This window comes from Arvicola amphibius, chromosome 11 (genome assembly GCF_903992535.2).
Source record: "Arvicola amphibius chromosome 11, mArvAmp1.2, whole genome shotgun sequence".
In the NCBI taxonomy this organism is placed as follows: domain Eukaryota; kingdom Metazoa; phylum Chordata; class Mammalia; order Rodentia; family Cricetidae; genus Arvicola; species Arvicola amphibius.
In genome coordinates, this window is record NC_052057.2 from 23520792 (window position 1) to 23664970 (window position 144179).

General features: G+C 42.7%; 5 protein-coding genes and 1 long non-coding RNA gene across 8 annotated transcripts; 3 read left to right on the forward strand and 3 right to left on the reverse strand.

Moving 5' to 3' along the window:
• Nucleotides 1-20239: 20239 nt before the first annotated feature.
• Nucleotides 20240-37727, reverse strand: LOC119825991. The gene is made up of 5 exons (XM_038347045.1): nucleotides 37427-37727; nucleotides 37229-37382; nucleotides 23379-23469; nucleotides 21410-21462; nucleotides 20240-20366 (listed from the first exon to the last, which is right to left on the reverse strand). The coding sequence occupies exons 1-5, from the start codon at nucleotides 37725-37727 to the stop codon at nucleotides 20342-20344; spliced, it is 624 nt and encodes a 207-aa protein (XP_038202973.1). The 3' UTR covers nucleotides 20240-20341.
• On the forward strand, nucleotides 37628-41586 carry LOC119826343 (regulatory factor X associated protein). Of its 2 annotated transcripts, none has more exons than XM_042055979.1 (3): nucleotides 37628-38235; nucleotides 40073-40180; nucleotides 40966-41586. In XM_042055979.1, exons 1-3 carry the CDS (start codon nucleotides 37810-37812, stop codon nucleotides 41074-41076), a joined length of 645 nt encoding a protein of 214 aa, XP_041911913.1. In that variant the 5' UTR covers nucleotides 37628-37809; the 3' UTR covers nucleotides 41077-41586. The 2 variants fall into 2 exon arrangements, with proteins under 2 accessions (XP_041911913.1, XP_038203514.1); XM_038347586.1 differs by having other exon boundaries at nucleotides 37628-38205.
• Nucleotides 41587-47762: 6176 nt separating this feature from the next.
• On the reverse strand, nucleotides 47763-85793 carry Smad9 (SMAD family member 9). Its single transcript, XM_038347888.1, has 6 exons — nucleotides 85693-85793; nucleotides 60682-61299; nucleotides 56040-56297; nucleotides 53842-54063; nucleotides 50821-51077; nucleotides 47763-47949 (listed from the first exon to the last, which is right to left on the reverse strand). Exons 2-6 carry the CDS (start codon nucleotides 61091-61093, stop codon nucleotides 47806-47808), a joined length of 1293 nt encoding a protein of 430 aa, XP_038203816.1. The 5' UTR covers nucleotides 61094-61299; nucleotides 85693-85793; the 3' UTR covers nucleotides 47763-47805.
• A 4797-nt stretch (nucleotides 85794-90590) lies between these two features.
• On the reverse strand, nucleotides 90591-107319 carry Alg5 (ALG5 dolichyl-phosphate beta-glucosyltransferase). Of its 2 annotated transcripts, XM_038347691.2 has the most exons (10): nucleotides 106959-107319; nucleotides 104097-104268; nucleotides 103742-103788; nucleotides 102618-102686; nucleotides 101942-102034; nucleotides 99868-99981; nucleotides 99421-99480; nucleotides 94758-94909; nucleotides 92787-92872; nucleotides 90591-90868 (listed from the first exon to the last, which is right to left on the reverse strand). In XM_038347691.2, exons 1-10 carry the CDS (start codon nucleotides 107022-107024, stop codon nucleotides 90753-90755), a joined length of 975 nt encoding a protein of 324 aa, XP_038203619.1. In that variant the 5' UTR covers nucleotides 107025-107319; the 3' UTR covers nucleotides 90591-90752. The 2 variants fall into 2 exon arrangements, with proteins under 2 accessions (XP_038203619.1, XP_038203620.1); XM_038347692.1 differs by lacking the exon at nucleotides 106959-107319 and having other exon boundaries at nucleotides 104099-104234.
• Nucleotides 107320-118029: 10710 nt separating this feature from the next.
• LOC119825992 (rho GTPase-activating protein 20-like) lies at nucleotides 118030-135556 on the forward strand. Its single transcript, XM_042055934.1, has 12 exons — nucleotides 118030-118172; nucleotides 120765-120914; nucleotides 122674-122755; nucleotides 123235-123312; nucleotides 124888-124951; nucleotides 127031-127207; nucleotides 128742-128920; nucleotides 129330-129491; nucleotides 131403-131512; nucleotides 131971-132157; nucleotides 133982-134235; nucleotides 135201-135556. The coding sequence occupies exons 1-11, from the start codon at nucleotides 118030-118032 to the stop codon at nucleotides 134189-134191; spliced, it is 1542 nt and encodes a 513-aa protein (XP_041911868.1). The 3' UTR covers nucleotides 134192-134235; nucleotides 135201-135556.
• Nucleotides 135557-138578: 3022 nt separating this feature from the next.
• LOC119826553 lies at nucleotides 138579-143160 on the forward strand. The gene is made up of 3 exons (XR_005287445.1): nucleotides 138579-138802; nucleotides 140336-140456; nucleotides 141418-143160. It is a non-coding gene; the product is annotated as an uncharacterized LOC119826553 (long non-coding RNA).
• Nucleotides 143161-144179: the final 1019 nt, after the last annotated feature.

Sequence of the window (144179 nt, forward strand, 5' to 3'; positions counted from 1 at the left end):
GGTGGGGCTTTTCTCTTTCTCTTAAAGGAACAGGACAGACCATTACAGTAACCTCATGCCTTTGACATAATGCAGCATGTGGACATCATCCACTATCCTTTTAACTTCCTGTCTTTCTCAGCTTTAATGTGCCCCTGTCCCATGTCTATCACAGAGTGAAGGCCCAGTAGAATGAGTGACCATCACAGAAAGTTTGCAGTTGCTAAGCAATTACTTGAGGGGCAGATTGATTCTGTGCCCGTGGTTTTAAAGCAGAAATTCATTTAAGCTTCTAGCCCCTGGCAATTGGAAAAATGAAACTCACGGGGAGATGGGTAGTGGTCCAGAGTCCAAAGTTTGAACTGAAATAATTTGTGTGACTCCCACCTGACTTCTCTCCCTTCCCCGTTGTCACTGGCTCATGTGATCCACATTTCTTCCTGATAGCATCTAAGTTCATCTCTCTGGTTCTATTATTCAGTGCTTTCTAGCCTACTCTGGTCTGTCTTTAACAGAACCTCCAGCTTGACCTTTCTCTGAGCTTAAAATTTTCCAGTGATTCTCTTCTCTCTCTCTCTCTCTGTCTCTCTCTGCCCCCCCCCCTCTCTCTTTCTCTCTCTTCTCTCTCTCTCTCTCTCTCTGACACACATACAGGGTCCAGCTAAGATTTGCCATAGTAGGCAAAAAAACCTGACTAATTGGATCTGAGGGTAAACAGAATAAATCAAGTTGTGTATGCTTCCTCTACATGTTCTTTATTCCTTTGGGCAAAGAAACAACGAGAATAAGGGGGAAAGGGGGCCGATCTCTACCAGGTTTTTAGTTTTTACAGACTTGGCTAAAAAAAATTCCATTGGCAAAACAATGATAACACATGCATTTTTAGAATCACAAAACGGGGCAGGTAGAACCTGACAAGGCAGCATTCCAGAACAGGTGACACCACCCAGGAAGGAGCCAGCATCCAAGGGGGAATACCTGACATTCCAAGCCCTTCACCCACACCCAGACCTATCTGTCTGGTAAGGGCCCTGTCTTCCTGTCCTTTTGAAATTCCTCTGTGGTCTGTTAGCAGATAATTTTGGAGGACTGACTTTGTAGATTTGACTGTTAAAACAAAGTGATATTCCCTCTAAGGCCTCTTGGAGTGAGGGAATGTGGGAAGGTCATTCCATTGCCCCTGCAGGAGAAGTTATACTGCTGAGGTATTTGGGGAATGAATCCCATTTTGAGGGGAGAATCATGGCCTCACAAGGTTTTTACAGATTTGACAGTGACTTTTCCAAAAGACAAGTGTTCCACAGCTCAACTGAACAGGTTACTCCATGTGGATGTGTACCTATGCATGTCCCATGGATCTGCCCATTGGTCTGTTAGCTGTACATTTACTGTACAGTCTTGTGGGCTTCCACACAGCCCTTCCTTTCCTGTCACTGTCACCCTCTCTCCAGCCATACCCACTGTGGAAGCCCCCTAAACACTCCACTCCACCAGAGCATTGTGTCTGGGTGTATGGTGCTCCTTTTACCCACTACAAATGTGTCTGTGCCCTTGGCTTTAAGTTGGTCAGCTTCCCATGGCTACAACAAAACACCTGAAATCAACCATTGTACTAATTACTCTTCTTATTGCTCTAGCCAAAACACCTGACAAGAAGCAACTCCTCTGGGCTCACAGCTTTAATACAAGTCCAACCAGTCCACCGTGTCAGGGAAGACAGGGAGGCAAGAATGTGGGAAGCAGAAAGAGAGGAATGTTGGGGCTCAGCTCAAGTTCTCCTTTTTCTTTAGTCCAGGATCCCAGTGCATAGATAGAGCTACCCACATTCAGGGAAGATTGCTGCTCTCTGGTTAGAGTTTTCAGCAAATACACCAGGTTTTCCTAATATAATTTACTTGTGGTACATTTTCTCACATTAATGCATTTCTGTGGTGATTCTAAACCTAATAAATGTTACAATGAAAGTTACCCATCTTGCTCACTTGGCTTCAAATATTTTGTCCCTTGGCTGGTTGGCTTCATTGCTTTTGTGCCTGTGGTGAGGCAGTCCATGATTGGGGGAGCACATGGCAGGCTACTGCTTACATAATGTGTCTGGGAAGCAGAAGAGATGGATAAGGGGTAGAGTCAAGGTTCTGATATCTGTATGAAACAACAAGAAACATAGTTTCTGCTTGTTGGTTCCCAGCTAGCTTAGACCCGAAATAATCATACAGAAACTGTATTATTTAAATCACTGCTTGGCCCATTAGCTCTAGCTTCTTATTGGCTAACTCTTACATATTAATTTAACCCATCTCCATTAATCTGTGTATTGCCATGTGGTGACCTACCAGCAAAGTTTCAGCATGTCTGACTCTGGCAGTGGATCCATGACATCTCCCTGACTCCACCTTTCTTTCTCCCAGCATTCAGTCTAGCTTTCCCTGCCTACCTAAGTTCTGCCTTGTTATAGGTCCAAAGCAGTTTCTTTATTCATTAATGGTAATCACAACCCACAGAGGGGACACCCACATCAAAGAAAAATCCTTTCTCCAGTCAATACAGAGGCTCAATCAACAAAACATAATTGTGAGAGAGGTTCTTATCACCCTGTAATAAGATCCTTAGAGGATCTCACTAAGGCAGTGACATCCACCAACTTTTCCAGATGCCACTGGATAGAACCCAGTGTGGGTCACTGTGGGTGTGCTTGGACTGGCACACAGAGCTTTCGGTGGGAGCCAAGACTGACAGACACAACTCTAATGCATTCTGCTTTGTTTCTTTTCCACTGAAAATAGGACATATTTGAAAATTTGGTACTTACTTTTCCTCCTTTCCACTCAATTTTAAATGCCACTGAAGATAAAACAGAAAAGAAAATTACCACCCTTTCTAGTGGTAAAATTGTCAGTGTTCAACCATCATCAACTATAAGAATAGTAGTTTTGCATAATTTAACCCAAAATAGTTCTTTCATGATAAGCCATGAGAGGCTCATCACATGCCACAGTCTACTGCCAACTAGTGACCTGTTGTGGTGACTTCATCTAGGAAGCAGAATGAAAATGAACTTCTGCAAAATTGGAAGTACAGAAATTCTACTGCCACTCTATCTCTGCTACAGACACAATGGTTAAATGGTTTTTCAGTTTGATGTGTTGACAGGGATAACACACTGTGAGTTGATGCTATGCGAGCAGAAAGTAGAATAATTGGCTAAAAGAAGTTTCTCTGTGGTTGGAACAGAAAACATGGAATTAGGCAAAGCATTTTCATCAGTGAAGTACTGGGCCACAGCCACCGTGAGGGTTCCTCCAGGTTAGGTCAGCTATCTCATCCCAGGCAAGTCCTGGGTCTGTGCATGGGAAGTCACCCCTGGGGAAGCCAAATTGGAAAATGGTGACTCTGATTTACTTACATGGCAATGTGCCTGGAGATTTCTATTTAAAGTAATCACCCAGATTCTCTCTCAGGAGAAATGAAAGATGGCTAATTTAAAAAGATGCTCTTTGGCCTGATTGGAAACTCAGAATCAATGGGGATGTTATGAATTTAACTGGAGGGAGGAGAGGCCCAATTTTGGAAATGTGAATATTTTAGGGTATCATAATAGATATCTATGACTGTTTCGCTTGCCTGTTAAAATGAGTAACTTCCTAGTAACAGATTCCAGACTGGCCTACAATGTTCTCACAGAAGGAAACCTGACTTTTGAGAAGTTATGTCACCCGTGTGGCAAAACTGTCTGCACCATGGAAAGTTCTAGTTCTCTATACAGAGGTTCTCACTCCTTAGAACACCCTGCAGGTTTCTTACACCCGCGAGTTCCCTATCACACCACATCCTATCCCCTCTAACCACATGCAACCCTACTATACCATCCTGGGCACCCAAAGTGGAACTAGTCTGAATTGAGGTGTACCAGAAATGTAAGATCCACCCCAGATTTCTAAATCCTAATACCAAAATATTTCAATAGTAATTTTTACATCAGTTGCATGTTTCGTGATAATATTCTGCCACCTGATGATATATTTGGGTTGAACAGCATACAGGGCTAAAGTTAGCTCATCTGCTTATCTTTCAATGGTCCCTAGAAAATGAAGAAGTACATGTGCCCCCAGTCTAGTGCTGCAAGACAGTGTCCCTCTGGATCTGGGAAGTCTGACCCTCTTCCTCACCTCAGGGGTGGCAGCTTTGAAAGCTTGGGCTAAAATCTGAAGCTCTAGATGACGAGATGAAAGGTCATTCATAGGTGGATTTCCAGGGTGAGCCATACGGCAAGCAAAGCGACAGAATGTCACCAGAACACGTGTCAGAGAGGACACTGGGGTCCTCCAAAGTCAGTATCTATATCTCAGAGGAAATTAGGTGTGCCAGTCTTCAGAGCCCAGTCTCTACCTGCAGGATCAGAAACTCATCCCTTTCTCTACATTTATAATTTATATTGCTCTACAATTATAAACCCTTGCTGCTCTTCCAGAGGACCCAAGTTTCTGTACCACAACCATCTGTAACTTCTATTACAGGAGGTTTGTTACTCTCTTCTGGTCCCCGAGGGCACTGCACACACATGCCCACACAGGTGAACACATGATTTCAAATCACATAATTAAAAACAAAATGATTAAGAAACTTGCTCCATGCTACACAGCTATTAGTGGTACAAATAATAGAACAAGGGAGAAGAAAGAAAGAAAGAAAGAAAGAAAGAAAGAAAGAAAGAAAGAAAGAAAGAAAGAAAGAAAGGAAGGAGAAAGACAGAGAGAAGGAGAGAAAGAAAGAAAAAAAGAAAGAGAAAGAAGAGAAAGGAAGGAAGGAAGGAAGGAAGGAAGAGAAAATCAGATTTTCAATCCCTTTGATTCTAATCCTAGAAGTGATGCCTCCTATTAAATAAAAAAATCAATGAGAGAAAAAAAAAAGTCAGATGAAAGATTTGGAATCTTTAAATCAGTGGTTTTAAGATTTTGGACCAAAGATTCTAATAAAGCTGACAGTCTCTTCCACAAAAATGAAGTCCACACAGCACCAATGCAGGCAGCCAGATGACCCCTGGAGAACTCTTCTTGCCTACAATTTATAGCCGCTGCTCCAGTGCCCCAAACTTGATGACCCATCAATGTTTGCAGTGAACTGGTACCCCACACAGGATACGTTCTGTGCAGACAGCACTGCCCACGGTACTGAAGGGGAAATTTGGTCTTCGATGTTGGATGCCGTCTTAGCCTATGCTGCTATAACAGGAGAAAACCTTCTCCCACAGTCTTAGAGGTTGGACATCTGAAGTCAGTGTGCCAGCATGCCCAGATTCAGGTAGTGCTCTTTGTCTGTTTCAGACAAGCAACTCCTTCCTGTGTCCTTGTGTAGTAGAGCAAGTCCAGCTCTCTCTTTTTCTGATAAGGACAGGGGTGTCATTCAGAAAGCCCATTCTCATGACCCCATCTGAACCTAATTATTTCCCATGTGCACCATCTACAGATTTATTAGATGCTGGAGTTTATGATAGTTGGGGGGATTAAATTTCAATTCATAGCAAATGAGTAAGAACTATGCTTATTCTATTTGCTTTGCAGGGACCAGAGTACTTGACAGTAGCTAATAAACCACCTGCTTTTGCCTAAAGGGAGCAGTGAGCACCAAGCTGAGTCTGAAATCTGAAGGGTAAGATCTGCTGGGAGAAGAAGGGTCACAAGCATGGGTCACAGGTCACACTGCACAAAGCAAGTGAAGAAGGAACTTCGTCTCCGCCTTCCCCATTTGAAAATGAAATTGGTGACAGTCATTTCTAAGCTTTGGCGGCAAGGGAGCTTGAAAAATTGATGTCCAACAAATGTACCTTTGTGTTTGTGGTGCTGAATATATTTGCAGAACCTGGAGAGATTTGATAAGCACGGCACGGTTGGCTTTTAACCTCACCTGGAACGTTTATAATTTGTTCCCGGATGAAGGAGATCAAGTGCTCACAGATGGAAACTGGCTGTGTTTTTTCAGACTGCAAGTTAATGCTGGACGCTTGTGCCCTCATTAAAGGGGAAATGGGATAGCTGAACTGCACTGGGAAATCTTTAGTGTTTCTTTAATAAGTAATTTCACATTTAAGAAGATAGGAAGGGATTTAGGGATGCCTCTGTTCTGTTGCCGTTTATTTAATTCTCTGAAGTAATAGGTGATGGACGGTATAAATGTGTTGAATTCTCCAAGTTAACCCTTTAGAAACTTTCCTGTAAAAATTATAAATTATGAAATGACATGTAAACAGCTTTTCTTCTTCTAACTCTATCTACTAAACTATATTTTAAAATTCTGTCTTAGAACAATCCTGCCCATTTGTTTATGGCACTGTTCCCTTGGGGGGATACAATTAATGAAGAGACTCTTGTGGGTGAAAGCAGGGAGTGTGGGACCTTCACCTCAGCCCGTGATTCTGCAGAGCAGACCTGGGCTGTGTCTCCTGACCAGCTGTGGAGGAGGAAGCCTTTTGACTCTGTCCAGGCTGCTAGATTTGCAACTGAGAACACATTCTCCCCCTGGTGGTAGAATGTGTAAGCAAAAACTATTCAGCCGGCCCTCTTTAGGTAGGTGAAAGAAATGGCTACTGCTTCCCTTCTCTGCACGGTGAGATTTCACCATCAACATCTCTCAGCCTCTGGGGACTTCTGGGCATTAGCATGCATCTGAAAGTCACAGCAGCTCTTTGAATAATTACCAGGAGCACCAGCACGGGGCTACGGACTGGATAAGAATGACAGATATTCTTGTAAGCACCCAGCTACAGCTTGCATTTACTTTGAGGGGACCTTGAGTCGCATTACTAAACTTTGAACAAACTAGTGTCTAAACTAGCTAAAGTTTCCATCTCCGCTTTGTCAAACACTCCCTTCCTTCTTTATAGAAACACACGCGCGCGCACGCACATATACCTAGTATTTTGTTTCATACCAGTCTTTGTTCGTTAAATATTTTGCCACTTAACTCATAAGACCATAATGTCCAGAACTATCATGATTAAACATGCTAGTATTCTAGGAGCATGCCCCTCCCCACCACCATTTGACCTCATCTTTTGCTTCTAGTCTGTGTAGTAACCCAACCTCATTCCCACTGTGAGCTGCTAGATTCTCAAGCTGGGAGACATAGGCTCAAAAATAATTGATAACTGAAGCCCTTCAATACTCCAACTTTCACCTCGCTGGGCTCTCTAAACCCTCAAGTGTCCATCCTTCCTTCACCTTCTTCCTTTCCCTTCCCTGCCTGGAGAGAGAGGAACAACTCTCCAGAGACCTTCCTGCTGAGCCTTAACCCCCACCCCCAACCCAGTGCTGTCTGACTGCCAAACCCTTATCTTCATTAAAGGCAAAAATGGCCCTTTTCCCCTTTATTAGTGCTGAGTGTTTGAGGGGAGACCACTGCATACAGTTGGTCCCAGCTAACTCAGACAGGAGGAATTGCTATTAGAGAATGTAATAGGATGTTGCTTCCTAGTAAGGTTTAATGTGTAGTTTGTTCAGGTCTATAAAGTCATTGAACAATAATTCAGAAAAATATAAGCATTGATGATAAGAGACATTGACACAAGTCCACAGTCACTTACGGGAGCATCAACTCGGGGACTGCCCAGATCAGATTGGTCTACGGGCAACATTTCCTTGATTGCTAATTGATATAGGAAGGCACAGGCCGCTTGAACTACTAAGGAAGAAAGTTAAGCAAGCCACTCAGAGAGAATCTATAGGACCTGCTCCTGTATGGTTCCTGCCATGATGACCCCTAGTGTGGATGTTGACGTTGACATGTAAGTCAAATATATCCTTTCTCCCACAAGGTGATTTCGTTCATGGTGTTCATCATAGCAATAGAAAGTCAGTGAAAACAAATATCAAAATACACAAATTCGGAAATAAATACTAAGAAAGGTTCACATTCCTCTTAATGAGAGGCAGTTTTTAATGACAGCAAGGATATCCTTCCCATCTCCTCTAAAAATCACACTGACTGACATTTTACTAATGCATTATGCCTGAAAAAAAATCAAATTTTGTTTTGTTTAAGCTTCCAGTAGCAATTAAACTTGTTTTGGCCAGGATATCTGTTTTTAATGACTGGTGAGAATGTTCCTTCTGCGTCAGTTCTCACTTTCTTTCTGATGTTAAAACAAATCTTTCTGCAACACAAACCTGCTAACTTTCAAATTGGGGGAAAAAAGTCAACTAAATTTTAAAACCTTAAATAGACAGTGTCTGAATACAAAATAACCATGCAAAACACTAGATGTTAGCAGGCCTTAGTTCCTCATCAAATCCATAAGTAAGTATAATATATTCATCAGAAAAATCATTAACTCTGTTTTGAGAGGGAGACCATGGAAGAAGCAGAATTTATGCCCTTTGATTCTCAAAAGCATCATTAACTTACCCAGATAATAATTAGGTTGATATTGAGATATAAGCTAAGTAATGACCAGGGATGATCAAGGCTAAAGCGATAATTCCAGGGACATTAAGAGAGAGGCAGAGAATGAGCTGATCACATCTCACCCCAGTCCTTAGAGCTTGTCCCATGACTCTGTTTCCTGAGAACTTTTGGAACATTGCATTCACCTTTGCCCATTTCTTTTCTTTTTAGTGTCAGATCCTGGTCCCAGTTTTTCCCACTTAGCAATCCCAGAGGGATTGTAGCTTCCACATTGTTCTGAAAACACGTGTCCACAGTCCCTCCTGGCTTCCTCTTTTGATATTCTGTTATCCAGCTCTCTTGACGATATCTTTTGGAAAATAAGATTCAGATACAGGGGTCCCATTTTCCATTTTTATTCAACGTAGCCGACCAGAGCTACAGATGCACCCCTGCGAGGCTGTCACAGGGACTTGTGGTCCTTGCCCATTCAGGTACCCCTTTCTCTCCTCCCTTCACTTGCCTGTGTCCTCAGTCCTCTTCCGGTTCTGTGTGTGTTTGAACTGCACTGCCCCTGTGCTGAGAGCTCTGCCTTTCAGTCTTGTTGTCTGTCGGGCTCTAACTCTGATGTCTGTCTGCCTGTGCATCCCACACGGGCTCCAGCAACAGCAGACACAGCAACTCCTCAGCGTCTCTTCACATTCTTTTCAACGACTTTGTCTATCGCTTATCTATTTGGGTAGAAACTCATTAAAGCCAAGAACAAGACATACAGATCTCTAGTCCCTTTAAAGTCTTCCAATGAGAATCATTCTCTAAGTTCCCTCGAAAGACTGCTAAAACACACTACAGAGAAGTAAAGAAAAAAATGACAGTTTTATTCCTTAAGATAAAAAGCTCTGTAATTTAATATTTTTCAAAAGACTCATTGTACAGAAAAATCATTTCTGTGGAAGAATATGAAGTGTGTTTGATGGGTTCTTAAAAGATAAGTCAGGCTGAAAGGAACTATCTTAGCTGGATCATTTAAGATGTAAAGCAGAGAGAGAGAGAGAGAGAGAGAGAGAGAGAGAGAGAGAGAGAGAGAGAGAGAGAGAGAGAGAGAGAGAGAGAGAGATTAGGGACATAGCATGAGGACCTGAGTTCAAATTGCCAGAACCCAGATAAAAAGTCTAGCATGGTCATGAGCATCAGAGTACAGCCATACTATGCAGCTGGGGACACAAGAATCACTGGAGCTTGAAGATGGCCAGCTGCAGGTTAAGTTAGAGAATCCTGCCTCAAGGAAGTGAGACAGAGTGTCATGGGATAATACATCTGATGTCCTCCTTTGCTTTGGTGTATATGCCCTCACACATACACGTTCATACATTACACACACGCATGCACATACCGTTCTCTCTCTCTCTCACACACACACACATACACACACACACACACACAGAGAGAGAGAGAGAGAGAGGCTATATAAATGCAATGACTGACTATTTCTAGGTTACTTGTGTTCTTAATCATTTACGCTGTGGGGGTTGTATGACTAGATTTCAAAAACTTGAGTCAGCTTCCTCTCTTATAGACTTACTTGAATTATTTTTTTTCAGTTTTGTCTTTTAGACAAGAGGTTTTTTGTTACTGTTTGGGTTTTTTTTTTTGGTTTTTTTTTTTTTTTTTTTTTTTTGCACAAAACATTCTCATCAGAAGAAACATTTCTGACAAACACTTTCAAACATCAACAAAAACCATGTATTCTGGATCCTGGCTGCTCTCTGAATAATGTCTTCCTCTAGTTAAATGTAGATGGCGAAGGTCTGTTTTAGAGATCTGATTTCAAGAAAGGAAGCTCGGTAATTAAGGCGACAATGAGAAGAGAAGCAGAAGTGGAAACTGATCAGAGTGAGTAATAATTCCTCATTTCCTTTGAAAAGAAACTCATGGGCACTCAGTTTTATATAAATTACCCAGGAAGCTACCGTTTAATTGCTTCCCAAATAGCCTGATCTCCAGAGAAGGAAATGCAAGCTACATTATTCTGGTCCTTAAGATAAACAGCATAAGGGTCTCTTCCAGGGAGACTCCCAGGCCGACAAGTCCGGGACTACGCGTGGGTCTGAGATCTCTTTACCTTCAGTGTTCATCTGTCCCTCAGCCTCTCCAACCCAGCAAGTAACTTCTGTGACTGAAAGAGCTCCTGCAAGTTTTGACTGTGAAGCCTCACAGGTCACTAACCTCAAGGTGAGGATGTCCTCTGCCCACACTTTTGCTGTGGCAGTTGGTATGTCGAATGCCATGGCGGTTTAGCACAGAGCACCACAGAACCTGATCCTCCCCTCCAGCAAACACTCAAAATTTCGTGGAAACCTCCAGAAAAGCATGAGGGGAAGAGTTTATTTTCTCTATTTCTCATTTCTAATTATAATCCACAAACTTACACCAATGGAAGTGATTCCTTATTCCACAAGTCACTCATAAAACTTTAACATCTATTTGAGAGGAATGTGGAAAAGCTCAGGGAAAATCAAACAAACCCTACAGCCGATAATTGCCATTATCAGTTGGCGGGGTTTCATCTCTAATCTAACCTGTTCCCTAAACTATGTTTAATAAACAAATCCAAGTACTAGGACACCAATCTTCATAGGCTAAGTGTCAAAACTTGTGAAAAGTTTAGAGGCAATAAAGAACTATTGCCAGAAGTCACCGTTAAGAGGATGAGGTGCACTGACATGGTGTGCACTGCAGGTGGGTTCAAAATGTCACAGGGTTAGATGTCTTTGAAGATGTTTAATGTTTGCTGCTCTTGACCACTGTATTAACCACCATGTTTGTGTTATTTCTACTACTTCCCTTTTGGTCGGATAGTTTTGAGTCATATACCAAGCATGGCCACCTTCAAAGTGGTTTTTGTGTAGTGTTATAGAAGGTTGCACCAAAAAGAAACTCTGTCTATTCACAGATTCAAATGGTCCATCTGAGGAGTGTTGGCCAGCATTCAGAACTCTCGCCATTAAAGAGGGTAGTTGACCAAAGCCATCGTTTCTCGTGTGGAGGGAGTTTAAGCAACACCAAGCAAAGCAAACCATGAGGGGCAATTTGTACATGTTAAAGCCATGATGCCCTCACATGCCCTAAGCCATCGTCGTACTTTCTTTGACTTGTTTCTTTGTATTCTGCTCCTACTTTACCTGTTACGGTCTCTTTTTAACAGTTTCTATTTGCCTCAGAGATAGGATAAAATTGATTTTATCTTAAGTATGCATTCACTATAAATGCACCGAATGACCTTGCTCATGTTTCAAAAATTATGTCATTTTATGTAAATAATCATTGCCTATGATTCATTAAAGCTTTATTCTTCCTTTATTTTGTCTCCTGTGTTTTTTTAATCTGGATGTCCCTGGCCACTGTCTCATCAAACCTTGCCTTTTCTGCCTATCCTCTGATGACTCTAAAATGTCTATTCCACATTTTCATTCCCCCATTCTATATTTCTGCTTTAGTTCATTGTGAGACAAGTGTATGTTATGCATCCCAGGTTGGTCTTGAAATTACTAAGCAGCCCAGGTTAGCTTCAAACCCACCACAATTTCGCCTCCATGGTTTCCCCCTGAGTCCTGGAATTACAAGCATATGACACCCTACCCAGATCCCCTTCCTAACATTTTAATGTAGATGAATGTGTAGTAATATCTTTACTATTGTCTTACAGAGAAAAAATATAATATGAATGCATGTAATTGGCCATGCCTGCAGAAATTTAAGTCAACAAGTATCTACCCAAAAAAATGACAGCTAATCAGGGAATTGGGACAGAATGCTATACTAACCTAGAGCAGTCAGTGCACTGAAGCCTTTCTTTAAACACATCAAAGACAACTGCGCAATGGATCCACTGAGACCCTTTGCAACATGTGCTTTTACAGAAAGGTTACCATGTGCCGTATTTTCTACCAATATGCAGTAATTTATTTTTTAAATGTCTGTCACGAAAGACATAGATGAGCTGAAAGCATTCTGAAAACCTTTCCCTGACTAAAATTCTGCCATTTGTTAATCATTGTATTCATAGACAACCTCCCCGACCCAAATCTGTTGCCTGATATTTCAGGGACCTTTCATTGAATTTTGTGATCCAATTATCTTCACAGAAAAATAAAATGTTAATAAGTTTAGAAAACGGAAAGATGGGTGCATCTGAATTCTTCAGCATCTGAGCAGAAACAATCAGATCCACAACCTCACGGGGAGCATGTTTTTCTTAACGGGCTGATGGATGAACGAGAAGTCTAAAACAAGTGTTATGAAAGTTAGTGCTTTTAAGACTAATGATCTGTAATGACAATATGCCTGTGTTCTGTGTAAATAAGAACTCATCTGTCACGATGAAATATGACACGGGGGAGTTGAGACTTCCAGGGAGACTTACAAGATTTCCTTACAGGGAGTTTTCAGATTAACTTTTTGTCTGGCTAATAAAATATTCAGGTGCTTAAAATGCCTGCACTCAGAGTTGTATGGAAATAAAATCCGACAGTTGCAGATACTTTTTATGGATGAGTTATGCAGATTTAGCCTGATGAGTCTGTATAGCAGGTTCTGCATGCTTATCTGAGCCCGGCTTTCTTGTCACTTGTGAATCTTGTGAGACCCTCTGGGAGCTGAGTCTAACATCAATGTCTTGATTTATCCACACCAGAAAGGAAATTAGAAGGATGCCTCTGCCGTTGCTGCGATGTCCAAACCTAGGTGGGTGATGTAGTCCTGCTGCTTGAGGCTGACACCTAGAGACATCCAGCTTCTCTTCCCACTCAGACCCAGAGCAAATGCCACTCTACACACCATGGAATCTAGCTTTCCGGAATGTGTTGGGTGATGTGGTCCAGAAGTATGAAGAAGTCAGCGCCTCTGCATGAATTTTGTTTGGTGGAGGATTAAAGAAGTCAGTGGTAGCGGATGAACTCTTTCTCCATCTACACTCTGGTGTCCTGGACAGCCTTTGGGGATGTCTCACATGACTGGAATCAAGCTGTATTTCCCATGAAATGACGGGAAGGTTCAGAAGGTTAGGCCTTAAGTTACCTCCTCACTCCCTTCTACCTTCTCAACACTCTGAGACTACTGTCCTGGGGCTGGAAGCACAGTTGCTTTTGTCCTTGAGATCTCTTGGCTAAGGTCCACTACATCTCTGCCTGTCCAAACATCTACTTGATGTTTCTTCCAGTTCCTGCTGGCAATTCCAGTCCTGTCACCTCAAGGTTGTCCGTAATCATCTTAAATGTTCTACAGTGTTTTGTTTTGTTTGAGATATGGTCTCACTTTGCAGCCCTGGCCAGTCTCAAACCTGTAATCCTCGGTGTTCACAAAATTCATCATATTAATGAAAATATTATAAAGCCTCTTTGGAGGTCTGCTTAATACTGAAAGATGAAAAAGATAGTCAGACATGATTGGGTACCTGGTAAATACTTACTCTTCCAATAGTGGTGGGGAAAAACTATTGAAATTCAAATAAATCAATATCGAGATAAGATAAATGATCATATATCATCAAATATAATTACAAATTCTCTGAAAACACAGTTGAAGCCATACAGAGCGTAAAGAACAAGAATGCATCCTGCACCAACAAGAGGAAGGGGTAGCTAGCAGGGCCAGAAACAGTCCTGCTCTAGTTGGGCTCTAGGGAGTAAAAAATAATTCATTTTGGGCACAACTAAAAGAAAACACACCAAAAAAGATATTTTCTCTATGACAGCTTAAAAAAAAGTGAGCTACTTTTTTTATAATATTCTTAATTTAAAGGCTACTTTAAATGTCATAAAACACATTCTGAGGCAAAATCAAAGAGACTGCTCCACAAATAAACTCTATTTTACATCATCCACAGTCAACATGTTCCAGGAAGGTGCTAAGTGCCAGGAATGGTTTTGAAAAATGTTGCTACTCTCCACAAAAACAAGAATTCTGAAATATAATGGGCTCTCTTACAACTCTACAATAGCATGGGAATAGCTCTAAATTTTGAATGACACAGAGGGCTATTTTGGCAAAATACCTAGAAAACTTACTTAAAAGGCATTATACCTCTTTATTATACAAAACATTTCCAAATTTGCTGTCTGTCTGTGGTGACAAGAAGCTGTCAGGATACGAAGATGACTCAAAAAAGCAAATACTTTAATCTTCAGAACAAAGCTGCCGTATTAATAATGAATGAGAGATTGTCACTTCTTTCTTTTTATTTCATCATTTATTTATTTATTTATTTGGTTTTGGTTTTTTGAGACAGGTTTCTCTGTGTTGCTTTGGAGCCTGTTCTGGAACTAGCTCTTATAGACTAGGCTGACCTCAAACTCACAGAGCTCCGCCTGCCTCTGCCTCCAGAGTGTTGGGATTAAAGGTGTGCGCCACCACTGCCTGGCTGAGATTGTCGCTTCTTAAAGGAAATGTGCTAAGGGGAGAATATTTCAGACAGTGTATGTTTGGTATTAATCCCAGCATTAAACAAAACACGAAGTGTGCCACCTGTGATGACCCTTCTGTTCACAATTTTAGAATTGAAAAATAAAAATTTCAAATCTATATTTAAGATTTTAACTGGTGGAACTTCAGTAAGTTTGGACTAATCTGTAAAAATTTATAAAATGTAGAGCATTTTGATGGTTTAGCACAAATAACTGATTGACTGACAGACATAAGAGACAATGGACATCTGTAATTTTTACCAAAAACATTTGCATAATGCATAAAGTGGAAATTAAAGACTAGAGTAACCTGCAATAGGCACAACCTATGATTCATATAGACCATCAAATAGCACATTCTTGACTTGGAAATTAGCACCTTTGCACTGTATATAAGCATCTTTTCATTGGACACAGGCAACTTCATGTTGGGAAGATGCATCCTTGCACTGAGTACCATTTTCTTTTTACTGGGCATATGCATGCTTGAACTAAACATAGACATCTTCACTCCAGGCATATCCACGCATCCTTGCTTTAGACTTGAGCTTCCTTGGATTGGATGTAATTATTATTGAAAGATGACCACCATGGGCAAAATAAAACTATGCAAAGAAACAAAATTTAGAACTAGAACTTAAAACCTAAAAATTTTAAACCAATATGGTTTACTCATTCAAATAAGTAAAATATCATATTTCCTTATTCCTTTAAAATTTGAATTTATTTATATTTAGTATATAATACAAGTTTATAATTTAGAATACATATGTCAATCATCATACAGAGCTATTTGATAGCAACTTACTGATTATAACACAAACAACTAAAGAAAATACATATAAATTGGACTTCATTAAAACTATGAACATTTTTGCACTATTAACAGCATGAAAAAGCAACACAGAGAATGGTAGAGGACTCTGGCAAGTCAGACAGAGTAAGAGGTTAATACTATTTAAAACTCCCTATGATTTACAATACAACAGAAAACAGAGCTTCAGCTAAAATATCTACAAAGTATTGAGATGAATGCAGCTCTAAAGATGTCACTAACTCATGAAATGATGTTTGATGTTACTACTAGTTGTGGAAACACCAAGCAAAACTACACAGAGATGTTACTTCGTACAAATAAGGATGACTATTAGTTAAAAGATATAAGCTGATAATGAAAGGTACGTGTGCAGATGGAGGGAACCAGAGCCCTCAAGCATGGCTAGGAGAAACAAAAAACTGTGAAGTCACAACGGGCAAGAAAATGTGATGCTTCCTAAAAATGTGAAGCATAGAATTAACTCATTTCCAGAGCTGAAAGCAAAATGGGAGTGGGTACCAGTACTGAAGTATCAGTGTTCATGGAAGCACCACTCACTGTAGCAAAACTGAAGGAGCGATCCAAGTGTCAGTCCCCAGGTGAAATCACACACACACACACACACACACACACACACACACACAAAGGGATACTCTACAACTTGAATAATGACAGAAACTCCAATACTCAATGAATAACATTACTGAACCTTAAAGATATCAGACTGAGATAAGTCAGACCCAGAAGAGCGAGATTGTATGAATCCACTTGGCTGAAACGTCTAAAATAGTCATGTAGGTGCTGGGAACCAAACCTAGGTCCTCTGCAAGATCAGCAAGTGCTCTAAACCACTGACGGCTCTTTCAAGTCCCCTTCACTTTTTTTTGCATTTCACTTTTAAAATGCTGGTATCCGGAGCTCTACTTGCCAAGACTCCAACATCTTCAAGGCATTCCCTTATAAAGTAACTTATTGGAACCAGGGAATTTCCCTTCCCTTCCCTCCTTTCCTTTCCCCTCCCCTCCCTTCCCTTCCCCTCCCTTCCTTTCACTTCCCTTCCCTTCCCTTTTCTTCTCTTATACCAGAACTTTTCAATCAGACCTGGCACACAAGTGTACCATAAGTACTTGTAAGGAACAAAGTAAGGTATTCATTAAATGCATTGTTTGGATGAAAGCCTCACTCCAGCCCCTGGCATCCATATAACCAAAGAGTCTGGGATGTTTGGGTGGAAGTTCCACCCCAAGCCCCCTCCCCTGGGAGTTGCCTCAGTCCATACTCCACCCTTGAGAAAGCCTGCCAAATTACGACCCCTCCCCCAGAGATACTCAAGACCACTCCCACAGAGCATTTAAACTGCCCCCCTCCAGAGAAAAAACACATGATTTTCATGTCTTCCTTTCCCATCTCCTCTCTAGGGGGCTGGAAAGCCATCCAGGAGGGCTGGTGATGTGGGATTCCCCTCTGTATGTTGTGAATACCATTGATGAATAAAAAAACTGCCTTGGCATGTTGATAGGGCAGAACTTAGGTAGGTGGGAAAAACTAAACTGAATGCTGGGAGAAAGAAGGGCAGAGTGAGACAGAAACCATGCAGCCCCTCCAGAGCTGGATGGAACTTTAGCCAGTAAGCCACAACCACATGGCAATATACAGATTAATGGAGATGAGTTAAATTAATGTAAGAGTTAGGCAATAAGAAGCTAGAGCTAATGGCCAAGCAGTGATTTAATAAATAGTTTCTGTGTGATTATTTTGGGACTAAGTAGCCAGGAATGAAACAAGCGGCCTCCTCCAACAGGTTGGTATCCATTAAACCTGGACTTTTTCTAATACAGTTTGATTGGTCTGATTTGGATTATTGCGTGTTTGGAGAGACTTATGGGGTGCAGAACCTTTTCACTCATCTCAGGGTAAAACAGGGCATTGGACTGCTTTTGCTCATGAACAAACCCAGCCCCATCTCAGAGAGTGACTTGCTCCCCACACAGCTAGTTAGTGAGTGGCAGAGTATACACATTGGTCTCTTCATCACCCCTTCGCGTCCTTGAAATCCATGCTGACTTAAGTCTACACAAGCAGAAGAAGGTCATTGTGTTTATTCCTAAGCCAGGTTCTCACAATCAAGATAAAAATTAGGAAAATGAAGGCCAAACTCTCAGATTTCTTCAGCTGGCTGGAAAAGACAGAAGGGACACGCTAGAGAAGAGGCGTAATGCAGATTTTCCTGGAGGAGGAAAGAAGGGAGGCATGAGGGGGACCCAGCTATGCCACCTAAGCATTTACCATGGTTTCACAACTTGCTCCATTGCCTCAGAATTTGTTTTCTGCACCCATTTTTAGTACCAGCCCCCAGTTCTCTTTAGTACTAAGTCAGAAGCTGAACAAAGCCCTAGAACTACTTTTTATATCAAACATGTATTATGATATTGAGCTCAAAGTAGATACGATGCTAAATCCCAACCCCCAAAGAATATCCCACATGCAGTCATCTGTGTTACTGGGCTCCATATCTGCAGATACGGCCAATCTCATGTAGAAATTTTGTAATTTCTGTATGTATACAGACATTTACCTTCTCATTATTTCTAAACTTAATAGTAACTATCATAGAGATAGCCCTTCCACTGTATCATAAGAAGAAATAACTGAACTATAGGAATTATATAGGAATATTGCTCCACTTTGGCAACAGTCTTTAGCTACTACTGATTTTAATTTTCTTAGGGATCCTTGGATGGATACAGAGGGACAATGATAATTAAGTTTTTTAATATAATTATGTATTTTCTCAAAAGAAAATGTAGTTACATTTCACCTCTCAAAAAGACAAAACAATTTTTGTTTGCTGGGAAAAAAATAGAAATTTCTATTTTATTCAAAGGCATGAAAGAAAGAGACAAAAGGTCAAATAAAAAAAAAACACAGTGTTTATAGCCTAAAGGAAATGGGAACATCTTATTAGTGTTCAAACAACTGTTTTTTTTGTTGTTGTTGTTTTGTTTTTTTGTTTTTTTTGTTTTTGTTTTTGTTTTTCGAGACAGGGTTTCTCTGCAGCTTTTTTAGAGCCTGTCCTGGAACTAGCTCTTGTAGACCAGGCTGGCCTCGAACTCACAGAGATCCGCCTGCCTCTGCCTCCCGAGTGCTGGGATTAAAGGCGTGCGCCACCACCGCCCGGCTAAACAACTGTTTTTTAAAAAAGAGATCATCCCCTCAGCACTGAGTGGTACATACGGTAGAAAGTCATTATGGGGCTGGAGAGATGGCTCAGTGGTTGAGAACATGCACGGCTTGATTGGAGGCATCACCCCAGGCCCTGGCATTCATCCTTGGGGCGCCAATGGAGCGCCAATGGAGTAGAAAGCTCCATCTCAAGCCCCCTCCCTCTGTGAGTTACCTTGGTCTGGACTCCACCTCCAGGAAAACCCAACAAGCACTAAGCCTTCCCCAGGGAGGGTCCGGAGCACTCCCACGGGCTATTTAGGCTGCAGTTTGACATTTTTATTAGTGGTGGGTGGGTTTCGTGTGAAAATTGAGTTATTCCCAGGGCAATACTGGATCATTGCTCAGACGAAAATGAAGCACCATCCCCACATCTACAAATGCTGGCACTTTCCTTGACTGTGACAGATGGCTTGTACTCTTTCTACAGGAGAGGCAGATATGCTAGCCAATTGTTATCAAATTCTACCCCTCAGGAATTAGAGTGAATGTTAAATGATGGTGAGGAAGAAGGAATTCCTATACACTGCTGCTAGGAATATAAATTAGTAGTTATTATAGAAAAAACATATGGAGGCTCTTCCACAAACTAAGATTAGATGTACCACATCATATATGGTGTATATACTACAGATACCATTTCTGGGCTTATGCTAAAGATATGAAATTGGTATATCAAAGAGATACTTGAGTGTCCATTTTTTGTGACGCCGTTTATAATAGTTAAGATCTGGAATCCACGTAGGTGCCCAATGATGGGTGAATGATAAAATGTGGGGCACATGTGCAGTTGAATATTATTCAGCCATAAGAAGGATGAAATCTTGTCATATGAATGGACCTAACTAGAGGGCATTAGATTAAATAAAATATGTCAGCTATAGAAAGAAAAGCACTGATTGTGCGTGTGTGTTTGTGTGTGTATGTTTTAAAAATAAAAAGTAACCAAACCGCGGAGTAACAATTACTAGAGGTTGAGGAAGTACAGTGGGGTAACCTGGATATAGGGAGGCTGGAAGTGATCAACCAGCATCCTAGGGTATCACACTGAAGTGTATTACCATGCCTAGTTAATGTGTTAATCACACATAGATTCAAAGGGAATTATAAAAATGTTAATAGATGCTACTAACAAAATCTGCAATTACAAAGCATGAATGGTATAAGAGGTTAAAGCTCAGATGCTTTTCCACCATGCTCCTTCCAGCTCCAGCTGCACCAGAAGACTTGCAGTCCACTGTTGGAACAAGGTCCATGGACGAACCTGTGCAAGGAGACTTGGTGCCAGTCTTACTTCTTTCCATTTAAAACCTGTAGAACATGCCTGCATGTCCCTGTGAAGGCCTTTGTGGTCTTTCTGCAGGAGACTCTGGCCAGTCAGAAGGGCCAGGTTAGCCTCCTCTCTATCCTCTGCCCCGTGGACTTGCCTGCTCTGATTCGTTTCAGTTCCACCACAGCTGTCCTCCTGCCTGCACACTTCCATCCCTCATGCATTTCCTGCACTGCGGGTACTGTCCAAATGGAATGAATGAATGAATGAATGAATGAATTTTTACCAAATAAATGCAATGGGGCTAGGACAGAGACCCTATGAGATCTGTTAGCAACCCATTTGAGTCTCCGAGGAACAGACCAAAACCGCACCCATTTGTGGCAAGGAGAAATCTGCACGTTTATTTTTAACTCTATTAGACATATAAACACCCTTCAGCCTGAAAACCTACACACATCATCCTTCCTCCAGCTCGTGATTCATTTCTTACAAATACGTCCTTTTACTACTACTTAATTCCCCTCTCATACACGAGAGCTCTGTTAATACGAAGCTGTTTCATTTTCAGTGTTATGGGAATTGTTTTCGGGAACAAGGGCTGGTGCTCAAGTTCTCCCATGCAACCCCACGGCTGCATCACTGCCACCCGCTGTGCGTGGATGCCTCCTGCCTCTCTGCACAAGTTCACCTGAGGGATGGCCGCAGGAACGTCCACTCAGTAGGAAGACCCCTAATAATTCCCCGAAATCACAGAAGGGGGATTTATCCTTCATTTGATCATCCGTGGCTTCTAGGTGTCCCTTCAGTTTAGCATAATGTTGCTCTGGCGCGCGTGTGTGTGTGTGTGTGTGTGTGTGTGTGTGTGTGTGTGTGTATTTAACAGTTTGAACTAAAATTTGGAGACGTATGTGTGTGTGTCTCTCTCTCTGTGTGTAGGGTATTTTTAATTGTTTGAACCAAAACTGGGGGGAGAGAGAGATCAATGTCTCTACCCCACCCACACCCACACCCACAAAATTGTTCTGACTTGTAGAAAAGGTGGAAGAGAAGTCAGGAAATCTGCATCTGTAGATTTTGCCTTCAGATTTCTGTAGGAGTCCTAATTTCTGGAGCCCATTACAATCCCACTCCTCCCAACAATCTTGAAAAACTAGAGTGTACAATAAGATACATCTTCTTGGAGAATTTTATTGGGCTCATCTGGTGCTTTGCACTAAACGCACTTCACGCCACTTCCCTGTATCTGCACAGACACACCGAGGGGAAGATAGATGTACTTACCTTGACTCAAACATTGCATGATGTATGTGTGTATCCTTTAAATATGCACAATTCTGTATTGATTAAAGAATAAAGATTGGATCAAGATGTAACCCAACAATAGGACATTTTCTAAGTATATAAAGGGCCCAACTTTCAATCTCCAGTACAACCATAAACAAACAAACATGCATACAAAAGCTCATATCTGTTTGTGAATTACGTCTTAGCACCTCCCTGACTACCAAAGCATGACTATTTGTGTCAAATACATTAAGTCACTGTTCATCCATCCATTTTGGGACCCAAGCTCCATCTCCAGAGTAATGAAGTAGGAAGCAATATGTTTTAGAATTTTTCCCCCAAAGGTGACTGATGTTGTTGCAACAAAACGTAATAAGCAACAGTTGAAACTCCTGAATTAAGTGTTCAGATGTTCCTGACCTAGGAAGTTATGACCTTAGAGAAACTATGATTCCAGAAAGCTTGTTTCCTGTCATCAGACTGGAGAGATGGCTGAGTGGGTAAAGTACTTGCTTTGCAAGCATGAAAATCTAAGGTTGGAACTCTAGAACCCACATATAAACCCAGAATACTCAAAAGAACTTTTAAAGAAACTGAAGATCCCATTACAACATCAGAAGAAAGCCAGAATGGTCAGTGTAGATTGCTCGGCCATGAGAAAAAGCTGTCATCTCAGAAATGACTAGGTATTTTCCATGTATGCATGACTATGGGTGCAAGTGCCCACAAGAGCCAGAAGAGGGCTCTGGATTCCCTGGAACTGAAGTGCTCCCACAATGACATACTTCCTCCAACAAGGCCACACTTACTCCAATAAGGCCATACCTTCTAACAGTGCCACTCCCTATGGGCCAAGCACTCTAACACATGAGTTTATGGGGGACATTCCTATTTAAGCCACCACAGTAGACTTTACTACATAAAAATTGCAAGTCATTTCCCAAGTGCCTGTGCCATCTTGACGGCCCATTGTTGATGAGTGGACATTCGGGTGACTTCAGGTCCTCATGGGCATTACTACTGTCGACCTCCTTAAAACTGAAGCCATTGTGATGGGCAATACCCCTGCTCCCTGGGGTTTTTAATTTGCATTTTCTGGCGATAGGTGGTGTTGAGCACATGTGCCCGAGTCAATGCATGTGTTATACAAGGCATCTGGTCGAATATTTTGCTCACTTTTAATTGCATTGTTAAATCTTATTACTCAGATAACATTTCTTCATAAATTCTTTACAAATGTCCTCGGTTAAGTTCTGTGATAATATGTCTGTTGCTTACTGTTATACCCTTAATGCCTATCACAGAGCTGGACATACAACATATACCAATATCTGTTCATAAATGAGTTCATGAATGAATTCCTAAGGATGCCCAGAATCCTACAGCTGAACACAAGACTAGCAAGAACACACTTGGGGTTATCTCCGCTCTAGAATAAGGTGCTTTTCCTGACCAGAGGAATGTGCAACAAACATCCACAGAACATCTGAGAAGACTTTCAGCCCTAAACTCATCTCTTTCGTTTGCTTGTCATCAAGCTGAGGAGCAAGGGACTAACGTGCCTAGGGAAAGTTGTCTCAGGGCTCTGTCCTGAGTTGGGCTGCCTCAGGAAAGTGGTGCAGATTACTGGCTCTCAAACCTGGGTATTTATAGCAATTCCCTAGGGAACTCATTAAAACCTACATTGCATGGTCCCACTCCTGATGCTATTCATTAATTCTACAGAGACTTTGTAGTCTTGGCAGTTCCCAGGTGATATAGCTGCTGTTCCCAGGAATCACACTTCAGAAACCATTGCTGAATGTGAATGGATATCACGTAAAACAGAGAACAGCGGCTCTCAGCCTTCCTGATACTGCCCCCCTTTAATACAGTTCATCATGTGTGGTGACCCCAACCAAAGAGTATTTTCATTGCTACTTCATAGATATAATTTTGCTACTGTTTTGAATGGTAGTGTAAATACCTGAGATACAAGATATCTGATGTGCAACCCTTGCAGGGTTGGGACCCACAGGGTGAGAACCACTGCTCTAGCTTGCTCTCCATACAGTGTTCTGGTACAAAGCAGAAAAGAATTTGCAGAAAAATATTTATTTCAGTTTTTCACATCAACACAGATGAATAACTGCTACGTACCAACCATAGACACAACCCTGAACATCGTGCATAGATTTCTGAGGATCTAGGAACACTTAAGTGTATACACACTAAAAGCAAATCCTAAAAACAGTCTGCATCTAACTGTATCTGAAAAATGGAACTAAATAAACACATCTACAGGCAAGCTATAAAATTATTCTAGGAATGTCACTCTGGTGGCACATGCCTGAAATCCATGCTACTCAGGAGGTTGAAGCAGAAAGATCACAAGCTGGCCTAGGCTGAAGACTGTCTCATTTTTTTAAGGAGCTGGAGCTTTAACTATGTGTTGGAAGATAGCATTTACAAGCTATGAGTTAAATCCATAGTACCTAAAATAATTAAGTGCAAGGCAAGATAATATTTCAAGAAACAGCTATCTGTAAGAAATAATACAAGCTTAGATCAAGATTTGCTTGATGTTCTCAGCAATCAGGAGCCCGTCCTCCCTGAATACTGGAGCAGAGAACTGTGGGAAGGCCAGAAGCCTGCAGTCAGTCTGCAACAGAGTGAATTAAGAGAAAAGAAATCAAAGAAAACTAATGAAATTTATGAAAATCAAATTTAAAAAGGCTTCCTCAAATCTAAATTGTCACTGGAAAGATAACATAAAGACCTGATAAAGGCATACATTTCTCTAAAAACATGTGCACTAGATTTCATTCCAAAATGCTAAAACAACAGAGCTAAACACAATAGCTAAAACCTAAAAGTTTTCATTTAAATCCACAGCTTACCTTCTGGGGAAGTACAAAATCCTCCAAAATGAAAGAGAAGCTAAGGGTTCCCAAGGCAAAGCCCTGAACTACTGAAAGGTTTCAGGCCCTTGAGCAATGGGTGAGTTCCATCTGAGACTTCACAGCAATATCAGAGACACTAAACACTTAAATTCATGAAAAGCATGAAAAAGGCCATGCCTAGGATATGACTGGAAGTGTGTTAAGTCATCCAGAAAAAGAAAGACAAAAGAATGGAGAGAAAAATGTATCAATGAACAACTAATTTATATATCATTGAAAGAATAGAGGAGACAAATTCTTTCATCCTTTATTAAATTAAAAAAGGGTGGGAGAAGGGCATATGCCACAAAACATACGTGGAGGTCAGAGAGCTTGTAGAAGTCCATTTGTGGGTCCAGGCAACAGTTGGTAGCAGGTACCTTTACCAACTGAGCCATCTTAATGGCCTTCACTCCTAACCTAATGATGATAAAAATACTGGAAATGATGTCAAATACAAGTTATTAGGTGAAAAGTATTTCATTAACATTTATGGAGAAAATTATGATGCATACTCCCAACCCAAGATAGCCAAAAGAATAAATTATATTATCTCCACACAGTAAATTATATTAACTGATCACTGGAAACATATATCCTTATGTCAATAAAGTATATGAACTAAATTATACTTTAAAGTAAAAAATAGTTTATTCATAAACACAAAGAACATTGACTGTTTTTGCTAATAGGAGACTTAATCAAAAGAATGGTGGTAGTGATTAGAGGTCAACAAAGTCACAGTTGAGTCAGTTCTGTCCCATGCTACAGTTTTGCATTTAAAGTTGTTTATATGACATTCTTTGATTGAGTTAAAAAACATATTTGTTTGGTCTAAAGCAGAAATATAAAATATGGTATCTTACATCTATTTAGTGTGCTATTGCATGAAATAAACATAAGAGAGAAAGAAGAAGCAAAATGGTAAAATTCCTGAAGAACTGTTAAGAGTTGTAAATGGCATTATAAGAGGTAGGTGTGTGGTTAAGGGGTGGTGACGTCACTATCCCCTTACATTTGACAGACTACTCTGACTTGTGGAGGAAAAGTTTTATTTAGCTTGCACCAAGTCACACTCCAGCGCTGAGGGAAATCAGGTGCAGAAACCATGGAGTAATTCTGCTTACTGGCTCCTTCTCTAGCTTCCTCACAGGTTCACGCTGAGCTAGCTTTCTTATGCAACCCTTAAGGGACCTCCTCAGGGGACCATGCAGCCCCCAGTGAGCCGGTCACTCCTAAATCAATCAATAATCAAGACAATCCCCCACAGGCCAATCTGATCCAGACAATTCTCCAGTGGAGGTTTTCCTCTCAGAGGACTCTAGGGCTGTGTCAAGTTGACAGTGTTAACTAGGACAATGCTAAGACTCTGCAGAGCTGACAGAAGATTACAACAACAACAACAACAACAACCCTTAGGTTTAGAAAGCACAATGGTTCTTGGTCAAGAAAATCTGAGAAAATTTATATCCATACATTTCATGGGGAAGCCACAGCTCCCCAAAGACAACTTTGGACAAAGTGAGGGGAAAAAAGAGAGAGAGATGTTTACTCACTAAAGAATAAGCAGATTGACAAGGGGGGGGGGGTTTCCCAACAACAAGAGCAGAATCCAAATAAAGAGTGAAATCCTACTTTCAATGTTCTGAAAGCCACTAACTGGTGATGAGACAGACCCCTAAGGGCTACATTTTTAGCTCCCAGCAAATACTAACATCAGTCGATAACATTTCTTAGGCACAAAAATGAAGCAAAGATGCTTTTTAGAGAAAATTAACAAACGAAAAAGACAATTCTCAAGGGAATCCTTCAAAAAGAGATGTGAACAGAACTAACATTTGAAGCTTTAATTCACTTTCTATCTATTCCAGCATGCTCGTGTATATTTGAACTAAGACAAGATTTGTTGCCCTTCTTCCTAGTTAGCTGTATAGAATGCATTCTCATCTTCCACTTGTTTATTGACTCCTGTTTCCCTCACATTCTAGCCTGGCAGTATGTTCCCGGCAGCGTGAAAAGCTAATGTCACCAGCACTGCTCGAGTCTACAATTGTGCCACATCTGCTACTAGACAGAGTCGCACGCCCAGTGCCAAAGCCCACACCAGAGGAGACTGTAGGAGTGAGATTGAAGGAGACAGGAACAAACGGAAGGTCGTTGCCATAACACTTCAATCATTCGTGCAACTCAAATCCTACAGTGTTGTCTCAGTTACACAGGGCTCTGGGAAGTTTAGAGCAAGTCTGTTCTCGTAGCTGCCTCTTCTCTCCGTCTCCTTCTAAAGGCAGCGCTATCTCAGCGGTAAGGAAAGCACTGCGGACCTCTCAACATCAACACCACCATTCTCATCTCAGATTTACCACGTGGGTGGACTGTGTTGAGCTCATCATGCCCCTGGAGCGATACAGACTGGGCCACACCTTTCAGTAGCAATTCATAATTACAGTAGGGATGACGGCAGGGTGAGTCACCAAAAGATGAGCCTAGGGAATGGTGCCCTTATAAGACAGGAAAGTGCTAAGTGGCTGGAGAACTGACTCAGAAGTTAAGAGCATTTACGTCTTGCAGAGGACCTGGATCTGGTTCCCAGGATGCCCTCCTCAACACACACTGAACAAATGTAATTTAGAAAATACTTAAAGGTGATAATTTTAAAATACCATTTCTAGGGAACATGCCTTTTCAAAATACCACAGGCACACTGGAGTGTTTTTGAAAAACATATCAATGTTAATGTCAGAACACAAGCAGAAGAAAACTGATATAAAGAGGCAGAATTAAGCCAGATAACTGTTGATTTCCATAGGACTTAGGTTAAATCTTGGGAAACATACTCAAATTAAATGAAATTAAGAATGTAAAGCCCTTAGACATAATAGGCACAAGAGAATGTTTTTAAAATCTAACTCATTAGTAGGGGGTTTGGATGTTTTGTGTTTAGATGTTACAAGACCAGAAGTAGAAAATCAAGAAATTTCATAATTACTCAAGCTTTGGACAGGAAAAAGAGCAGTACATTAAAATAGTGCTCTAGAAGGGCTCGGGTCCAGGAAAGCATTAAATAGTGCATTACACAGGGCATTGTCTAGCCTGCCATCCTGAACCCCTATAATCCATTCCTTTTATCAAAACTGTTGTGGTATAGGGATTTCTCATGCTAGGTGAAGAGTCCAAGAATAAGAATATAGAAATGTAGATTCCAGAAATAAGAATGTATAAATAAGTACAAAATTATAGGCCTAGAAGAATGAGAGCAGCTGTCAGCAGCTTTCTCAGAAGCTTAAGTATTAACTATTAACAGTGGGTTACTTTGTTTACAACCCAATCTATCTGTCTACAAGACCGAAGCAACCCTCTGCAAACTGAGGGTCAGCTCTGCAAACTGAGAATTAGCCCTAAGATACCACCCCAGCCCCCCTGATCAACAAGGGATATGAGCAGAGTTAACCTTTAGAGGGTGGGTGTTGGGAGCAGTGAGACCCCAGATCCTGAATTTCTTGTAATCCCCTGATCTGAGTGCCTACAGCTGCTCTGAGCACGAGACCTTCAGGAGTTCCTGATGGCAGGAGAGTGGTTTCTGGTGGGTTTGGCTGGGGCGTGGCTATCTCTATATAATCTGCCCCTGAACACAATAAAGGGGGCATTCATGGGGAATTCAAGGATGACCCGTGTCTCTGTCTCTGTGTGTGTGTGTGTGTGTGTGTGTGTGTGTGTGTGTGTGTCTGTGTATTTTAACCTCCAGCCCCCTTGCCCGAAGCTCGCAAACTGGGTGCCAGCGCACAGAGCGCAGACACGGGGAGGGGGCGGTGCGCGGTAGGTGGGATGTACCTGACTTTTCTATTATTCATTGCCCCTGCTACGTGACACTGACAGCAACAGGGAGGGCAGAGCTTCAGTAAACACCATCAGGGAGTTCCAGAGAAAAACAAAGACCTAAAATACAAACACTGGTCTAATTAAAAACTCTGTTAATGAATATTGCAAAGAAGGACAATTTGTATCTGAGTTTTACCTTGAGATTGTAAAAATTCTTTAATATGGCCTAATGCTTGTTTCTTTGTGCTATAAAAAGGAGTTCAGGGGGCTGGAGAGATGGCTCAGAGGTTAAGAGCATTGCCTGCTCTTACAAAGGTCCTGAGTTCAATTCCCAGTAACCATATGGTGGCTCACAACCATCTGTAATGGGGTCTGGTGCCCTCTTCTGGCCTGCAGGCATACATGGAAGGAATGCTGTATACATAATAAATAAATAAATAAATAAATATTTTTTTTTAAAAAAAGGAGTTCAGAAAGTGGCCTTTGCCACAGCCTTACAAGCCCATCTCTGGCTGTGGTCTCAGCTAGCTGATAAGCTTTTTGTGCCCCATGGAAATTTATTTATTTTTTACATTTTACATTTTTTTTTCCTGGAATAAAGTTTGCTTCTGGTTTACTAGACCTTGGGGGTCTGTCCCCGTCTTTGTGCAACCCCCGTGGACCCAATATTAGGCATTGAAGCTACATCTCCAGTCCTTCCTTCCTTCATTTCTACAACTCAGATCTTGATGTGTTGGTTCCTTATTCAGAAACACACACATACATCATATATGTACACACAGAGAAACACATGTGTATACATGCACGTGCATACACACATGTATACACACTCACACACCCCAAACCCAATTTTCCTGTGTAGAGTTTTTAATCTGTGAGGTATCCTGAGGGCAACACCACTTATCAGAGGCTCCATCTTATGAAGATCCAAATTCATTTGAAGGACAAAAGCCTCAGCAGAGGGTTCCCCAGCTCCTCAGAGGCAACTGCCTAGGACAATGTGTTCCCAAGCTCAACACACAGAAATGGACACCACTGTGAGCCATATCTCAAGTGGACAGCTGAGCTTCCCAGTACTATCCAAAAGGGACTGGTTTTATATGCATGAAAGCTGCAAAACTGATGGAATAAAGAAAGCAGCTAAGGTCATGGTGTGTGTGTGTCAGCATTGAAGTTTCTGCAAGGAGATGTAAAAGTGAACCTCAAGCTGCAGTGGAGACCTCAGCATATTGGAGATAATAGACTTATGGGTCACCTACAGAGGAAAATTGCAGGCCCGGAGTGGAACTGAAATAAAGGGAGGGCTACATGAACTTCAGGCGGCAGACCAGGGAAGCAAGGGATGCTCTGGCTTGGAGGCCAATCATCTTAATCACAAGCTTCAGATGCTGGACTCAGAACTGCAGGATTTGGTGTTTCACTGGCTGGATTTAGTCTTAGGTCCATAAATTTCTTGCTGCACCCCAATCCTTCCATTTTGAAATAGAGGGTGTTTATTCTCTAACTACTTCATGTTGGAAGTATATAACTTGATTTTTATTTTACAGGTGTCCACAGCTAAGATCCTGCCTTGTATCTCAGATTAATCACAAGGACTTTGAAACTGTTGGAATTGTTAAAGACTGTGAGGACTTTTGAAGCTGGATTGTGTTCTACATTGTAAGAATGCGACACCTTGGGGAGAAGAGACAGAACGCACGCATACATCATATATGTACACACAGAGAAACACATGTGTATACATGTGGTTTAAATAGATGTATCTGGATGTCACGTTGACAGTGGACAGAGTTGTGATGGTTAATCTAAAGTGTCAACTCAATGATATCTCAGTCAGCTGGGAGATGGCCTCTGGACGTGCCTATGAGAGATCACCTTGATTATGTCATATGTTAACGGGGACAGGAAGTCCCACCCACTCACTGTGAGTGGCACCATTCCCTAGGCCAGTATCCTGGACTGTATGAAAAGGGAAAAATAGGCTGAGCACAAACATTTATTTCTTTTTTTAAAATTTATTTTAAATTTTATTATTCCAAAATGTTGCAGGGACTAAAAAGATGGCCCAGTGGTTAAGAGCACTGGTTGCCCCTCAGAGGACCCAAGTCTGATGCCCCACAGCCACATAGTGGCTCACAATCATGTTACTCCAGTCTCAGGGACTCTGGCGCCCTCTTCTGACCTCTATGGACACCAGGCATGTACAATGTGCACAGACATACATTCAGGCAAACACTCATGCACATAAAATTAAAAAATAAAAAAGAATTTGGTTTACACTATGAACTTGTATGTTTTTTAAAAATGTAATCAATGAAAAAGAATCAAATTTTAAAAATTTAAAGACAATAAATATATATCTTTCAAGAATAATTGACTAAGACATGTAATTATACCACTAACTTTAGATGCAATAATAATAATATTTAGTGTGTATGATATAAAAAAATAATTGACTAAGTCCTCCCTCTTTACATAGTTGTGATTATTTTAATATATGCCTTTATTAATACACATATTTTCAAATGCATACAAATGTTTTTAAAAACATGACAATGAGTACCCATATGCCTTGATTCAACATATGTAAATTCTGTATCACAACTGCATGCATGTGTGTGTGCATTCTTGTGTGTGTGTTCATGTGTGTGTATGTTCATGTGTGTGTGTGTGTGTGTGTGTGTGTGTGCATGTAAGCTGAAGCAGCTCAGTCAAATGTAGTTATTACATAAACACATCCTCAAGTTGTCAATTATGAGTCTTATAAATTTAAGGACAATTTCTTCCATAACCAAGTATGATTAATACACCTTTAAAAATTCAGGATAATTATCTAATACCATCTGCCATTTATTATTTCCACATATGGGATTTTTTTTCTAATTGCTCCCACATCCTGTGGTTTTAATACTTTACTCCCGGTGTCTCTGTAAACAGGAAATAAGTTCTATAGAATTAATCGAATTCATGCTACCTGTTTTTGGCACACATCATCATGTATGATGCCCCACTTTGTAAAATTTTCCATTTCTCAGTTGGAGTCTGCGTTCTCTCCTCCTGTTGAGCTATAACGAGTGAGGAGGTGACAGCCCTGTCTCCCCACTGGAAAAGAACGCTTACTCTGTTTGCATTTAAGTACACGGGGGTCAATCATACTACAGGAAAATTCCATAGCTTTACAAGTGTAATGTTTTAAAAGTAACTTTGTTACCCTATTTAGGCTGCCTTATGGGAATACCACCTTAAAGAGATGGTTTATAAGTAGGTAATAACCATGCGTTCCTCACAGTTCTAGAGGCTGGCAATGAACTGTAGGGGAAAATGCTTGTTCCCTAAGCACCTTCAGATTTTTCAGTTTCGCAGCATAATCTAGCTAGCATCTAATAGAAGGCTAGACTGAGCAAAACTGACGCAGAAATATACCGCCCCCATTTGGATGCTACAGTGAACAGTTAACACTAACAGACTGAATGGTTTTGAACAAATGTGAGACATGCTTGCCAGCATTTTCAACAGAAGCTAATTAAGTCTAAAAAGTTAATTAATCTTGGAAAGAATACTGAGGGGAAAGAAAAATTAATCAGTTTAATTAAGAAGATCTGAGACCCAGCTAAGCTTGTCCCACACACTTCTTTGAAAAAGAGTTCCATGCCACCAGCATCTCTTGACACACACAGACAAGAACGGTCTCCGTGTGTTGCTGCCAATGTCATGGAGTACTCCAATGACAAAAATGACTTCTAAACTAACTTTAAAAGTCTTGGTAGCTGAATATTAAACCACCGACACAAGAAACAGACATCTTACTGAACTTCAAGTAGCTTGTATTTCAATTTATGTGTTATAGAGAACATGCGTTATAAAATTTCTGCTTTACAACTGTGTGTTTGTTTTGGGTGACTCATTCTTGTCGTATTTAATTAAGCTATTCAGTTTGCAGAGGTCTAATTAAATCTCCCCATAGCCTCTTAGCTATGCATCTCCCCAAACTATTCATTCACTGCTACTTATCCAGAAGTAGTCTGCATGTGCTTTTAAGTTATAGAAATATGTATGAATCAATGAATTGTGGGATTTTTAGGAGGATATATGTAACTTGAGATATTCTTTTTTGTTGTTCTTTGAGGGGTATATTTTCCTATTATTTGTTTTGAGGCAGGGGCACAGGATGGTCTTGAACTTACTCCTTTCTTGTCCCACTCCCACGTACCACCCAACCCAGCTCCAAGGTCCTCTTATCAGAACGGTGTCATAATTAACCAAAAATGTTATCATTTTTTACATTGTTTTTTTCTCTATTGCAAAGTTCATGACTGGCACCTTATAACAAAGGAAAGATTAACAAATTTAAAGAATGTAAGCTATGCTTGACAAAGGGAACTTCAGAAATAAAGTTTCAAAGATCCAGGGAATAATATGTTCTTGAACAGTTTTTTCACTTTTGCATTAGCACAAACTTAAAAACCCTTAAGGCAAACCATTGTGAGTTTGGGATAGTCTATTTATATTCAAACCTTAGCTTAGAGGCAATTTAAGCCAACCTTATCAATGTATTTTTTCTTTATAATGCAAATTTACAATGAATAAACTTTATGGGCCATGGAAATGAAAGTTTAAAAACAACAGGTTGAAACAAAATTGACAAGTAAGACTGAGTTAGAAAAAATAAGACTTAACATCAGAGATGAGAGAAGAAGCATTAGAAATGGCATCGCAGAACTACACGGGATTATTATAGAATATTATGAACAACTGCCAATAAACTGATAACCGAGGAGATAACAAATGGACCAATTTCTAGACATACACATCTTCTGAAGATTGAATCAGAAAAAAACCGGAAAACCTATAGAGCAATAAAAAGTGATGAGATTGGCCAGCAACAACAAGATAATTGAATGATCGTGAATACTGATTATTCTTAAAAATTGAATGACTTAAGACTAGAATTACTCAGCTATCAAAGCCAGATGAAAATGTTGTGATGTATTCCCCAGAGAAGGCTGTTTGGACTTGGGTTTAAGCCAATAAAAAGTCTTTATTAGCCAGCTGGCAAATACTCTAGGTGTTTGAAATCCCAGTGCAGCACTGAACCTTTCTCAGGGTGAGCTTTGAAGCACAGAAGCCATAGTCTGGGTTCACAGAGTTCCGTTAACAAGAAGAGTTGGCCAGAAGCAGAACTACAGAAGCTAAAAGGCAAGGTTGGTATGTCTTGAGAGTTTCCCAGAAATATATGGACTTTGATGAAGTAGGTCTTTGCTTTAGTCTTGGTAGGTGGTTCTGTCTACCTGCTGAGTTTTACAGCCTGAATGGCACTTCCATTAGAGTCATTTGTACTAAGGTCTGGGGGTAAGGCCTATTGCAAAAATGGCACCAAATAAGGAAACTTTCTTTTTTTTTTTTTTTTTTTTTACAGAATCAGTCTTTTATTAATAAGATCCCTTATTAATACCATTATGAGGAATAAGGAGTCAGAATGCTCCATCAAATATTAACATGCAATAGCCTAGTAATGAATAAATTTGTTAAACCAATAGCTGAAGGCAGCTGTGACCAAAGAAATAAACATCTGAAAAGCAAGCTTTCATCCTGATTCATGTGGCAGTCTGAGCTAAGTATTTCTTTCTCCAGGCACAATGACACAGATTTTTATGGCTAACAAAATATTTAGTACATCAGCATATGTAAAACAAAAACATCACGGCTGCATCCATCCAGACAAAGCACCAGAGAACTCTGATGCATGGTGACAGAACATGGAACCTTCAGTGCCCTTACAACACATACTATGATATTTGAAAATAAAAATCTATTATTTTGAAAAATATACTCATAAATGACTGTTTATTCCAGAAACTATTATTTGAATTCCAGTTTGGAAATACATTGAGTTTATAGATTCAATTAAGTGGAATTGACATCTGCACAATGCTGCCTATCCTCAGAGAATGGAGCCAGTAGTTCAAGGAAGTGAACGCAGGCTGCTTCATAAAAAAATCCTAGAGAAGCTATATAAGAAGGTGAACCCAAAGAAAAACATATAGTTATCCTCCTGGATATTGGAAGTAGACAAGATTGCCAGACAAAAAATGGGAATATGGGGGTGGGGGGGTATGGGGGGATGGGGGGATGGGGAGAGAAAAGTGTGAAGCGGAGGATGGGAAGAGCTTGGGGGAATAGGATGGTTGGGATATAGGAAGGGTGGATATGGAAACTTTCTTTTGTAATAATACTCGAATGAGTCTATTATTCAGAATGTAAACTAGGTGCATAGAAGCCAATATGATGGAAATATGATTTTTGCGTTTGTCAAAGTTTTACCTTTGACAAACGCAAAAATCTTTGGCAAAAGGATGAAGAAGTGGCCTAGTCGGTCAATAACTTACCCTATAAACATGATGACCTGAATTTGATCCCCCAGACCTCACTTTAAAAAAAAAAAGTCGAGAACTGGGGCGATAACTTACTGTGTAAAGTTCTGCCTTGCAAGAATGAGGACCGGTATTCTATCCCCAGCAGCCAGTTGGAAGCCAGAAATGGCCACTCATCCCTATAACCCTAAGAATGGGGCAGGTTCAATGGTTGAATTTCCACAGATGGCCAAATAGTTTACCTAACTAATTGATGAGCTCTGAATTCAGTGAGAGACAGTCTCTCAAAAAGATAAAGTGAAAGCAATAATGAAAGACAGCAGGCTGACCCCTGGCCACCACACACGCACGCACGCACGCACGTGCACGGGCTCGCATTGCTTAACAAAGCACTTGTAATCCCAGCACAGTGAAGGCAAATACAGGTAGACTCCTGAGGCTCATTGGCTATCTAGTGTAGGGCATTTGGCAAGTTCTAGCACAGTGAGAAGCCCTGAACTAGAACAAAAACAAGCAAATAAATAGTGGATGGGAGGACACCTGAGGAACAACAGTCCAGGTTGTTCTCTGGCTTCCACATCTCTGTGGACATACATGCATACACACCCACACTCAGACATATGCGCACACACAAATAATAAAACATTAACAAACTGTTAAGTACAGAATGTATCAATAGATGTAGAAAGGGTATTTTATAAAATTCAATATCTCTTCATGATAAAAATTCTAAGCCAATATATAAACCTCAACATAATAAAGATCATAGCAAAATAGCAGCTAACATATTTAGTAGGGAGAAAGCCAAAAGTTTGCTAAGATTTACACAAGATAAAGATGCCCACTTTGACCACTTGTACTCAGTACAGTACTGAAAATCCTAAACAGGGTAATCAAGAAAGAGAAAAAATAAAGTATATAAAATTGTAAAGAAGGAAGTTGAACAGTCACTATTTACAGATTGTATGATCTGGTATGATCTCATATGTAGAAAGTAGCTCCAAACTATTAAAGATAACACACAAATTCAGAAAAGCTTTAAAACACAACATTCAAACTCAGCAGGGTTGCTATATACCAATAATGAAGTATCTGAAAAATAAATAAAGTAAACAATTTATAGTAGCTATAAAATGTATGCAAAGCCACGAGAAATTTCCTCAATGAAAACTATAAATACACCTGAAATAAATTTAGGAGGGGACACACACACACACAAATGGGAAGTCATTCCATATTCATGGATTGCAAAAATCAGTATTATTTAAATATTCACACTGCCCAAAATAATTGTAGATTCAATACAGCCTTTATCAAAATACTAGAACAATATTTGATGAATGAAAAAGAAAATCCTAAAATTAAATAATAACACAAAGAAATCTAAATAACCAAAGCCATCATGACCTAAAGGAACAAAGCAGAAAGCAAAACACACTACAAAACTGTAGTGATCAAATGAGCAAGTTATATCACTCGGTGTGATGGCTCATGCTTCTAATCCCATCACTAGGGAGGCAGAGGCAAGCAGATGTCTGTGAGTTCCAAGCCAGCCTGATCTACATAGAGAGTTTCAGATTCAGAAAGGGCAACATAGAGATACCCTGGGGGCAGGAGGAATTAATGAATATACGATATTGTCATAAAAACAGACACACAGACCAGTGGAAGAGAATCTACAAGTACCTATGAATTGACAGAAATAATCTTCAACAAAGGTGCTAAGAACACACACTGGCAAAGGACACACTTCATTAAGTAGCCCCAGGAAAAGTGGATAGCTGCATGCAAAAGACTTAAGCCCAATGCACATATTTTTATAAGTATATTTTTATATTATGTTCATTCTTACATAAAGTTCATTGTTGGATTGTCGATATAGGAAAGACTTAAACTCACCCCCACGCTATTTACAAAAACCAGCACAAAAGGGACTGAAGTTGAAATATAAGGCCTAAAACTGTGAACCACTAGAAATAATAGGGCAAATGTTCCCAGATATTGGAATGGGCAAAGATCTAATTCGATAAGACACCCCAGAATCACAAGAAGTGAAAAAAAGAGACAAATGGATGGGTTCCGACTATAAAACTGTGGCTGAGAACAGGCAATCTCCAGAGTCGGAGAAAATATTTGGAAACAATAGCGGACGGTAATTAACACCCAGGATATTTAAGGAATTGACATAAATATAATGAAGATATAAGTAAAACAATAAAAAGATACCTAACAATCCAATTGAAATGGGCGATATAATAGTTCATAAAGGAAGATACGACGAGTCAATAGGTGTGTGTAAAAATATATATGACTAGTCTTGAAGTGCAAAGTCCCAGTATTATTATCAGAGACAAGATCAGCAGCAGAGGTGAGGATGTGGAGAGAAGGGACCCCTCGCACACTGCCGGTGTGCACCCCAATCTGGGCACCCACCATGGAAGTCAGCGTGGAGCTTGGGGGGGGGGGGGTAAGAAAACTAGAACTGTCACGTGATCCAGCGAGCCCACCACTGGGAATGTGTCAGCAAAGACGGGGGGCCAGGACTGGATCGGAAAGCTGGCTGAACGTGAGCCTGGGAGCAAACTTTCCTCCACGTTCCGGACTTGTTTTCAGGACGGGGCTTGTCTGGGATGCGTGAACCAAACCGCTTTCTCTTCCAGTTGTCCCCCAACTCCTCTTGGGGTCCCTCGGGAACCTTATTGATTTACCCGGAGGCGTTCCACGAGAGAAGTTCTTTGAGCCCCTTAGCGACGGTGGCTTGGCAGAGAGAGTTTCGCGGTGCCGCACAAGTACCTGGGGCAGCACCCTCAAACTTCCGCCCCACAAGCTGGGGGTATAGCCCCGGAGGCGAGCTGTCGGCAGCTGCGCAGGCGCAGTCTGTGCTCCTGGCGTCCGCTCAGCCCCACCTGGCAGCCTAGCGCCCTCTAGCGGACGACCTCCGCGCAGGCGCAGTCGGTGCCCACCAACCACCCGAGTACTACAAGTCTCGAGAGGACGCCACTGCGCAGGCGCGATCGGTGCTGTCTGCCAGCTGCTCAGCCCCGCCCACGGAGCCCAGAAGCGCCCTCTTGCTGACTCTCTCAGCGCAGGCGCAGTGGGTTGCCGGAGGCTCCCGGTCCCGGACGTCTCGCCGGTGGCTGGTGAGATACGGTTGTGTTCCTCAGGTGCTGACGGGCCGCGGCGGCGGACCCGGGGCTCTGGCGGCATCACGGAGGCGCAGGCTGTGTCCGAGGGTTCGGGGCCGGGCGCCGCCGGTCCCGGGACGGCCCCTCCGGTGACGGTACTAGTGATGCGGCAGGACGAGGCCGCGGCGGATGGCGCGCTAAGGCCGGGCCCGGCGGGGAGCGAGGCGGCGGCGGATGCCGAGGACGAGGCGGGGGACGACGACGCCGACCTGCTGGACACTTCGGACCCTGCGGGCGGCGGCGAGAGTGCGGCCAGCCCCGAGGAGCTGGAGGACGAGGGTGCCGAGGGCGGCGGCGGGGCGCGCAGGCGGGGCGCCAAGACCTGCACCTACGAGGGCTGCCGCGAGACCACCAGCCAGGTAGCCAAGCAGCGCAAGCCTTGGATGTGCAAGAAGCACCGCAACAAGATGTACAAGGACAAGTACAAGAAGAAGAAGAGCGATCAGGCCCAGGGCTCCGGCGGCGCCTCGGCGGCCAGCGCAGGCAATGTCAAGCTGGAGGTATGCGCCTCGGGTCCCGGGCCAGGGCAGGTGGGTGCAACTCCACTCTCTACACAAATGCAGGGGCTCCCCCACCTGCTCCCAAGGGGGCTAGGCTCATCTTCCACTCCCGGGAGGTAAGGGAGCAGACAGCGAGAACCCCAGCTGATGTTGGCACTTTGGAGGTGATCTGCCCCTCTTGTCATTAACCCATTTCTACTCTCTACCATGTGGCATCCTGCCTGTTTACTTACCCCGTCCTTGGTTGTCAGTAACTTCAGTGCCCCTAGCCTTTTCTTAACCCCGCCCCACCCCTAAAAGTTAGATTGTTAGTGGGGTGGTAGGTCACGCAACACTTTGAGGTTGCTTAATCTGACTCGCATGGGAGAGTAAAAGCAAGTGTACTCCGCAATTGGGGTTCTGCTGCTAGCGCTATGGACTTGGGCCCGTTATTCACCTGCTTAAGTTTTGGCTATTTTGTTTGTTGGCCTTAAAACAATGCCCAATCTGTGTTTCTTCAGATTTTATTTGGGGTAGGTGAAAATTCTAATTGGTGTGCATTTCAGCTCATACTCGGCAAAATCCACCTAAATGTTTGAACTGTTTAAAACAAACAAAAAAATCCCTAAAAGGTAGGAACACCCCATATCACAAACATCCCTTTTGAAATGGGAATTTACCACTTGTGGAAGATGGGCCTAGATGAATCAAAAGTATTTCTACTACAAGTGTCTTTGATTTTGTGGTATTAACATCCTAAACCTACCTACAGCGTGCACTTGACTGGGGTCAAGTCAGTCAGTTCGTTCTAGCATTCCATGTATTGTGCACATAAACCAAACAGCCCTGTAAATATGGGTAACTGGAGTTAGAGGAAGAAGTTGTCTTTGCTGTCTGTGATATCAGAATCCTCTTTTATAGTTTTGAGATGTAAAGCATGTATGTATGTATGTATGAAGATTTTTATAACCGAAGTTTGCTAAATATCTCATAATGAAGGGGGAAAGGGATATTTTAATAGACACTCAGGAGCCAGTAGATAAAAGGGCAAGACCAAAAACAAAAACAAAAAAAATCCGAAATAAAGATAACATTGCTAAATTCATGGAATGCCTGGTCTCATGGTAAAGCATTTTAAGTACAGGTTCTTTGTATGTGCAAGGCCCTAGATCCAACTCCTCGCCCATTTCTCCCACTCTTCGTTGTCATAGTGTGGTTTTTATCAGGAGGCAGAGCGTTTCACTTAACCTTAGCAACATTCTCTTACGTAAGGAAAAGCTAAGTATTTAGATTCTTTCATATTTGGGAGTAAACACTGTTTTTTTTTATGGGATTTGAGGCTCAGGTAAGGTTGCTATTGCAACTTGCCTGTTTACTCCGTACTGGTGACTTCACACTTGTGATTTCCAGCCCCTTCTAGCTTTACTCAGAAAGCTGTATTGTCTGCTTCTGTAAGCCATATTTTACTGTCTCCTTCACACCTGAGGGGTGTGAATGAGGTGTGACTCCAGCATCTCTTTAGCTGTAGATTGCCTCCTAATTCATTTATTTTATCCAAAGACAGGCAGACTGTTTTGACTTAGATTGTTCTGTAGAGAGAATTTGGTTTTGCTTGGCATTCTTCTGTTATATTGAAAACAGCTGACAGGTAAGCCCCTCTGCCCAAAATCTTCCATTTGAGACCTCACAGGAGACTACAGAACCCTGGATAGAAGGCCTGCAGGAGGGGTTTTTCTCTGAATTAATGGCCAGCACCCTGCCTGTGACTCACCAAGAGGCTCACAGAAACTAAACAAAAGGAAGAAAATCAAAGATGTGTTCATTATCACCGCAAGGCCTGCTGTTGTAGATTATAATTCCATGTTAAATGTTCTTTCATTGACCCCAGGAAAGTGCAGACAACATACTCTCCATTGTCAAGCAAAGAACAGGATCTTTCGGGGATCGCCCTGCAAGGCCTACTCTGTTAGAACAAGTGTTAAATCAGAAAAGACTGGTAAGTGCTTTCTTGTAAAGTAGATGCAGATCTGTTAGGGGAAAACCTGCTTGTTGTCAGTGGAGCTGTTTTCCCTTTCTAAGACTGAGGTGGTTCACTCGTCAGAAGTGCATAGTGCTGTGCCTCTGGACACCCTGGCGATGCCACGTTCCCCCAGGACTGCAGCGGAAGGAACACCCTGAGTCCTGTTTCTTCACTGACTAATGTTTGAGCAAGATGAAATTCTAAAACACTCTAAATATATGGAGTAGTACTGTAATGAAATTGAGATATAATTACTAGTATTTAATAAGGGTCTCTGATGTAAAACTGATAGGAATGATCAGAAGTCATTCAGGAAAGAAGCGATTGTTTGATAAATACTGGAATATTTGGATAGTAATTTGAAGGAAAGAATTTAACTCATACTACATAAATTTTTTGGTAGACTATTACAAATTTTTTTTAAAAAATGAAATAGGATTTCATCTCAAAATTCCACAGTGAGGTGTTATAATATTGAAGAATCGTGAAGTAAAGATTTTAACTTGACAATATAAAAATGTCAACAAAGGCAATGCTGAAAATTAAAACTGCAAAGTAACATAGGAAAAATAGAGGCAACAGATATAAAAGGCTGGTCAATGTGTTTGATATTATTATAACATCTCGGCACTTGAAAGACTCAGGCCAGGGGTGTTGCCTTGAGTTCAAAGCCAGCCTGGCTATGGTGTGAGACCTGATCTCAACCAACAAAACTATGATAATTCTATTAATAATCTCTTGTCCTTCTGTTTCTCTTTAAGTCATTACTAAGAAGTCCAGAAGTTGTCCAGTTTTTACAGAAACAGCAGCAGCTATTAAATCAACAAGTTTTGGAGCAAAGACAGCAGCAGTTTCCAGGAGCACCAGTGTGAGTGAACTCTGTGATTTCTCTTACTATAATGGATGAATGGACTCTTATACTAAAGGTGATATCCTGATAGTCAGGCATGGGTGGTGCACGCCTGGAATCCCTGTACTTGGGAGACTGAGCCAAGAGGATCCCAAGTTTGAGCCAGCCTGGGCTACATAGCAAGCTTCTTTCTCAAAAAGAAAAAAAAAAAAGAGGTAGAGAGAGGCTGTTAGCAAAAATATTTTTCTGTAAATGTGCGTGTGCATTTGGGGATAGATAAGTATTGCACTTTTGCATCTAATCCTTCCAGATCGCTATGAGTTTGAAAAAAATCACCTTTACAGTTTTTAATGTTTTTCTTCAGTTGTGCGTACTGGAGCTAATGAGGCAGTTACTTTCTGTGGAAGTTATAGTTCAGAGTAATATCAATTCATCCGGTACCATGATTCTCTCCAGAGGCATGGAACGGAGTGTTTTGGGTTGTCGTAGAGACATTAAACATAGCTAGGCTGGGGTGAGGGGCCAGGAATACTGAATGATATTCCCACAGCTAAATGGTCCCTTGCCATTAATGCACCTCAGCTGCAGCGATAACCTGAGGTCAGAGAGCCAAGGTCAGGCTCTTTACAGTTGAGACAGGAGCTGTGAGAGCTGAGCGTGTTCACACCTGTGAGGAGAGTGGTCCTGTGAACTAGAGAGAGCACTAAAGCTGCACCGTGACCGTTGGTGTCGCTCTCCTCCAAGGCAGACCGCCTCTTGAATTTATCAACAGTTTAGACATCTCAGCCCACCAGCTTCATACAGGAGATCCTGAAAATAGAGGAACACTCCACATTTTGTCAGTGGTTTTCAGAACTACTTTAACTCTTATTCCTAAGTATTATTTATTAAAAGATTCATGAATTATTTTTTTCTTTTACTTGCTCCTAAAAAAACTTTAAAAAGGCAAAAATACCATAAGGTGAAGAATCAAATGTCAAGAGTGTATCCAGGAGTAGGTTAACAAATGTGTCACAGGCTGAACGCTGCAGAAGTGTGTGGTTGGTTCCTAAGCTCTGAAGTGTACACGATGCTAAGCTTACAGCTATTAGAGTTAGTACTCACAGGGCTGGGGATGAGCTTAGCCTTAGAGCACTTGCCTAGCCTGTGCAAAGGCCCTCGGTTCAATTCCCTGCATCACCACCACAACAGAGGGAAAAGGATGTTTTGCTCCATTTTGTGCTGTACGCTTGTGTACCTGAAAAAGACCATTTTGCCAAAATCATTAAAGTCCTGTTGTTGACCTTTGACTTGTCTCTTGTACTTATTTCTGTAGTTGCTTCACACTGGCTATAGAGGAATTGGTTTACTGTCTGGTACTGTCCTTACAGTAAATGGAGCTCTATTGTTTCTGTAGATTTGCAGGCCTTGCACTCAGCAAGCCCGTGGGCCACACGTCCTTGGACAGCTGTGAGTCTGCCCAGCACATTTGTATGACTGTCATATTGCAGTGCCAAAAGGGTGGACATCCCTGACAGAACTTGTTAACTTTTGTAGCAAAATAGCCTGGCTTATACTTCAGTTATAAAAATGTGACATCAATAGAGAAAATGAATAGATCCATGTTTTAAAAATCTGGAGGTGGTTTAAATACTTGTTAAGCCCTAGAGTAGATCATCAAGGGCTTCAGAGTCTTTCTCTAGGGTGTTAAGAATAAAGTAGATACCCATTTGTGAATTTAGGTAGGAATTAGGATAGTTTCCAATACAGCTTAATTATTACCTGTCATATTGGAAATTTTTATCCCTTAAAACCTGTCAGTAAGGCTCTTGCTTTAGAGCAGATGCTCTGCAGCTATCCACACTCCCCATTCTATATACTCATGAGTTCTGACGTGACTGTAGCTTCTTCACCAACAGGCTTTTCTTTACCTATCCCTTAGTTCAGGAAATAATGATGTGCCAGCCTTAAGATAACCTCTGAGCATTTTGAACATTCACACTTATATATTTAATATGACTCCCACCTAGTTACCATAGTAACAAGCCCTAGCCTGCACAGTGAGGTCTATGGTCTAATCTCTGTTATACTGTCTGATAACCTGACACATGTCACCTCTGAGGCTATGTGACATAAGCTATCCATCCCTTGTGAGGTAAGTCTGATGCCAGCCTAAGCCAGCTAAGATGTACAAGACCACCCTATAGGCCTGTCAATGCTGAACAGTTACTGAAGGGTTAGGATTAAAGGCCATAGAGTTTGGGGTGGTCAAGTCAATATTTATGCTAGTGAGTAACTGATACACTTAGTTGTTAGGGTTATTTTTCACCGGATAACAAATTTTAAAATTGGCAAACTTCATCTGAGAAGACAGTGAAGACTACATAGTAAGCTCTTACCCTGCAGGAAGTAGATGTAATGGTGGATGGATGGAAGATGCTGGAGGTTCCAAGAAAAGGGATTTAAAAATAATGCAATTTCCTCCAGCATCTCCAGAAACAGCCCGGCCAGCACAGAGGGACTGATTTCAGACTTGTGGCTTTCAGAACTCTGAAATAATACTGTCTTGTGGTACTTTTTTTTTTTTTTATCAGCTGCAAAGAGGGAGGGCTTAACTCATTAGGCTCCATGAACGGCTTACCTAGAAATGCTAGGTTTTTTTGTTTGTTTCTGAGAGGATATTAGCTGGCATACCAAGCCACTAAAACCACAAGTGAAGATACTTCTAACTGTGAGAGTGTGGATTACCGAGTTTAAAAGGCACCCAGTGTTCTAAAACAGACAGTACTGATTGTACATTGTGCAGCCTCTGCCCCTTACCAAGGCTTTCTGAACCCCAACCAGCTCACAGCGGTAAAACCTAGAACCAGTAGGACAACTTGGGCAGGAGAAACAAAAGCAGCTCACAAACACTTCAAGTCATCCACAGTTGTACACGCTTCTCTTAGAAAACATTTTAATCAGTTAGACATATTTCATGGCATATGAAAAATAAATGATTTTGAGTGACAGTTTTCCTTACACATCCAGGTGTTTAATGCATCACCTGCTAATGCTCTTACTATATACACGTTCCTTGACTAACATGCACGGTGCTGAGTCGCTAAGGTGGGATGCTCAACTGACGATGTGTATTAGGTTCACGTTTTACTTCCAATACTTCATCATGCAAAGGTTTATTTAGTTGTGGCCTGGCGCTAAGCTGGGGAGAGGCTGTCAACCGCCCCTAATTTCTGCAAAGTATCCTTAAAATTACACATAAAATGCTGATTACTTCAAGATATTTAAAAAGAAAAAAGTGCCGCAATGTTTTTACAGCATGAAGTCTTAAAATCCCATTTTCCTAGTAGGATAGCTTATGATTAAGCATCTTAAGGAACCACGGATCACATACATAGAATTGTTATCTAAAGTTGGAAAGAAAAAAAAATGAGCCCAAGATGTATTTACAGCATTGTCTACCATGAACCGCCAGATGTGTGTAGCATTTTCAAGACAGAAAGCGAGACTGCTGGATCAAAGACACTCCTGGTGGTCTGTTCTGTACTCATTTGAACTTATCTTTAACATATGTGAGGGCTACCTACCCTTGTAAAGTTCAGCTGCTGAATCCTAGCAGCAGAGAAGAGGTGGAATGCATGGAATATTTTGCTTTATTAAATATATACATGAAATATCTGGAACATTCAGAATTAAGCAAGAGCTTAACACCCAGTGGGCAATGTTTATAAAACGCTTCTGCTACTGTCCCTTCTGTTGTCATTAAGGGGATAACTCCATCCTTAGAAGACAATGAAAAGAGGATTCTAAATGCTAGTGAAGTTGCCACTTTTGCTGGTTATGCAACAGAATACCCAAATTGTTGCTAAAAGGCAGGTGTTAACATTATCACCTGGCTGAAACAAACTAACCATGTCTTATTTTTGTTAAGACTCACACAAATAGTTACTTGAACAGGGTGATCAGCATCCAGCCTCTTGTGGGCAGACCAGACTGGTGCAGTTCTCCATTGCATGACCCAGCCCAGGACAACTGGACCCAGGTTTGCAGTGGGTCAAGACCTGGCCTGCCCACTGTCCCCTTTATCCTGTAGCATATTTTTGCTTGTCTGTTTCATGGACTGCATGTCAGATGGTCAAAGGAGTCTGAAGTCAAGTATTACAGTATGATATTTTAGATCCCTTAGCAGCCAAAGGAGGGGGGGAACCGATTAAAATGTGACTATGTTACATAAGCAGGGGGCTAAATTCTCTGATGGTACATATGCACCTATGTCATGATTCCTTTCTCAAAGAAATCAGACACACTTAGATGTTTTGTCTGCTTTCTTAATACTGCAAGGAAATCAAGTGGTTTATTTCATTTTTAAAATTTTGTTTTTTTAAGCTTCTACTCTTGTTTTGAGACAGACTGTCCCGGAACTTACTGTGTAGTCCAGGTTGCATTGAATTCACAGAGATCCACCTGCCTCTGCCTCCCCAGTGTGCCTCCACCACACCTGGAAGCTTCTACCCCCGAACAGTGCAGTAAAGCTACATATCGCCAGACGGTGTTCAACCACTGGGGAAGAGAGTAAAAGGACTGCTGGAAATCTGGGACAAATACTTTGTGGCCTTGCGTGGCTACTCAGAGAAGATCTGCCTTACCAATGACTTTTCCAAGGAAGAAGCTGGGAGAACTATCAGAAATATAGGGAGGCAAGGAGGTGGGGTGGCGAGGGATAAGAGTGGCACTTACGCAAAGATAAACTGCCTAATTGTCCTGAAAAGACATAAAATTTCAATAGAGTAATCATTAAGAACTTGATTACATTTTTTTTTCCAAGCCCAAGAAAATTTGCATGTGTGTGGGTTTTAAAAGTTCTGAGACCTGATGTCTGGGCAAATGACTCACGGTTAGATTTGCGTCTCCCTGGGGGTGGGGACTGCCTCTGATGTACATTTGATTCCACAGCATCTGACATTGTACCTGGCACACACAAATGCAGGAGGCAGACTGAATGAATCAATGAGCTTGGGTTTTTCTACACTCTAAGTGGGCTCCCAGGCTTTAATGCGAGACATAAATGATATGTATATATCATACATATTTATGATATATATATGATAGGTTTTATATATACAGTTAGGCATTGTGAGTATAACTTGTCACATCCTATCTATCTTAAATACAATTGGATGAGAACAACAAACACATGTGCTTTGATGCTAGGTAGAACAGATTAAACGAAGGGAACTCAGATTACAGAAGCTCTGTCCTTCACAAGCACAAACGCCATCTTAAGGAACATGCTTCCCAAAGGGCATGAAGTAAACGTACAAGCAATGCGGTGATCGAGAGGCACATGCCATGAAATCAGAAGGAAATTTCCCTTTATCATCCAAAGACGGAAATAGCAGACTTTAAGGACACATGCACACTGCCATATGCATGTGTATACACGTTTCTAAAGACGCTCTATTATTCACTACGCTGTCTCCTCAAAAATGTATGCCATATGAAGCATCCCCACTGCACTTGGGAAGTTATATGCAGGTGTTTCAAGGCTGCCAGGTGTAGCCAGCCAACACAGGTGCCAGCTAAGTACTATATAAACGTGACCCAGAGGTGCTTCTAGATTACCCCCAAGGCTTTGCTGCTGTTTTAATCACTGTAACTAACTGATATTTGTCACCCGGAGGAAAGATGTGGCAAAGGGGTGCCCTGCCTTGGAGGCTTGGGTCTGCTCATGTTGGACAGTGCGGGTGGCCGGCCACACAATGCTCCTCCCACCTTCTAGTCTACAGCTTTGTCTCTGCACAGGGTTTGCGCGCAGTGTACCCAGGCAGACACAGCCATCTGCAAGGCTACCTGGCCAGGAGAACCAGAAGCTGGAGCCTGACTGGAAGCAGGAGCCCCCTGCGCTCCTTGGGACCGAATTCTGTTCTAACACTCAGGGCTATGGCTCCTCCAGGCTGTTTCCCCTTATCAGTCTCTTTCATTCTTTTTTTTTTTTTTCTTTTTTTTTTTTTCTGGTTTTTCGAGACAGGATTTCTCTGTGGCTTTGGAGCCTGTCCTGGAACTAGCTCTTGTAGACCAGGCTGGTCTCGAACTCACAGAGATCCGCCTGCCTCTGCCTCCCGAGTGCTGGGATTAAAGGCGTGCGCCACCACCGCCCGGCTAGCCTCTTTCATTCTTAAGCAGCCCCGACACGACTCTAAGCTTCACAGTTTCTCCGTTTCCAATCACAGTTTCAATCTGTTTAAACGTACCGCTGACGTCGGCACAGCAGCCGGCTTCACCTAGTCCAACTTCAGAGATAGAGTTGTTGGAGTTTATCCCACAGACCACTGAACGAGTCTGATTTTCTTTCTTGCCATTCACATTGAAAGTGAGAGCTTTTAAACTATGTGGATTTGATTGGGTTTTGCTCTAGTGCTCCTAAACACTATTCTTTTTTTCTTTTCTCCTTTTCTTAATGTAAGCAGCTTTGTGTTTTCATTAGCAGGCACATTCTGTACCGTGACAGGCTGACTAAAGTGGCCAGTGCCCTTCATATCCTGTTTCCCTTCTCAGCAAAGCCATGGCTTCTCATTCTAGCACCGGCCTGGACAACACACAGTACTAGCCCCGGGTTAACTAGTAACAAAAAAAAAAAAAAAAAAAAAAAAAGATAAAAATGTGAATAACATTATATGTATTTACATCTGCATCCAAAAGCTTCCGTTGGCTGCAGGCTGCAGGAACCGCTGCCTGCATCTATTCTGTGGAAATGTAGCCGACGACGTGATTGTTAAGACACTGAAGATATGGGGTTATGTGGGGAGCCCATCTGAGTTAAAACCTTGTCCAGCCACTGCAGTGGCCCATGAAGATGAATCTCAATCCAGCAGGGGGTGCTTGTGACATCCTGACGATGATACTCGGCTCCCCAGCCCTGAAAAGCAAGAAAAGAGAGCAGAATGAATTGTGCCTCTTTGCCAGGGGTCTCTTAGTTAGAAGTGACCCTCAACTCCCACCTGGATTCTGTTAACAGCTCCTTTAAAATATTTTTAACGTTTATGGTTTTATTTTCGTGTATGAGTGTTTTGCTTGTTTGCACATCTATGCACTACGTATGTGCGGTGCCTGTAGATATTTGCTTGTTTGCACATCTATGTACTATGTGTGTGCAGTGTCTGCGCAAGTCAGAAGAGGGTGTCAGATCCCCTGGAACTGGAGTTGCAAATGGCTGTGAGCCACCATGTGGGTGCTGGGAACTGAACCCAGGTCCTCTGCAAGAGTAACCAGTGCTCTTAACCCCTGGTCAACCTCTCCAGCCCCCGCAGTGGCTTCTAAGCAGCCTGTCTCACTGCGGCCCGGCACACCTTTTCTCCACTCAGCAGTCAAATGGCCCTTTAAAGACAGACCGGAACTGGGTGGGTGCTTCATGCCAGGCATGCCAGCAGGAGAGGGAACGAAGCAGGAAGAGGCAGAGCTCAAGGCCAGCTTGGGCAACACTGACCCTGTGCCCAAACAAACAAAATAACAAGCTTTCAGGAAATGCTCCAATTTCATTTGCACCCACAACCTCCCTACACAAGGCTGCAGTCAGCCGGTCCGGTTTCCCTCGCATATCCAGGCTTGTAGCGGCCAGGGCTTCTGAGCTTGCTTTTTCTCCACCCGTATGCTTTCCTACACGGGAGCCAGGACCTTCTGGCCTCTGCCGGCACACATTACTCCCGTGATGCCTCCCCGCCTGTAACTCTATTTCTCTTTATCTGATTCATTCCACTCGCGTGTGGCTTGCTGCCTGTCTTTTTCTCCCCGTACACTGGTCCCACAAGGCAGAGGCCCATGAGTAACCAACGCCCAGGCCTGGAAACGTCCCAACGCCAGGGCAGCACCTGGCCCGCCCCTGCCAGCTGCCCAATAAAGAGTTGTTGACTGTCTGACTGACGGAGAGCTATGGCCAGTAAAATCACAGCTGAAAAAAAAAAAAAAAAAAAAAAAAAAAAAAAAAAAAAAAAAAAAAAAAAAAAAACTTTAAAGATGTTCTGCTTTTTCACTTACAATGACTGACACCTGTGTTGAGTCATTTGTAAAATTTTAAACTAATCATTGCCACTTCTTATTTTGTTTAAGTCCTTGCAGGGCTAGCAGTGAATCTCAGTGCTAAAGTGATTGCCTAGCCTATGTGAGGACCCGAGGTTTTGCCTCATCGCAGGGAGGAGGGAGTAGAAAGGGGGTTGCGGGAAAGCATCTCTATGTATGCTTGCATTACAGTAATTACCTATGAGATACCCACAGCTCATCTTCATTAAAAAATATGGACTCAGGAAAAACAACTGTCCCAGTCAAGGATGGTTCACTAGCGGTGAGCTACTGCCCCCTGCTGGCTCCAATGCGACAGTGTACTGGAAATTTTCCCGCCTTGAAAGATGAAAAAAGCTGGCTTGTCCTCATAAAAGGTCCCTTTAAGATGTTTTTCCTGGTTTTCAAGACAGAGTCTCTCTGTGTAACAGCTCTTTCTGTTCTGCACTTCCTCTGCCTCCCAAGTGCAGGGATTAAAGGTGTGTGCCACCACCACTCAGTTTACGAATTGAAAACTGGGCAGGAGGGATGGCTCAGAGGTAAAGAGCACTGACTGCTCTTCCAGAGGTCCTGAGTTCAATTCCCAGTCAACCACATGGCTCACAACCATCTGTAATGAGATCTGATGCCCTCTTCTGGCCTGCAGGTGTACATGCATGCAGAACACTGTACACATAATAAATAATAAAGAAAACATTTATTAAAAAAGAATGAAAAAAAGAATTGAAAACCATATGTTCTGATCCTCACTTTTAAAATAATTACTAAAATTATCAATATGATAAAATATAATTTGGGTATAGAAAAATAAGACAACCATTGGTCATAGTAACTAACTTTATTTCCCCCTCAAGACAGGGTTTCTCTGTTTGTTCTGGAACTTGCTTATGTAGAACAGGCTGTCTTCAAACTCACAGAGATCCACCTGTCTCTGCCTCCCAAGTGCTGGGATTAAAGGCGTGCACCACCACTGCCTGGCTATCATTTAAATGGCTAGTAAAACTTACTTTAAGGCTAGGAACGTAGCTCAGTAGAGGGCACTTACCTAACTCAATCAGGAAGCCCTGGTTTCCACCCCCAGTGCTGCTTTTAAAAAGGCAAAAGGGGCCGGGCGGTGGTGGCGCGCACACCTTTAATCCCAGCACTCGGGAGGCAGAGGCAGGCGGATCTCTGTGAGTTCGAGGCCAGCCTGGTCTACAAGAGCTAGTTCCAGGACAGGTTCTAGAAACTACAGGGAAACCCTGTCTCGAAAAACCAAAAAAAAAAAAAAAAAAGGCAAACGGGGCCTAGAGATGTGGCTCAGTGGTTAAGAGCACTGGCTGCTCTTGCTGAGGACCTGGGTTCAATTCCCAGTACCCACATGGCAGCTCACACAACTACCTGTAACTCCAGTTTGGGGGGGTCTGGTGTCCTCTTCTGGCCTTTTTGGGCCAAGAATATTCATGAATCCCCCATCCCTAACTGAAGTCAGTTGATGGCATTTACAGAGGGTAATTTTCTTTAAGCCTGTGACCCCTGGACAGTGACCTCAGCCACAGTATTTCCTTTGGGTGGTCCCACACCCAGGAATATATGAGCAGCTGAAGTTGGACTAGATAATTTAAAAAAAAAAAAAAAAAAAAGAGGGCAAGAATCAAAATTTTTAGAAGAAAAAACCAAAGTTGTTATCCACCTGAGCTGGCTGAGCAAATGCCACGTCCAGTCAGGAGCAGCCCCCGCTCCAGCAGGGCCTCACCTTCACAAAGCTCATCCGGATCGTGCACATCTTGGTCAGCTCGTACACGACCTCAAAGCCGTGGTGCACTGACTGCGCCAGCAGCTGGGCGAAGAGCTGGTTGTTGAAGACCTTGAGGCTGCAGCCGCTGGGGATCTTGCAGACAGTGGCGGGGTGGAAGCCGTGCTGATAGTTGCAGTTCCGACTCTGGACGAAGATGCTGCTGTCACTCACGCACTCCGCGTACACCTCACCCCCAACGTAGTACAGATGCACACCTGTGGACATAAAACCCACACTCTTTCTGCTCTGCTCCCTTCCCGTGACTCCTAGCACCTCAAGGGATGGGAGCCTCTGCAGTCAGGTTAGCTCTTACACCATCACTGGTCATAGAGGAGAAGGTGTGTGCCCCAAATACCCACTTGTTTCGACTTTTCCTATAAATCCCTACAGAGTTCAACCCTGATGGCTGCGGAGACAGCTCAGTTCTCAGCACCCAAATTATAGCTTACAACCATCTGCAATGAACTGGCTCCAGAGGATCTGATGCCCTCTTCTGGCCTCTATGGGCACTGCATACACACAATATGTACACATACATACATACATACATACATACATACATACATACATACATACAAGCAAAACACCCATACACATAAAATAAAGAAAAAAATTAATTTATTTTTATTTGATGTTCATGAGGGTTTTGCCTTCATGTATGTCTGTGTGGGGGTGTCAGAGCCCTGGAACTGGAGTTACAGACAAGTGTGTGTTCCATGGGGAAGCTGGGAATTGAACCCTGATCCTCTAGAAGAGCAGTCAATGCTCTTACTCACTGAGCCATCTCCCCAGTCCCAAGGAAAAAAGAAATTTAAGCCCAACCCACATGAATGGACTTTCATAAAGATGAGTCTGTAGTCTCTCACTTATTACGGCTCCCACCCTTTCTGATCTCACTTCAAAAAAGCATCCGTGACCCTAGACACAATAGAAACACATCATGCAAAACAAAACCCCACAAAACCCTCACACCCACAGCTAAACAGAAGCCCAGCTGATATCATGTAAAATGCTTCTGAAACCCACACGCTGAACCTACTCCAGAACTTGAGTCTTACTAGCAGTTATAAATCTGTTTCTTTGAAGCCCAGTGTGGCGGCACACAGCTTTAGCCCCAGCCCTCAGGAGGCAGAGGCAGGGGAGTTTGAGATCATCCTAGCCTACATAGTGTTCAGGCCTGCCAGGGCTGCAGTGGGACCCCGACTCAGCACTGAAATATTTCTCTGAGTAGAGGCTTCAGAGTCGGGATTCATTTCAGAGGCATGTCACTCAGCCCAGTAAAGAACATGTGCCCCTGAGAACAGGGACGCTCCTACCATACTTCCACACACAGTCATGTGAAAACACGAGAACATGCAGCTTGTCTCGGTTTCTATAACATTCCTGTAATTACATTTCAAAGCGGCATCCTGGATAAACAGAGTGCGGCACACGCGCACAATGGAGTTTTATTCAGCTGTACAGAAAGCATGAGATTATAAAATGATGGAACTGGAGATGATCAGACATAGGCCAGATTTAAACAAAATCCACCACCGCCACCACCACAGCCGCCACAGCCACTGCAGTCACATCACCATCCACCTTCACCCCCAACCCCACCCAGTCCGTCTCCTCTTCTCTTTTCTCCTCTTACTTGCCCTCAGCACTGGCGACCATGAGGAAGTGGGTGGATGACTCTGATTGGCTGAACCGCCAGCAAAGCGGCAGTGCAGCCTCCCTTAGCCACGCCCGTGCACGAAGGGGGTGGGTGTGACCGACAGTGACTGACAGTGATGGGAGTTCAGTTGTACAGCTGAGCTCAAAGCGGTCTGTTCCGCGCTGTCCAGAGCTCCAGGCATCTTGATAATAAGCCAGCTTTTAAATGCTCTGCAGAAGGGAAGGCGATGGAGGCCAGGGGAAAGCCATCTGCAAGCTTGGCGGGCGGGGGTGGGGGCGGGTGCTGTGTTAATGGATGGAGATTCATTCCACCGGGCTGCAGAGGGCAAGGCAGCAGGGTTCTCTGAGCTTCGCTGTCGTCTTGGGCTCTCCCTTTTATGGTGGCACCTCCCTGTGTATTCCCTGCACTTTAGAGCCCAGGGGCATGCTACCCACCTCTGCCTTTTGACAGCTCCTCTTTCATGTGGCCGTGCTATCTCTCTGCCACAATAGAAGAGGACTACAGAGACACACTTGCTCCTTGACCCTACAGACCTGAAAGCAGCTGGGAACAGCCTGGGGGTGGGGTACTAAAGGCTTAGAGGGTATTTTAACCGAATGACCTTTGAGTGTATAATCCTCCCGGAAACTATCGCGGACGAACGATAAGATTTTTGTCCCCTGAGCCTGGTCTGTGTGTATTTAGGGGGTGCTTCTCCTCCATGTTAAAGCCTCATCTGCAAACCGTGCACAAGTTGGCAGAGGAGGGAATGGGAAGGTGGGCACCTAGGGGAAGAAGCAGAGCCCAAGGTGGAACATGCGAGCCTGCTCTAACGATCACCTGAGGACAGAATCCAGAAGCAGGCTGGCCTCTGGCTAGAGAGGGCAGCATCTCCAGACGGAGCGTTAGTCATGTGGTTTCATTTGGCCCTTGAGTGTCAAGATCACCTCAGGGCAGATCTGTTCTCAGGGTGAGCTGGCATAGAAGTCATTTGGTGGGATTGGGGGGCATTCAAACATGCTGTTCACTGAGCCTCAGCCTAACGAGGGAGCAATGTGCATTTCAGTACAGATTGATGCTGCCCTAAGCTTCCTTCAGGGGAGACAGGGCTGGGATCACAGGCCTGTGTCAGCTTTAGGCCTTTTGCTGTGTCTTGGCCTCGCAGCACTGACCCCATGCCACCCCTGAAGACGGTCTACTGACTTCAGAGGCGGAGACCCCAAGAGAACAGGTCCCCTCCCAATGCCTGGAGATCTTCCCACAGGCTACAGGGCCTATGCTGATGTCTAACCCAGCGTTTAGAAGCAGGGATAGAGATACTGTGTTGGTTGGCTTCTCACCTTTTCCAATGTGCCTCCTGGTGTTTTCTATTGTTGAGTTTCTGTTCACATTTGAAAGAAGCCCAAGACAGAACCTATTCCTGTTATTGGAAGGGTCGGTGAAGCCGTCTACGAGCACGCTCCGGGAGGACGCCTGGAAAGTCTCTCCCACCCGGTTGTTTAGTTCATAGTAGGCAACGGAGCACCAGTGCTGGGGTTCCTCATAGCAAACTGGCCGGAAGTCTGGAAACAAAAACAAGAGAGAAGGCATGCCATCACGGTCATCTCTGGGCTCGCAAGCTCATGATTCCAACCAGGAAGCAGGGATGAACACTTTAAACCAAGTCCGCCTTTCTTTGCGGTCCGTCAAAGGCGCGTGTTTGACGGAAGCTGTTTGGAGCTAGCTCTTTTGTTTATTGCACCCATGCGTCTAAGGCCATGGTCCTTGTTAATTTCCCACAGCTAGGGCATCTGTAAATACTTTTGTTTAGAGATGTAATATAATGAAGGGCCAGGGAAAGGTAGCGTGGACAGACTGATGTACAATGCTGCCGGTCCCAGAGTAAACACTGCTAGGAGCTAGGTGGCATCCTATTGCTACAGGACTGAACTGAACCCCTGTGTCAGAAGGTGTAAGTCCACAATAACACGATTAAAAAGGAACCAACAGTTTGAATATGATCACCAAATCGGAAGCGCTGAATGAATTCTAGTGAGGAAAAAAAAATCTAAATAGACTGGCTCATATTCTCCTCTATAAAAACGTAGCTATCTATTGACATATGATCTAAGGATATTTCACGGAGAGACTTCTCAGAATTGCTAGGGTCTGTCCACGGATGGAAGGAGGTCAAAGGGTAACCTGGTGGAATGCAGTCAGTGCAGGTGATCTTTTAGAGCACAGGTGTGTGTTAGGCAACTATGTATCTTTTTTAAAATATTTGTTTATTTATTTATTTAGTTATATTTATTTATTTATTATGTATATGTCTGCAGGCCAGAAGAGGGCACCAGACTTCATTACAGATGGTTGTGAGCCACCATGTGGTTGCTGGGAATTGAACTCAGAACCTTTGGAAGAGCAGGCAATGCTCTTAACCACTGAGCCATCTCTCCAGCCCCCAGCAACTATGTATCTTATAATTTAATTATCCTGTCCTTTAACTTCTGACCCTAATACTAAGTATCAAACACATGCAGGAAATTCTCTATGCAATAAATAATGAATGAGCAAGCGTTTCAGGCTCTCCATTGGACTGCAGAGGAGAGGGAAAACGTAATACAAGGTAATACATGTGAACTTGGGTGTATAGGATTTGTTAAGGGCAAACATTCACACCCTGACACCATGGAGACACACTAGAGCATCTCTCCCTCTTGCATATGCTTTTCCAATACAGCACGAAGCTCTGAAAGCACTACCTTCAGTAGCTGTCTTGGCTTCAGAGGAGAGAGAGTGTGTACCGGCTGGTGCTGGGGGCCTAGCTTTGCACACCACTGAGGTCACGTGCGTGGCATTGAAATCAAAAGACGCCTGCTTTTGGGTTGTTCAAAGAGGCGAGCAAACAATAGCCTAACTTTGATCCGACTGTGGCCTGCTCTCGGGCCAAATCTCATTGATGCCTTTAGTAAGTTAGTTATTACTGTGTATGCACAATGCATGTGTAGAAGTCACAGACAACTCTGGGGAGTCCATCCTCTCCTACTTTATGTAAGTTCTGGGGACGTAACTCAGGTTGGCAGGCTTATGTAGCAGTGCCTTTACCTGCTAAGCTGTCTCGCCAGCCCTTTCTTTTAGTATCTAAATTTTTAATTTTTTTATTCGTCATATATCAATATGTTAATTTTACTTCTAAAGTCAGCAAAGTGGCACAGGCTTGTAACCCCAGCATTGGGGAAGCTGGAGCAAGAGAATGGTGGGTTCGGGACCAGCCTAGGCTAAAAGCAGATCACGTTTCAAAACAAACAATAATCACACGTTCTGTAAATTTCCAGGGATGCTGTTAAATTCTATTTAGTTTCTGAAAGAGGACTGGATCCCAAAATATGTATCTGCAGGTCTGCTCCAAAATGGGCCCTGGTCATCCTGGAGGGTGGTGGGTTAGATGGACCAGGCCCACAGATGGCGCTGTAAACCTAAAGGCGCCACAGACAGGCTAGATGGGACAACCAACCACACTTAGGAACATCCACGTGGATCCCCTTTCCCATAGACTGACCTGAGTGTTGAAAAGGACTGTCTGACTCGGTAGGACTTCCCGGGGAGTGTGGGTAGCTGGCGGGGCATGGAGACTGCGGAAACACGTGGCCTGGCGAGGAGGGAGGTGCAGGACAGAGGGGTTGCTGGAAAGAGTCCGGGTAGGTGGCATTGTGCGGCATGAGGGGCTCGCTGTGCAGGGAGGCACTTCGGAACTTGGCCAGGAGGCTGAGCTGGGGGTTGTACTCGCTGTGTCTTGGTACCAGTACCGGAGGCAGAACTAGGAACAAAGAGAAGGAAAGTGGGCACCCTGAGCTTGGCCCATCGGGATGAAGTGGGACAGCGAGTGTTTTTCCTTGGCCATTTCTGATGTTTTCCTCGGCCAGCCCCCTTTCTGCAGATTGGCTCATGGGCAACTCTGCACGGAGGTTCCATCGCTACCCAGGAGCCTGTGGGCTACACTCAGTCACCAGTCCCTCCTTGCCACCTGCATCTTAAGCAAACAGTCACAACCCGGGACCAAGTTCAGGAAGCTCCCGTGCATGCCCACCTTGATAACGGCCTCATAGTGACTTTATGGAGACCCATGTACCTGCATCTTTCTTCAACTCTGTCAATAAAATCCTCTTTAAAAGAGGCAAAGTGGGGCTGGAGAGATGGCTCAGAGGTTAAGAGCATTATCTGCCCTTCCAAAGATCCTGAGTTCAATTCCCAGCAACCACATGGTGGCTCACAACCATCTGTAATGGGGTCTGGTGCCCTCTTCTGGCCTGCAGGCATATACACACAGACAGAATATTGTATACATAATAAATAGATAAATATTAAAAAAAAATAAAATAAAAGAGGCAAAGTTAGTTCCAAATGCTTGCAACCAAACCTTAGGTGAAGTCCAGAATATTTGCTATTAGAGACCACACTGAATTATTCAGATGATCAACCTCAATTTCAGACTTGTTGCTGTTGATGAAATATTCTATGTCCTTACCACAATGATCTAAAAGCAAGTGATCAAAAGCTATCAAGTTAAATACAAGGGATAAGCGAAGAAGCGAAGTAAACGATCAGAGGCAACATGAAAAAATCTGTCAGTTAAATTTGTTCAGGTTAGTGGGTCCCTTCTGGCCTCCTTCCATCTCCCCCCAGTACAGAGATGGAGCCCACAGGCCTCACACAGGCTAAGCAAGTGCTCTGCCACTCAGCCACACCCAGCCACACCCAGCCCTCTCTTAACTTTAAGACAGGATCTTCATAAGTTACCCAGGTTGGCCTTCAACATAGTGAGTAAACTAGGCAGGCACTGCGCTTGCATCCTCTTGCCTCGGCCTCGGAGTAGATGGGCCTGTGCGAGCCTGGGTTCCAATCATTACAATGAACATGAGTGACAGCTGCTTACAGAGCCGGCCAGCAGCCTGCCTGCCTTTCTGAACCACTCAGAAAAGCAAACTTTCCTGTTTCCTTTTCCCCACTCCATGGATGTGGCTTTCCCTCTTCTTGCTGTCCACCTTCCTCCTCCGGACAGCTGTTGAGACCGACAGGTTACCTGTTCTGTCGCTTGTCACTCCAACTTAACCTAGGACAACTGGCCTTGAGATTTCTTTCAAGTCCGCTCCTAAATTATTTTATTAATGAGACCTAAGAACCCAAAAGAAGGAACCCCAGTTCTCCCAGTCACATGTGAGGGCCAGATGGGATCCTGAAAATGCTGAGGGCAGAGATCTGACCGTAGCAAGGACTTGAGATTCTAGTGGGCTGTCAAATTAGACAGTTGTTGGTTACGCTATGATACAAGTGCCACTGTTGTACTCTTGGGGATATCATGCCAGGCTGCTCATTGTCGGGGTCCATAGGTTTGCATCTGTGTAGGACACTTTTCTCCCTGAGAAGCTTGCACACCGCCTTCAGATACTGAGAAGCAGCTCTCAGGGAGGAAGCTTTCAGGTCAGTTCCAGCTCAGTGCCTATAAGGTAAATCACCTCATTCTATTAAAAAGGTGTTAGGAATGGGTAAAAGAACCCTGAAACAAATATTATTTAAAATTAATATTATAGGTGATTTTAAATTAATATAATCTTGGCCCATCTTCTTAGAAATTTAAACCTAAAACCAAGGACGTAAAAGCTATCTACATACATGAAATATTCAGACTGTCATCTTAAGAGAAATCTAAACTGAAATGAGAAATGGAGACTCAAATAATATTCTTTAAAATTAGGCTTTTTTGAGTATCTAAAAGGAAAGCCAGGTACTTTTTTCACACGACACTTCTTTTTTTCCTTTATTTATATTTTTTATTGTTTTTTATTAAGCTATACATTTTTTTTCCACTCTTCTCTTTTCCTCCCCTCTCCATTTCTACCCTCTTCCGTGACCCCCATGCTCCAAATTTACTCAGAAGACCTTGTCTCTTTCACCTTCCTGTGTAGATTCATGTATCTCTCTCTTAGTGTCCTCTCTGTTGTTTAGTTTCTCTGGGGTTGTGGCCTGTAGGCTGGTTTTCCTTTGCTCTATACGACACTTCTTTCTAATGGTTACATTTTAGATCCGTGACTCAGAAAGTACTTTTGAAAGATTTATTTTCTAATTATATGTGTGCTGGGGAGGGTTTGTGCAGATGATCACAGAGGGAGTTTGATCCGCTAGATCTGGAGTCACACCCAACATGGGTGCTAGGAACCAAACTGGGGTCCTTTGCAAGAGCAGTATGTGCTCTTAACAGCTGAGCATCTCTCCAGTCCCAGAAAGAATTTCTTTTTTGGGGCGGGGGGGTGGACAGGATTTCTCTGTGTAGCCCTGGCTGTCCTGGAACTTGCTCTGTAGACCTGGCTGGCCTTGAACTCACAGAAATTCCCTTGGCTCTGCCTCCACTTCCTGGTCAGAAAGAATTTCTTAATGAACATTTTTCCATTTAGATACGTGTGTTGGAGGTATAGTATAACCCATATTTTCAAACCATTTTAAAAATAATCTCAGATATTATTAATGAGGTTTCATTTTGTTCAGAATCATTTTAAGGTGGCCATTGCTGTCCTCAAGCACTGGAGGTCAAGCGGCGTGCACTTCCAGATTCCTGGTATGCAAAGAGAGTCCAGAGAGAAAGAGGGAAGGAGGCAAGATAACACTTAGAGTAAACACGTCAGATTTGCTAATAGTATGGAACCTTCCAGTCACCTTCCCAGACAGATCCCAACTGCTGTGAGCAAGCCACACACACACAGAGGCGATGCTCTTGATGACAAGACAGCAAGTCTGGGGAACCTAAAGGGTGCCTGGCAGTCGACCTCTGCTGTGGGCTGGGTGTGAATACAGTGGATCCCACCCAGACAGCTCAGCGGGATGGGGCGAGCTTTCCAAGTTCCCGGAATTAGGCAGGTAGCCAATCAGAGAGAGAAGGTGTTCACCCTGGATGACCACAGGAACACCCATCCCAAAGAGAGCATTAGTAAAAACTGCTACAGTCAGCACAGATAGATGAGACTTCTTCCAAAGTAGGGAGATATATGGAGGGACACACACACACACACACATGTGCACACATATGCATACACATGCACACATACAACACACACACACACACGTGTGCATACACAAGCAGGTGTGTGAAGAGTTTTGGGAAAGTAATTTTCTGTATTCAAAACATAAAACCTTCAGCATTTTTTAGGGCTGGGAGTGGAGAGCAGGTCAGGGGCAGAGCACTCCCATGCGGTATGCCAAGCTCTGGGTTTATGCCCAGCAAAAGAGGAAGAGGGCCGCTAAGGGGTTGCTGAATGAAAGAGCACTATCTAGCATATATGAAGCCCTGGGTGCCATCCCAGCAAAGCCATTGAAGAGCAATGGCCCACCTTCTTCAAGCCCTTATTTCAGTACTGGAATCCTTCCGCAATCCCCCTCGGCTGTTTCAGACTGATTTGAGACGCCTTCCTCCACGGTCCAGAGATTAGCAAACGGAGCCCACACCCACAGCCTAGACCAACTCTAATAGCTACTGGTTTCAGTCTGCTAGGGGTGGGAGGAAGGAGGATGTTTAATTTGTCTTTTGTTGTTGTTGTTGTTGTTGTTTGTTTGTTTGTTTTTACAGTTAATCATGATTAAGGAACTGCTTAAGAACTAAGACAGATAGCCAGATAGCCCACATCTTTAATTCCTGCACTTGGGAGGCAGAGGCCGTCTAATCTCTATGAGTGTGAGTTCAAGTTTGAGGAAGAATAAGGAGGAGGAGGAGGAGGAGGAGGAGAAGGAGGAGGAGGAGGAGGAGGGAGGGAGAGAGGGAGGGAGGGAGGGGGGGAGGGAGGGAGGAGGGGGGGAGGGAGGGAAGGAAGGAGGGAAGGAAGGAAGGAAGGAAGAAAGAAAGAAAAAGAAAGAAAGAAAGAAAGAAAGAAAGAAAGAAAGAAAGAAAGAAAGAAAGAAAGAAAGAACGAACTAGGAAGGGCTTAGATCTCCTAAATCTGTCCAAATAAAACTGCATTTTTCAAAATCCTAGCAAGCTTACAAGCCTTTTAGTATAAGACTATCATAATTTTCCGACTGCATGATTTTGGAACTATTTCTTCAGTGCCCCCCTTCACCTCCCCATACAGAGGTCATTTTGTGTGGATGCTCCAGTACCCAAGGAACTTGTGATGATCTCGACCTCCAAGCAAGCAGGGACTAGTGGAAGCACCCACCTGGCGTCTCCACTCGGCGGTAATGGTAGGGGTTGATGCAGACCTCCTTCTGCTTGGAGCCGAAGGGGAACTCACAGCATTCTAGGGGCTTCAGCTCATGATGGGACTGCAGGTCTGGCCAGCGCCACACACGGCAGTAGATGACATGGGGCAGTCCCTTGCGGTGGGACACCTGTAGTCGTCCATCCAGGGACCTGGGGATGGTGACACACTTGCTCGGCTGGCCTGGGCAGCTCAGTGCCCTCTCCAGCTCATCCATGGCTCCTTTCTTCTTCTTTAGCTTCTTCACCAAAGAGTCCACGGCCTTCTCTGCCCACTTCTCCTCTTCATCTCCCTGCTTCCAGCCCAGCAGCCTCTTGACTGCCGGGCTGGTGAAGGAGAAGAGGGAGCTGATAGGGGTGCTGGGGTGCATAGGAGGCAGACCTCAGGCTGCTGCGCACAGAAAGAGGTCGAAGCCTTTCAAGGCTGGCAGGGCCCTGGGAGAATCAGCATCAAGCACTTGTCCATGGATGTCATAGGAATAAGCTTGCCTTTTCTTCTGGAAACGGTGGGGACAGATTAAAGTTGGAAAGTGGGCTGACTTCCTCCAAAACCCTTGGGTGGGTGGATGGTCCGATTCTGAAAGACAGGACAAGTGTTCTTGAGCTATGTGAATAATTTTCAGACTAGGCGAGGAAAGACAGAAGGGACAAATCACCTTCCCAATGTTTTAACCTGGAAACTCCTTCAAGTCCTTGCTGACCCTGCCCTCCCTCCTCTTCCTTGTCCCAGCCAGATCTTGGTCACAGCCTTCCAAATCTCTACTGTAGTTTCTTTCTCTCCATTAATACAGTCCACCCCAGCATGGCTGTCGCCCCAATATGACTTCTCTCCTTCACACTCTCTCCCACATCAATTTCTTTCTTTCCTAAATACAATTCCCATCAAATCACTTTCCTGGGTAAGAAATGGCGTGGCTCCTTCAGCTACCAAATGTGGGCTGTGCCTGGGTTTCCAGGGCTCCCAGCCCCGCCCTCTGCATGTGTGCTCTTTCTATATTTCCAAATTGCATAAGTTGTCCACCTACATTGCAGGGAATGTACACAAGCAGTTGCAAGGGAAAAGGAAGACATTGAGATCTCCAATAACCCCATTGTGCAGATCTCACTGTATAGTATTTTGAGACAGCAATTCTCAGAGTGCGTTCTCAGGAAGCACTGCAGCTTCCTGAGATCCCTTCCAGGTCTCCTTTCCAAATGCGCAGCTCTGGAAACTAAATTCTTTTTACACACATCGGCCGAAACAACAGATCTATCGTGACAGGTGGTATGGGGAGGCGGAAATGAGAACACAGGTGCCATCCATTAAACCAGCATTCAAGAGATTTGTATAGCTATACACAGGTGCCATCCATTAAACCAGCATTCAAGAGATTTGTATAGCTATACACAGGTACTATCCATTAAACCAGCATTCAAGAGATTTGTATAGTTATACACAGGTACTATCCATTAAACCAGCATTCAAGAGATTTGTATAGTTATACACAGGTACTATCCATTAAACCAGCATTCAAGAGATTTGTATAGATATACACAGGTACTATCCATTAAACCAGCATTCAAGAGATTTGTATAGATATACACAGGTGCCATCCATTAAACCAGCATTCAAGAGATTTGTATAGATATACATTGCCCTCTTACCAATCTTCTGAACATGGCATTTAATTTTAAAATGCCCGCCTTGAGGCTGGAGAGGTGGCTCCGCAGTTAAGAGCACTTGCTGCTCTTGCATGAGTTTGATTCCCAGCTGCTCAGGAACACCTTTTAACTCCAAATCCAAAGATCTGCTGCCCTCTGCTGGCTTCCTTGGGCACTACATATATGTGCACACTGGCATACACATAGGCAAAACACCCACATACACACAAACATAAAATGAAAAAATAGATTATCTTCATAAAAGATGTATTTATATTAATAAATCAATAACTTTAAAGTCAAACTTATTTGTTCTGTGTGTGTGAGAGAGAGAGAGAGAAAGAGAGAGGAGAGAGAGAGAGGTGGTACGCCTACGGAGATCAGAGAACCGTTTTCGAGTCACGTCTCTTCGCCCACCATGTGGGATGCGCGACCTAGGTTGAACTCCAGTCTTCAAACATTGCAGCAAATACCCACTTTTTTTTTTTTCCCACTGCACCACTTTGCCGTCCTGAAAATCAGTAACTTTGTAAAAATTGTTTTACTTTCCAAAATGGAAGAAAAAATGTAACAGATGTAACCTGCCCCCCCCCCCACACACACACTCACATATTTAAAGTTTATCCATAATCTTTAAGTGGAAAGGCACCATGGACCAAAAAATTTGAGAACTGCTTTCTTGACCGTCACAGCCTCATCCGAGTAACTGCGAACAAATGACACCGTCATCGTTTTTGTTTCTCTGTCCCAAATCAGCTGGCCTCTCCTGATGCTCCCACCAAAGAACACATTCCATCTGTGCTCCTAAAAAGACACATTCAAATCGCCTGAGCTACAACTGCATTTGCTCTTCTTAGAAATGGGGGGGGGGGGCACACTAATCAAAACCTTCTCCTTCCCTATTTTAGAAGCCGGCTACCTCAGTCTTGTGCAGTGAGGCTACTGATCACACCACTGTGGAACAAACTGACTCATTTGAGTCTCCTGGAATCAGCATAGCTCGAAAATCTCCAGCCCGTTTCATTCATTTTAAGTGCCATTTTCTCCTTTGCATCCCTGGGAGAAGGTGGTACAGCTCTCTGGATCTCCTTACATAAATGATCTTATTTTTGCAATGCAAGACCACTGTGTGCTAGGCTAGTACACCCCTGCTGCGTTGCACCCTAAACCCTAAAATCCTTTGGAACAAAGGTTCTCTTTGATCCCCTGCTCCTGTGGCCAGGACTAGCACCTCCAAAGAGCACAAACGCAGCTTGGTTAGGCAAAGCCGATGACACCCAATGCAAGGAACGCAGTGCTGACATGCGCCACCTCTCACGAAGGACGAGGACCTTTTTAGGATGGTCCTGGGCAAACCGTGCTGAAGGGATAGGAAAGTCTCCAAAGCTGTTCTTTTTCACTTGGTAGTTTGACTTACTCTCCATTTTCTTTTGAAAGGTTGACTTTGTGGCTTAATTTATAAAGTGGAGCTAGGTCACCATGTAGGAGTTATGTTTACTCGATCTAGATGGGCTGCCTTGCAGCAGCGGTTGGAGTGGTCAGGGGCTTTAAGGGAGAGATGGAGCATGACAGAGAAGAGCTGAAGATTCTGCTTAATTTTATGTGGGATTTGTTATTAGTAAGTTATGGCATAAATCTTTAAGTTCGGTGGTAAAGAAAAGCCTTTCATAAATATGTTCAGCAGAATTCAACTAAATGCACAAACACAAAAAAAAAAAAAAAACAAAGAAAAGAAAAATCCTCTACTTCAAGGACAAATAACAGTTCTCTTCAATGGAGATGGTTTGCCTTTTTGTTTTTAAACTGTGGATTCCTACCTAATGAAATCAATTTATTGGTGCCAAGTAACTTTTATGAAACCAAAAGAAGAAAATAAACTGTGGTAAGGCAGCTAACACATATAAAGCAAGCTCTGTAGTGTGACGGGTAAGATGATTAAAGCCTTTCATTCTCAGGTATGTGTCTAGGAGCTGGATACATTGACAGTATAAACTTCACATTTTTTATTATGCTTTACAATCAAAAAAGCTAGAAAAGTATTGCTTCTAACACCACATGTTTCCCCTAGATTGTCTGAAGTTTACCTGGAGTGACACTCGGGGACTGTCATCTTCCACTGATGAACTATGCATCTGAATCACCTTGATGCTTCAAGTCCGACCTGAGTGTACTTCAACAATCCCAGAGGTCACACAGGGGCCCCCAGAAAGATTTTAAGGCTGCAAGGCAGCTTCTATCCCAAAAAGCAGAGACCCTTGCGTTAAGGGAAACCATGAAGTATTAAATTAAAAAAATCTCACACTGATAGACACCAAATTCATGACTGTGACCTCCTGATAGGGAAAAGGGAAAAACAGAAATTATCTGAAAGTTGAAATTTAAATCACAGGATACACAGAGGTCCAAACACTGTCCTCTCTGCTTGTCTGTATGTCCGATGTCTTGCTACTAGGAATCATGTTAAAATTAATCAAGTTAAGAATTTCTCGGACACTGAGGTTCTTATTTATCTGAGTTTGTGTTTTCCCAGGAGGAGCAGTGTGGAGTCTGTTAAGTGACTCCGTTCCCTTTCCTAGAGCATAGGAAGAACCAAGGGACCCTTGTTTATCAGGAGCTGGCGATCTCGGGAGCATCCACCATGCAGTTCCCTCTGCCTGTGTGCGTTCAACAGTGCCAACCCGACTCCCTACAGATTTCCTCTGTTGGAGAAGCTAAATGTCACTGACCGTGGCCTCCAACCCACATGACCTTCTGATGGCACCAATGTCCAGCCTGCCATACAATGGAACAGAGCACTCCCCTGGGTCGGGAAGAAACTGCAACGGTCATATGTACAGACTGTATCAGCAAATGGAAGATAAGTAGTATTGCTTGTCGTTACAGTATCTTTACCGAGTCCAAAGAACACAGCAAACAAATGAAGCACCTTTTAGATTTGTTGCTGGAATAAGCATTCTGACATCGATGAGAAGGAAGAGAGGAGATGTCACTGCCGAACCAAAGCCAGGACAGCTCCTGAAAGGCCTCAGTTCCTGCTCTCACTGTGTGGTCCTGGCTGCTCTGGAACTTGCTATGCAGACAAGGCTGGCATCCACCTCAAAGAGATCTGGCTACCTCTGCTTCCCGGGTGCTGGGATTAAAGGTGTGCACTACCACGCCTGGCGGGTTACTGACTTTTATTTGCACTAACCTGGCCACCTTGCAAGAGTCTGTCTTTTAACTCTGAGAAGATGAGATCTCAAAATCCTGAGACGGATCTACCAGACCACTACTCCAGATCATCCCAAAGTACCATGTAAGTGGAACCCTTGAGAAACCCTTCCTCAAGGACACAGTGCAGAGCCTGTCACTCCAGGGCATCACTGCTTCCCTTCAAAAGACGTTTACACACGCCAGTTTTGATTCTCTGCTCATGACCAGAGCTGAGGATGCGCGGAGAGCTGCTCCCAGAAACAGTTTACTGCGCACATGTAGATCTCTGATCACATTTGCTGATCAAATCGTTTTCACAGAGCATCTTACACAAGTTAACACACCAATCAGCAGTGCTTTTGCGGTGGCACACAGGGGCGGAGAAGAACAAAGCAGGTGTGAGAAAAGCATAAGACAGTGTGCACGGGGAGCATTGTTCTGGAGGGCCTCTTCATCACACGTGGATTCCTGTTGTGGGACCCAGGCTTTTGCTGTAGCAATGGATTTGCACCCCTAAGGTGAGGGGAAGGAAGCTGCAAAGGGCATATCGTCCCCGAGAAGCTGAGACAAAGCGCAGGAGACCGGCATGCAGTCTTGACCTGAGCTGGACTGAAACAGAAGTCAAAGGAGAAAGAATCAGGCTAAAGGAAGGAAAAATGGAAGCCCCCAGTGGCTCAGTCAGTCCCCACAAGCTGTGATTCTAAGGGGACACACCACAACAGGGGACTGGAAGCAGTGGAGGGAGGGGGAGCGGAGGGTGGGATGGAAGGCATGAGAGAATAGTAAACAGACAGACAGACAAATAAATAAATAAAGGAAGAAGTAACAAGCCAGAGACAGCAAGGCTGTTGTCACCTCCCACTCAGTCCCTCATTTGTCTCAATGAATCCTCTATTCTGAAAGCCTGCTGAATGCCCAGAAGACACGGCCCTCAGCCTTCTGGAGCTCAGACATTTGCTTGACTATCTGACTATCGAATGATATTGTCAAACCATGAAATACGACACAGAAAACACAGTGCTGTTGACAAAGGAGCCAGGGACCTGTGTGGACCTGCTGACGACACACTGACAGCCAACAAGCCAAAGGCATGAGCACTGGAGGCAAGAGCGCCAAGGATGTGTCACGGCGGGGAGGGGGGGGGGATTTCTCAGAAAGCCCTAGAGTGGGTATGGGGGTTGCTGGAGACATCCCAGGCTGGAGCGTGAAAGCACCTGCAGAAAACAGGCCTACTCTAAGCAGGAAAAGCTGCTAGATGACTTTAAAAAGCAAGGGAGATGAATAGACTTAAGTTTGAGTGGTCCCACTGGATACCGATGTGCAGATGGAGAGGATGTGACAGAAGCAGAGAGTTGACCAACAGAGCTGCAGAGGAAGACTTGGGGGCTCACAGGGCAGCAACAACAGGCAGGCAGGATCCATGCACCGTGCCTTGTGTTTCTTCAAGAGAGGGGTTTTCATAGGACTTCACACAGGCATGGAGGAATGACAAAAAACAAAAAGAAAAACAAACAAACAAACAAACAAAAAAAAAACCTGAGTTCTCTGCTTGGTCCCAAGTCTGGGCCCTGCATGAGTGGTTCCTCCTCTTTATGCCACAAGGTAGGGGAAGGCTGGGGGAGCTAGGGACTTGGGGGGCGTCTGGGAAGGTTGGGGAAGCTGGGGGCTGGGAGGACTGGGGGTAGGGGAGAACTGAGGGCTGGGGGGATTGGAGAACTGGGAAGGCTGGGAGACTGGAGAACCGGGGGGCTGGTGGGGGCTTGGCATATAAAGAAACACCACATTCAGGCTGGCACTCAGCACTGATGAGTCTCGCATCCCTGCAACCGACTATCAAATATAAACTGCCACTCTTTCTCCTAAAACACGCAGGGCTCTCAAGAGGAAAAGAAAAACACAACACCCTTAAATATTTTTTTTGTGTGATGAGCCTGCCACTCAGCAGTTGCACATGAAGCACCCTAAGAAGTCGGCAAGGGCAATAGGGCACCGTGTTCATAGACAGCTGGAGAGAGGGGCTAGGACATACAAAAGAATCCAACCGCATTCCTAGTCTTGGGAAAGAAAAGGAGGCTGGGGAGAAGGGTGGAAGACCTTACATCCCGCATTTTCTATTAGCTGGAAAATCTCTCCCTGCTTGGAAAAAGGTCCAATAGAGACTAAGGTGTGCAGAAAGTCAGGGAGTGCTTTGCCCTTGGTTTCTCAAAGCACCAACTGAGCTCCTGAAGAAAATCCATCCTTGGACCTCTTCCTGAATAGACTTCTTATTAATCAATGTTGATTCTCGTCACGCCCCTCCCATGCACTTCCTGAAGAGGCATCCGATTAGTTGCTCTGGGAGCCCACAGATCTTAATCCAGCTCTTGTTAAGACCACAGAGAAGAGGGCACAATTCAGCAGAACAGGTAGGACGCCAACTTAGTTTGGGTATGGCCCTGGATTTGATCTCCAGCTTGGTTAAGAGGAATGGGGAGCAGAGAAAGAGTTCAGTTAGCAAAGTGCTTGCCTAGCAAGCCAGAGAACCTACTTCAGACCAATCCCCACCACCTGTACAAAGCTGGAAGAGTGGCATAAACCTGTGATCCCAATGTTGGGGGAGCAGAAGCAGGAAGATCCTTAGAGCCCACTGCCCAGACTAGCTGTTTTGTGATGTTCAGGTTAACTGAGAAACCTTGTCTATTTTTTGTTTTGTTTTTGTTTATTGTTTGTTTGTTTGTTTTTGTTCTTTGAGACAGAGTTTCTCTGTGTAACAGTCCTAGCTGTCCTGGAACTAGCTTTGTGGGCCAGGCTAACTTCGAACTCACAGAAATCTGCCTGCCTCTGCCACCCAAGTGCTGGGATTAAAGGCGTGCGCCATCACCACCCAGGAGATACCTTGTCTCAAAGAGCAATGAAGGAAGACACCTGATGTCCATCTGAGCTTCCACAAACATATACACACATATACATGCACACTTTCCCACACAGACACACATACACACAGATACATAGGCACACACCGAAAAGAAAACCTGCAAGACTAGATCTCTCAAATCCTTAAAAATATATTCTGTTCTTTCAAAAGTGTGGCTTCACGTTTCCTTCCTTCCCAAGATAAGACTTGTGAAGGAGGCTATCATGCGTAGCAAGCATCTTACACAGAGACAGCTCATGTCTCAAGAATGCTCACCTATCAATAACCTAATAAAACATGGCCCAGGCGGATGGCTCAGTGGTAAAGCGCTTGCCTTGAAGGATCTGATCCCCAGAGAGCACATAAAATGTCAGCACACTGGCGTACTAGTCAGCCCAGCTGAATTAGTGAGCCACGTTCAGTGAGAAGGTAAGGGAGATGGAGATGTGGGTCAGCAGCTAAAAGCACTTGTTGCTCTTACAGAGGCTCCAGGTTCAGTTCCCAACACCTGCGTAGAGGCTCACAGCCATCTGTAACTCCAGTCCCAGGGTATCTGATGCCCTCTTTTGGCCTCCATGGGCACTGGCCACTCAGAAGGGCACTTACATACATTAAGGCAGAACATTCATACATATAAAATAAGGTGGATACAGTATCCACATGCACGCGCGTGTGCACACACACACACACACACACACACGAAATTTTTAGTGAAATAGCCCAAACTCAACAGAAGAATAACATAATGCCTTTAGCTCATAGCAGAACCCAGACAGGGGCTCTGAACTCAGACCTGATTCAAAAGTACTTCTTGATTTATAATAGACTGCGTTGATGGAAATTTCACATGCAAGCGAATTTATAGCTTCACATTCCTGACAATGCAGGTCTTTGTCTCCCCCTGGTATATCCATAACTCTTAGCATGTTTAGGAAACATCCCACATTCTCAAGGGCAGCAAGCAGTCAGGCCAAGTATTTCTTCTACATGAATGATCGATGAATTGCAAATTCGAGGCCCTTAGAAATCTATTTTTACTTCATTGTTTATAAACTTGTGAATAACTATTGCCCTAGAAAAAATTCTGGACCTTAGCAACCCCAAAAAGAATAAACCAGATCTTATGCAACAGAAGGTGTCTTGACTCCAAGCAAATCTAACCCATGAAAATCTGGGTTTACCACAAATATAAACTCGGGAAAGATTATTTATCTTACAAAGTGAGTCATAATGAGTGTAAAAGTATGTTCCATCTCCCAAAACCAGTTTCCCATTCAGCTTTTTGAGAGATAAATATCCTTCCATCCAACAAATACTTACCTAGGTATTTCTTTTCATACTGCCATTTGAGTTGGCAATGGACTTCCTAGGTCTTTACTGTCCTTTGAGTTGACAATAGACTTCATACTTTAACTGTCAAAGCTGTATTTAATTTTTTTGGTTCATATCAATGCAAGCCCATTAGAAGAATTAAGAGCTCTCATTTTACTTTCAAAATATAATTTTAACCTTGAAAATACACAGCGTCCATCTGACCGCCGGGATATTGTCCTTGGGTCCTGAAGGACCATTGTCAGCAGACTGCAGAACAAATCAAATTAGTGCTGAAGACACTTTATATTAAAACCCCTTTGCCCATCAAAACACCACCACCCTTACAACTCCGAGAACTCCACAACTGTTCTAGCTTTTGTGTAAGCAGGCAGTATTATTTTACTGCCGAAGTCAATGAGCCCCTTGTAAAAACTGTTGCCAGCATGGCTTCCAGAAACAAGACAAGCTGTATTATTCTAAATATCAGATGATGCCCGTGCAGAGTATCTTAGTACAAGTGTGAAAGCAGATCTCCATCATTCTCTTTTAGTAGATACTAAGGCTGGTTTCATGGGCAACTCAACTTTTCCCTCACTGTACGTCTGTCCAGACAGACTGCATTCTGTTTTGTAGTCTTGAATGTTTATGAACAACTGAGCTTGCCTCTAACGCAAACATGTACATTTAGGCTCTCTCTTCCTACCGCTCCACTTTCCTTCGCTCTGTGGTTTGGCCCAAACATGGCTGATGGTTCCACAATACAGAGGACAGAGATTTAACAAAATAAAATAAAATAAAATAAAATAAACATTTTTTTTAAAATTCAGGATTTTTTTCTGTCAAAACAGAAGTCATGTAAACATACTAAAATTTTACTTCCTTCATTTCTTTCCCACTTTGGTCTTCTGAGAAAAATAAGTCCCTCAAAGAATGAACGGCTGTTTTTCCTGGTACGGTACCATCAAACGTGTTATTGGAGCTGGAAGGATGGTTCAGCCGTTCAGAGCACTTGCTTATCTTGCAGAGGGCAGCTTTATTTCCCAGCACCCACATGTCTGCTCACAACCATCTGTAACTCCAGTTCCCTAGGATCTGATGCCCTCTTCTGGTCTCTATGGGCATTACATGCATAGGTACACACTAATAACACATTTTTTTTTTTTTTTTTTGAGACAGGGTTTCTTTGTAGCTTTGGAGCCTGTCCTGGAACTAGCTCTTCTAGACCAGGCTGGCCTCGAACTCACAGAGATCCACCTGCCTTTGCCTCCCGAGTGCTGGGATTAAAGGCGTGCGCCACCACCACCCGGCCTACACATTTCTTTGGAAGCAAATATATACTATTATTTATTAAAATCCCATAAAATGATCTCTGAAGCCTTTTGAAGTAATTCATAGCACTTCATTCATTAACCCCACTGAGAACTAGGAATCATGTCTGCATTTCCTATACAGTAAAACTCCAAAGCTTTTAATATTATTATTAAAATATAATCCAGACATCAGTGATCTACTTATGGCCCTATTATGTGGTTTCTTTGGTGGGAAGGTCATGTTGTTGGGCTTAACTTTTATTGTTTATTTGAAATATAGGTGGCAGTGAAGAAAATCTGAGATGACTAATCTTGATTCTCAACTTGAATGGACTGAGAAGTGCTCAGGCTATCAATAAAGCACGTGTCTGCGCATGTCTGTGAGGTGGTTCCAGAGAGAATTGGCAAAGGAAGGGATGCTCACACTGAGTGGTGGCACCATTCCATGCTGGAGCAAAGATGGAATTAAAGAAGGAAAAGGAGGAGCTTTCTAGATGAGGCTCTGTCTCTCTGCTTCCTGAGAGCCATGATGTGAGCAACCGTGATGAACCAGCCCTTTCTGCCTCCATGGACCGAAGCCTTACCCACCACCAGTTCTTTCTCCATGGACCAGAGCCTCAGCCACCACCAGCTCTTTCTCCATGAACCAGAGCCTCAGCCACCACCAGCTCTTTCTCCATGAACCAGAGCCTCAGCCACCACCAGCTCTTTCTCCATGAACCAGAGCCTCAGCCATCATCAGCTCTTTCTGCCTTCATGGACTGGAACCTCAGCCATTAGCAGCTACTAGCCAGTCCTTCTCTATGGTTCTGTCAGGTGTTATATCACACTGAAGAGACTCTGACTAACTCCAGGTCTAGACTTCTGTGCCAGCTCAGGAGTAATGACTTTTCCTCACTGTTCTCAGCCTGTGGGTACCCACAGTCTATAACTGGCATCCAAAGGACAGCTTTCCTGGCTCCCCAGACCAGAGCTGGGACCCTGAGGTCCAGGCTGCCTGTTTTCTCAAGTGGATCTCTTTGGAAACAGAGGTAACAATGTAGCTAAGAGGGCACCAAGTGCCATCCTAAGGCTTCTGCCTGTTAAGTTCATCCGTGCTTCACTCACCACATTCCTGCCATGCAGACAACCTGTTCTTGACACTCTCTCCTTCCGTAAAGAATTCCAGAAATTAAAAAGCAAAACAAAACAAAAATGAAGCAATGAGTCTGCATAGCAATGAGTGTGCTCTGTACCTCCTCAAACCAGATTAGCACAGCAAGGGGGTCGGGGTGTAAAACAGGCAGGGGATGGTTTGGTTGAGAATGGTGATAGCAGCAGTGTGTGTGTGTGTGTGTGTGTGTGTGTGTGTGTGTGTGTGTGTGTGTACTAGATAATGAGGCTTGATTGTACCATTGACTTGAAAGATTAGGCTTGAAGGGTTTCATTCTTGCCGGAGACATCCAGGGCAAAGGAGGACCACTACTTTCCAAAATAAGTCATGGCTGACCCTTGACCCCTTAACAGGAAGACATCCATGAATCTAGGCCAGCTAGAAAGTTAGTCAGCATGCGGGAAGAAAAGTTTTCCCTACGTAGATCTGACACCAAGTGAAGTCTTGAGCTTTACACGTTAAGGAGTCCGAAGAACAGCCCTATCAGAAAACACACAAGTACTAGCATGACCTTTCAAAAAAAAAAAAAAGAAAAATTCTGAACGAAATTTTCAGTAAACACTTTTATCAGTTTCAGTTGAACTCAATAGCCAGTCAGTGACATCAGCCAGACTGAACCCTGCTGTTGCTCAAAAGAACAGACTCCAGTTGGGAAAGGGCCGCGGCTGCCCGTGGTGAGCTGCAATGCATTCATCTGCAGTCCTTATGCATGTGTTTCTCAGCGCAGAGAATTTCAAATGTAAATAATTTTGGCAGTCTGACACGTGTCATTAATAATTCACATCTTTTATGAAAACTGTCACTGAACGACTGTAGTTTTGTTTTGTGTTTTTTTTCATAACAGCAAACATTGCTGCTGTGACATTAAGCAATCTATTGCCACCCCACAAATTGAGCCATATGGTCCCATCTGTTTCTAGGTTCCACTACAACACAGCTACTTCGGGTCAATAAAAAAATTGCCGACCAGAGGATGCAAACGTGTCTCTTACTGCACAACTCTGCAAACCATCAATGCCTCGTCTACATAAACAGACAGGAATCTGATGGTGATGGGGATCCGCTCTGCACCTCATGGCCCTGATGACGATTTCAAACAATGTATGAAGTATATACACATTCTCTAAATGGCGTTATTCCGGGATTACCGGCACTAACCACTCTACTTAACCCTCAGGGAAATGTATAATCGTCCCACGTGATCACCTCAGCCAGAGACTCTGAGTGCCTTGTGCACAGAACCTTGCTTCAGATTTGATCTTCCTCTTCAGCAACTAAATGTCGGTGAGTGTCTGCGAAACCCACTGCAAGGGACACCCTCCCAAGCTAGCTCAGATATCACAAGCCTTTGCTGCATTCCCAGATGCTGTGTGTCCTGCACACATTCCGCTGTCACTTCTTTAGTGAAAGGCACAGTCTCTTCTGGGCTGTGATTATCTTACCCATCGGCAGGCAGCATTCAACCCATGTACATAATCACTGACGTAATGACAACAGCAACTGTTGGTGTCAAGACACAACGGATGCTCAAAAATATTAACGGCTGGTTCTGGCATATTCTTTACACAGGAGCCCCTTGTTTGAACACCTTTGTTGCCAGCTGCTATGATAAGCCAGCTCCTCTCACCACACGCGTCTCCGCTCCTAAGGAGGGAAGACAACAGTTTGTTGTTGTTGTTGTTGTTTGGGGTTTTGTTTTGCTTCTGAGGGGAGAGTTGGCAGCTGAAGACATATTAGTTGTCACAACTAGGGAAGGAAGATGTCACTGGGATCTATCTACTGGCTAGAAGCCAAGGATCCTATTAAATGTTCTATGATGCAGAGGACAGCCCCTAAACAAGAATGATCTGGACCTAACAGTCAACAGAGTCGAGCTGAGGAAGCCCTCACAGAGACTTATTCTTCAACCTTACTCTTATTACTGCCCCACCCCAACCTATTCTTTCCAAAATTTATCACTGATAATGGTCCTACTGAATTATATCTGATATTTATTTTTGGCTGTCTTTGGGTTTGGGGGTGTTTTCAATTGGACTTTCAGAAAAACTACCCAATATATCAATACTTCACAAGAAGAAATGAAACCAGGGTTTAAAAATTCTTGCTGCTGCCGGGAAGAGAGGCAGTCTGTGAATTCAAGGCCAGACTGGTCTACAAAGAGCGTTCCAGGACAGTCAGGGCTATATAGTGAGACCTTGTCTAGAAAAAGAAAAAAGAAAAACAAAACAAAGCAAAAGTGGAGAAAGCACTTAAACATTTATTTTCCTTCCCTTCCCTACCCTCCCTCTTCCTTCCTTGTTTTCTTTTGAATAAGAGTCTTTTTGTTGACTAGGCTGGCCTTGAACTCATAGATTTAAATGACCCTTCAGCCTCTCAGGTAACTGGAACTTGGCAGGTCCCTCTGCCCATCACCCCTAGCTCTAAATACACATTTCTTCAAGGAGGATACAAGGTGACAAATGAGCCCAAGATGCATCAGCATCACTGGGAAGATACAATCAAAACACAGAAAGGGGTGGCTTCTCCCTGTCAGAACTGCCACTACCAAAACAAAATGGAAAGTACCTGAGTGACCTGGGGCTCAGAGGCTTCAACCCTGTGGGTGGGAATGGAAAGCCGCTGTTCACAGAGTTACCATGTGACAACCGATACTAGGTGTGCACCGTAAGTCAAAAGCAAGCACTTGGAGTTCATGGCAGTTGGATTCACAATGGCTGAGAGGTGGAAACCAATGAATGTCCATCAAGAGATGAACGGGGAAACGGAGGTGGTGCACACCCCGGAGGTATCTATCTATTTTGCGGTCACAAGCAGGGAAGAGGCAGGCTGTGCAATGTGGCTGAACCTTGGAAACACTGCTTAACGATGTAAAGCAGACACAAAGGATGCTAAGGAGTCAACCCGTGTGGAGTATCTGCAGATTCAAGAGAGTACACAGAAGGGAGATGACCCGAGGGCGACGGAAGGGGAATGGGTATCGAAGTTTAGTTTGAGAAGAAACGTTCTGAAGATGGGTAGTGGCGACGGGTTCACTAAGTATGCGTTTAAACTCAAAATGGTTAAATGGTAAACGTATTTTTTTTTATCATGAAAAAGAGTCCATTCCAAGTGTCAAACGATATGCTCTGTTACCCTTCAAGGGCTTTTCTCTTCCCCTCTCTGCCAGAATTAGAAATGGTTTTTAATCAATATTAATTCTTGTAAAATAACGTGTCATGGTTTCGTAGAAATCTGAATAGCCGATGACGTAAAATGCTGAGGAATCTTCTAGATAACCGGTCCTGTGGGCTAATCAATCCCTCTCAAAGCTGCTCTCTGAAGGACAGCCCGGCTCGGGAGCCCTGGCGCTCTGCCTGCCCTTCAGAGCCTTTCCTCCACTAAATGCAGATTCATGTAAACATATCAATTTCCTCTGAGGGCGGTGGTTTGGGGTTTAGAGCAAAGTACCGTTTTAAAAATAACATTTGCTTCAACACCGAGGGAAGGAGGAATTACGCACTGAACCCCAGAGAGAGTCATTTTTTTTAATGAGACCTGCTTTCTATCTCAGAACCGACTGGCAGCAACTTTATACAGCCTCAGTCAATAACGCTCGGCCTTTTCTTCTCCGTATCAGTTTGCCTTATTTCAACCAGGGTTGGAAAGATGGCTCTGGCGGAGGACTTAGGCTGGGTTCCCAGCATCCACCTGTCAGCTCAAACCATCCATAACTCCTGTTCCAGGGGCGCCAATGCCCTCTTCTTGTCTCCATAGGAACTGCATGCATGTGGTGCACAGACATACATGTAGGCAAACAGTCATACACATAAAAAAATAAATCTTTTAAAAACATTTTCCCGTTAAAATAATATACTAAGAACATCCCTAAGACAACTCTATGTATTCGGGGGTTGGGGGGGAAATGCAGAAATACACATTTCTTCTTGGAGTAACAGCTTGATGTTTACGGTTGCCAATAATATTTCAGAACCTCCAAAACATCATGGGAAGATCCACACAGTCTGAACTTCATTCTTTCATAAAACTGACTCTATGATCTCTCCTGAAATAGAACAAAAGAGCTGACCACCAGAATATATTATGGGTTCAACCCAATTAACATTACACTACAATATTAAGTACAAGAATATTTGAAGCTCATTTAAAAACACACTTTAGCCAGGAGGTGGTGGCTCATGCCTTTAATTCAGCACTCGGGAGGCAGAGGCATGGAGAACTTTGTGAGTTCAAGACCAGCCTGGTCTACAAGAGCTAGTTCCAGGACAGGCTCCAAAGCTACAGAGAAACCCTGTCTTGAAAAACCAAAATAAATAAATAAAATTTTATTTGTTTTTACTTATATAGGTATTGCGATTATTTTAATGCTCAGTTTAATGAAGTTGTCCGGTGACCTCTAGGCCTGCTGAGCAGCGGACTGGGAGAGGAAGCAGAGATTCCCTTGCAGGGGCCGGGTATGACGTGTGCAGCTGCTGGTGCTTAGCCACCCTTTGCCAGGTGCTGAGCTGGAACACGTGTGGAGCAGTAAGTCCCGGTCACTCATGTGCAAACCACACTGTCTTCCTTTCCCCGACCCACATTCAGGAGGGCACCAAATCCCGATGTCTCGTGCAACTGTTCCTGCATCCTCCTAATGTTTGGATCCCTCAGCGGATCCCACTCCTCATCCACAGCAGCTCTGCCTGTAGACCAAGTGACCCTTTGCTGCGACTTGGCAGCACATTGGGATCACCATTGTTTCTTTAGGTTGGGATGGAAAGGGCTACGTTTGCACTGATTGCCACCCTGCCCCCGATTGTTACTCTGAACTATCTACGTATTTTCTAGCAAGCACAGTGAAGCTGAGTGTGCACTGCTGTTTTTCAGCTTCGAAAGCTCTTCTGGCCTCCTCACATGCATTTCCAGCTTCAAGGCTCCCTCTGCTCCTTCAGGAAGCCAACTTCCTGGAAACCCTCCCCAGGCGGCGGCAGCAGCAGCAGCAGCAGCAGCAGCCAGCTTCCCTCCTACCCACTGGGTTCGCACAGCATCTTCACCCCTGTCTTTGTTAAAGGCTGAGAGTCTCCTCAAAGTCATCACCAGGCCACATGGTCCAGTTTTATCAATGACACGAACCACTGCTTCATTAAATCTCATGTAATCAGTACGGCGTCCACCCTAAAACTCGTGGCTTTGCTAGTTTCATACAATACATTTCTTTAAAAGGTAGACTTACATAACACATGCAATTACTTTTGGGCATTTGCATTTAGCACTTTATCTGCTTCAAGTGGTGTTATACAGAATACTAACTTGAAAGTGAATCCTTGTAAAGGCTTAAATGGCTATGAATAGGATTTTAATGTCTTTAAACAGATGTGTGTTTGTGTGTGTGTTGAGTTTCCTGGCCGCCTGAAGGGCGGTGGAATCACTCATAACTCACATGAGATAGTATGTGCCTAGAATCCTAGCGCTTGGGAGTCTGAAACAGGAAGATAGCGATTTCAAGACCAGCCTGGCATCATAGTTATGTGTTGACACAAACAAACGATTCACTGATAAGCCATGTGATGGCTGCTATCCTGGGGAGCTCAGAAGTGGTGACACATCACCGTCAGAACACCTGATCTGCTGGTGTCCATATGGCCATTAGAAACGTGGCATCACCTCCAACTGTCTTCCCTGTCCTCCTAGGTAGTCTTTCTAGTCCAACCTCTTGAATGTTCTCTTTTTGCCCATAGGTTAAATTTAAATAGTTCTTCCTTGTCTAAGGATTACCCCTGAATCCCTGTACCCTTCTCCCCACTACAGCCCACACCCCCAAGCGACTAGGGAAGATGAGGAAGGGAGATGAAGGCAGAACCTAAACTTGGGCAATCAAGGATGACCTGCGCCTCTACTGCGGCTAAGTGACTCAAGACCAGATGTAGTTCCTAAACTCTACAATCTTTTAGTTGTCCCAGGGAGGCCAACTAGGACGCATCAATGGGCACAGACAAAGGGATTTTATTCAGCTGTCAGCAGAGACGCCTGGCCAGATGCCTGGGGTGGCATGCTTCAAACGTCCCTGCAGGATATTCAAACTCACTCTTGAGAGTGTAGAGGTCACAGCAACAAGCCATAGTGACACCCAGAAAGAAGCAGTGAACCACACCATCCCCCTGCCTCAGAGTCCTGACATTCTCACAGGGATTTTTACAAAAATCTCTGTTCTTTTCAGACCTTCTAGTTTATTCATATTTATATTCTCGAACCTCGAGGGGCTAAGAACTCATATACACAGCGATGAAGTTCTACCCAAGAACAAAAGAAATAAACCCAAACAGACCGCAACTGGACAGGGTATTAATGAATCTCACTGTCTGGGACTATAACAATATTTGTTTATTTGTACTTTATGTGTGTGAATGTTGGCCTGCTTGTTTATCTGTGCATCACATGCATGCAGTGCCCACAGAAGAGGGCATCAGATCCCCTGAAACTGGAGTTACTGATGATTTTTGAGCTGCCATGTGGGTGCTGGGAATTGAAGCCAGGTCCTTAGTTAAGAGCAGCCAGAGCTCTTAACCACTGAGCCTTCTCTTCAGCCCTGTTTACTACTATCCTTAACATTTTCTTTATTCTTGTAATTTCACACATATAGACAAAGGAATAAGATCACATATGCCCTCCACTTCCTCTCCAACATGCCTCATAACATATCCCCTTTTCAACTCTGGATCTTTTTAACATAACCCACTAAACGCTGCTAGTGCAGCCCACATGCCCATGGGTGTGTGGTCATTTACTGGAGCATGGGAATCCCAGAAGTGGCCACATTCCCTAAAATGAATGATTCTCCTTCCCTCAGGAACTGTCCACTGCCTGTAGCTCTTTAATAAGGGCTGGGGCTCTGGGATTATCTACTCTATCTACGCTGGGATTTCAGTGGGCTTGGCCTTGTGCACCGCAGACACCGTGAGCTCCTGAGTTCAATAGTCACGCCATTTCTAGAAAACCAGACTTTTACAGCACTCTGCCCCATCCTGCGATCTTAGATTCTTTCCGTGATGGTCCCTGAGTCTTGGTGCGGTAGGGTAGGGGGTTAAATACAGACGCACTGCTCAGAGCTGAGCCCTCAGTCCCTAATTCTCAGCACTTTGATAATTCCTGCATCTTAACATTGACTGCTGCCCACTGCACCGATAGATAGACAGATAGACAGACAGACAGACAGACAGATAGGCAGACAGACAGACAGATAGGCAGACAGGCAGACAGGCAGACAGACAGGCAGACAGACAGACAGACAGACAGATAGATGATAGATAGATAGATAGATGATAGATAGATGATAGATAGATAGATGATAGATAGATGATAGATAGATAGATGATAGATAGATAGATAGATAGATAGATAGATAGATAGATAGATAGATGATTGATTGACAGAAATAAGGCCTCTCTGACCAGGTCCTAGCTCAGGACTGGTCTCCACTCTGGGTCCACAGCTTCCCTGGAGTACTATCCTGGCATCTGCCTTTCTGCTCTCCTTCGCTCCCTGTGAACTTGTCTGTAGAGTCCGCAATTTTATTTATTATGTTGTTTCTTGATTTTGTGGAATGTCCCCATCCCCTGCCTGGTTGGGGAGGGGTGTCTCATAAGCAATTTGGATTCAATAGTTATAGGGTAAATAAAGTTGAAAAGTATCAACACTACCCCCCCACCCCACACACTGGCATGCGGAAGCTGCATCTACAAAATCCTCACATTTAAAAATCAATGCACACACAAAAATCTGGGTTTTTTTTTTCCAAAAACCAGACACTTTATACAGAATATTTTACCAGTGGTTTAAATATAATCACAATAAAAAAGCAACGAGACAGCCACGTCTCTGAACATTCAGGCGCCAGCTGTTCACAAACACAGCCAGCACCTGGTGGCCAGTTTGAGCAAACACGCGGTTAGTCAATACGCCATAGGGAAGTATTCACGTCCTCAGAGCTTTGTGTATGACCAATTCACACTCCTGAGAGTGAAGCTCAGCTGCCACTAGACAACAGAGAAGAGTGACAAAAACATGTCAAGAGACAGGCTCATGGAACCTAAAATCTTGTGCACGTGGCACATTTTCTCGCGGTCCTTCACGGCTGCTGGTTTGGGCTCTGCACGGTGTTCCCTGCCATTGCCACTCATCACTCCTGGTAGTCACTCGTCACTGGTGGTCCCCCTTACAAATACGTTCTTGCCATCCAACAGGCCAGATGGTTATTGAGGTGTTTCCTCAGCCAGTCTAAGACCCTGCTGTGACTCAGGGACCCTGTACCCTGCTAATGCCAAGCCAATCAGATCCTGCCTCCTGGGACACCTAACAATCTACTTCTAGAGGCTCACCTCCCTACCCTTTTAAGCCTCACCCTGCCCCGACTGTAGGGACGTCCTAGCTTTAAAATTACCTGCCCTTTCCCTGCTCCCCCTAAACGCCCACTCTTTCCTCTCTGAGTCTCAGCAAACAAAAAGATGAACTCATTAATTTATAATGAAGTGTGAATGAGAGAGGCCAAATATCCTACCACAAAGCAGAAAATAGGTAGACTCGGAATCCTTGCCTGGGTTGTCATTGTTTTCGGAAGGATGGCACTGCCCAGGCAGACAACATTAGCTCCCACAGTGTAAGAAACAAGGCTTCAGTGGAACATACATCACACATCAAGCAAGTTCTGCACATCTGCTCTGTACTTTCTGTAGCACACGAAACACATATGCAACTCAGCCCAGAACAGGCGTCAGGGGGATTAAAGGCAAAAGCACTGGGCCATGTAGAGGGAGAGAGTCTACGGAGAAAGCTGGGTTTGGAGGCAAAAGATCCCCTCTGTCTAGAAAGCCCTTCCTGAATCAATGAGTTTAAGCCCTTGTTCCGCTAGTGTTCCTAAGGCCACTATCTCCAAACCCCCTGTGAACAGTCACCTGAACTTACAGTCTTGTAAGTAATCAGATGTTAACCACACTTCAGCCTTATCTGGTGGCACACGCTTGAAAGGCTGAGGCAGGAGGATCACTGTAAATGTGAGGCCAGCCTGGGATGCATGGCAAAACAAAACTTAAAAAAAAAAAATCCCTGCGTGGAAAGGAGGCGGGGGGCGTGAAGTCCCATCCCTAGCTGAGGAGATCTTGATTGGCAGCCGATACACAGATTCAGGAGAGGACCAGTCAGTTTTCTTTGAAGGTGTGGCCCTCCATAGGTCCATCCACTCCTGTGGAGGCCATGCGTCCAAGAGTGTGGGCGGCACAAATTGGAGACGATGGGTTAAAAAGACAAAGAGGACGCAGAGTTGCGTGGGTAGAGAGGTGGAGGAGGGGTCTGAGCGGGGCTGGGGAGGATGAATATGATCAAATCACATGTATAAAATTCTCAAATAACTGAGAGAGGGAGGGGGATATGGGAGAGGGAGGAGGCAGAGAGGGGCAGAGAGACAAAAACAGACGAGAGACAGAGAAGAGAAGAAAGCAAGGCAGAGAGTGAGGCAGAGAGGGAAACAGACGAAAAGAAAAAAATACAGTGAATTTGATGAAGAGGGGAGGAGAGGCAAGCAGAGAGGGGAGAGAGAGAGGAGAGAGAAAATTTCATATTTAACATTTTTATTGGCAACTCAAAATGATTAGAAAAACAACAGAGCTATGTAAGTCATCTTGGCATTTATCTCATAAGTTACACTTATTCTCTTTAAACTAAATATGGGCTTTAGAACAAGGGCAGAGAAGCACAAGGCTCTCTCTATTGTGACCTCTGAAGGGCTGCAGCTCTCGTCCTGGGCACATTTACAATCCCTCTCTCAATATCCAGGACCTCTGATTTACAGCAAACTGAATTTAAATTTTAAAATGCACTCTCTTGGATTCTTGTGAAGTTGACTGGGAGTTAATTAGGGCTTTCCAATTAAAAATGTACAATTACATGTGTCTTTTAGGCCCGACGTTTATGCAGATTCTAGTTCTCCTACCTCCGTGAATTAACTGTTTGGGTTTGCTGATCAGAACTTGGCGGATAATAAAGGCCCTTTAGCATCCAGCTCTAACAAAGCTCAAATCAAATACACACTAAGACATCAGCAATTTTGATGTGGCTTTGGAGGGAGGGGCCATCTGTGGATTGTGTTGGCAATTTTTTGTTAAAATCATATTAGAGTTTTATTATGGTGGTTGTATTGTATTAAAACCTGGATTTTTAAAAAAAAATAGTGAATAGGATATGGAAAATTGTGAATGCAGTAAGAGTTATTATGGAATTTCCCTGACTACAACGCTTAGATATGGCGTTCGGGGGGGGGGGGGGGGGGGGGCGGGAGAATACATGGGCGGGCACTAGGGGTGGGCTGTGCTCAGAGTGCTTCCCTGTCTGTGCTGATTCTCACCACTTCTCCACAACTCCTCAGCTCACTTCAACACCGGCTTCTCGAAAGATCGACCTAGTTTATGGGTGAAGTGCTTTTATAGATTTTATTTCAGAAGGGACCACGGGTTCAATAAAGAGGGTTTTTCATTTAATTAATATTTATTGACTGAAGGCTGAGCCGAGCACTGCAGTCAGCAGTAGAGGAACAAGGAGGGTACATGAAACAGGGTCCCCTCCTTTAAGGATCACCTGAGGGGGAGAAATAATGATAAGCAGCACAGGAGATGCCAAGGGCTCCTAGAGAGACACGCCCACCACCGCGGAGGGCAGAGAAAAGCCCCTGGAGGTAGTGCAGGAGCAGAGTCCACAGAGGGGAAGGCATCCTGGGTCTAAGCCTAAATTCAAGAAACTGGCAGATAAGAGGGAAGCCTGGGGATGCAGGCAGAGCTGTAACTCACTCTTGAATCTGCAGTGAGACAGGAATTCTGGAAGAGGACACCCCCTGTGAGTCAGACAAGGGGGCCCAGGGTTCAGCTGCTACCGGGGTGAAGAGGCATCAAGATGAACACGGTTTTCACAGCCCCGATGACACCTAATGCTGGCAATTATCTTTAAATCCTAACGATCTCAGCTGGCACAGACCTACTTTAGAGGAACATTTGCCTTTAAGGGCTAGTTCATTGCCAGGGTGTATTTGTCCATTTTAACTCCGTCCCTACTCTTACACAAACATTCGTTGGGTTCGCATAGCACACCCCTGCCTGCTCACACCACCAAAATGCGGATACACGCGTGTGCCACCCTTGATTTAGGACGGCGTTCCAATTCATGAGCAACAAATACAAACCCACCTGTGCAGAATTACAACAATTTGAGGAGATTCATGCTTTCAACCTGCAACCAGCTCATTGCTTTCCTCTGCCTACGTCCCTGCTCCTGAGTCCCTAAAAGTGCTCACAGAAATAAACAGGAGTCTGCTCTAAGCTTTTGTTGAAAATGGTAGGACTTTACGTCATATGTTTTGAAAAATAAAAACCAAGAACACTTAGAACCCTGACCTTCCCACCACCAGGGCATACCCCTGGATAAGTATGATTTAGAGCATATTAAAGCAGACCATGATGAAACTGTTTTCTTGTAGTAGAGGGAAGGTCAGATACCATCGGCTGCCTTAATGATGCTGTGACCGTCTCTCTCCAACTGGGCAAAGCACAGTACACTCTCATTCATCAGGATTCAATTATTTGGGAAACTGATATCAAATTGTTTTATTTATGTGAAAAAATAATTTCTTGGGGTTTTTTGTTTGTTTGTTTGTTTGTTTTTCCCCTCCCCCTCCAACTCAACCACACGATCAGAAAGGATACACAAATTTACCACTCATTCAGGGCTTCGATATCTGTAAAGTTTCCTATAAAACAGAATGGAAATCCTTTTCTTCCTACATCTTAGGCTATCAGAGACGCAGTAGCTGATTCTGGTGATTTTCTCATTAACTATGAAATATGTAAAATAGGAGGAAAATATTTGATAAAGAAAACACCAAGTGTCTCATGCTTAAAAGGCCTGGCAAGTGCTTAAGGGGGTTAACCTTAATTTGTCATTGATTTTTTTTAGAACCACTACTGGTAAGTGAGCTAGCTGGGTCTAGACTTTGCAGGCATTCTCCTAAACATAGCTCAAACCTGGGGGGCGGTGGGGGGGGGGGACGACCCACCCTGACAAAGCCAGCCGCTCAAGCTTTAAAGTGGGGGCTGGCCATGTCAGGACAGATCCAGCAAAGGCAGGCTTGCAGGAAGCTGACTTTCCATGAAGGAGCCTTGCCACTAGAAGCTATTTGCAGAAATATTATTTGACGCTTCGGTAGTCTTATCGTATTTTAAATGTTCCTTGTTTATAAACTACCACACCGGTTTCTTATCTGTGATGTCCTTGGATTACCAACCACAGACTTGAAAGTGAGCCAAAATCGTGTGCCCTCGACTTCCTACAAGCAAAGCATTGAATCCTGGTCAGTTGCTGCAGAGTGTTTGGGCTGTATTTTTACTTCCCTTTTAAATATAGATGAACAGTTTCTAAATGCAAACCTCCTAGGGCATTCCCTCTCATTGACAGGCATGCTAGGACATGTCACAACCACAAATATTCCCGAGGAATTGCCTAGGAAGGGGCATCATTAAAGGGCCAAAGACCTTACCGCTATCCTCTTCTCTCTCTGCTAGCTAAATTTTTACAGGAAACCAGCAAGCCACCACACCGTCATTGTAAACTGGGTCCACTAAAAGTAATTCCTAGTGTTCCGTGCCGTGCATTCAACCGAATTACATACAATTTGCTTCCAAAACGAGATCCACATCATTTGTAGGTTATTTCTCAAGATTACCAGTTCTAGCCAAGAAATACCCCAACGGAGGACCTCAAAACTATCATTTCCAATTGCCACGGTCGGAGGGAGAGAGGGAGAAGAAGGAGTAAGAAGACGTGTGGCGATTAGCCACCCATAAGAAGGCTCCCCACGCTCCTCCTCCCCATCACAAGGCCGGCGTCAGTCAGTCGCCTGCATCTGTCCCCACCTCGCCCCCTCCCGTCTGCGCAGCGCTGGCACCCAATAGTAGGCCCAGGAGAAGACAAACACAGCCCAAGCGCTAGCTACAGACACTTAACATTCCTAACTTTTTTTTCTCTCTCTCTCTCTCACTGTGTGTGCCTCAAAGGTAAGTAGAGAAGAAAAAAAATTACAGGAGTATGAAATAAGCCTGGGTGACCAAGGACGCCCTGGAATTTTAAAATCCCCCCAGACTACCTTACATACACTCACACTTGCCCCTCTACTATCCCCACTCCCCAGCAAAGGGCTACTTTCCCGAGCTGGGTTCCAGAGCTCCTGTCCCTGGGTGCAGGACAGTGTGCATCCTTCTGCACTCGGCCCACGCGCATCCCGCATCCCTGCCCACGCCCCGGGCCACGCGTCCCCCGGGATGAGCCCTAGGTGCCCAGACTGCCGCGGAGCCCTCGCACACTACACACGCCACCCGTGCTCCACGAAGAGCCAAGCCTCACGCCCGAGGACCTTAGGGACCTTCCGAGTGCCCACGCTCGCTGCATGGCAGCGCTTACCTGTCCGTGCGGTGCCACGCGTGCCCCCGCGCACCCGGGCTCCGCGGTAGCTGCAGGGCCCGGCCGGGCGGCGGCGGGACCGAGACAGCGGCTCCAGAGGCGTCAGTCAGGCTGGAGCCTCCTCCTCGGCCTCCCGCGTGAGTGCGCCGCGCTGGAAGGGCGCCAGGCGGCCGTGCGCGCAGCCCCAGCCAGGAGGGGCCGTGCGCCCTGGCCACGCCGCGCTCCCCGCCCCGCCGAGCTGCGCACCCTCCCGCCCTGCACATCGCGGTGGCAGAGGGCTTTCAGGGCCAGCGGGGTCCCCAGGTCATCCCCGGAAGTGTCCTCCCCACCTGGAACCCAGGCAGCGGAGGGAGGGGGCCGTCCCTCTGAGAGGCAGACGGGACCACCAACCGTGCTTGCCAGCCGCGCTGAGTCCTAGTCCCTAGAGGCCACATTTACTGGCTGGCTGTTCCTTATCTCTGTATCCGAGGCATGACTTGCCTGGCACCGGCCCAAGAAAATCTGACGGCGCTGAGTAGCGAGTGGAGTTTCAAACCAGTCCTGTAATGGTGTGGGCTGTGATTTCTTACCCAGTGTATAATACATACTATCTAATCTTCTCACGGGCACAAGGAGCCTTCCTGTCCAGCGGCCTGGCTGTCCCCTAGGTCGACTGCCTCTAAAATGTCACTTGGGAAGCAGCACCAGTGTGCTGAAGGCTTTTGGTTCCCCCACCAAACCGTACAGGTTTTCATAGAGACAGAGCATGGCATAGGGTCACCTCGGTCAGACCCCCGCCCACATCCTTCAAGAGGCCAGGGCACCTTGGAAATGTAAGGGAAAGTTCTCACTTGAACTTCTTTTCCTAATCCTAAAACCACCACTTTCTGGAACATGCTGCTTTTGCAACACCATCCAACGGTAGCCCGAAGAGGACTTTGCTTAAAATATATCGCAGAAGTTTCAATAATGCTGTGACTTCAGACTGAAAGCTGACCCATATGCCCTGCTGCAGGCCAGCTGTTAGGTCTGAGGTTGCTCTGGGAGAGAAGAAACCCCAGAAGTAATACTGTCCAGTGGTGGGGACCAATGAAAGTCATGGGCTGGATGAGGGACATGTTTTGTGCGCACTTTAAGGCAAGTACTTCGATTCTCTGAATTGATAACTTGTAGCCCAGCACCCCCTAACCCAGAAATGATATTAAAGAAAGAACGGATCCAATCAGTTTTCCCCTTCCACAGGAGCACAGAGTGTTGATGGGCTGGCTCATGCTTCTGCCATGGAGGCTGTGAATTCACAGAATTTTTTTTTGGGGGGGGGGAGTAGCAGTGGGCCAGACCTCTGAATATATGTACCCTGCCTTTTCTGGACATTACTCTTTTTTTTTTCTTTTAAAGATTTTATTTATTATGTATACAGTATTCTGTCTGAATGTATGCCTGAAGGCCAGAAGAGGGCACCAGATCTCATTACAGATGGTTGTGACAGATGGTTGCTGGGAATTGAACTCAGGACCTTTGGAAGAGCCGGCAGTGCTCTTAACCACTGAGCCATCTCTCCAGCCTCCTGGACTTTACTTTTTAAAAAGTTAGGAAAACAAAACAGAAAAACCTGGTGAGGTTCAAGAAAGAGCGAATACCAGCCCTGGGGAATAACACTCATGCTGGCTGATTCTTTTAACTGCCTAGTTATGAGAACTCTCATCTCTAATCCATCTTCCTCTGTCATTTTTTGGATCATTTTAATAGAAACATAATTCTCTTCCACCAAAGGATTCGGGTATGGAAACATACATGAAACCAGAATGTCAGCAGTTGAGATTTGGTGGCAATTCCCTTATAATTTTGGTTAGGGATCTAAAAACCACAGCTAAAATCTCCCGTTTCTGGGAGAGTATACCTATTGGGCAGACTGAGCTCCCTGGGCTGTCCGCTCCTCTGCCCACATCTGTCACGTGCATGGCGCTCTAGCTGGGCCCTGAAACAGCCCCCAGGTTATGTACGAAAGGCCGGGCCTCCAGCGTGTGGCACTGTTGGGAAGCAGAGTGGCACAGTTACAGGGGTTATTGGCAACGTAAAACCGATGAGGATATAGGTGCCCTGACTCCCTTTCAGACGGTCGTGAAGCAGGCAACCCTCTTTTGTCACATGCTCTGACCACAGAACCAAACAAAAGGGCCAACCCCTCAGAAACCACCAGCCCAAGTAAGCCTTAGCGCTGCTTCAGTTGTCAGGGGTGTTCTGTCATAGTGACAGTCAGCATGGCCATCAGCCCAGTCTCTGCTCTGCATATCCTCGCACCCTGCATCTGGTCCAGCTTTGGAGTGGTTCTGCTCACAGCTGTAACTGCACCCTGCCCACCCCTCCCACTTCTCTGCATGACTTTTATGCATGGTGACCGAAACCTAAGATCAGCCATGTCAGGGAGAAAAGATTTCTTTCCCATCCTGGTCTGAGAAGGGACAGTCTGTGGTGGCAGAAAAGCAATGTGCTGGAAGCAGCTTGGGGTGTTGAGGCTGAAGCCGGAGGCGACTGGTTTCACTGCCTTGGCAGGAAGACAAACGGCCTGGAATACCCAGCCCTCTATGGTCCATCTGACGGCTATATCCTATTTCCCAAAAGTTTCCAAGTCTCCTGTGCTAGGTACTTGTCTGCTGTGAAGATAAAGCACAGACACAAACCAAACTGGGGATGAAAGGGTTTATTTCATCTCACAGGTTACAGGTCATCAGGAAAGGCAGTCAGGGGAGGAACCTGAAAGCAGGAACTGAAGCAAGGGCCAGGGGGAGCTCTGCTTACTGGCCCACTCCTTACTTCCCTGAGCACCAAAGGCACCATCTGATAGAAGTGCCTATCATTCAACATCAGCACACAAGCACGGGTGTCACAGTCGGGCCAGGACCTGGGGAGGCGCCCGTGACAGAGATGGAAACTCCAGCCACCTTGAGAAGTGGGCATGAACACCTACATCTCAGACTACTGTCTCCACCCTGACTCTTTGGGTGCTGCCCCATAGGGGCTGGTCTGGTGACAAATGTCACCTTCCAGACATGGTGACAGAGGTCACAAAGACAGCCCAGGATGCCTACTATGTGCAGAACCTACCGTGGTTTTGAGCATAGAAACCTTAACTGTTAAACTGGCTGCATCCGTAAGAAAAAGAATGCGGCATGGGAGGTCACTGCTGATAAACAGGAAGGGACTGTGCCGAAGAAAGGGCAGATGGTTTTGATTCAGCAATAAGGGTAGATGAGGGCTTACCGTGACAGTTCCCTGACACGGAACTTGGTGAGTGCTGCGCAGGCACCTCTATGTCCCCTCTCATATCTCACACGGTGAGATTATCATTTCTGTCTTACAGCTGAGGATCCTGGGACACAAAGTGACTGACATGCAATTCAAACTTCTGTCAGCCGGAGTAGAGAGCCAAGGCACACGCCTCTGCCTCTCATGGTCCTTCTGGAGTTCACGGGGACGAGACGTGACACCAGATGTTCCCCTATCAGGCAGGGGAGGCACGTGTGTCCTCACTGGCTCACGTGTGACATGAGGGGTGTGTACACTCACGTCCCTTCTACAGGGAGCAGGGCAGCCTCAGGCTGCTGTCCTGTGAGAACTGGGGTATGTTTACAAAAGCTAACATCTAGAACTTTTTGAAAGATGGCTCAGCTGGGAAAAGTCCTTGCTGTACAGAATTGATGCCTGAGTTTCATCCCTAGAACCCACTGGAGAGTTTTCCTCTGACCGCTGGATGTGAGCTCTCAAAGCCTCCACATCATATACAACGAGCCGCAGAGAGAAGGCCAATGGCCAGAGAGAAGGCTGAGGGTGCCAAGTGTGAACCCAATTGTGGCTGTGACCAGTCAGACACTCCTTCCAGGGCAATGCCAGAGAAAGCTACGTACAGAATAAGACTTCTTATTTTTCATCTTTGTCGGGTAGGGTAGGCTCACCCAGACAATCTCAGGTGCCCTCCATCTTCCCACCTTGCTTGAGACAGGGTTATTCCAGCCCATTAGGTTAGCAGGTTCTGTGTATCAAATTGCCCTTTTCTCATGGTGCCTCAGATTATATTCTACATTTTTAGTTTGGATGTTTCTGTATTTATGGAGTTAAATATGGAGCTACACATACACACAGCTCTCATTATCCTCTTTAAGGGTACACCCCCAGCGCCCTAACTTGTTCTAAGTGCTACCTCCTAAATGTTCCATTCTTCCAGTCAGTCAGTCAGATGCTGGGGCCCAAGACACAAATACATGTGTGTTCTGTATGTATTTCAAATAGAAACTATCACAACTTTTATTATACTTAGATTCTCTATGATGTCAGAAATGATTTAATTTTGTTTTGTTGTTGTTGTTGGAGATTCTTTTTTTTAATTGCATTGGCCTCTTCAATATCTTAATTCTGGAATTAAGTAAATATTTTATCATTATTTAAAAACATTTTTGATAAAGGACTTCCAGGGGTTGAGATACAGTTTAGGATTGCCTGGATTGTCCAAGAATATTTGAAGCCAGCGATGACATATAAAGGATGAGAAGCAAACAGAATTTCCACACAAATCCCAGGGGGGAAGGTTATGGGGGTGAGAGATGGCACAGCACAATACAGGCAAAGTTAGGGAGACAAATGAACAAGGAAGTAGCTACTTTCAGCACAGGGACATATTCACACCATGGTGGCAATTTCCTATTATTCCTAGTATTAAATAATGTCACTGTGACACAGGTAATCCTGCATTTGAACTTATAGCCAACTTCATCTTTAAGTGACTGTTACAGAGTATGATTTAGTCGTGACTGTAAAAACTGGACAGGCACCTTTAAGACATTTCTTGTCTTCCGTTTCAAAGTATCCATCTCAGAACCTTAATGACAGGAGTCAAAATAAAGACTACGAAATAAAAGAAAATCTAACTTATGACACAAATACATAAAAATTTATTTGTCCCCAAAGACATCTCATGGTTTGCAGATAGTGAGGATGGGTCCATCACAGCTTCACTGAAAAATCCTGATCTCAAGTGAAATTGCATGACACCGTAGGCAAAAGTGCAGGCCAGTCCTGGCAGCAAACTAGCTCATTTTCCTCGTTCGCTCGAGCTTCCAGGCACCCAGCAGATATCGCAGTCGGATGAAGAGCAGATCTCTGCCCATTTGGAGCCAGCTCCAAAATGGAACTAACTTAGAACCTGCAATTAAGAATCAATTAAACTGCAAGAAATGTGCAGCAGTTTAAAGCTGTATCCTAAAAGTGGCTGGGGCTGGGAGGTAGAGAACCCTTTTCTACATGTGTGAATCCTTGGGCACGTGTGTACACACACAAACACTCACGCGCGCGTGCACACACGGAGGGGGGTAGTTAGTGACCTTTGAGAGCACCTAGCATCTTAATTTTATTTAAATCCTTTTTTAAATTATAAAGTTGAAGTGACTCTCCTCCCAAAACAAAGCTAAGTCTCAGCACAAGGAAACTCGGGTGACTCTCAAGTGTGAATGCTTCAGACGCCAAGAGGAGAAGGGTTTGTGCATGGAGAGAGTACTAGGAACTGGGTAGCAGTTCACAAAAGGTAATAATTTCACAGAACGCTATAAACACACACACAGAAGGCCTACAAATCTCTCTCTCTCTCTCTCTCTCTCTCTCTCTCTCTCTCTCTCTCCTTCCCTCCCTTCCTCCCTCCCTCCTTCCCCCCCCCCCTAGAGAAGCTCAGCTAAGGCAAGTCTTGGACTCACTAGTAGTCCAACCTGGCTCTGAACCTGTGACCTAGCCTTGCCTCACCCACCTGAGGCCGGGACCCCAGGTGCACACCTTCACAGCAGCAATGCCTAGACTCAACAGTGACCCCAGGTGCGCACCTCCACAGCAGCAATGCCTAGACTCAACAGTGACGCCAGGTGAGCACCTCCACAGCAGCAATGCCTAGACTCAACAGTGACGCCAGGTGCGCACCTCCACAGCAGCAATGCCTAGACTCAACAGTGACGGTGACGCCTGTGTCCAGACGGCAGCTGCCTACCGCTCTGCCTCCGGCTACAGCGGAACAGCAGTCTAACTGGACATCTGGTCCCTAAGGACACTGCTGGGGTACCTGCCAGTCGGTGAACATCTACCAGGAGGAAGGCTCAGTGCTCATTCCTTCTAATAAGCTCCACCCCCAAAGCAGACCCTCCTTCCACCCTGAGCACAAACAGCTTTCTTCTGGAAACATGGCCACTAACACGTTCTGGAGACATTCTCTATTGTTAACTGGGGACAAACTAGGAGGAACTCTAACACAACTACCTCTGAGATGCAGAGAAGCCAACAGCACACACCTGAAAATGATTTTAACCCCCAGCCCCTTCAAAGTGCCCACAAGGTTGTCTTCTCTGACTCTAGAATAATGGTATGGATTTTCTAAGTTTCTATAAACACACTGTAGTTTGTAGAAGCCAGAGACACCCGAACTCAGGCAGGACACATGCATCAGGACTCCCAGAGGGGGGTTGGAGGCCATGTGCACAGGAGCGGAGACTGCAGAGGACTTCAGCTGGTCACACCACTGCCCCACACAGTGAAGAGTTTGGGTTTGTCCCAAGGTAAATGCGGGAGACAGTGAGAGCTCACCCTGCACACAGACAGCCTGTTGGGAAGGAGCCTGACACACGTTTATAAAGATTTCACGAGGTTGAATTTAAGAGGCCTTTACACTGGGGATTATGTGTAGTTACATTTAACCCTGTGGAGGCTGGGATGAGGACAGCCTGAGTCTGTGAGTTCACGATAAGCCGAGGCAATGCAATGAAACCACACTTTAAGCAAGGTCACGGGGTTCCGGATGGCTATGACACTCATGGTCCCTCCTTAGCTCCTCACAGGGGTCTGTAGTGCCCAGCTAGTAACACCTGAGCACCAGGACCTTGTCTACTGGGAACCTGGGCCAGGAGAAAGCCCACCAAAGACTCCAGAGAGTCTGGAAAAGCAGCAGAAAGAAATTTGATGGGACTCAGAGAGCTCTGTGGAGGGGTGGGAGGCCCTGGTGGAGGACAGGGTCGAGGGTGCCGCAGACTCTCTCAGACAGCCGCACGGGCAAGCTAAGGACCAGCTGTAATAAACAGTCCACTCACCCTCAATTTCAGTCCAGTTGACGGCGACTTCCGCTATTGGAATTTTAAGAAATTGTGCTATGTACAGCAGTTCTACATCAAATGCCCTGAAACAGAAAATACACTGTTTATTTTAGAAAGGACAAGTGGGGGCATCAATCAGATGTCTAGCAAGGCAGATGTGAAACTTCTACATAAAACTGAAGGCCAGGCCCACAGAGGGCCAAATAAGTGGACACCAAGTGGATTGAAAGCTTCAAGGAGAACAAGATATGTAACATTTCAATGAGAAATGCTGAACCTCAGCCACAGCTCAGAAACCCTCAGATGAAGTCTGCCTTGTGTGCTCAGCAGACACACTTTAATCCTAGGAGTTTGCAAAAAGGATGCTTTCTCTCTCAGCCTTCCCCAGCTAGCGATACAGAACTGCCAGGCTCCTGAAAGGACCGCTCTGGTCACTTGGAGCTGCGTCTCCATGTTGTCCTCTCGGCCCTGGCTGTCTTGGATAGAGTAGGTCCTGGCAGCTACTGAAGCCTCCCTAGTCTGGAAGGCTGTGGCGACAGGCACACCCAGAGTTACTCTGTCCCAATGCACGACTGCAGCCGTGTCTAGCTTGGGTCCTTCCTTTGACACAGAAGCACATCTTCAGATGCACTAATTTCATCAAGAAAGCAAAACTGCAGCCGGGGTAGGGGCTGGGAATGCTGGGTAAGCCTCTGAGAACCGAGAATGATTAGCATGGGATGCTGACCACGGAGCAAAAAGCAGACACCTGGACCCGAAGCCCACCTACTTTACACTCCACCCATTTTAGTGGAGGAAATTAAAGACTTTAAACACACACACACACACACACACACACACACACACACGATAATTTAAATTTTGACTCTAGTTTAAGAGAATTTTTGGGAGTATATCTGAAACCTATTTCTAGGGAGGATGACCGGTCTTCAGAAACAGATCCACAAACGTGGTAGAGACATCAAACATGGGCATATCTTAGATAATCATGGCTACCCATCAGGAACAAGTTACAGAGAACCTTCAAGCAAGGATGCTTTCAGCAGTACCCCCGGGCAATGAAAATGCCAAACACTCTTTGTAGCAGAGGAGATTAATGAGTCAAGTCAGGAGGGATTCCTTCCCTTCTAGAACTTTCTTCCTTGCTGGAGCTGGAGATGGAGCCCAGGGCCTCATGCATGCAAGTACTCTTCCAACTAAGTGACATTCGCAGCCCCTCAAAAGCCTGTGCTTGGAGCAGAGAAATCAGACTGAAGCAATGACCCCAGGGAGCTGAACAGGTGTGGTGACTCTAAAAGCGCATGGCTGGGACAGACGGGACACAGACGGGGCAGCTTTGCGATTCCTCCAAAGGTCACGGGAAGCCACTGCAGGATTCGAGGCGGAAGTGTGAGTGTGATTACAAAGATCCCTTGGGCTGCGAGGTGGTGGAGGTGGAGAGAAACAGGCTGTGGCCATGGCTGGACACATGCAGGGGCTGAATCAATGTCAGGGCTAGTTCATAAGACAGGAATGACAAGTATGTAAGGTAGGAGGGACAAGATGGGAGAGATGAAGGCAGCAAACATAGGGCACTCTTTCAATAAAAGGCTGTGGACGGAGCAAACAGGGCTGGACAGACAGGGTCAATGGATGGGGTTTGAAGGCAGATGAGACAAGGAAAGGATGAACACGTGAGAGAAAAGAAGTGAAAAAGGCTACGTTGAAGATGGCAGGAGAGAGCTCAGCAAAGAGCCAGGCTGCGGAGAGAGACCCATCAACTGGAAAGGAGCACGAGGGGCAGAGGGAGGCCTAAGGGTGAATTCCAGCCACACAGCTGACACTACCGGGGTTAGGTGAGCATATAACACGCGTGTCAATCTGGCTCCATCTGGATACTCAACATATCCAGATGAGACAGCAGGGCTGTATCCTATCACCTGGATGCCAGATAGGAAGGCAAGCATGACAGTCCAGTCAGAAACCTACCATCGTTCAATGTGCAGAGATGAGAAGGTCCGGGCTGCTGCTTCTCGGGTCAGTAATTTGAACCCGCACTGCGTGTCCCTGATTCCTTTGACACAAAGGAACCACACCAGGAAATGGAATCCATACATAAGCAGAGTACGGAAGTAAGAACGCTAAAACAAGGGCAAAAGAGAAATCATTTTTTCATTCTGGGAGACACTGAAAACCAAATACGTGCACAGGGGTGGGGGGCCCTCCAGTCTGGACAGCAGGGGTTGGAGGCCTTGTGAGCAGGGTGCTGCTTCAAGAGCACAGCATCATGGGAGAAGTCACTGTTTCCTGGGTAAGAGCAGAAGTTCAGGACCCAAGGGGCCAGCTCTGCACTGACCTATCTGCTTTTGTTTTTAACCATGAGTGTAAGAACAAATACAAAAGAAAGGTGTCCTCTGAGCAGAGTTGAGCCCTGCCTCCGAGGCTGAGAGAAAGCTGGCCTTGAGTAAATTAGAGCGGAATGGCGTCCACTTTACAGAGTTAGTAGGAGAGCAAAACAGAATTATGTTAACGCTGTGAGCCATGTGCTTGGCCAGAGAGCAACAGGAACTCAGCAATGGTTCCATACGGAAGGCCAACAGCTTTCCTCTCAAGCCAGCTCCACTGTGACTGGGCGGGAAGGGATATCAAAGGCCCCGTCTATAAAACATGTGAAGTCCTCCTCCTCGGTCACCAATCATGCTCTGATGCAGTGGCTCTTACCTCTCTAAGCAGGTGGGGGCGGGGAAATCTCATCTTAACACACTTTGCGAAGCTCACATCTGCCTGCTCAGTGTCTTCCACATAAAATACTTCCAGTAAGTACCGGAAGACTGACTAATCTCCTTAAAGGGCAATTATACTAAGGAAAGTGACAAACAGAAACCGAAAGATGGGAAAATGAAAATTCAAGGTGGAAATCACACACGCAAACTTCTGCTTGAACAGTTTTCAATGTGCTTTGCGTGAGCACGGGAAAACATTCCCATGTTTTGCTTGGTGGTAACAGGGCTTTGTCATATTTTAGAATGCAGCTGTTTATTAAAAAGCAGAAGGTGAGGTATTCACAAGAAAAGTTTAATGTGTTTGTTTGTTTTTTGAGACAGCTTTTCTCTATGTAGCTCTGGCTGTCCTAGAACTCTCTCTGTAGTCCAAGCTGGCTTCAAACTGCCTCTGCCTTCTGAGTGTAGGATTAAAAGTGTGTGCCACTGATGGCCAGCCTAATTGATCTGATTTCTAACACATGCGAAAGTGTAATAGGGACAGAGATGACTCAGCAGGCAAGAGCACTGGCTACTCTTGAGCAAGACCTGGGCTCAGTTTCCAGCCGTTCCAGGGCCTCTGATGCCCTCTTCTGGCCTCCAAAGTTACTTCACATGTATGGTTCATATACACGAAAGCAAAACATACATACATATAGAATAAAAATAAAGAAAAAAAGCAAAATAATCTAGATAAACCACAAAGAAAATATTGCTTTAATTTTTTAAACTTAAAACTTAGAAGATACCTAAAATGTATTATAAGACAGACTTCAGTAGATGAAGTTAACAAAGAAATAGAGTTTAAACTGGGCAGTGGTGGCACATGCCTTTAATCCCAGCACTCAGGAGGCAGAAGCAGGAGGATCTCTTTGAGTTTGAGGCCAGTTTGGTCTACAGGGCGAGTTCCAGGACAGCTAGGACTGTTACACAGAGGAGAGAAAAAGAAAAAAAGAAAAAAAAAAAAAAAAGAAAGAGTCTGTAATTTCTGAAATGGATATTTAGTATTAGGAAAAACACTGTCTCAGAATTAATAACAGTATCCCCAAGGTATATAAAGTGCAGGAAGACAAGAGAAATATAAAGCTTACTGGTAATTTCTGTAAAAACTAGAGGCATCAAACAAATGCCAAAGGATTCCACTCCTGAATGCTTCTAAATGATAAACTCCAAAGGCACCCACAAAGAAACTAGAGAGTTCTATCTGTGCTAGGCCTGCCTTCTGGGGAAGCAGCAACAGATGGGATGATACCGAGGATGCGGTAAAACACAGAAAAGCAGCATCCAGGTGCTGCTATTTGGTGCCCTAATTCTTTGATGATTTTTTTCCACTGTGCTCGGACTGGTCCCCATGGCTTATGTTATGTGTGGTGTAGGAGGAGAAATAGAAGGCCATGCTGTCACTCCTCAACTAGATGCCTCGCCTCCTGGAAACAGCTTTTCCTAAGGCAGAAGTAGCTAATGATCTGGACAGCAGTCCCACTAGGTGGCAGTCACGAGCAGCAATGCAGCAGGCCCTCAACTTGACAGTGTGAGTGGATCAGGCTGTTCTCTCTGCATGAAGGGCCAGAAGCCCTGAATCAACCACTAGGTTGAGAGGTGAAGAAATGGATACAAAATAAGTCACAATAAATATGTAGACCTGGGAGAGTCCTAATCAGCCTCCAGAGTGCTGGGAGCCCCACTGTGCCAGGGTTCATGAACACAAGTTCTAAGTCAAGAGAATTTACATCTTTAAAAATAAAACCAAAGGGCTGAGGATGCAACTCAGTGGTGAAGCACTGGCCTAGAGCACACAAGCCCTGGCTTTGAGCCTCAGTACTGCAGGAAACAAAGGGTTAACCCAAAACACACAGCCCAGCAGCATGCAGAGGCCACCTCTCTCCTCCCTGATGATGCCAGTGGCTCCTGAGTCTTCATTAATCATTCTTTATTTTCCTTCACCAAACAGATTAGCCCTGGCCTGTAGTGCTTCATATTTAAAAAAAAAAATTAATTTTATATGTATAAGTGCTTTTCTGCAACTATGTCTGTACCACATACACACATACAGTTCCAGAAAAATGCGCTGGATCTCCTGAAACAGGAGCAGTAGATGGTTGTCAGCCACTAGGTGGGGGCTGGGAACTAAATCCAGTGCTTGTGACCACTGAGCCAACTCTAGCCTCAAGCTTCGTAGTTTTAAAAGATTTCTTTAAATTAATGTCAACCTGTTTTCATCTGCAAAGCAACTCTTGCTGTGTTTGTGGAGATGATTCTGCTGTGTTCTCAGCGTCATGCTCAGGCCACACAAAGCAAACTCCACACGCTCATGAGAGTCTGCAGTCAGTCCGCTGGCTGGGGTCAGTGTCCTCCTGGGACACAGTCACATCCCCTTTGCTGAATTTGGGACCTCACTACCTCAGCGAGGTGCTACCCCTCCCGGACACATTCTTTTTCCTTTCTTTCTCCCAAGTATAAAGATGTCAATCAAGTTCAACTTGCCTCTCTCTCAGCTTTCTGTAATAAATGTCTAGGATAGTGATAGTCTCCATGCTTAACAGATTAACATTTTCAAACACTAATGAGAACTGTATGGGACATAAAATATTAAATAGATATTAAAAATCAATTATTTTGGAGCCAGAGAGAAGGCTCAGTGGTTAAGAGCACTGGCTGTTTTTGCAGCAGTCTTGGGTTCAGTTCCCAGCACCACACTGTGTGTGGCTCACAGACATCTCTGTAACTCCAGCTTTAGGAATCTAGTGTCCTCCTTTGTCAGAGCCAGTCATGCATGCAGTACATAGACACACAGCACACAGCAGAATGGTCACGTACATAAAATAAAAATGTAAGTATCTTATAAAAGTTTATTTCTGAAAAAAAAAAAAAAAAAAAGAGTGTCAAGGTAAATTCATGTTCGAGTCCCCTTCCAGCTTCAGGAGCTGTCTCTCTGCTCGCCAGAGAATTCTGCTGCCTTGCCCATAAACATCTGCAACCCTGCTGCCTGTGTCCTGGGGGAGTTTAAACTCTCCTGCCAAATTACAGAATCTTGGAGGGAAGACATTTTATTTTAATAGTTCCAGAATTAATGTGCACAAAAGCAACCTGTGACCTGCGGAAAAAGCAGGCCAGGGTCTCATCCTGAGGCTGACTCAGAACGATGGGCTAGCCTCCTCTTACGTGCTATAAGTCCTCCCCAGGCCACAGACTGGCACTGGCTCTTTTCTCTCGGTGATGTACCCCTGCAAACACGGTGGCTACTGGACTTGACACCCAGGATCTCCATTTTTAAGTGGAAAACCCTGACTATGACTTCCAACACACACACACACACACACACACACACACACACACACCCTCCTCACTGAAATTCCTAGCCTTTGAGTTGCTCTAGCTTTTTAGGTGTGATCTACAAAAGAGCAGCCTGTACCTACAGTCTTCGGTGAGATGTAAAAGGAACTGGCATGAGCCTGACAATTGTCAGTGAAATGATTTGTCTACAGACATGAAACAAGAAACATTTAAACTCTGAACAAAACATACTCAAACATACTTGGTATAGAACTTACCATTAAAGCTTGGGACTAGGAAAATTTCAGAGTTTGTACGTTTTTTCACACTTTAGAATATTTTGTATACCCCCTCCCCCCCCACACACAATTTAAAAAAGAAATTTGTTTAGAAAAGTCTGCCTTGTCTGAATGACGCCCTCTGTATCTTAGACACAATCCTAAGAGTGCTTATATCCTGAGGTAGAGCCTCGCCCATCGCATGAATTCCAGTGAGGTTGAAGGAAAGCGATTTTTTGAGAGAAAACACAGGAACCCATTTCTTATCAGATGTGCTTGTGTGTGTAAAATGGGGTTAAAGGTTAACAAGCTCCTATCAACAGCAGCTTGGGAAAGCCTCACCTGAGCAATTGATTCTTTCTCCAAATGAGCTCGAGACCCACAGGCGATGGCCATTTGATCCTGCGGTAAAAGCAACACCGTAATTTTCTTTAATATTTAAGAATCGCATATGAATGCATTCATCTTCAATGTAAACGTATCACCTGTAGGAACACTTTGAAAAAACAATACTAGTATTTGTAAAGTCTATTGAGGGGTGAAGCATATGCACAGCCTGGAGACAGCTAGTCATACTTATTAGGGTTCTGTTTGATGTGGTGGCACACACCTTTAATCCCAGCACTTGTGAGGCAGACAGAGGTGAATCTCTGTGAGTTCAAGGCCAGCCTGGTCTCATAGTGAGACCCTGTCTCTAAACAAAAATAAAGTTGAACTGTAGGTAAATTCTGACTTCACTTTTGAGCCCTGTGTGTCTGACCTTCCCATGCAGTGAATTCTTATACTCACAGGCCACGGCCGGAGATCACTCAGCCCCTTTTCTAGTTTTTCAACATCTGGAAACTTTGTGGCTCCATCAGCATCTGCCATGAGGATCTTCTCTCCTCGAGAACTAAACACACCCTGAATTCACAAATTCCAGGAGAAAGAAAGTTGCTTAGAACCAAGTTCAAACTCCATGGCATCTCAGCTCATTCTGAGTGGAGTATTGGGTATAACATGGCAGGAGGAGGCCAAAGTTCATAGCTATGCAGCCAGGACGGACCACATGTATCTCTTGCCCATTTCACTGTTGCGAATGTTTCACACTCCTCCCCTAACACCCTGGAACCATCAGTCTGAATGCAGTCAACTTGGAGGAGGGAAGGAGTCCTCAGCACAGACACAGAAAGCAGGACACACCTCACACATCTATGTGCCCATGTTAGGGGGTCAGTATCGCATGACTCAAGGCAACTCGTGCAACACGGAAAGAATTGTCCCCAAACAGAAATAACACACATGCTCTGAGTGCATCTGTAATCCCCACTCAGGAGGAGGAAGCAGGAGGATTTCCACTCTGAAGCCTCATATTCTTGAGAAGGGCACGGTGAAAGTGACTTTTCTTAATTATGGTGCCATACGTATTTTAAATTAGTGCCTGAACAGGGCAAAGGTGGTGTCACTAACGTTTTACTGTCTGCTGGGGCAACTGACACTTGGTAGATAAATCAGGTTGGCCATTGGTACAAACCGTGACTACCCGTGCACACATTTACAAGGAAAACACTTTCTGCGGTGTGCCCGAGTGACGCGGCCCTTGTCAGCACCCATGCTGACGGCAGACACGACTCTCGTCACCGCCCCTGTGCTGGGGCTGCCCTCCTCAGCACGCCTCCGTCTCCCTCAGACTCACCTCCACTGACTGCGGGCATCTGCCGTGTACCCCCCTTTCTGTTGTCAGCACCACTGTGTGAATAATCTAACCCTAGACAGCACGACACTGGGTGAGGACGGATGACTCTTCTCAAGTCTGACTCTGGGTTAAGTCTAAAGACACACAGGGAACACTGTGAGGAGGCCAAGCGGGGACGCTGTGGGGTGACTGTGATTAATTTACATCATCTTCATGTATGAAAACGTCTAATGAAACATATTATTTTCCTCCACACGTGCTACTGATTGAATTTAATTTTATGTGTGTGAGTGTTTTTCCTGCAGCACTGCATATGCACAGAACACAGACAGTGCGTGCAGAGGCCGGAAGGGGACACAGGTGGCTGTAAACCACTGTGTGAGGACCTGGGACCACACCCGAGTCCTCTGCAACAACAGTCAGTGCTCTTAACTGCTGAGCCATTTCCCTAGGTTTAATGTTTTATTTTAAACAACAAAAATGAATAAATAAACAAACAAGTAAATGAATGAATGAATACATGTCCAGGTGACAGAATGCCCTAGGAGCCATTTTGTGTTCATGAGGAAAAGGAAGTAAAGGTGAGAGCCAGGGCCTCTGTTGACAACTGGGAGAGCTAAAGAGAGTCCATCCTGCCTGCTCGAGGCTTCTTTTTGGGGGAAATATAAACCATTAGTCACCTCAGAGTGTTATCTGGATTTGCTCTCAAATGCACTGGGTTTGGTCCTTTCTACAGTTTAACTTGTTTTCTACCTGACAGGCCTTGACCAGAAACACCCTGCTGTGGCTTGGGCCTTGAATCTCCTCACAGGAGCCTCTGCCCTTCACTCCACTGTGTGGACAACTGTCTCTCCTGCTGCACAGTGCTCCCATCACCTGACTTCATGCTACCAGGCTCTGCTGTGCCTCCACAAGGGAAAGTGCAACACACGAGAGTGTGCTGTCCTTGCTCACACAAGGACACTCTGGCCTCAGCAAAGACAACAGGACACTCACTCTACACAAACACAAACGTTTTCTGTATCATCTAGTACATTACAGACAGCATATGAAAGTCAGACTTCATCAAGTCTATGTAATTATTAAAGTTCTTGATATCTTCACTTCAACTCCTGCTATTTGATATATTATACACTGAAAAGGAGGTTCTCTATATGCCTTATATTTTAAACAAAAATGAATTATTACCACCCGCACAGCACCGCCTTTCCCGCGATTCTGAGCCAGCGTTATCACTCGTACTTTGTCACTTCCGTATCTCTGGCAGTATTTTAAAGCGACCTGTTGATGACATCGAAGTCAGAATACAGTTAGCTTGGAGAAGTGATGTCAGGATGTGAGTTACCCTGCTGAGATCAGAACACGTCAAATGCATGTACTGAAATCCCACATTGTGCCCCACAAACAGAAACACTTACCACCTGTCAGTCAGGGTACACATAATTAATAAAGCACAAAGATGAGCAACAACTCAGATTCCACAAGTCACACAGACTCCACCACTGCAGCTCACACTTCCTTAGACAGCTTGGCCTTTGGCATTTCCATGGTGGACTGTCTTGAGTGTTAGCTGAGAGTGGAAGGCCCAGCCCTTGGTGGCACCAGACACTGTGTGACTGCACAAAGTTAGCAAGCAAGCAGGCAGTGTGGGTGCACTTGTTTCTCTCTGCCCCCGGCTGTGGATGTCACGTGACCAGCCGACTCCAGCCTCTGTGACTTCCCTGCAGTGATGAGCCCTTAGGTGAACATGGGACAGGAAGCAGCGAGCACAGCTCTGGGTTCCCCAGCAAGCGGAAATGAGCCGCATGTCCTAAACGGCTCCGAGTTTCCCACCGACCAGCCGTTCTAAAGCACACACACTCACCTGTGACGTCTGGTCCTGACTGCCATCGTCAACTACGATCACCTCATAAGTGAACACAGGGTCCTGCTTCTGCAAGAAGCAAAAATAACAAATCATAATTTGAAAAAACTATGATGGAGATTAATAAGGTTATAACCATATTTTAAATGTTTTAACATTTGTGTTTGTGTGCATACATGTGTATGTGTGTGTGGGGATGACTCTGCTGCATATACAAAGGTCAGAGGACAACTTGTATGGGTCCACTCTCTTCTACCATGTGAGACACAGGTGGCAAACTCAGATGGTCAGACTTGGCTGCGGGGTCTTTACCCTATGAGCCACCTTGGCAGCCTGTAAACGGCAATTTAAAACGATTTTCTTTCAAATTTATTTTGATAGTATATATGTGCACACTCACTCACGTGGGCATGCACATGCATGGCGGTCAGAGGACAACTTGCAGTTGTTCCTCTCCTCCCACTGTGAATTCTCAGGAACTGAACACAGGTCCTCAGGCTGGCACAGCAAGAGCCATTACCCACTAAGACGTCTTCTCAGTCCTAACGAAGTTGTAATTTAAGCAACAGCTGTGCTTCTGAATATAAAAGTGCAAGAATTTAAAAAAGACATCTTTTAGGGTTGGGGATACAGCCCCTGCAGCATGCCTGCCTAGGATATTTGAGCATCTGCATGCATGTTGAGATGTTAGGAAGCCCAGCATTGGCAACTATTTCTGAGGAAAGGCTGTACTACAATATTTCCTTTTTGTGTGGTTAGGTATCATTTAAAATTTTAAGGCTCTAATTTCATATCACATAATGAATACACACTCATTTGAAAAGCAAACTTCTACAGACTCTGTTAGAAGGGCCCTAATGGATCTCTGTACATGAATACTGCACACTCATAGATGTCACAGAAGTGAGCCTGGCGCATTCACTGGTACATAATCCACATCACCGAGCAAGAGACAATTAGGAGGGGGAGTGGACACTGGAGAAATGGCAGCTCCCTGGTTTGTCTCCTGGAGGTAGCATGCTGCACGCTGGGCCTGCCTCCCACAGTGCCCCTAGCTGGGGGTCTACAACTGCTGACCTGCTTCAGTTTCAACCGGGGATTTGACATTGAAAGAGAAGTGGTACCTGTCTCTGTTCCAGGTAGTTCAGGGCTTCGTCCATCATCACGGGCACTGAAGGGGAAAAATATTTTATTGATTGCTTTTGAAAATGAGTTAGCAAGCCCAGCATACTACATTCACATAGGGAAGATATGCCTGTCATCTACCAAGACCCTCAGGGTTGTCACTCAGTCTATCCTCACCCAGAATGTCCCTTGTTCTCACCACAGGACGTCTCTAGAAAGCTTCAGTCCTGCCACCTCACTTCCCCTCTTCCCAGTCACAGCTGCCAACCGTGCCCTCCTCTCTGAGGGCAAACACTGCAGGATTTCTTTTCTCCCCAAAGGACCCACTAGGGAATGAACTCAAGTAGAACTTACACCGTTTCTCTTCATTGTAGGAAGGCACAACAACAGACAACTGTTTGGTAGGTGAGTCCCAGATGCTGGGTAAAGTTTCCTTCTGGCCTTTGGCATTAAGGAAGAATTTCTCTTCTTCATGTTGGTGATGTGGTGGCATTTTTGTAGCCGTTATAAATGCGATGACAGATATCTACAGGTAGATGTAAAAAATGGGTTACATTAATCTCTTTTAGTGTTTGCTTTGCTAAAACATCACTATTTGCACAATTAAAAAATTTTTTATTACATCTATTTGTTTGTTTATTTGTTTATTTATTTATTTTTGTTGCTATATGGGAGAATATGTAGTCTCAGGTTTGACTCTGGAGGTGATTATGCTGTTACATGGCAGCCAGGCCTTAATTAGCCCCTTATAAACTGACAACTGTCCTTGACCCCATTAGTAATGTGCTAAATGTTTTAGGAGGCCTTGATCCACCTCTCATCCCCCAGGGCCTCTTCTACGCCCAAAAGTCAATACAGGAAGTCCAGCCCACTGCCATATCCTGCCTGGAGCATGTATGCGGCTGACCACAGAAGGACCAAACTGCCACAGCAGGGACTATAGTGCTTAAGAATGCATTCTGGTATTTATTCTAAATTCCAAATGAGAACAGCATCTTTTGGAGTAATATAAGATTTGCAGGCTCCTGGGGTTGAAACAGTTAAGAGCACTGGCTGCTCTTGCAGAGGACCCAGTTCAGTTTCCAGCACCCATGTGGTGACTCACAACCAACTGCTTGTAAGTACAGCTCCGGGGACCCAATGTCTCTGGATTCTGCATTCATGTGCATGTACACACACACACATGCACACTTAAAAAACATAAAAATACAATCCTTTAAAAAATGAAAGGAAGCCGGGCAGTGGTGACGCATGCCTTTAATCCCAGGAGGCAGAGGCAGGCGGATCTCTGTGAGTTCGAGACCAGCCTGGTCTACAAGAGCTAGCTCCAGGACAGGCTATAAAAGCTGCAGAGAAACCCTGTCTCGAAATAAAAAAATGAAAAGAGTCTGGCCGTCCACTCATTGTCTAGGTTGTGAGTTTTTCAAGAAAGCAATCAATGCTCCTAAGAAAACGATTAACCCAGACCTGGGGTGGGAAGGTTTATGTTAACACAGCAAAGCAGACAGAAAGCAGAACTGATCTGTACTCATGAGAGCTTCAGGGAAAGAGGCAGGTGAACCACTTGAAGTGCTTGCTTCTCAGGCCTGGGAGGAAGGACGGCAGCATCAAAAGAGTAATCACTGCAGTGGCTAGAAACATGTACAAATACCGGGGTCTGTAAAAATACAAGAATAAAAGCTGGCCATCGTTTTAAGACACCAGGGAAAGATCTCAGCATCTTAAAGACTTGAACCTTGGGTTGGAGAGATGGCTCAGTGGTTAAGAGCATTGCCTGCTCTTCCAAAGGTCCTGAGTTCAATTCCCAGCAACCACATGGTGGCTCACAACCATCTGTAATGAGGTCTGATGCCCTCTTCTGGCCTGCAGGCATATACACACAGACAGAATATTGGAATATTGCATACTAAATAAATAAATAAATATTTAAAAAAAAAACTTAAGACTTGAGCCTCCGGATGTAAAAGGTGTTTCAGGTGACTGGGAACCTGAGGACTTTTCATAAAAACAAACAAAACCCCCAGGGACACGTCTAAAAAAAAAAAAACTCACATGTGCATTTAATTAAATCCTCAAATCCTACAGAGATGCCTGGGGAGGCAGCCTGTTAACCCACACTGGCAAACTCAGAGGACTGAAATGGACAGGCTATTGGAACCACAGAAAGACTAGTTAGGTTTTAAAGACAGGTCGAATTACCTCATTGCAGCCAGGGTTTTTAAAAGGGATCCCGACAGAAATAAATGCAGATGATTTAGAGCTGAAGTGTTATTTGGATTTGTTCTTAAATGATTTTTTAAAAAACTGGGAGACGGTGGAGAGAAGGAATGACTGCGGGCAGATGGACGATGTGTTTGAAGATACAGCGCACTGCACACCAAGCGCAACGCGCACGACGCTGAACAACAAAGGGCACCTCTGCTATTTCAAGCCAGTGCCATCTAATAGCGCACACACTCATCTACGTCAGTGACACTGGCACAACGTAAGGCAGCCTCAACTCAGAACTGCGCCGGCAAAATCCAGGTTTGTTCCAAGTCTTTAAAGAAGGCGTTTTAGCAAGAAAGGGATCCTGGCTCCCCCAGACACACAGCGACAAAGTCACCAGGCCACAGCATTCCTAGACTATGAATGTGCGTGCATGGCAAGGCGACAGAGGCCTTCCTGGCCAACTGTCTAGCCACCTGGTCTCAATACCAAGGAAGCTTTTCAAAAATCTCCGTTTACTGAATGAGTGGCAGTCTCTGGAAACTGTGGCAGAGTTGTTGGCGAATCTGCCCTTTTCTACTTACATACCAGAAAGAGTCTGCATCGTTTCTAGAAGAATGGCAAAGAAAATGCTAAGGTACTTGATTCTGGGACAAAACGACCCCTAGCCGAAAACAAGACGAGGTCTGGGCCTGTTTCTCGCTCACCCACCGACCCTAATCTGCTGGGTCCACAGCTCTCTTCCTGGCTGCAGCACATGGCACACCAGAAAGCTCCAAATTGCAGCGTCTGGAGGCCCAAGATGAAGGCTGAGGGATGATAGGCTGGATAGGCGGGGGTCCGGGAGCAGGGACCCGGAGAAGCTGGGTGGAGACGGGTCAATTAGACAAGGTCCAAAGGGGCAAAAAAAGGGTCAAGGATTTCAGGGGATCTGGATGCAAGAGACCCGAAAACGAGTGGGAAGTGCGGAGGGGAAGCCCAGAGTCCGGAACTCCACCACGGTCTCACCAAAATGAGCACGGCGGCCGCAAGCGCCACGCCGAGCCCCGCCAGCTGCAGCAGCAGCGCAGACATCCCGCAGCTCCACAATTGCGGAAGCGCCGAGCGACGCCGCGCCCCGTCCAGCCCCGCCCCACAGGAGAGGCCTTGCTGGCCCAAGGCCGCCGCCCGCAGCGCCACCACACGGCCGCGTCCCGCCACCGCAGGAGCCCGACGACACCCGCAGCGCCCTCGCGCGGCTCCACCGAGGATTGCACAGTCGGTCCCGGAGTGCAATGCCCCGTTCTTGTGCGAACTGCCAGCGCTGCCAGCCTCACACCGTGCCCTGCAGTGCAGTCATCTAAGGGTGCCTGGCGCCGCTGGCTGTTTTAGAGTCTCCCCGGTTAATTACGCGCGCGCGCGTGTGTACGCACGCACGTGCGCACAGGCCCGTGATGGCCGGGATGTGGGACCCCGGGGATGGCGTCAACGGCGGCTGTGACCGTACCGACCCGGCCTCCCCATCAGGCCTGGTCCTAAGCAGGTTCTCGTGGGACGCCCGGGCTCCCTGGAGCTGCTGTTCACGCCCCGTGCCCGGGAGCACAGCAGCCTCCACGGAAGGAGCAGCGTCTCCACCCAGGACTCCTAGTCGCCAGCGCTGGAGACGCCGGCAAAGGGAGGGGCGCAGGCGCGGCGGGCTGCGCAGGCGCGGTGCGGGCTCGACGATGGTGGCCGGGTTCAAGTGAGTGGCGGCGCGCACAGGAGGTGCGGGTGTGGCGCGCGGCGGCGGCGGGGACCCGAGTGCTCGTGAGGCAGCAGGAGGGCTTTGCCCACGGGAGGCGCTGAGCGACAGCGCAGCCAGGACCCCCGACCTCATCCGAGCACCAGGCCACTCTAAACGGGAAACCAGAGTTTCCTTGTTGTTATGACGTGGATGGTGGTAAAATGCTGATAACAGAATATCTTAGCCGTTGTCATTATATGTTACTGATCGAAAAGCCAAAAGGAAAAAAAAAAAAAAAACAACTTAATGGCTTTATTTTCCAACATTCATTACCTCCCAAGCATGTGGCAACTTAATTTTCAAATATAAATAATGAGAGAATATTCATTAACCACTATTCATATTTAAAATAATGTCTCCATTTTGCAATGACAACACATTTTTTTTTCAAAATCAAGACAAATAAGATATCTTTTAGTAAATTATTCATTAGCAAGAGAGGGGACATCACTTTTTTCAACATCAAGAAAACAATTTCCTATACTATATTTCATCCAAGTCTTACAAAACAGCAATTTAATCTTTATGTGATCAATGAAAATTACAGAATTTAAGTTACAGGAATTTCCAGATATGATTAATTTAAAAGTTAATGTAAACACATCAACTTTTTTTTTATATATATTTGATGTCCCTTATAACCAGAGGAAGGAAATGAAGGACAAAACAAAACTCATGTTGTTTGGATTTCCAGTATGAAGACTTGTCACATGTCAAGGAGAGAAGAGGTGGGGAGGCAGGTGACTTTAGAGTGAGAGACAGGTAGGCAGCAGATCAGAATCAGCAAACTCAAGATCTGACCAGCATTCAAAAGACAGACAGAAAACAAAATAAAAGTTACTTCCTCTGTTTGAACTCAGCGGGCAGAGAAGACCAAATGAAGCTCATGGCGACTTCATGGTAGCCTGGAGGGGCTGTGTTAGGGGCAGGATTTCCGGGAAGCAAAAGTACAGTAACGCACTAGAGGAACAATCATTCTCCTGTGTCTTTAGCTCGGCTTAAGGTGAACCTGCCTTCCTGGTAGTGTTGACTTGGCTGGATGATTTACCAGAAGGAAGCCAGAAGGAAGGTTGAGTCTTTACTCGGGACAGAGGCTCTGTCCACTTGACTAGAAGGAGTGCTCAGTGATGCTTTATTGCTCTTCTAAGATGTTACCATGAGCTCCTCTGCACTCGTTTCTGAATAAATGCTAAGCCTCGTCATAGGATTTATTCACTGATTTGCTAACTGTTAATCTTATTAAGTGAACCATGCTCAAGGGATATTGATCTCCTTTCCCAAACTTACCAATAGTTAGAGAAGTCAGCCGGAGGGTGCAGGTGATTTTCAAGGTATCAACGCATACACACTGAAATTGTAATGCTTCACGTAGTCAGGAAAAAGACCGTTGGGGTCGAAAGACCAGTGACAGCAGTGACAGCAACAGCTACTCAGTAGCTTATTGTGGATGCTTTCTTCCGTCAAGAGCGCTCAACTCCTCAGATTATTCCAGACTCCCTCAGGACACCAGGTGATAAATCAAGAGTCCTCCGATGACTTCCTGCATCCTGCCTTGTGGATCAGAGCCAACAGATCCTGATCACTGAAAACAGGTTCATAAAGACAGCTGGAGGACAAATTGGGCCAACTATTTTCCATACTCGTTTCTACTGCAACTATTTGATTCTAGAAAGAATAGATAATTATAATTACATTCTTGCCACCGACCACCCCAGCCAGGTATGGAGTTTTTTGGGGATGTGGCGGTGACAAACAGAAACCAACACGGAGGCAGTGTGAATCTGAGTGTGTTTTGCAGCTCTCAAACAAGGGTTTTTATACAAGAAGAACAGGTATTGCAATTCTTAAAAGATGTGTTCAGTGAAGCAGTTACAAAGAACAATTACCATAATCAACTGGCACAAGAAGGCACAAAATCAATCCGGTATTATACATTTCCTAGACAGTGGGTTCAAAGACTCAACTACCAATGGAACAAATAACATCATAATCACTAAACAGAGCAAAATACAAAAAAAAAAAAAAAACCCCACTTATAGTTAATGGATGACTTCTAGGTCCGGATCAAGTTTTCATGTGTAATCCTTATCTAACATCTAGATTTTGTCTCATTAAAAATCCTCAAATTTCAACTTAAAACTATACTTAAGCAATGCTTTCTATACCACAATGTCAAAGCCAACCTCATCTACACACGCACAGCCATACAAATTCGTATATTGTTGGGAGGATATTTTATCAAAGTATTATTTTGTAATTATGTAAATGATTATGAAGCAAAGCGTTGAATCTCTTAGTAAAAAAGAGGTCATGGCCAGTAACCCTAATTCAAGGGGGTGGCTTCTTATCCAAATTTCTCGCTTAGAATCTCAGCCCAGGCTATCAGGAACATCTCGTAAATATTAAAAGGAAATAGAAGCAGACAGACTGCTCAATAATTTCTCTCCGGCTAGAGAGTCCACAACCGGTTCCAGGAGACCTCCTCCCTTTGGAGTCTAACGCCTCAGTCTGTGGAACTTGTTACACAGATTCTGCTGGAGTTAGTGTGGCATATTCTATATATAATTTTTGAATATCATTTATTTGATGTTATTTTTTAAGAAAGCTCAATTCTGTTCTCTGCGCTTCCTTACTGTCACACTCTGTTAAAGTTATAAAGCTCATTGCTTTGTACATACTGTTGACTCTTTGATGGCCATTAGCTACATCATATGAGGACACTCGGTGGGAATCACATTTTAAATGGAGATGGGAAGTACTTTGTGATCACTGCACTCCTGTGCTCATGTGATCGACTGACCCCGCTTATCTCATGGTCACTGCACAGAGTTCAGGCTATGTTCATTCTAGCCCTAGGTTAAGAGTACAGACCTGTGAAGCATCACACTGGGTTCCACGATGATGCCAACCTGAGAGCCTGGGGTGGCCAAAGGGTTAAAAACTGAAAAAGCAATATGTAGAGAGCGTTAAAAGCGTTAATGATCAAACAGGCTCAGAAAATTCTAGCAACCAGAAACACTCCTCTGGAGCAGTGTGGTTAGGTGAACTCATGGGATCTTTGGAACTGGAGGTCCAGGCAGCTGTGAGCTACATTCGAGTGCTGGGATGGCGCAGGGTCGTCTGCAAGAGCAGTAGACGTCCTTTTCCTCTGCGCCATCCCTCAGTCCCGTGAGTCGCTGTTGAATCCAATCAGCTTAGCTAATTAATGAACACACATTCTTTGCAGAGACTATATTGAAACCAGTTCGAAAGGTAAAACAGTTTGTATTCAATCACTGTGTAAAAATAAATTCTTTTATTTTGTCCGAGTATTTACACATTTTTAAATGAACCATTTTCTTTTGTAGAAATATTGATATATACATTTCCAGATTCTTTCACTATTTCTAAATCAGTAATATTTTCTAAAAATATATATCAATACTTTTAAAGCTTTTAAAATTTTTGAAAAATGTGTTTTATGTTAAACTTAGTATCTTAATTTATTAGGGTTTATTCCTTAAACTTAGTTTACCTTAAGTTTGATCAACCTTAATTAAAATCATTTTTATTTTAAAAGCATTTACATTGCCTTTGCAAGAATGAAATTAAAACAACTGAAATATGTCCAAGTTTTTTCTTAGTGATATTTGTGTATTATATAAATGTAGCTTATATATATGTACATATGTATATACACACATTGTGTTTTTCATAAATGTACTAAAACTGCAATTTTGTTAGCTACTATAAATGAACTTATTAACAAGGTTCAATTGGCAAATATTCAGAACCTTATTTACAAAAGTGTTTTAAATCGTCATAGGATAGATAGACTTTATATTAGTCTCTCAAATACTGTAGCATCCTTAATTCAACTGACATCAAGTTATAATACAATTGTTACAATGCATGTATATTTTGATTCTGTATTATCTTTGAAAATATGTATGTTGATTCAATATTAACACAATTATGTGAATAGTGGGATTAATATTGGAAAGTATATATGATAAAATACTTTAAAAAGGACTTGTATTTGATTGTGGATCTAATAGTGCAGTTGCTTTTATTTATATATATGTCATATCTATCTCTGAGCACATGTCTTCAAGTTTGTTAGTGGGCCATGTATAGTCTGTTTCTGGGTACCACCAAGATTTACGTTCCTGTGATCATGGCAAAAATAAAAAATAGTGCTCTTCACAGTCATCCTAACTTTGCTGGAATAGTCTTTTGATCTAACAGGAAAGACACATTGTTTTGTAGACGTTTTTCATCCTCTTGCACAGGGCTCAAAGTGAAGCAGAGTTAATGATGTCCTTCATGGGATGTCACATGAATAATATCTGCATCAGACAGAAACCCCAGCCCTTCCTTGAAAGAAGAGACATCGGTGCTTAACCATTGCTCTTGACTTGCAATTCAGAAAATTTTTACTCCTTATCTGTTTTAAGATTATAAAAATAAGCTGAAATCATGAAATACATTGTTGTAGATTTATTCCTGAACCTAAAGTCTCACGTGCTCTCCTTCCTCTAACCGAGACAGTTGGGTAGAGTATTGAGGGTGTAATAGAAGCAAGACCACGAAGGAGACTCATTGCCGTGAGCATTTACAAGGAAAGATATATGAACAGAAATGCATGCTGTGTGACTCTCTGGGCCATATTACACTTTCCGTGTTTTACTCTTTGTTTTTGTTTTACTTCTAAATTTTGTTTTGGGATGGAGGTTTAAGGGCAGAGAGCAGAATTGAGGATATGGGGAGATGAGCTGGGATCGTGATACATGATGGTAAGTCCACAAAGAATCAATAAAAAGATAAAAAAGCTACAATTGCGCAGATGCAGATATTAATAACAACGAACTTTTTAAACATCTAGTGAATCAATAGTCATTCCCTACCATTAAGCAAAGTTACTAACTTTTACTCAGTTTTACTGGATCACAACAAGATAAACAATATTAATGTTAGATTTTATTTTATATATGTAGAAATTGAGCTAAAAATGCAACACTTTCAATTCAATGTGTGCATGAGTTCTGAGATGTGTTTGCAGCTTACACAGCCTGCTATCTTAATATTGGAATATTTCAATATATAAAATAGGAAATTTAAATATGAAAGAAAAAACCTATTATCATGCACACAGTGGTCATCATCCTCATTATGGGTTCAGTTTAAAATTAAAATCTCACACCTTTTAAAAATATGTTACAAAATGATTTTAACAATTATATTTCTAAACCGGAAGCAACCATAAGTTTACCAATGATGAAATAGTTTATAAAGAAGTACTGTAGGTGTTTTCCAGGAAAGTCATTAAACATGTTACTTATAGAATTGAACCTCCCATAATATATAATAAATAATATGAATGATTAAATGAGCCTCCAAGTATGGTTATTGGAATAAAATACAAATTACTGCATATTCCATATACTCCTGAATATAATTCGTTCTTTAAAATGAAACAAATCAAGCAAACTGAACCAACTAAGACAACAAAATGGACGGGACCTAGGTTGTCAGCTATTGTGTTCAGTGGAGAATAGTATATAGTATGTAAACCTCATATTAGTGGGAATTTCCTACTCTTCGTTGTATCAGGATTCACATCCTGGTTCTTTGGTTGGATGTGATTTGGTCCTAATGGACCAATCTGCTGTAATTTAGTCTCAAGTGTGACAGCATTGGTAGGTAGTGTCACTTTTAAGAGACAGAGCCTATAATGAAGCTACTCTGCCCTTGCAAGTGCTGCCTTCTGCGGGTATTAATGTTACTGGAACCCTTCACTCCTTGCATCAGCACTATTGTCAGAGAGTGAGACAAGCTCATCTTCACCCAGTCTGACTTCCTCGCACACCATGTGCTCTCTCTGAGATGCCCATCCATGAGGTCATTTGCTATGATGTGACACTACCAGGCTCCCATGAGCAGAGGACAGTTGAAACTAGGCCATTTGTCCTTTCAAAAAAAGTGAGCAACAGAAAATAGTCCTGTGTGTCTGATTACGTTAGGACACAAGAGTTTGGGGAGGCACATTGCTAATGATTCTTTCTTTCTATCTATCTATCTATCTATCTATCCATCTATCATCTATATATCCATCTATCTGCCTATGGTTATGAAAACCTATATAAAAACAAGCAATTGTGGTTTAAAAATAGTTCAAAAATATTTTTAAAGAGCCAAAATGTTGAAGAAAATGAAATGCCTATGTCATTTTTTCAGTTATGGCATGAGCCTTAGAATGTTGACTATGAATGTGATCTGTCACCCTGACTACTACAGAGTCCTCAGACTTCAGTGGTTGGTCTACCAACCGTTGTGGCCATCTTTGGTGCTTAGTGCCAAGAAAGGAAAAGATAACTTCACATTCATTAAAAGTTTCTCCATTCCAGGGTCCACTGTAAAGGTATTGTTAATAAGTGGTTATGATTCTTATGTTAGACCAATGGTATCATGAAATAATCTGTAACTATACATTTATATCTATCATCTGTATGTCTATCTATCTATCTATCTATCTATCTATCTATCTATAAATATACCTCTTTGTCTATCTGTCTAGTTGACAGACTAAAGATATCATTAAATATTCTATATCTATATCTATTCATCTACCTATCTATATTTATTTGTATGTATAAATCTATCCATCTATCTATGGTTGTAAAAATCTGGTGCTCCTTATAAACACTTGTGGATCAACAGTTTCTCAAAAATAATATTTTAAGCCAAAACATGGAAGGAAATGCTTGTGTCACGTCAGTTATGGCATGAGCCTTAGAATGTTGACATCAGCGTGGTCTGTCTCCATGACTACTACAGGGTCCTCAGACTTCAGTGGTTGGTCTACCAACTGCTGTGGTCATCTTTGGTGCTTAGTGCCAAGGAAGGAAAAGATAATTTCACGGTCATTGAGAGGTTCTTCATTCCAGGATCCACTGTAAAGGTATTTTTAATAATTAGTTTTGATTCTTAATACAGATTAATGGTATCATGAAGTGTTCTATATCTATCCATCTATATCTATCTTTTTGTATCTATCAGTCTGTCCATCTGTCTATCATTCTGTCTGTCTGTCTATCTATCTATCTATCTATCTATCTATCTATCTATCTATCTATCTAGTTGAAAGACTATTGTATCATGTAGTATTTATCTATTTCAATCTATTCATCTATCTACATATCTATCAATCTCTCAATCTATATTTGTATGTATAAATCTATCAATCTATATATGGTTTTGAAAATCTGATGCTCCTTATAAACACTTGTGGATCAACAGTTTTTCAAAATAATATTTCAAGCCAAAACATGGAAGGAAATGCTTGTGTCACTGTCAGTTATGGCATGAGCCTTAGAATGTTGACATCAGCGTGGTCTGTCTCCCTGACTACTACAGGGTCCTCAGACTTCAGTGGTTGGTCTACCAACTGCTGTGGCCATCTTTCGTGTTTAGTGCCAAGGAAGGAAAAGATAATTTCACGATCACTGAAAGGCTCTCCATTTCAGGCTCCACTGTGAAGGTATTATTTTAATAAGGAGTTTTGTTTGTCATCATAGACTAATGGTAACAGCAAGTGTCTGTCTTGATTACTCCAGATCAATTGAGATAATTAACTCAGTAGTGTCTTTATGAAAATCTATCCCTGTTAGCAATATTCAGTACCAATCCCCTAAACAAATACAATTATATCAGGGGAGGTATGGTCTCGGATACACAGGAGAATACAGTGTGTTAATCTACAAGATTATCTGTCCAAGTTATGAGATGATGATTATTTTCTGCTCCTTCTAATTGTTTTACCTACTATAACTACAATGATTTCTTGGAAGCCTGTCAGATTTCAACCCAAAATATAAGAACTCTCTGGTTTTCAGCATATTGTTATAGTTTCCAACATATATTGTGTTCTTTAGAATCCATTTCCTAATATTTTACCAATGATTCAGATTAGAGAGGAATGATTCTCAAAAATACTTTTTTACTTTAATTTTTATCATGAAATTGAGTTGGAACTATTTTTAACATGTATGAGGACATATGTTTGACATGTGAGAGGAAACGGTAGGCTGTTGCCCCTTTTGACTCTTTGATCACAGGGATCTTAATGCTAAATAGAAACTATGGTGTTTCTGTGCCTATTCTCTGAAATCTATAACATATGTTTTGGACAGAGTAATATTCACTTAAAGGTGTGTATTTTGAGTATTCAAACAGTATGGGCATGTCACAGGAAAGAAACCACTGAGGTAGCTGCATTATAATTACAGGGAAAATTTTATTGTGGATAAGAGAGAATATTAATGTTCAGAGGCATTTGGAAGAGTTTATAGTAGAAATAAAAAGAAACAGATTTGATGTTGCCAAAACTGTCTGTAAAAGAAGGTAGAATTGTGAAGATACCTGGGCAGAAAAAAATGACCCTGTATTATAAATAGAGCAAGGCGAGTTCTAGAACATTTTAGGAGTTTGTATAGTGCAGAAGGAGAGGGGGTTGTTGTGGGGAGACAGGAAAGTGGGGGCTGTGAGATACATAACAAGCACTTTTGAATAGAGACACAGGGAACTGGAGGGCAACGTGGGTGTTGATATCCTGATAGGAGCAAAGGGTCAATGGAGAGCCACATGTCGCTTTGCCAGAGGCGATGGAAATAACTCCTTTTGCTGTTCAAAGGACCATTTCTCATTTTTTTTGCTTTGGTTTGTTTTTGTTTTCTTTGTTTGTTCTAACCATCATAAATCATTCTATAGTCCATCTTGTGCAGGACCACAAATCTCGAATTTCTCATTATATGTGCTCCCTGAGACCTAATTTTTTTAAATCATTAGGAAAACCTGCTTTTTATTTATTTATTTTTTAACATACTTTTCACTTTCGGCTACAAAGGAATGGGTTTGATTATGGCATTTTAATACTTAGATTGCTTTCTGATTTTTTTATATCACACTCCAACATATCAATTCTTTTAAACCGGATTATACAACAGAAAATCTTTATAAAGAACTTTAAAGTTTGGTAGGGCTTTGCTATCTTAATTAGTACTGTATAGTTACACATATCACTGAAAACACAGAGTTTGAAAAAGGTACAATCTACTACTATCATCAAAGTTTAATCATTTTAAAAACATGGGCATTCTAGTTTGATATGATATTTCTGTGATTATTATGTGTCCACGCTATACTACACATTTAACTATCAGGGTTACAGACTCTCTCTCAGGATGTTTCAGTCACAATCCTTTGTGGCTCGAGGCTTTATTTCTTAAGTATGTGTCTCTCCTGCATAGTCTTCAAAGCTTCCCGACTTTCCTGTGCATGAAAATGTCTGACTGTTTCACTAAGTTACATTCATTTATAGTCTCCTGTGACTCTTGCATCTGTTACACTGTAAGGTACACAGTGTTGGTGAAGTCTGTATGCTGCCTTTATCACGTGGATCGTGATTAGATTGAAAAAAAGAATTATGAATTTAGAATCTTTGAGGATAAATCCGCATGTCACAGGTTTTACACGAGTATTCCACTATTATTGCACACATATGATTGTAGTTAGGGTTAGCAATGATATCCATGTTGATATCCAATTTTTCAGGAGTCACTTACTTAGACCTTCATTAATGTTTGACATTGATCGCTTCCCTCTCTGAATCCCACTAGAGTGTGAATATTTCTTCTCTCCAATGGGGCGCCTTGTGATGTGTCTCCTACTTTTATTTTAAACCATGATTGATGTTCATAGATCCCAATACTTTTTTTAAAATGTGGATATTCTTTATTAGTCAAATTTTAAAAGTGATTTCAACTGAGATGGAATTACATCACCCACCCCTTCCCTCACTCTAGGCCAGTGGTTCTCACCTGTGGGTGGTGACCTTTTGGTGGTCCCTTATCAGATATTCTGCATGTCTCATGCTTCTACTAGATTCATAGCAGTAGCAAAAGTACAGTTATGAAGTAACAAGAAAATAATTGTATAGTTGGGGTTCCCACAACACGAGGAACTGTACTAAAGGGTGGCAGTGTTAGAAAAGTTGAGGACCAATTCCCAACACCCCACCAGTACACTGTTCAAACTTTTCCCATGACTCTCAAGTAGACACCTTCTGAAAAAGGACCCACTCTTGCAACACGTTCCCAATCCTTCATTTCCTAAGCAAGCTCTTCTTTTCGGTTATACTGTAAAACTGTTGACAACTCAACAGAGTGCAGCTGGGGAGTTGAGCCTGTGCTTTAATCTCTTTTATCCTGTGAAATTCAGCATGAAATAACAACCACTGAATACCTGTTCTTTTAGTTGGAGAAGCCTTTTTTTCCCTAAATGGAAACCCTTGAGGAAAAAGCCACGGGAGAGGAACATCGAACCTTGCTATGCCAAGGTCCCGTGGAACTGAGAAGAGGCTGGAGAAGGGAGAAACAACATCTCTCCTTGTTCAGTGATGTGCTGGTTGTGTCTAACAACCTGTGAGTATGTGTATCGTGCCTTCCTTACTATGAGGGGCTACACTTTGATTAGGCCTTACTGTATAAAACTATAATAGGATTTTTATTTCTTTTATTGTTTGAAATTATAAGTACTTCATTAACATTTCCTCCTTCCCTTTCCTCCTGACAAGTCCTCCTATATTCTCCTTCTTGCCATCTTTCAAAATCATGGCTTTTTTTTTATTAATGTTTGCTACATATATATGTCTGTTAAGAAACATGTATAGCCGGGCGGTGGTGACGCACACCTTTAATCCCAGCACTCGGGAGGCAGAGGCAGGCGGATCTCTGAGTTCGAGGCCAGCCTGGTCTACAAGAGCTAGTTCCAGGACAGGCTCTAGAAACTACAGGGAAACCCTGTCTCAAAAAAACCAAAAAAAAAAAAAAAAAGAAAGAAAGAAAGAAACATGTATATACACATATGCTATATATTCTATGTATACTAACCAAATATAACCTATTCAGTGTGTGTGTGTGTGTGTGTGTGTGTGTGTGTGTGTTTTCAGGGCTGTCTATATGCTCCCTGTAGAGGGAGAATATTTCTTTTACTGTCAAAACTCTATTGGCCTATAAATCTTTGAGTAGGGTTGAGTAATGGACTTTCCCCTAAAATATTTCTCATTCTATTTCAACAAATGTTTAAGTCATATTTTAAAACCATGAATTATTTAACGTGCTGTTTTGCTGTTTGATCCTGTGGAAAGATTAGCAGCAAAACTGAAAAAGAGGCACATGCTGGAGCACATGAGGATAATGAAGGCTGCAGGAGAGAGTTCTGCTCTACAATATAGACACAACCTACCGGGTTCATTTTCCTCTCAAAGTTCCCAGCCCGTAGACTGGTTAGAGACTAGTTAGCCTCTGACTGCAGCAAAGGTGAAAGAATTGAATGGCCTGACTGTCTGTCTGTCCATCAAGCTGTCCATCTTTCTAGTCATTTCCTGTCAGATCCCCTTCAGTCCACAGTTGGAAATTCTCACATTTTATTTTAACAAGATAGTAGTAAAATCATTTGAAATACAAAAGAAAATACCAATAACTTGCTACATGAGTGTAGTTTGTGGAAGTAAGTGAAATTTACCATGTTTTTGAGAATAAATGAAAATAAAGTGGTTGACTTTCTTAAAGGTTGTGTTACGACATCAGGTAAAGTAATTTTGAGATTGTCATATATTTTATGGAATGAGGATTGTCAAGTTTATAGGAGATGATTTTTATTATTACATTTTCTTGGCAGATTATACCTTAAAATATTATAATTAGTGGTTTCCTGTTTAAGCACTTCATATATATAGATATATTATCAAATTGCATATAAATGCATATGGGATTAGCTGTCTTGAGGGTAAAAAGCAAAAGAGAATACAGATGTTTCATATATTTGAGACATAGGTAAGTATGTGTATGTGTGTGTGTGTATTCTGAAGCAAATGTTACATGATATGCTTGTATTTTGAGTACAGCATGTTATACTAAATGGGGTCCCTAAATTTCTTTGTGGGATCATGTTAGTCTTCATATATTTTCTATTTTAGATAAATTTTCATGTAGGGTTTTTGAGTCAGAGGAAATACTTTGACATAGTGTCTTCTGAATCTGAGAACAGGGAGCCTTTATTGTGTAGCTGCCTCCTAGCTCACAAGTTTCCAGTAGAGAGAGTTCCATGTCCAGGTTCACACAACAAATGCAGCGGGCAAAACAGAGTCCATCATTAAAAAAATATGAAAAAGCACAGTAGTGGGAAAAAGAGTTGTCAAGAGATAGAAGGAGCAGAAGAGAGAGTGACAGAAAATAATCAGAACATATTGTTCACACATGTGAGATTATCAAAAAACAAACTCCATGCAAAAAATACAAATAGAGAAAGAAACTCAATGCTCCCAAGATGATTGTTTCTCAAAAACAGTTTTGATTTCATCAGAAAGCTTGATAGGAAGGCGTATTTCTAGTCCTTTGACTAGGTTATAGGAAAACCAAATCCTCTTTGTCCTTAGTTGTATGAGATGCGCATCGTGGGTTGACTAGGGGCGTTGTACTGAGCTCAGGTTCTCCTGAGCAGGTGCTGACATGACTTGCTAGTACAAGGAAAAGGCCAAGGAGTAAGATTTTTGTCAAGTCAGGCAATGTTCCTCTATTATTTATTACGGAAAGGTCATTAAATGGAGTCACTTAAGTAAAATATAAAACATTATTTAACTTCTTGGTATTGAAGTTATAGAAGAAAATAAGCAGAAGAGTTTAGCTCTTTACTAAAAAGATGGTAGAATATTGTAACACACGGCTTTCTAAAAATGCCATGTCTTGAAATGACAATGTATCATCATTCTGAACACTCATCAATCATAAATAAAGACCATTCTATGGCTATCCTTGGCCATGAAAAAGTGTGAACCCTGTCACTTCCTTCAGCACAGACGGTGTGAAGGCACATCTACATGACATGCGCTGTGCTGGGGTGACAGAAATGGATGAGTCCTCCTCTGCTCTGGAGCAGAAAGAACTAGGATTTAGTGCAAGTGATTCCAACTGCAATGAAAAGCAAACTAACCCAGTGACATGACTCTATTTCAGGCGTAAGAGAAAGTTCAAGACCAAACATGTCATCCCGCTGAGTTACCTGTGGATGGGTGACTATGTGGATATTGTCGGGAGAGACAGAAGCTCTGCTTGCAGGTCCATTCTCCTGTCCTGGCCCGTGGGACATTTTGTGGCCACCTTTCGGTAAGACCTATAGCTTGGAGCTGTGTTGACAAGAGGCCAGCTGGGGAAATTGTCAATCAACTTAATCCTGTTTTATTCACAAGGGAAAAAAAAAACCAACCAAATCAATTAATCAGAATGTTTACAAATTGTGAAATCATTTTAGCCTGATTATATTAAAACGTGGGTGAGCAGTTAATGGCAGACACATGAAATGTGCCAGTCTTTGTGTAAAAATCAGTCCATAGTTCCATAGGAAATTAGAGAGCATTTCCATGTGACTGTGCAGCCCCAAACATGAATGTAGAACCATGGCAAAGGGAGAAAAAAGTCTGTGCACAAATGTTCTTCCCATCATGGATCATTATTTTCAGAAAGTGGGAAAAAAAATCACATATTAAATTTATGTATAAAGAAAACAATATGTGGCACAGGTTTGTGAGAAAGGGGAAATAAAAATAGGGAAATTCACAACCAGCCTCCACACTGTAGTGAACGTCCTATCACGTAAGGTTTCCAGTGGAAGTCGGGTCAATCAGAGCCCCGGTCCTGTGGAGAACGCCACCTACACCTGTGCCGTCAGTCATGAAAACTGACACATAATGTCTTTATGAGGTGTAGTCTTAAAATCTTAGCATAAATGTTTCAAGAGTCTAAATGTTTTCCACTTTCTACATTATAGTTCCATGGAACAGAAAGATCGGTGGTATTGTTTTCTCCAAAGGTATATTACTAGCATTCATACTTTATTCCTTAGGAGCATGGGTATGGCAGCCCGTGTTCCATTTTAAGTATATATGCCTGTCTGTCTGTCCGTCTGTCCATCTGTCCATCTGTCTGTCTGTCTGTCTGTCTCTCTCTCTCTCTCTCTATCTATATGTACATACATATCTATACATAGATACATTTATATATCTAACCTATATGTGTGTACATATATGCATATATGCATATCTATTTATGTATACTTATGTATGTGTATCTATATACACATATAGATATGTATGCTATATATGTACATTTATATACTATATGCTATATTTCTATATTTGTGTATATATCTCTATCTATCTATGTATCTATATATTTATACATCTTCCCTTTACTCTATATTTGTGGTAAACTGTACTCTCCAGACTTACTTCAAATGGATAGATTTATCTATATATAGACATATACATATAGAAGTTCTCTTGTTAAATTACACCCATGTCTATTAATATAATTTTTTTCTTTGTTGCATAAAAGTAATTTCTAGCCTGTAACATAAATCATGATATCTATCTATCTATCTATACATATTTCTACATATAGCTATATTTATAAAATCTGATAAACTGTCTTCAAATGTGCTGTTGATTAGATGGTCCCTGACTACTGCTTTAATTTCTCCTATTAATACACATAGTTTGTTTAACTTTGAGGAATTTCTGGTTGCCATTCTTTTCACTTTCTCCTCTTTAACCTATATATTGGGGTAAACAGTACTCTACAAACTTCCATGAACACTCAATCCATCTGCTTCTTCCCACTGTGAAGTGAAGCAGGTTCCTGCCCTTCTCTTGCAGATAAAATATTTTGAGGACTGGCTATGCTTCTAAAATCATAACTTAGGACAACAAGCTATTACCTAAACATATCTCTGTTTCTGAAATACTTTTGAATATTCCCTAATCTGTATGCATATTTCTGAACCTATAGCTTTACATTAATGATATCAATAAAATAAGCTACTAGCAAATTCATTACTGTATTGTATGTTTTTATTGCATTTAAACAGATCCATTAATGAAGCCACAAAGGGCTACAGGAAGCATTTTAAACTCCCGATATTCACTGAGGACATCCCAAACTGTGCCAGTGTATGTGAATATAAAACAAAAAATGAAACTGCAAGTTCATTACCAGAGAGTGACAGGCAGTTTGTAGAGCAATGGAAAATGGGGACATAGGAAGAGAGTGGAAGGGAGAGAGAGTTTGAGGATTTAGACAGCATTTTTGTAAGGGGTATATGTGTATGCCATGCCTATATGTCTTTCATATGTGATATGTAGAAAGCAGCATGAAGCAAGATTGATTCATATTAGCTATAAGTTCCCCCCAAAAGAAATAATTTTTGCTTAAATGACTGAGTAACCAGTACCTAAAAGTACTTAAAGTTAAAATAAACATGTTACTGACAGTCTTCTAGGGTTATGCTATAGAAAGGGAAAAAAAAACAATATATTTATTCTACGTTAGAAATGTCATTATGGCTTGTAGATTATAAGTGATGGTTAGACAATAACAATGAATAACACGTTTTCAAGTTATTTTATAGCATTTTCTCTGCATTTCATAGCCTTTATATATAACAACAACAGACTTGGAGACAGTGAACGATATCATCCGGAAGTTACTCCCTATGATAGGAACGCCTGTAAGTCACTGCCAAGCTACTTTGAGTTTTGTTTTCTTGATCCACATATGTGCAAATGTGCATATAAATATTTACATAAAAACATGATCAAAATAAATTTACAAATCATATTTTAAAATAATATTTTGGAACTGAAGCCTCAAAGATACAATCATAGATTTTAGAGGGTCATTTTTCTTGGATATTTTCTTGGCCATTTAAGGTTCATGTGAAATGAAACTCACAGCCCAGTGGTCTTGAGCGATCTGTTTAGTCTCACTATAGAATTAAAAAATTAAAAAATAATGGAGAAAATTTAGTCATACACAGACACACACCAGATTCAAAGACTGCCAGTCTTAGCGGGAATGCATCTTTTCTTCCTTTTCCTTTCTCATTCTTTTCCTTTACTAATTGTTATGTAATTCCTTCTCTCTCCCATTTCTTGCTTTTCATTTCTTTGTGTAGTTAGTTGTAGGCGTATGTGTTTGGGTGTGTTCTTTTTTCTCTTTTTTGTAATCTTTATGCATATTGTCTGTCTGTTTCTGTCTCTGTTCTTCTTTTTCTCTGCATACATATCTGTGTATATCTTTGTATTTTTGTGCTTAAATATACATGTGTATCTCTGTGTAGTTACATCTCTGTGTGAATGTGTCTCTGTATGTATGTATGTCCCGCTCTGTCGCCTTCTGTGAGTTTGCATTCTTTCTCTCTGTCTCTCTTTGTCCAGGTCCCTCTCTTTCACTTTGTGTGTGTATGGGATGTGGTAGTGCTGTGTTTGTCTGTGTGAATGTGTATAACTGCTAGTTTTAATGATTAAGGCTTCTGTAGGACAATGTCATTGTTTTTAATCAGGAATCAACAATAAAGTACAGTTAGTGATAACTCCAGTTGAAGTATATTTTCACTTTACCCATTCCTCTAGGATGCTAAATATTTCAAAGAATATTCAATTTAGATGGTTGATTCAAGGATCCATTGCACCGCGTGCAGTAATTAGATTGTGGAACTTGTTTTCAGCACCTGGCCTAGGTTAGACACATGCCCTTCATCTCCATAGACAGGACATCTCTGAATGAAAGTCAAAGTTGTTTTTACTCAGAGGCATCCCTCAAACCTCTGTGATTTTGTCTATTTTGCCCAATGTTGCTGAAGTTACCACATCTTTCAAGTGATACTTTGCTCATGAAATCACTTGAGGCGCTGAGGGTGTATGGCTCTCTGGATACTAGGTCGTTTGGGCATTTAAAGTCAAACTTCAATATTCCACACTCAGTGTGGACAAACAGATATAGCAGACCTAGGAATAGCATTTTTATTGGTAAGTGTTGGTGGGTGGATGCAATTTCTTATCCCATGGTTATTTAGGTCCTACTGTGGATCAAAAGATGTAGGCTGCATCAGACAGGCTGTGCAGGTACCCAGGGTTGTCTGCTGAGATCAGCCCAGATGGCTCAAACCTGTCGTCAGAAGACACATCACTAGTACTGCCCCTAATGGTTTTCCTGCTAGAGAGCTGGGAGCACTGGGGAAAGGTATTCTCCAGAGTCCACTTTGAATGGCTATGTGTGATGGTTGGATCTTTTTGCCTCCCAGAGTGCTCAAGGTTACCAACTGTGGTTCTGTCATGGCTATGAAAAAGCCCCAGGCCTACTCCAAGGTAAGCAATAGGGAAATCTAAAGAGGGACTAAGTTCAATGTTCTTACCCTGAACTCTTAACGTTTTCATCATTCAGTCTTAAAGTTACACGCACATTAAAATAAGTAACTTAAACATTATTTCATTCTTTAATTCATAATTACCAACTACTTAATATAACCATACACTAATACCATCTCTTTAGGCAATAGTTTATGAGCTGGTGGAAAAAAAATCTGGAATTTTCTTACATACTTCTACCTGAGAAACGGAATTTCCCTAAAAAGACAAATAAACCAAGACTTTGGGTATCTTGTTTCTAAAGAAAAATAATTAAAATTCTTCATTTGTTGAAGATTAAAGACAATCCTAGGGACTAGAGAGTTTTCTCGGTGATTAACAATACTAGTTAACTTGTTCTTTCAAAGGCCTGGATTCAGTTCACAACACCCACAGGCATAACATGGTGCACAGCTATACATGGGAGCAAAACACAATTACATACATAAATAAGTCTAAAATAAAATTTAAAAATTTTTATATGAAGAATATTTTGTTTTCTCCTAATTACATAGCTTCTGTTTTGGAAAGAATGTGAGAGGTCTAGCCATTTCTCTGCACCCGTGTAAATACAGGCAGCCCACATCTCTAGGACCTGTATTTCCCCAGTGAATTAGAGATACGATGTTCAGACTCTTGGTGCCTTCCTGACGGCATCACCTGCGATTCCTTACGTTGCATTTTTCTGGATTTTTTCACAAGGATATTGACACGTAGGTAATAGTAATAGAAGATGTATCAGAAGTATTAGGATAAAAATTAAAATTGTGAGATTACCGACTCTGCTCATGAGCTGACTTTTCAATAGCTACTGAACAGGTGATGTTCTAAGACACGAAGTGACCCTCAGATAATAACTGTGAGGATGTCTGTTGGAGAACACAGCCTTGTTGTTCAAACCTTTTTTGTGTACCCTGAGAATAATCTCTGTGCATATTCTTGATTATTCAAAATAAACTGGAATTACAATTTTATTTTATTTACAATATTTACTTTCAGGGTTTTAGTACATTGAGCAATATCAGGGGCATAGTTCACCTCCACACTGGATGCTTTGTTTCTTTATAGCACAGGGTATTGATATTGAACCAGGTAGGTAAGGGATTCCTGGTCCACAATGTCACAATCAAATAAATGCTGGGAATACAGGCATGTGTCAAAAATGCCTGATCCTTCTGCTTTTTATTTTTATCTGTCTGTCTGTCTGTCTGTCTGTCTGTCTGTCTGTCTGTCTGTTTGCTTTACAACTCTAGCCAAAGCATTTTTAAAAATTTAAAAAATCTTTTCTCATTTTACATACCTCTCCCAGTTCCCACTCCCTCCCCTCCTTCCACTAACTCCACCTTCTTCCTTCCCCCATGTACTCCTCAGGGAGGGTAAGGTTTTCATTTGAATTCAACAAAGTCTGAAACATCACTTTGAGGCAGGAGCAAGGCCCTCCCCTCTATATCTAGGCTGAGCAAGGCATCCCTCCAAAAGAGAAGAAAAATGTAAACCATGGGAGTACAAATAGCAAAAGTCATCCACTCGACTGCTTCTGAAAACCATGTCGTCATACTGTGAGTGGAAATGGATTCTTTATATATGTGACAGATATCATAAAAGAGAAAAATACTGAACAGAGCAGTGCTTGACACGATTAAGAAAATTAAAGATTACCTGTCCCCAAACCATAGAAACGTCTTTCCTTTCCATGCGAGACAACCGAAGTAAGACTCCAATGATGCAAAAATCTTGATATCAAGGCAGAAACTGGCAGTGCTTAAACCTGTCACGGGGGAGCACAGCAAAAGTCACCCCTATACAGTGTACTGATGGGCCTATGTTCTTCAAACAAAGTGACCAGTTCAAAGTTTTCTTCTCTGTTTTTAGAGATCTCAGCTTACACATCCTTCCCTGATCAGCGTATCCCAGGAAGGCCACTGACGCCCAGTCTACTTTGACCAGAGCACAGTATAACAGTGTGTGGTAAAGCACATTGGCAGGTTTTGTCTCATTCATTACTATTAGTTACAACTCATTCTTATTTTCTTCTCATAGAGCATGAGCATCCCTATGACATTATAATGAGGAACAGCCTGAATACCTTCAGTCGAAGGGAATCAAGAAATTTCACAGCTTTTCCTGCCCTGCCTGGGCTGTATGTGGAACAACCAGATATACAGGGACGATTCATCCTAAAGCCCAGAGAAGCAGCAAGAAGTCAGAAGCAGAGCGGTGAGTCCATTACCTTCCTTCATGTGTCCTTTCTCAGTTCCAATTTCTGTCCTGCAAAAAACATCAATGCATTGTGTCATTTCTTGGTTCGAAAGGGGGCACTGTCAAGAACAAAAACAAAACAATATGCCCCAGGTCATGTTTAAGAGAACTCTAAGTGCTGCAAGATTTAGCTTGTCTATGGGGAGAACATTCAATTCTTCCAGGAAAATAGTCACCGTAAGCTGGCATGCCAAGGCACTGCATACACATAAACATGTGTGCACACATCTCTGGTTCCATTAGAATATGATTTCTAAGACCTGGGTCCTCATATGTTTCCCACCATGTGGTTTCATGATCAGAGCAGAAAATGCCCTATAACTGCACATTGACAAACCGGTCATGAAAGCTATACAGAAAAGCTGTATTATTGATTTGGAGATAATCTGTTCTAGGCTTGAGTAGAAATGGACTCAGACTCATAGCCCAGTCTCTAATCTTTTTTTCTGTTCACAAAACAACTGGGTTTTATGTGTGTCTTTAGACCCGAGTCTGGACTAGAAATGGACCTGATATTTATGTACTGGGGCCTTGGACTTTATTTAAATATTTTTTAAAGTATACTATACTTTCATTATTTTCCTATACTTTCTCAAAAACGTCCCAATGAACCCCTCTGATTGTTTTCAAATTCTTCCCTTTAAAAAGTTACTATATATATATATATATATATGCATAAATACACATGCACATGAACACACACACTCACACATCCTACTAAGTCTGTATAAATTTACTTGTAATTTTGGTCTGAGTATTTGGTATTGGACAGCCAACCTATATGGTATGCTGAGGAACACTGCTAATTTTGCATTTTCTTATGTGAGCCCTTTGTTTACATCGAATGTATTTGTTGTAACTAACTTATTTAAGATTTCATTGTGGTTCAATATTATAAAAACAATCTTAGAAGAGAAAAAGGAACTTTGATTTCAGCTTTGAATTAACACTATGGGGCAAGGACCCAGAGTCTGGCTGACATATGTAGTCATGCACACTTTCCTATGAGGGCGTATGCTAATGATAAAAGAAATTTGACAGTGGGTCTTCAAAATTCAACAAGAAAGCTAAGGATGGGGAGAGACACACTGTGACAACTGAGAATAATGCTTGATCAGAACACCAGGTGTGTGGCTATAAATAAGGATGTGACCACAGAAGCATCTGACTGTATGTAACACAGGTGCTTGTTCAACTAGGCATCAAGAATCTCATGGTGTAATGTGGAGTCAGACAGCGTTAAGTTGTGAGATTCCCACTAGAGGACACTCAGTTCAAGTCTCTAAGATTAATAACAGCGTAGAGTATAGGGAAGAAAAACATACGCACTGACAGAATGAGCAGCCAATTTTAGAATGTGGGGCATTCTATATTACAATTGATTACTACTTTGATTGTAAGCATTACACAGGAACAATATGCATTTGGAATTCAGTAACAAAGGCTGCATAAATTAAACTATCACATATAATGATATCTGTATCCTCTTTAGATACAGAAGAGCCAAGAGCTAAGAAAAGACGGCCTTTCATATCTCGGTTGTTCCACAGGGGCTCTGTGCTTCACCAGGACCAAATGTGCACAGCCCTGCCAGTTGCTAAGACAGGAAAACTCTTTGGAAATGATCTGACTGCCATTTGTGAGGATGGCAATCTACCCACAGCAATTCTGGTAGGTCTCACATGGTCCTTCTCTGGCTGTCCTGAGGACAAAATCCTGCTTCTCCAAAATACCTACCCCTTCGAGTCTTTCCTCAAGTGGAGAAACAAGTGTGCATCAAATAATTGACTTAAGATTGGGAAGGTAAGAGGATGCTATTCACCAGAAACTGTGTATTGGATAAGTTGCAGAAATCACTTTTCCGTTGTGGAAAACCTGATACAAGTAAATAAGTAATACCTTAACATTAAGGTGGGTTGGGTACCACAGATGACAGAAGCACCAAATCCAGTTCAAGGTCCTCCTCATCCACGCCAGTTCGTGCATGGCACCTGTGCACACCATTGGCCTGGTTCTCAAGAAGGAAATCATGCTCTGTGCTGCGGATAGAGTGACAGGTGCTTCCCTTTCTTCTTCTCAGGACATACTATTTTTTATTAGTGAAAACGGGCCAATCACTGAAGGCATCTTCAGAACATCAGGTGATACAAGAGCACTGCGAGCCCTAAAAGAAAGACTGGACTCAGGGACAGAGGTGAACTTGAACAACGAAAGCGTCCCTGTGGTGGCATCTATCTTAAAGGTAGGGAGGATCCTCTCGTCTGCTGCCCTCGGGGTTCCTCTGAATCTGTGTGAGTAGTTGCCTGCACTGTGTTTGGTCTGGAAGGACGGTAGACACAAAATGATAGAAATCTGGTAGGCAAAAGGCTTCTCCGGTGTTCACAACATCAGGATCCAGCATAAACCAGTTACGATGGACAGTGATGAAACCAAACATCTTTATTTGACGCCTCCATCTTCCTCATGGGGCACTTGTTTCAAAATACTAATAAGTGTATTTAGTGGCATTTTATAGAGGCCCATGAGAGTCTCCTTGTTGCAGGCCTAGTCAGGTATGTTTGATTCCTGAAACTTGCATTGATGCACGCAAAAATGAATGATAGAATGAAAAAGATAAAACCAAAATTATGTAAGTTTTATGAAAGAGAAACATTGCAATAGCAAAACAATTCATACTCATGCTTATTAGCAGATCCAAAGTATTATGTGTATATATTATATATGTAATATATATATATATATAAAACATTAATCATCCCTGTTCTACAGTATTTCTATGACCCTCATTATGGTATGGCTACAAAATGAATATCAGCAGTTCAGAAATGGCTTAAAGCAGGCAAAGTAACACAGTTGACATATATAAAGTAGACAGGTATTGCCTCTGTGAGGTACACAACTGAAATAGATTTGATGATATAGGAACACATATATTAAAAACTCTAAATTTTCCTTCATAGTACCATTTCACATCCTAAATAATTAGCCCACCCTGCTACTAAATATGCTATCAGCACCACGAAGGAATTCCCAGTGAACCGTGTATGCGCAGTAGCTCAACAGCAGTTTCCCTTGGTGCACTTTGGCTCGGGAATCCTCAGGGGATAAGCATGCTCTGAAAAGGGTATATGTTCAGTGACATCAAGCAGAGATGATGCTCCCAGACTATCTGCACCAGCCACGGCGTTTTCTGTTTCTAAGCATGGAGACCCACTTGTAAGAACATGCTGAACAATGCCAACTGCCATGGTGGGCTTTGTGTATCTATTATGCATTAATGGTAAAAGAGAGGGCAACTGGTACAGTTTCCTCACTAGCCTATCTCAATTACTTCAGTCCATACATGGTACATGGTACAGCTATAAAAATACTTGATAGTTTTAGATAATTGATAATGGAATAATTCTTAATGTGTAATAATAAAAGTAGCTTGGTATATTTCTTGAAAATTAAATCCATGTGACCAATACAAACAGCATGTGACTGGAAACCATCAAAGTGATTTGAAATCTTTTTAATTTTTTAATGACTAACATTAAGGCTCCACTCAGTTTTAGCTAACAAGCAATTATGCAAGTTGTTGCATTGCTGTCTAACTTGAGGTTTCTGTTTTCCTCTCCTGAGTTCAGAGATTACAGGAGCATACCACTATGTATTATCAAGTGTCACATGCCCAGTTTGTGACATTTTCTTGACAGTCATTATACAAAGACACACATTCCATTTCTGCCACCACTTACAAGATGTTATTAGAAGCATTTTCTCTCAGGACACACAGCACATGAAAGGAAGTCTACGCTCACTCAGCTCTTGCTCATGAGCACATGGGTCCCTGCAATTAGATCACGTTTTCAGAGCCATTAGGGTTAAAAGCTTAAAGCCCTTGATTATGAAGAAATGAACATAATGTGTATTTTGTCATTTAAAAATGGGATTTGAGATGAGATGTTGATTTCTTTAGTGTGTGCTAGTTTTATCTACTCAAAATCTGCTCAAAACTCAGAGGGTCTACATGTCAGACAAGTCTCCAACTAGGGGACAGGCTGGGAACAATGAACAAAGTTGAACTAAATGGACTTTTACAGTTGAAAGTATTTTTGAGTAATTTCTGTGATTTTTATTTTCCACATAATATTTTCTCTTTGTCTGTAAGGAATTTCTTCAAAATATACCAGGCAGTGTGCTGACGTCTGGACTTTATGATGAATGGCTTGGTGTCCCTGACCAGGAGTGTGAAGAGAAGAAAGTAGCTGCAGTGCAGAGGTGATGCTCCACTAATGGCTGGAGCAACATTCATGCAGTAATAGAAGTCATGTTTGCTTAGACACATTAGATTTTATAGCACAGAATCATTTACTAAATATATTGACTGGGAACAAATGATTTCAATTGTTCACAAACACAGAAGAGATTTTGAAAAGAGAAGTATGATTTGGGGATTCACAGTGGCCCATGCTTAAAATCTCATCATGTGTATATATATATATATATATATATATATATATATATATATATATAGTATATTCATTAATTAAATTTCTCCATTTATTTTGGACTTTGGGGAGATAGTCCAAGCAATACTTTTAGGACACATTCCACTTTTCTTTTGATTCTCAGAAAATCATGAATAAGATACAGATTATTACTCTGTTCCCTTTCTTCATATTAATAATTTTATGGGTACAATTTATTGTTTTAAAATAACTTATCTCCGTGTTCAGTCTTTTAGAGCAACTACCCCAACCAAATGTCTTTCTTTTGAAAACACTTTTCGGGATATTATACAAAATTGAGCAAAACTCTGAACTCAACCATATGACATCATCAAATTTAGCTGTTTGCATCGCCCTGAGTATTCTGTGCCTGCCTGGTTCCTGCAACTCAGAACTGGCAGATGTCTCCAGAAAGGTAACAAGACAAACATTTTATGCCTATGGTAAACAAGTCTTCACAATGAGACAGGAGTACAGGAATATCCTGGGAGTCTGGGTTTTGTTCATTTGTTTATTTTCGTTTGGGTGTTGTTTTGTTTTTTAAATAAATGCACCCTTGATTTTCATTCTTCTGTGGGAAGAATCGTTTGTGTATCTTGAGTCAGGAGGATTTACATGGGTATTAATATCTCAGTCCTTTGTCAATTGTGATTTAGAATATTGTGAGACTGACCCACTAAGTGCTAGTGTTCTGAAATGATAAGCAAACATGGGTGCTGGGTTCAGAAATCAAGGCTAAATCCTTGATGTCATCACTGAGGGATGTGGGAATTTCTCTTTGTTTTCAAGGTGGTTTCCCAAGGAAACAAAGGTAATATGGATTGCTTTTCTCAGATACGGTTGTTCTAATATCTGGTTAGTGTGATTAAATATATCCTCAGCCTTTTGTTGCTAATTTTGGTTGGATTAGAGAAATTTATTGAGTACACTTTTCTATTGTAGGCACCTTTCAAATACTATAATAAAATAGCAGGATTTATTCGATATAAAGATCAAACGGTTATTTTGACTTTCGGTATTTGAGTTTCTGATTCACTATTGATTGAGCAATTGCTCTTTGGCCTGCAAGAAATACATTAAAGAAAGGCCTCATTGGTGTCGATTGCTTTTACCCTTTGCTCTTTTACTTTGTGTTCTTTGAGCTTTGAGGGACTTGCCACCGGGCTTCCAAATGAATCCACATGAAGTCCTATTCTTTCTTGTGAGTGCCATGCCCTAGTTTTGCTTGTTTCTTGTCAACCTTCCTTAACTTAAATTATTCATTCCTCCTTTAGCCTCTGGGCCTTAAACTTTGTCATATATACCATTCTTTGCTTCTTACTCCCGGGCTTGCTGTGTAGCTGGGTGGCTGGCACTTAAGAGTTCTCTTCCCTTGCTTGTTCCTAGATATTGCTCCTCCCGCCTTTCTCCTTCTATTTCTTTTCCCTGCCGTCCAGTCTCCCATCCCTTCTCCTTCCTCGCTGTTGGACGTTCAGCTCTTTAGTAGACCAATCAGGTGTTTTAAACAGGCACAGTAACACAGCCTCACAGTTTAAAAATGCAATATAAAGGAATGCAACACATCTTTGCATTACCAAACAAATATTCCATAACCTAAACAAATGTAACTCATCATAAAATAATCTACAACATCTGACTCAGAACAGCTTTTCCTTATATTGTATAGCATTAATGAATGGAAGAGAAAGTTAGGGTCCAAACAACCTGTCATTGCAGTCCCACAATTATTCAATATCAGCCAAATAGGCCTTCCTCCAAATACCTCCCAATGTAACAAACCTGCATGTCAAGCTGTTAGCATTGCATCTGCACTGAACAAACAAGAGACCCCTGAAAGCTGCCCTTCATTTTTAAACACCCAATCGAACATTCAACACATGGTGCCCTCATTCAAGGGTAGTCTTCCTCCTTAACTGTGCCTTTCTGGAAGCATCCTTACTAACATGCTCAGCCACGTCTGTCACAAGTGGAAGGATTTTAGACAAGTTAACAGTGTATACTACCCACCACAGTGGGAACACTGGAAATCATCCCCATATGGTATTGCACTGTGATGGTCACATTTTAACATCTGCTCATAAAATATTTTCATTTTTCTAACAGAAAACTCCCCTCTATTTTATAGAAGGTGACTTTTTCTCAGAATTTTGAGGTACAAACTTTTAGCCTCCAGGCTAAACTGAGATTTACAACCATGCCAAAAGTCAGAGGTCTCTGTGTTTGCCACCTTTTGTCCCAGATTTCTCTGGTCAGCTTCCTAACTGAGAATTATCCAAAAATATTTGGAGAAGGCAATCCAGTTCATCACGAGAGCCCATCGGTTTGCTCTGATGGGGAGAACACTTGCAATGCCTTTGACACACAAACTGACAAAATTGTGATGGAAGAAAGTGAGCGTGAAGAATACCCTGCCCCAGCGGCAGCACATGCCCCACAGGCAATGATGTAGAGCCCAGAAGACCAACTGCTCCTCGTCACAATGAGGAATTATAGGTAAGTACAGATGTTCTATTATCACAACTTAAAAGTTAAGACTCATTTATACCTGACAACACCATTTACAACAAGCAGCGATTGGGAGTTTACTAAAACCATTGTAGTGGAAAACATTACCTGTACATTATAGGCGTTTTCCTGTTGGTAGGAACTGCCTATAAATTTTCATTTCTTCTTTACAGCAGTTCTGAATTTATGTAAGAGGTAAACCCTAGAAGGGGTCAGTGTACTATTATTAAGAGTATGTGAAGAAATGTCACTTACCTTGATATCTTGACTTCGGAATTGATTTTTCCAATACTCAGAATAGCCACTCAATTTTGCCATCAGGGTATCTCTGTGTAACGGCCCTGGCTATCTTGAAACTTGTTTTGTAGACCGGGCTGGCCATAAACTCACATTTGACTCTGATTCCTGAGAACTGGTATTAAAGGTGTATACCACTATGCCTGTCTCTTCTTAATATGTTTTCTGTAAGTTTTAGTTTATTTATTTTTATTTAAGTTTTAATATAGCATATTGCACCCATGGGAGAAGTAGACACTATGGTCTCTAACTGAATCTCATAGTTGTTCTAAAGGCTGTCAGAGAAATGCAGTCAGGCAGGGTATGTGAGGATGTGCAGATTTGGCTGTTAAATTAGAGTTGCCCATGGCTTATCAGTCAAAAAATAACACAGAAAGACTCAGAGATTGTATACTATATCACTGCTTGATTCTAACACCCATATATTCATAGGTTTCAAGACAAATGCCAGAATTTACTGATTGGACCTAGGAGTATGAGCAATATAAAACTAAAAATCATGTTCGTTGTGATGTAGTCTCATTATAAATGTTATAATATTGGTTGTTTTCTGTGTATTATGGTGATGCAGAACGTATGACTGCTATTAAATGAATAGGGCATACAAGAGTTAAGTGAGTTTAATTATAACATACAGTGATTTCTCTTCTTTTTAGATTCTGTGGAACATATGAAAACAACCTTTATAAATCTAATGATTACATTGAGCTCTGATGCCAGCAAACACAAAGTGTGTTTAACCCCACCGGTTCCAACTGAGGAATACCTCATTCAGAGTTTCACACACCACCAGCACCAATTGAGGAAAACCTCATTGGAAGTACTGATACCCTATCTCCACCACCAAATGAGGAACACCTGTAATTGGAGGATTCCTATCCCACCTGCCTCTTTCCAAATTCCTGGCAGCCACTTAGCAAATTTACCTCACAGAGGCTTCTATTAATTATAAATGTTCGGCCGATAGCTCAGGCTTGTTACTAACTAACCTTTATATTTGCATTAACTCATTTCTTTTGATATGTGTATTGCTATGAGGCTCGTGACTTTACCTGTCTTCTAGCATGACTTGCTCCCTGGACCACTGGCTAGCATCTCTCTCAGTTTGGCTTTCTCACCTAAATTTCTTTCCAGCTACTGAACTTTTAGCTTTTTATTAACCAATGAGAGTAATACGTATTCATACTTTAGGAAAGAATTGTTCCACAGCATTCCCCTTGTTTGTTTAATTAAAAGTGAAGGTTTTAACCTTGATATTATATACCACAAAACAGCTAATAAGTAAAAATTATCGTAACAATATCCATTCCATTTGCATTTGACAAAAATGGAGAAAATATTTAATTATCTATCTTATTTTGGTGAGTCTAAAGTTTTGTATCTATTTACTTTCTATTATAACTAAGGAAATGTCCAATTATAACTATTTAGTCTTCAACTCCATCAAAGAACCCAGAGGGTGAAATGTTACCCAACGACAGGGACATCAGACTGCCTGGACAGTTCCACTGTAACATTGGGACATCCGAATCTGCCCTAAAAGCCTAGCATATCTGACAGACTTTCCTGTGAAGCAGAAAATTTTGAAGGACTGTTCAACCTAATCTTGTCAAAGTTAGTCAGTCGCCTTTCTTGTATCCTGCTAGTTCAGTTTGGAAAGTAACCATCAGCAACTGAGGCAAGGGTAGTTTCTTTTTCACATGGTTAGCTTTTGCTGTAAGAAACAAACTCCATATGGAATTTCTTCAGTGCCCATCATTTTCTCTATATTAATTGGTGCCAGAAAAAGACTATTTCTTACTATTGAGAAAAGTTTTGAATACTTGTTAAATGCTATATGCCATATTCTTTGTCTTTGATGTGTTTGAAGACTGCCTATATATCTGAAATATATCTATGTTCTTGAAAACCTGCCTGACATGACTACAAATTTGCTATTACAGATTATTATTAATCTATATTTCTTGGTTATATATTAGTTTTTAAATGAGATGCATAAACATAATAGCATAAACCAGATTATAAATACACATACAGTATAACAAAATTTGTATCAATAAACCAAAGTCCATACTAATGTAAAATATGTGAGATTGATAGTAGTATTTTGGATTTTTTTTTTTTTTTTTGGTTTTTCGAGACAGAGTTTCTCTGTGGCTTTGGAGCCTGTCCTGGAACTAGCTCTTGTAGACCAGGCTGGCCTCGAACTCACAGAGATCCGTCTGCCTCTGCCTCCCGAGTGCTGGGATTAAAGGCGTGCGCCACCACCGCCCAGCAGTATTTTGGATTAAAGGAGATTCTATAATCTACCTTTTATCTTATCATTTCTCTTTTCCCTTTTTTATTTTGAGAAAAAGATTCCTCAATCTAATCTCCTTTGTTTAGCTTTTTTCCTGACAATTCTCCATAACAAGTTGTATCCATGTATAATAAATTATGATAACAAACATTCATAATTTATTTTTGGGAATGTGGGAGTATGTCTCTAGAATATTTTTGCTAGTTGGGGTGCTGGCAGTTCTGGGGGATCCAGAGAAATTTTAGTATTATTGTCAAGTCCTTAGTATTATTGTCAAACCTAAAAAAAGGGTATTAGATTCAAGGTTCTTGATTTGAAATAAAAAAAGGGTGATATAGATATGAACCTATCTTGAAAAAAAGGAAGGATTTAGGTATGATAAGAATAAGTGGATTATTGAATCTACTCTAAAAGAAAAAGATATAATAAGATAAAAAGCTAGATTATTGAATTTACTTTTTAAAAACAACTGTTACTTTTAAATGTTTTACATTGGTTTGAACTTTTGTATATTATATACAAATTTTGTATATTGATACAAATTTGAGATTAATTTTGTTAAAACATACAACAAATACATTTCTAATCTTGTTCAATGTATTGTAGCTATTCATCTCATTTGAAAATGTGATGCAAATTTCTAGTCCTTGAAAATTGTTATTACTAACTGTTTAGGATAAGAAGGAAATACTGGTCAGTAGTTAATCACCTAGTATAATCAAACTTGTAGTCACATTAGGTATGTTTTCAAGGTCAAAAAAGATTGATTTTATATAGCTCATTTATATAATTCTAGAGAATATGGCATTTAAGGATGATTTAATAACCTATGAGCTTCTTTTTATGACAATGAGACATGTCTGCTCCTGGCAGCACCAGTTTACTTCAGGGAAGATAAATTCCACATGGAATTTACATTCTTTTCCCTCCCAGGCCAACATATATTTTTAAACAGACTGTAATCTGTGTGTAGATATTTTTTCTTTTGCCTGAATGTGGCCTTACAGCTCATCTGTAACCTTTTCTATCTGTATGAGCAAAAACAAAACAGAACAATACAAACGTACTATGTAATTTATACCATGTCGATTCCCTGAGAGTCTAGCCTCATGGCAGAGGCTTATGTATCCCCAGCTCTGAGGGCCATGTTTACCGCCCCAACTCTGGAAAGTTTCTTGTTTCATGCCCACAGCAAGTAGAAAGCTGCTCAGAAACACCATAAAAGTGTTTGGTGGCAGGACCTCTTAAAAGAGCTCCTGTTTTTGCTGCTAGCACGGAGCCTGAGGGCTGCATTTTAAAGGAGCTGTGCCTCTCCTCACTGTCACCAAACAGAGCCCACTGGAGAAAAAGCAGCTACCGAGAGCACATGCTTAACTCCATTCTTGTGTGTGTTGACTCACTTTTTAAGCTTTATCAGGTTTTATGTGGAAATAGAGAGTACATGGTGGAACGCCAAATGTATCTGGTTGTTTCCTGTCCCTACTGCCTGTTCCCAAATACCCGGCAACTGCTTCTCAAATTAACACCCAGAGGCTTATATTAATTATAAATGCTGGCTGATGGCTCAGGCTTGTTACTATCGAATTCTTAAAACTTAAATTATCTTGTTTCTATTAATCTACGTATTGCCAAGTGGCTGGTGGCTTTACACATCCTCCATCCTGCTGTGCTCCCTCTTCTCTCTCTGTCCTCCTCCTTCCCAACATTCTCAGTTTGGTTTTCCACCTAACTTCTTGCCCAGCTACCGGCCGGGCAGTTTAATTCACCAGAGGGAGTAATACATATTCATAGTGTAGGCAAGGACTGCTCCACAGTATACACCTGAAAGGAAATTGTACCACCCCTGATTGCACCAAACGAGGAACACCTCACTGCAAATTCTAACATCCAGTGACCCCTCATCAAGAGACAGCTCCTCGGAACATCATCGCCTGAGAGTCTGTGAGGATGGGAATACTGGTGAGTTTGCTTTGGGTTTCTACAGCTCTCCATTGCCACTGAAAATAGACATTTACATGTACTGTGCGGCATCCATTTTAGCACCGTACCTGGTGTCAGGAATGTATGGGGCATGTGAACCAGTTTAGCATGAAAAATACATGATATGCCTTGCTTATTTTACAATATTTTCTGATAACAATGATTGTAATCATTGCAAATTTCATCTCAGGGAAAATATTCATAAGGTTATGTGTGTTAGTCATTTTTTAAAAGTGAAACCATCGATGAGGGGTTGAAATTCCCTTGGGTTCTTGACTGTGGCAGCATCTTATGCCATTTATAGCTAAAAATGAGAAATCAAAGACGTAAGAAATGAAAGTCATTGTTAAAGGAAGTGTTAATGAGCTAAAACTTTCGTTAAAACACAGAAATTAAGACTCATAACATGCCAGGTTACACCGATGTGAGCCTGCTCCACCTTGACTAAAAGTCAGAGAGTCTGAGCTTATTCTTTCTCTCTCCAAGTTGTTGACACAGGTGTGGCTACAGTAAGAGATCCTGACCTAGGGTATGGTTTATTAGTACTTTGAGTATAGAGGTAGATCCATCCCACCTTGACAGAAGATCAGAGAGTTCAAGTCTATTCCTGAACCTTCAAGGAGATTGGCTGCCTGCAGGACCCTTGATTTATTTCTAGTGTCCTGTTAATGAAGTCTGTTGCCTCCACCATTCCATTTTGGGGTGAAGTATAAAAGCATGTGGAATATAAACTTGGGCAGATTCAGTATTCACTAAGTTCCCCTCCTGGTACTATCATATGTCTCTGTATTTCTTTTGTTTGTCTGTCTGTTCTGCCTAACATTTTTATTTTTTTTATTTTTATTTTTATTTTTTTTGGTTTTTCGAGACAGGGTTTCTCTGTGGCTTTGGAGCCTGTCCTGGAACTAGCTCTTGTAGACCAGGCTGGTCTCGAACTCACAGAGATCCGCCTGCCTCTGCCTCCCGAGTGCTGGGATTAAAGGCGTGCGCCACCACCGCCCGGCTTGCCTAACATTTTTAATACACACACCCCTACCCTGGAACATATGAAACTGTTGAGGCTGCACCCTGACAATAGCAGAGTCCAGGACAGACAGAAATTAATAATAATGGCTGGAGCACTGGAACAGGCATATACCAATAGCAACTGAGAATGGAATGCTTGGGATGGATATTCACAGACAAGAAGGCAAAATTAAGAGGGGACCATTCACTGAAGTGCTTAGGAAACAGAAGTGTGATTCAATGCAGAGACTGATTCAAAACAACAACAACAACAAAAAAAAAAAACCACTGATGCTTCAAGTTTGGAAAATTCAATCAGAGAAGAAAATATATTTAGAAGGTAAAATTAATCAAAAAAATGAAAGAACGAAAAATTCGTTATATTTATTTCACCCAGTTGTAGCTCTGCATCCATGCCTGCCATTGCTATGGTGTACAACAAGAGACACACTAATGCTTCAAAAGTGTGGATCTACAGTGATAGAAGCTTGTCTTTATCTTACACAGGGCATGCTCTCTATTATTGATGAAAAGGGATCCTATGTGGAGAAAATCTTCGGAACGATAGCCAACAAATCCTTCTGAAATCTCAAAGAAAAGCTTTGTACTGTTGATGAAGTAAGCTTGAGTAAGCAATCTGTCCTTGTTATAGCATCTATCTTAAAGAAAGTATTAGCATCCTCCACATGGTGCATCCCTCTAGAGATGCATAAGTCCTTTCCTTCCTTGACATAAGTTGATGCTGATAATTTCTTTCTATGTGATGACCTAAGGATCAGAGGCATTGTAGATAAGATGTCTGAAGAGCTTAAGGATTCATCACAAAGACACAGTTGAAAATCTTCTGTTAGAAGATAACTTCCCCATATGTTAGATATGCTTTGCTTTGCCATTGCAAATGACCCTTTGACAACAGCATGTGAGGGTATAACAAAACAAGTATTTATAGTGGAAAAAGTGTGATTTACAAATCATGTCTTAAATCATTATTACCATATATAGATATAGATATATAGATAGTCCACTGATGACCTATAATGGGTACAAAGAGTGTTGGATTTTGTCATACATGAAATTTTTTCCTTCTCTACCAAAAAATAAACAAAGTACTTCCACATTTACCAGATAAGGGCACCTTAATCCCATGTCAGATAATCAAGAATTCGCCTAATCTACGCATGAATAGTCTATCACATTGAATTTGCCATGGAGCTGTCTATAAGCAGTGGCTCTAGAGCAGATACCATTGGTTTATTGTTACTTGGACTTTTTCTGAGTTAACCACTCCATAGACTCTGGAGCTGTGGCACCAGACATCAAAGAGAGTGATAAAATTTACCAGAATCAAGATTTACCACCATTCAAAATCAAGTATGTGGTTCACACAAGTGTTATTGTTATACTGTTAAAAAATAGGTATATTGTTAGCACTGTGTAGAGTTGAGATGAAGTTCACAGTTGATTTTCTTGGTTTGATAATATTTGTCTCATTGATTTGAACAAATATACTCAAAAACTCATTTTTACTAAATTGGTGTTGAATCTGTAATCTAACAATGTATCGAGATGACAGTTTATATTTCATTTAGCAGTGAGCAACAGAACAACTTCTGCATCCAGTACCATGAAAGGCCATAGTGTTCTACAGAACCAGAAACTGGAGGATGAAGACCGAATCAGCATCTAGATTGGCCATACTATCTTCCTGCCCATGATTTTCTCAGTACTAGAGACTTGAATCCTCAGAACTCCACTGGGCTACATGCATCACTTTCTATATTATTGCACTGAAAACTATTTTTGGAAATCACTTAGAGCATTTAACAGAATTTGTTTGAATCTTCTGCTTTTGTACAGAAATGAGAATTCTTTTCAAAGATCTTGAACATCACCATTAACCAGCAGAGAAATCCAGAGGGCTGCTCATAAGAGTATGGATTTAGCCTTGAGTAAGAACTCAGGTTCCAACTCATTCCATTCGAGGGCTCCTTTCCACCTTCCACTTATCCATAGGTCAGAAAAGCTTATTATATGACATTCCTTCTGTTCATCTATTTTACCATATGATATCAGTTACAAATATTTTTCACTTACAATAATTTTATGCTGTATATTACACACTTTATTGTTTTAATAAATGTCATTCAATAATTTCATATCTTAGATTTGTTCATAGTTGTCCCTAGTCTTTGGAGGATGCCATCTGGCAGTCTTCTCCTCTATATCAGTTACTCGGGGACCTGCAGTTATGTGGCAGAGTCATTAGAATCAAATTATTAGTCTTTTATTCTGAACTCCTATCACATGAAGGGATTTCTGAAACTGTATTCATCCATCATCCCTTCAAGTTCCATACTTAGTTTAGTAGCTTTGACAATACTGTTTACAAAGTAATATCCTGGTATTCTTAACTGAGTCAATCTTCATGCTGGAATGAGTTGATAAGGGAAGTATTTCCAGGCTGTAAGCTCAAAGCTTCAAATTGTTAGGAGGATCACCTGTTTTGTTAGTATCTCCAGCCTCCTTACTACTTCAAGTAAGTGGAATTTAATAGTTTTTGAGATATTATCACTAATTCACAGAATTTACCCTGAGATTCCCATAGATCTCACTGTTGGCAGATACCTTTTACCCCTTTGAAAATGGTAACCACACAAGCATGAAGATAAATGGAGCTAATGGAGCCTATGAATCTGAAAAGTATAAAACAGACAGCTCAGAGGTTGAACAAGGAGCCCATGACTCTGGAGACACAAACACAAAGAAAGAGAAACACCTGACCCTTCTGATTAATCCACTTTCGCAGCAGCATAGATTGTAGAGTCACTGTCTTCAACAACAGGGAGGGTTCATTCACTGTTTCCAACCACAGGAAATGCTGCAGAATAATCAGGCCTTTGAAATCTCTAGCTATTCCAAAATATTCTCAGAAGGTGAGCCTTGAATTGTTCAATCATGATGCTCATTATCATCACCCTGATCAAAATCATCAGCATCAACATCATCAAAATCATCATCATTGTCATCATCATCATCATCAGTATCATCACCGCCATCACCCTCATCGCCATCATCATCATCATCACCCTCTTCACCCTCAGGACCATCATCCTCAGGACCATCATCATCATCTACAGTCACCTTGTGTCACGCAGCAGATGGGCATTTAGTTCTTCCAGTGATTAGATCTTCTCTGAGCCGTTAGTTCCATCGGTAAGCACTTTACACAGATCTTTTCCATTAGCGAGTTTTTAAACCAAGTTTTGTAGATAGGAAAATTAACTTTATTGAGGCATCAGTAACAGAATCTTCAACACAATTGTATTTTAAAGAATTGGGTAAATAGCAATCCATCTAACTTGGTGTGTGTATGTGCCAGAGGGTGAGATGGTGGGGAGGAAAAAAATTAAAATAGTAGTTGTGTATGAAACTGTTAAAAATTGAATTGTAAAATATACTACCAGTTCTTAAATATTTTGTCTTGTGTATATACATATATATATATATATATATATATATATATATATATATTATATGACAAATTTCTATCACTCATGCTGAAGATGTAAGTTTTATCAGAATGTAAATGTAGGTAATATTTCTCAGCGTGTCCCCAGACTATCACACTTCTTGTCAAACTCACTAAATAACCTGTTGGAAAAAAATAAATACATTCTCAGATATTACCTAATCGCAGAAACTAGACTGCTGTAAAATTTAAGAATATCTTTTAATAAAAGGTAATGTGTGGAGAAAATGTAGGAAAGCAGACACTGACAATCAAAGTTACAGTCCATTTGTGGTCCAGAATCATAACATACAGATGTGGATTCCACAACTGAATGGCAGTACTGGGTCATGTACGCTTCTGCTCAAGAGTGAACCAACACAGTAGACTACGAGATGCTCCCAGACTTCCACTGTTCTGCACCGTGTACCATGTTTAAGAAGGCTGGTTTGTAAAATTAAGTCCTATACTCAGTTGGATATCTGGGTGTGTGGGGTCAGGATATTGGAGATATTACTCGTGCTCTATTTTTTTAATTTTTGACATTATAATTACAACATATCTCCCATTTCATTCCCACAAATCCTCCCATATACCCCTCACCACTCTCCTTAACATTCATTTCTCACTAAGTGCTATTTCATGCATATATGTATAGGTAAATGCATATCTATTCCTAAACGTTAACTGTCCAGTCAGTTTAATGTTATTTGTATGTACGTTTTCAGGGATGACTCCTTGAAACAGGACAACCAATTGGTGTGTTCTTCACTGGGGATGACCACCCCTCCCTGTTCCAGTCTTCCTCCATCGCCTTTGTTTCTTTGTCTAGAGTTGAGGCCT

Coding starts and splice junctions, on each gene's coding strand:
- Alg5 (XM_038347691.2), bottom strand. CDS start 107,024: ATGTCTGCGCTGCTGCTGCAGCTGGCGGGGCTCGGCGTGGCGCTTGCG. Junction 99,982..101,941: donor AAGGCGGTGCTGTGCGGGTG/GTAATAATTCAT, acceptor TTGTGAATTCAG/GGTGTGTTTAGTTCTCGAGG. Junction 90,869..92,786: donor CAACTGGACTGAAATTGAGG/GTGAGTGGACTG, acceptor TCTTAATTGCAG/GTTCTAAGTTAGTTCCATTT.
- LOC119825991 (XM_038347045.1), bottom strand. CDS start 37,727: ATGCCGCCAGAGCCCCGGGTCCGCCGCCGCGGCCCGTCAGCACCTGAG. Junction 23,470..37,228: donor CTCTCGTGGAACGCCTCCGG/GTAAATCAATAA, acceptor GCTTTGTACCAG/AACACTGTATGGAGAGCAAG. Junction 20,367..21,409: donor CATGCAATGTTTGAGTCAAG/GTAAGTACATCT, acceptor CCATTTGGACAG/TACCCGCAGTGCAGGAAATG.
- LOC119826343 (XM_042055979.1), top strand. CDS start 37,810: ATGCGGCAGGACGAGGCCGCGGCGGATGGCGCGCTAAGGCCGGGCCCG. Junction 38,236..40,072: donor CGGGTCCCGGGCCAGGGCAG/GTGGGTGCAACT, acceptor CATTGACCCCAG/GAAAGTGCAGACAACATACT. Junction 40,181..40,965: donor TGTTAAATCAGAAAAGACTG/GTAAGTGCTTTC, acceptor TTTCTCTTTAAG/TCATTACTAAGAAGTCCAGA.
- LOC119825992 (XM_042055934.1), top strand. CDS start 118,030: ATGGAAACCCTTGAGGAAAAAGCCACGGGAGAGGAACATCGAACCTTG. Junction 129,492..131,402: donor TGGTGGCATCTATCTTAAAG/GTAGGGAGGATC, acceptor TTTGTCTGTAAG/GAATTTCTTCAAAATATACC. Junction 132,158..133,981: donor TGGCAGATGTCTCCAGAAAG/GTAACAAGACAA, acceptor CTTTTGTCCCAG/ATTTCTCTGGTCAGCTTCCT.
- Smad9 (XM_038347888.1), bottom strand. CDS start 61,093: ATGCACCCCAGCACCCCTATCAGCTCCCTCTTCTCCTTCACCAGCCCG. Junction 54,064..56,039: donor CAGTCCTTTTCAACACTCAG/GTCAGTCTATGG, acceptor TTTTGTTTCCAG/ACTTCCGGCCAGTTTGCTAT. Junction 47,950..50,820: donor TCCGGATGAGCTTTGTGAAG/GTGAGGCCCTGC, acceptor CTTGCTTTTCAG/GGCTGGGGAGCCGAGTATCA.